This window comes from Marmota monax, unplaced genomic scaffold (assembly GCF_021218885.2).
Source record: "Marmota monax isolate L192 unplaced genomic scaffold, Marmota_monax_Labrador192_F-V1.1 WCK01_AAM20220418_F8-fsc00061, whole genome shotgun sequence".
NCBI classification, from domain to species: domain Eukaryota; kingdom Metazoa; phylum Chordata; class Mammalia; order Rodentia; family Sciuridae; genus Marmota; species Marmota monax.
In genome coordinates, this window is record NW_026695230.1 from 16,128,476 (window position 1) to 16,238,652 (window position 110,177).

General features: G+C 38.2%; 2 protein-coding genes, 1 long non-coding RNA gene and 1 other non-coding gene across 12 annotated transcripts; 1 reads left to right on the top strand and 3 right to left on the bottom strand.

Annotated features, from left to right (window-relative positions):
* Positions 1–713: 713 nt before the first annotated feature.
* Positions 714–15,960, bottom strand: Wee1 (WEE1 G2 checkpoint kinase). Its single transcript, XM_046438192.2, has 11 exons — positions 15,270–15,960; positions 13,489–13,694; positions 12,773–12,833; positions 12,434–12,606; positions 11,862–11,983; positions 7,830–7,976; positions 5,652–5,747; positions 5,136–5,221; positions 4,251–4,421; positions 4,018–4,163; positions 714–2,072 (listed from the first exon to the last, which is right to left on the bottom strand). The coding sequence occupies exons 1-11, from the start codon at positions 15,843–15,845 to the stop codon at positions 1,919–1,921; spliced, it is 1,938 nt and encodes a 645-aa protein (XP_046294148.1). The 5' UTR covers positions 15,846–15,960; the 3' UTR covers positions 714–1,918.
* Positions 15,961–16,036: 76 nt separating this feature from the next.
* LOC124088501 (uncharacterized) lies at positions 16,037–60,484 on the top strand. 3 transcript variants are annotated; one of them, XR_006850369.2, is made up of 4 exons: positions 16,037–17,169; positions 33,986–34,049; positions 46,186–46,262; positions 60,379–60,484. It is a non-coding gene; the product is annotated as an uncharacterized LOC124088501 (long non-coding RNA). The 3 variants fall into 3 exon arrangements; XR_009226143.1 differs by having other exon boundaries at positions 52,486–60,433; XR_009226144.1 differs by having other exon boundaries at positions 52,603–60,433.
* Znf143 (zinc finger protein 143) lies at positions 40,913–103,220 on the bottom strand. Of its 7 annotated transcripts, none has more exons than XM_046438157.1 (16): positions 103,110–103,220; positions 91,117–91,235; positions 90,514–90,606; positions 89,586–89,669; positions 88,792–88,875; positions 87,971–88,167; positions 86,312–86,386; positions 78,149–78,268; positions 76,370–76,445; positions 75,083–75,208; positions 71,591–71,770; positions 66,628–66,855; positions 63,285–63,433; positions 60,429–60,590; positions 42,583–42,729; positions 40,913–41,686 (listed from the first exon to the last, which is right to left on the bottom strand). In XM_046438157.1, exons 2-16 carry the CDS (start codon positions 91,226–91,228, stop codon positions 41,603–41,605), a joined length of 1,917 nt encoding a protein of 638 aa, XP_046294113.1. In that variant the 5' UTR covers positions 91,229–91,235; positions 103,110–103,220; the 3' UTR covers positions 40,913–41,602. The 7 variants fall into 7 exon arrangements, with proteins under 7 accessions (XP_046294113.1, XP_046294112.1, XP_046294111.1 ...); XM_046438156.2 differs by having other exon boundaries at positions 88,792–88,872; positions 91,117–91,231; positions 103,110–103,191; XM_046438155.2 differs by having other exon boundaries at positions 91,117–91,231; positions 103,110–103,191.
* Positions 59,478–59,610, bottom strand: LOC124088666 (small nucleolar RNA SNORA2/SNORA34 family). The gene has a single exon (XR_006850425.1). It is a non-coding gene; the product is annotated as a small nucleolar RNA SNORA2/SNORA34 family (small nucleolar RNA).
* Positions 103,221–110,177: the final 6,957 nt, after the last annotated feature.

Here is a 110,177-nt window from a genome sequence, read left to right on the forward strand (position 1 = left end):
TCAAGCTTGTTAGAAATATTTATAGCGGAAATAGAGCCTAATCAAGAGCCTGATTGATAATAGACTATGATCAAAGCATAATGATCTTGCAACATCACTTTTGCTCTGTCAGAAAAAAATGTCACATTAGAACAAGCACTATCATTTCAATTTGCACTCAGTTTGGAATCTAGGGTAGCAGGGTCACAAGTTCAAGACCAATCTGGGCAATTTAGCAGACTACCTCAAAATAAAATGAGCTGGTGGTGTAGTTCAGTGGTAAGCACTTGCCTAACATGTGCGAGATCCTGGGTTCAATTTGAAGTACCACACACACACACACACAACTTTCCCACTTTAAAGCTCTCTTCTGTGACTCAGTATAAATTAGAAAAAGTCATGAATCTTATTTTATTCACTTGAATTAACCTTAGGCTATTTTAAATTACATTATACCATATTTCTAGCAAGTCAGATGCATAATATGTAATGCAATACAAAAATATTACGTGAATATTTTTAATGATTTAAAGTTGATGGGTGAACTTTCAGGGAATCACAAAATATAACTGGACTAAAGCCTATCATTAAACTGGCAGTAAGTTTTGTATTTCATCAAAAATATGCACTCTGCTATAGTACTTTATATACATTGCACTCTACATTTTATAATGTAGTGATAATGGAGATAAAATAAGAGAAAACAGGCACCACAAAGATATTGACAATTAAGGTAAGCTCAGAGTGACTTTTAATATGCCAATCAATGTTAATAAAACACAAGTCAAACAGACAAGTGCAAACATGTTTTAGAACAAAGTTAATGAGAAAACAAACGAGACAATTTTTTTTTTGTAATATCCATTAGCCAGTGTTAATAATTAAGTGGCTAATCACAGATCAAATATATTTTGTGAAAAACTTGGTATAGTCAGAAGTCATTCTGGCATTTCAAACAGCTATGTACAGTATTACCAAGATCAGTTTATATACACAAATATTGAAGAGAAACCAGGCAAAACATTTAAAAACAGACTACCCATACAATCAAGTACAAAACTTGGGAGAAGGAAAGAGACATTTTAAAAAAGTTGTCAGGGAAGGACATTATCCGAAAAAATTACAAAACCAGTAATAATTATACTACATTAATACAGCATTCCAAAGGGGGAAGAGGTGCATTTTTTTCAATGCACTAGCTTCAAAGTTCAAAGAGAAAAAAAGGCAAATAGCTGCTTTTCATCAAGAGCAGCTATATATTTCACATAATTGTTTCAAAAGAAAGCCTATTAACAATGATGATTGTTTAATGCTACAATTTTACAGCAAAGACAAAACTAAAATAGCAGCAAATTCACAAGGCAATACTTCCACAGAATTATCATTCCATGGTTCATGCAATGCCTACAAAGTGCTCCCAGTTGGATATAGAAGTATAATTCACAATTAAAAAAAAAAAAAAAAGAAAAGAAAAGAAAAAAAGAAATGTAAGATTGACACACAGGTACATGGGAGAGGCTGAGTAGTACTGAGTATCTTAATATTTCCCTTTTCAAAGGGAAGTATGTTTGCAATAAAGCCCTTGAGTCCTTTCTACAGGTCACTACAGGGAAAGATACCTTTTATTACAATGCAACAGAAAACTGTAAGCAGCACACCACCACAGTGGTTAACCCTGCAAAGGATGGTGTAACATCCAACAGTGACTGACTGACATCCTACAAAAGACAAACTGATAAGACTATACACAAAAGCCTGATATGGCAAAGGTCAAAATACAGCTTTCAACTGTAATTCACAAATAAAAGTCCTAAAAAGTATTTCAGTAAAACTACTGACACCAATAGAGAAAGTAATTGCAAAGTGGATTCTAGCAGTGATTTCAACCTAGCTTCCTCTTGTCACAGTTTTTTTTGCGGGGAGGTGGGAAATGAGCAGTTCAGTATATAGTAAGGCTGACAGAGCGGTTCATTTTCTTTCCAATAAGTCGAGAGGTTCTATTACTCTGGGTGGTGGACCTAGTGGCCATCCGGTCAGTGAAGAGTGCTCTTTCCTCAGCTGCAGCTTTTGCCAGCTGGGCTTTCTTGAGTTCTCTAAGAACATAAAAATAGAAAACAGAACTTTTTATCTATTAATCCTAGGAAGAGATTCTAAGAGGCCAAACACAAACTGTACTATCAACTGGGAGCTATTCATACACCATTATTCCAAGATGTACTCTTTTTTTTAAACTTTTGTTTTTTTCACCCTAAGATCTACTTTTAAAGAAAGAAAAAAATACAACATGAAACTTTAGCTTCTATTCAACTTAAATGTACAAAATTATTTTTATTTTGTGCTTTTGGCATCAAAATACCATATATACTTTAATATAAAGACATGAGTAGTAATAAATAGTAGTAACTTTAGGTCTTAAAAAATAATTTCAGGGGCTGGGATGTGGCTCAAGCGGTAGCGCGCTCGCCTGGCATGCGTGCGGCCCGGGTTCGATCCTCAGCACCACATACAAACAAAGATGTTGTGTCCGCCAAATACTAAAAAATAAATATTTAAAAAAAAAAAAAATTCTCTCTCTCTCTCTACCTCTATCTCTCTCACTCTCTCTTTAAAAAAAAAAAAAAAAAAAAAAAATAATTTCAGCCAGACATGGTGGCACCCACCTGTAATTTCAATGACTTGGGAGGCTGAGGCAGGAAGATCCCAAGTTCAAGGTCAGCCTCAGCAACTTAGCAAGACTCTGTCTCAAAAAATAAAAGGGCTGAGGACTAACTCAGTGGTAAAATGTCCCTGTGTTTAATTCCCAGCACTAAAAAAATTCAAATAAAACTCTAACTTAAATTATGAATCTATTTTGCATAACAGATGAAAGGAGAACCTTATCTGTAAAAACTGATGGTTATCAAACTAATGATATATAAACATTTTAATATAAAATTTTAGAATTTAAAAATTTTAAGATTTAATACAAAACTTTAAAAAAGTCACTTTTCTTATGTTAGACTCAAAATGGGAGTAATAAATCAAAAGAACTAGAAATGTGTCATGTGGTTACTAATACTTTCCAATATTTCCCTCTTTTATATATATATATATGTGGTTTTTTTTTTAGTTGTAAATGGACACATACCTTTATTTTTGTTTATTTTTATGTGGTGCTGAGGATCGAGCCCAGTGCCTCACACTTGTGAGGCAAGCACTCTACTGCTGAGCTATAACCCCAGGCCCTATTTCTCTCTTTTGATGATTTTTAAAAAATATTTATTTCTTAGTTGTAGTTAGATACAATATGTTTATTTTATCCGTATATGGTGCTGAGGACCAAACCTCACATGTGCTAAGCGAGCGCTCTACCACTAAGCTACAACCCCAGCCCCTGATGATCTTAATATTTACAACTATCTTTCTAAAACTGTTAAGCCATTTAGGCCAAATATATATAATCATCTCTGCAAACTTAATCAATATTAATTTCATCCTTTTGTAAAATAAGCACAACAGAATGTTTTCAGGAAGATAATTTTTGATGAGTCTGGGCAAAAAACTGGTAAGGGCTCACTTAGCTTTTACTATTATTTAGAGCTTAACAACTATTGCCACTTGCAAAAATTCTAGGCTTAACATTTTTAAATTTCATAAATTTCAAAGTTTATTAAGAACATAATATATCAAATACTCATTTAAGGCAGAAGTCTCCAAACTTTCATTTGCAACAACATATCAAACTAATATTATATCTTTTGTTGAGCCTAAGTGATCTTTCATTAAAAATTTCTTTTTTTTTGTTCCAGGGACTGAACTCAGGAGCACTCAACCACTAAACCACATCCCCAGCCCTATTTTTGTATTTTATTTAGAGACATGGTCTTACTGAGTTGCTTAGTGCCTTGTTTTTGCTGAGGCTGGCTTTGAACTCGTGATCCTTCTTCCTCAGTCTCTCAAGCCACTGGGATTACAGGCATACACCACTGTGCTTGGCTCTCATTAAAACTCTTGAGAATTAATGAGAATGAAAAAGTAAAAACAAAACTTCTCACTTACTTCTGCAAAAGTGAATTTTTGAACTTTTCAGCATTCAATTCTATTCGTAATTGTTCGGCACTCTTTCTAGATGCAGACAATAATACTGAATGCTTTACCAGTGCCATTGCTGAAGGTCTTCTCTCTGGATCTGGATGAATCATAACCTTAGAAAGAAAAGTAAAATTAAAGACATTCAACTTAACAAAGTATTGAACAGTGTTGATAAAATGGTTCATATATAAAATGCTTACTTTTAACAACTCTGTAAATTCCTGGGAAAGCACTTGGGGAATTCGAGGTAATCTACCCTGTCTGATTTCATGCCATTGGTCTCCATTTCTGGGAAGAGGTTCAGCTCCAGCAGCACACACCACTGTGAGGGCAAGGGCAAAAATATCCGCTTTTGGTAGATGGGTATAGTTCTGTAAAAGTTATGTAAAAATGGTCAAAAGAGTACACTTCAATGATGATTTAAGTGAAAAATCAGACTAAATTAAAATGTTAATGCCACGTTTAAATTACAAAGTAACATGCACTTTCCAGAAGGGAAAATTTAAATATATATCTAAAACCAAATGCATTTTTAACTTTATAACAAGCTCCTTAAATTCTCAGAAAAAACTCACTCTCTAGGGATTCCTATGCAAACACAACACGTGTACATGAACATACCAACAAGTCATAAATACATACATGAGCAATAAAGCAAATACATATATAAAAGATTAATAAGATCATAATTATACTTTCTGTTGTTATTCTATTTTAAATATTTGTCAGACTTCTTCTGAAATTATGTGGCAAACCGATTTTGAAACCACAGATTTTTAAATACTGACAGATCTTAACATTTTGATCTCCAAAAAGGCTTTACCATTTTAAAGTTCACCAGCAGCATATGAGAACATCTCTTTAACTTCGATGTCACAATAAATCTTTGCCTTCAATGACTTTTACTAGATTAAATATTCCCACCTAATGGTTTAGACTTTCTGTTCCACTAGTTATAAAAATTCTAATATATTTGTATTCATATTTTTCCAATAACCGATAGGTATTACAAAGCAACAATATTAATAAAGTACAAACAACAGTATTAATAAAGTATTAATAAATTATCAAAAGACAAAAATTACCTCCTGTAAAACTTCATTTGCAAGAAAACGACTATCACCTTCTTCAACTTGTGGACTAGAGATTCTTGTTACATGCCCAAGATCACCTAGAAGTATTGAAAAATCACAGTAGGGGGCTGGGGATGTGGCTCAAGCGGTAGCAAGCTCGCCTGGCATGCATGCGGCCCGGGGTTCAATTCTCAGCACCACATACAAACAAAGATGTTGTGTCCGTCAAATACTAAAAAATAAATATTAAAATTCTCTCTCTCCCTCTCTCTTTTAAAAAAAAAAAAAAAAAAGAAAAATCACAGTAGGAATTAAAACCAAGGGCTGGGGATATATATATAGCCCAGTGGTAGATCACTTGCTTAACATGTGCAAGGCCCCCTGGGTTCAATTTCTGGCATGCATACATACACATACACATACACACATACACACACACACACTCAGAATTAAAAACCAATACTCAGAATTAAAAAACAAATAGCATTTGTCTTAATTTTAACATAACAATCTAGTTATCTTTCTTACCTATTTTAAACATAACTTTGTTGGATATCCAGTCATCTTCATCTCCATCTTCAGAGGCAGCATTTGGGATTGCAGTTCGAGATATGAAAATATTACCTGTTAAATAGTTAATTATTTAAGCCTCACTAACAAAAGTATAACTATAGTTTATAAACAAAGTCAAATATCAAAATCATCCAAAAGGCTTTTAAAAATCCAGCTCTCATGTTCTACCCCAAAACCAATGAGAACAAAAACTTCAAGGGAGGATGACAAAGCTATATTTTCTGGGAAAATACTTCCTAGCTCGACAACGATCCCTGAACACTTGGAAAACCCTGCATTAGAATCTCATCAAATACATATTAATCTCTAGCAGTTTATTAACTTAAAAACAATACAAAACATAGTAATTTGTGATGCTGCCAAAGCACAAATTTTAATCTAGTGCTTACAAGGCTGGTATGAATAAGACATTTAGCCAGCAAGTTTGGCTGACCATACAGAATCTACTGACCAATATTGCTTTGTGGTTCACTATTTGCTACTGTACAGACATTAGCTTTTCCTTCAAATTCAAGTAAACTCATGATTAACTTAAGTTTTAGTGGCAGATTTCATTTTATTATTACTGATAAAATTCTGAATTTATAAATGTTATACTCACTGGACTCCTCTGTCCAATTTCTATTTATTTTTAGACAACTTATGGTAGGATTTGTAAATTTGCTGATTTTAAAACTTCATATCTCTTAATAATTTCACACTTTGTACCTTGCAACACAAGGGTCTATGGTATTTATCTTACAGTTCATACAAGCTATAAGGGAGTATAGCTAATGGACCTTACTAATTCAGATTCACAACCACTACCAATGTATTTTTCCTTTTGAAAATAAAAATTTTATTTAGAGAGAAGTTCAATTTCAAATAAAAAATTACATCAGAAATAAGATGTATAGAGACTAAGGATATAGCTCAGTTGGTTGAGTGCTTGCCTCGCATGCTCAAGGCCCTAGGTTCAATCCCCAGCACCACAAAAAAAAAAAAAAAAAGATGTATAAAGTGACTTAAATTCTCATGAATTGACATACATTCCCATAGATAAAAAGAAGGAAAAAGGGCTGGGGAAATAGCTCAGTTGGTAGAGTGCCTGCCTTGTATGCATAAAGCCCTGCGTTCAATCCCCAGTACTGTCAAAAACAACAACAAAAAACCTATAAAATTCAACTTAAAAACACTTGGACTAAAATGTTCAGTTTGACTCCCATCAACCTTTAGCTACAAATTAATTTACAGGAAATATAGGGGAGAAAGGAACAAGTTAAATGATACAAGGAAGCAACTAGTCAAATTCAGAAGAAAAGGAATCTTGCAAGACAATCCTGTATCATTTTTAAAAAGTGTGGTGGCACATGCCTGTAACCTCAGAGACTCTGGAGACCAAGGTAGGAGGATCACAAGTTGGAAGTCAGCCTCATTAACTTGTGAGGCTCTGTCTCAAAATAAAAAATAATTGGAGGAAAAACAAAAAGGAGGGGATGATTTGGTGGTAAAGCACCCCTGGGTTCAATCCCCAGTACCAAATACATAAGTAAGTAAATAAGAGAATAGCAGCAGAATGAAATGCTAAAGAGAAAAATGGATATAACCAGATGTAATGCATGGTGCTGAGATATACTACTTTAAACAAATCAACTGCTAAGACTTGGATAAATAAAGGGGCTGGGATTGTGGCTCAGTGAGCACATGTGAGGCACTGGGTTTGATCCTCAGCACCACATAAAAAAATAAAGGTATTGTGTCCATTACAACTAAAAAGAATTAAAAAAAAAAAAAAAAGAAAGAAAGAAAGAAAAAAGACATGGGTCAATTAGAGAAAATTTAAATATGGCCTGGCCTAGCAGAGGAGTAGGGTGTTAAGTCTTTTGCTTTTGTTTTTGCAGTACTGAGGCTGAACCCAGGGACGTACTTAAGGCTAGTAAGTGCTCTATCACTGATCCTATAAAAGACAGCAGAAAGGTTTCTTTTAATGAGTAGTATGTAAATTTGTAGGGTAACAAGGAAAGAGATGAATAAGAATCATAAAACAGTACTTTGTACTTAATGAAAAACCATGTGGTTTCATATTACAATGAAACGATTGATTTATTCTCTATATCCCCAAAGAATGCAAGTCAGAGGATTTATAATACTTACTAGGTTTTATATCCATGTGAACCAAAGACATTGAATGAATATATTTCAAGCCCCGGCCAACTTGCAAAAGGAGATCCTTCAACTCTACTTCTGTAAAGTAACTCATGATTCTGTAGTTTTCACTTATAGCATCAGCTAAACTTCCACCTAACGAAAACAGCAAAATTAATATTTTCTTCTTTCATAGTCTTCTTTCATTCTCTTTACTCTTAACAAAGAATGATATTTTCTAGGACCTCGCCCTTCAACCTGCTTACAAAATAAAATTTTTATTTTTTCTTTTAATAGGTAAATAGACTCATATGGATAGAAAATACAATTTAAACCTTCTTTCCAGCAACCTGAATGGTTCACTTTCCCAGAGTAAACCAATGTTGTCAGTTTCTTAGGTATTCAACAAATTAACAAATGATATTATATGTTTATTATCTTGAAGAAAATTCTGTCAATACCCTTTTCTTTCTTGTGTCCCCACAGAATTCCATTGAATGGTAATGCACTAACCAATCCCCTAATTGATGGACATTTAAAAATCATGTATATACTGTGACCTACCTAATGAATATCTTTATTCATAGGTCACTTCACACATATGTAGTATGTCCTGGCACCAAAACTGCTGGATCAAGATTGTAAGTATTTGTAATATACGCAAAACACAGACGAATTCATTCTCTCTCCACAGAAGACCATACCAAATTTATATGCCCATTATCAATGTATGAGTAACTCTTGCCCTAACCCTAACAAGTCCATAAATTTTAGAGGTAAATACCAGTATCTGAGTATGGTTTAAATTTATACCTCTTTTATGAATGAGAATATAAACCTGCTTTTATAGAACAGGTTAAACCAATCAATTAATTTGTTTACACTTTTAAAAACTTTTTATGTTTATACTTTGTCTCAAAATCAATGAGGAACTGTTAAAACAAACCTGGGCTGGGCTACAGCTCAGTGTTAGAGCACTTGCCTAGCATGCTTGCAAAAGGAGATCCTTCAACTCTACTTCTGTAAAGTAACTCATGATTCTGTAGTTTTCACTTATAGCATCAGCTAAACTTCCACCTAACAAAAACAGCAAAATTAATATTTTCTTCTTTCATAGTCTTCTTTCATTCCTTTTCACTCTCAACAAAGAATGATATTTTCTAGGACCTTGTCCTTCAACCTGCTTACAAAATCAAAATTTTTATTTTTTGCGTTTGATCCTCAGCACCACAAAACAACAAATATATTTAAAACTTAAAATCACTCAGGGTAATAAAATCAGAAAGGTCAATAGTGCATTAGTCAGGAAGGGAGGTTCTACAATTTAAGACTAAATACCAGGGCTGGGGATGTGGCTCAAGTGGTAGCACGCTCGCCTGGCATGCGTGCGGCCCGGGTTCGATCCTCAGCACCACATACAAACAAAGATGTTGTGTCCGCTGGAAACTAACTAAATAAATAAATATATAAAAAAAAAAAAAGACTAAATACCAAAATGTCAAATATATTTTATATTTTGGGGGGGAGGGGAGTAACCAGGATTTGGAACCAGGCGCACTTAAGCACTGAGCCATATCTCCAGCCCTTCTTATGTTTTATTTGATAGGGTCTAACTAAGTTGTTGAGGACCTTGTTAATTGCTGGGGCTGGCTTTAAATTTGTGATTATTTGGCCTCAGCCTCCCTAGCTGCTGGGATTACAGGTGTGTACTATAGTGTCTTCCAGGTGTCAAATGTATTTTTAAATAAAAAATTGGGGTTGGGGGGTATATCACATCAACGTGAAAAAATAAATTAAAAGGAGATGGCATCAAGCAAATATGTTACAGAAAAGACAATATGGTTAAGTTGTTATAAATTAAACTCAGCAACTGAAAAATTAGGGTTAAGAAAAAATATAGTCCATAAGATCATAAGAAACAGCTACATAAATTTTGATGTTATGAATAGAAACATTTCTAGAGCTGTGTGAAACAAATTAGCAGCAATGCTATATAATGAACAAAGTTCTTTCAAGGGCAGAGAACTAAACGAGTAAAGACTGGAAAATGAACTTGCTTTGTTCATTATTTTTACATATGGAGAACCTAAATCTGTACCACTTAATTATTAACAAGCTATGAGATTGCTGATATTGCTTATTTAAAGAAAAAATGAAAATGAACAAAAATAAATCTTTGCTTTCTCAAGGGTTAGCTAAACCCCAAATTCTCTAATAGTCACAGAAGATGTACAGAAATAGATATAATACATTATATATAAAAATGTGGGTGTATAGGGGCTGGGGTTGTGGCTCAGTGGTAAAGCACTTGCCTGGCACGTGTAAGGCACTGGGTTCAATCCTCATCACCACATAAATACATAAAATAAAGGTATCTACAACTAAAAATATATATAAAGAAATATGAGTGTATAATAGAATCCTATATATCAGCATTCAAATCAGGATTTTGGTACAGATTTAATAAAAAATAAAAGAAGGAAACCAGCTGGTCCTTAAAGAACTTCATGAAGGTAAAAACAATTCAAGGAGGTCCAAAGTTTATCCTATACATGTCTGCTTTGTTTCAATTTGCAAGAGGGAGAGAGACCAGCTAAAGAATTAAAACAGCAGGGATGGGTTTGTAGCTCAGTGGTACAGTGCTTGCCAAGCAGGCATGAGGCACTGGGTTTGATCCTCTGCACCACATAAAAATAAATAAATAAACAAATAAAATAAAGGTATTGTGTCCATCAATAAAAAATTTAAAAAGCAAAAAATAGCAGATGGTGGGAGTAAAGCAGAATTTCAGAACACCTTGAAGAAATGAAAAACATTAATGGAGAGTCATTGTCCTTTCATGACCAACAACAGTACTAGAAACAGAAAATAAAATGGAAAAGCAAGGATGGATGCAGTGAGATCCCACAGGAAAAAAATATCTCTTTGCTATGATTTGAATGTATCCCCCAAAGTTCATGTGTTGGACATTTAATCCCCAATGCAAAAAGGAATGGGAGCGGGGATGGGGGGGTGTCTGATAAGAAGTGACTACATCACAGGGACTCTGTCCTCAAAAATAGATTGTTATTATCAATAGATTAAAAAAAAAAAAAAAAAAGGGGGGAGGGGGTTCAGCCCTTAAAAAATGCTGTTGACAAGCTCTTAGATTTCCCAGCCTTCAGAACCATGAACCAGATAAATTTCTGTTTATTATAAAATTATCCAAGGCTGGGGACATAGCCCAGTTGGTAGAGTGCTTGCCTCACAATGTATAAGGCCCTAGGTTCAATCCTCAGCACCACAAAAATATAAAGCAGAAGGATCACAAGTTTAAGGCCAGCCTGTTTCCAAATAAAATAAAAGGGCTGGGGATTAGCTCAGCAGTAGTGCTTAGCATATGTTAGGCCCTAGGTTCAATGTCCAGTACTGCAAAATACATAAATAATAAATAACCCAACACAAATATTCTTTTGTAGCAGCAAAAAATAGACTTAAGACAATCTTTATATATATATATATATGTATTTTTTTAGTTGTAGGTGGACACAAACACCTTTTATTTTTATGTGGTTCTGAGGATGGAACCCAGTGCCTCATGTGTGTAAAGTGAGCACTCTACCACTAAGTCCCAGCCCCAGCCCCGAATAAGACAGTCTTAACAACTATGTGCCCTATGCACTATGCTAGGTTCTAGGATACCAGAATATACATGGGAAGATCGCTATTTTCTCAAATGGATTGGTGTAATTTTAATAACAAGGATATGCATAGTATACAAAGTTCTACTGAGGTCTCTACAAGGTGCTTTAGAAGGGAGGTTTTCAATCTACTTGCACTTAAAATACACAGAAGGCCTCTAATCTTTTCAGTTTATAAGACAGGCTGGGGAGTGCTTGCCTTGTACATGTGAGGCCTTGGTTTAATACTCACTACACCAAAAAGAAACAGAGACAAGAGTCAGAGAGAAAGAAGGAGAAAAACTTGAGATAATAATATTCCCTCCTTGGTGCTCATTTTCTCAAGTATATAAGTGTATGAGAAAACCATTACATTACTCACCATTACAATATTCATTTTGAATAAGCATATGATCATCTTCTGCCCAGGCAGAGAAATATCGAACCACATGAGGATGCTGTCCAAGCACTGCATGAGCATACACCTCTCTCAAAGCATTCTGCCTAGGAGAAATTTGAGATCAATAGAATGGTAAATGATTTTTTACTCAAGATTAACCTGAGTTAATTTCTCTGAAACTTTACTTTTCAAACTTTATGCTGAAATGAAATATGCTGGGGGTGGGGGCAGGGTTAAGACTCATGAGATTTCCCAAAGGCTTCCTTCCATTAAAGACTTTCAGAAAGATGAAAGTTTGCTGGCCTTAGGACTCAGGAAAGATTACATGCTATTCTACTGTAAATTCATGGATGTTGACTAGAAATAATAAATTTAAGTTAGACTCTAAAATAAAAAACAATGGCACAAAATTAAAAGGGCCTGATTAATCATTATGATTTCTCAAAAATTAAACAAGTTAAATTCAACGTTTGATCATCTAAAACCTTAATGTTTGTAATGCCATAGAAAATGAAAAAAAAAAAAAAAAAAAGATAGGAATGTGTAATACATACTCATCAACAGAGCCGGCCAATGGTTTTTTTGATCGCTTAATGGCATAAACGCATCCATCTAGCCTCTTCACACACTTAAACACAGAACCAAACTCTCCAGAGCCAATTTTTTCCAGCTCATGAAACTCTGTCGTATACCGTGACTTCATATTGCTTTCAGTAATGGTAATTCTCTGGAATAAAAAGGTTATCCATGTACATAATACAAAGAAATGAAAATGAGTTTTTGCTGTGATGACAGGACTATGTGTGAACTTTTAAAAAATTATTCTAGGTTATGTTTTCATGCTTACTTAACATGTATATATCTTAAACAAAATTTCAGAAATAAATATTTACTTTAGCGGGTCTTGTTTCATCTTCAAGCTCATAATCACTGCCTTCTATATCTTCACAGGAACTGAAAAAATAGCATATATTTTTTCATCAACACATCTAATAGATACATCAACTTGAGATCTAAAATTGACTATGGTACACATACAGGAATAGAGAACCACCACGGAATTTCACAGAGCTGGAATCAATTCCTCTAATTTTGTAATCACAAGATTCAGTTCAGATAATGAAAAAGTCCCCGCTGAGATACACTCACTAACTAGATGTCAACATTACCACACATATCAAAATTAAAGTCTTTTTAAAGCTGGGAATGTTGGTTCACACCAGTATTTCTAGCAACTATGGAGACTAAGACGGAAGGATAGCAATTTGAGGCCAGCCTGGGAAACTTAGTGAGACCTTGTTTCAAAATAAAAAAGGACTGGGGATGTAGCCCAGTGGTTAAGTGTTTAATCCCTGATACCAAGAAAAAAAAAGAAAATAAAGCCTTTTTAATAAGGCTTTACTGCCTGCCTCATTTGACACCAGCTTTCCTACAATTTATATTTTTTTATTCCTTCCTTTTTCACACCACTCCTTTCCTAAGTGTTAATAAGAAAACATTTCAGAGCACAATTAACCATCTATGCCATTCAGTAGAAGCTGAACTTTGTTAAGTACACCAAACCAATTCTGGGTATATGGGAAAGCCAAACTATTGATAAATGACTCACTCATTCCAATACGCTCTCTTTCTTCTACGACACTGTCCTGAGGAATGAAGCAAAACTGAATCCGGAGTAAAAGGATTAATATTCACTTGAGGAGTCTGTCGTGTGTCAAATTCTCTCTTTCCTGATTTTTGTGTGTCCATGAATAGAGAACCACCGCGGAGTTTCACAGAGCTGGAATCAATTCCTCTAGCTTTGGAAAGCAAACTCTAGAGAAGGAAAAATAAAAATTCTTAGGACCCAACCCCTCCAGACAGCCTTCGCAATCTAACCTTCAACAGACCTTTTAAGTGGCTGAAGGTAGAGATCAAAGTACCCCACCAGAACTGGGGATGTATCTTAGTAGTTAAGTGCTTGAGTAACATGCTGGAAGCCCTGGTTTCATCCCTAGCACCGCAGAGAAAAAAAATGAAGCAACATACAAGCTTTTAATACCAGCGGTTCGGCAGGCTGAGGCTTTGAAAATTCCAAGTTCAAAGCCAACCTCAGAAATTTAGCGAGGCCCTGAACAATTTAGCGAGAACCTGTCTCAAACGGGCTGGGGATGTAACTCGTGAAAAACAAAACAAAACAAACGAACAACAACAACAACAAAACAGTGGCTAATTTAAGAGTCTGAGATTAGATATTATCTATCTTTCCGAAAAAGGGAGGAAAGTAAAATCGGTCTCAAATCCTAAAAGGAATATTTATGCTAACTAAAACTAAATTAATTTCAGTGTCTTAAAAGTTAACAAACCCCAGTCATCTGAAAATAGAAAGCAGTCAGTCTCATAAAAGCTCCCCTCCCCCATCTAAATAGTGCTTTGAAAGACACTCCCGCGGGACTCCTCCCCTCACTTGCGGGAGGATCTTGCCGTAGGCAAATCCGCTAATAAAACTAATTCTCAAAAGTACATATATTTCTGGTGTTTATGATGAACGGACAACGAAGTGAACCCGGACTCACTTGAAATAACGTTTCGCACACAAATGTGCAGCTTGTCTTAATTTCGGTGTCTGTCCTTAAATCTGGGTGACTTTGGAGTATAAGAAGTGGTAATCGGCATACTGAATGACCATTCCACCAACAGGTGCAGAGACCCTCCTTAAGATATCAACAGCAGAGTCCCTAATCATCACCCAAAGGCAACCAAACTCCGGCACCGCTATCCCACGGACAAAAACAAACGCTTACCCGATACTACGTCCTGAACGAAGCTTAAAAGCTACCAGGCATTATTCTGAGTCTAGGACTGTAAATGCGGGGAAGGCCGGGCTTTACTCGCCAGTGGAAGTCCTCACTTTTTCCCCATAACGCCACTACACACGAAAAGGATAAGAGCGGGGAGTTTTTTTTTTTTTTAACCAAACACCTTCTGCCCGAGGGGCCCAAATTACAGGCCTCGTCGCCGCGTTTAAAAGGCACCATATGGCTCGGGAGTGTCAGGGGGCCGGTCCTGCACCCCTCGATATCGGTGCCACACTCGGGGCTGAGGTGCTCGGGGCGGCCCCGACTCCGGGGGCGTCAAATCGTGGGCCACCTGCACGGCGCCGAGCAGCCCCTTTGTAAAATGAAGAAGTGCAGACGAGGCCCATTGTTCAGTTACATAATCTTAACGGACAACTCCTGGGCAGGGCCAAAGAGAGGGGCTGCCAACTCTGGGTGGCGGCGCCGGGCAGCGAGCGGGGCGCGGCCGGGCGGTTATGTAACCGAACCCCGACAGCGGCGCGCTCGGCTGGGCGCCGCGGCCTGTTTAAAGGCCCGGCCGCCCGGCGCCCGGCAGTCCCGCCCGCCCGCTCACCTTGGGCGTGTGCGGCGTGTCGAAGAGCCGCAGCTTGCGGAAGGTCTTGTGCGGCGGGGTGCCCGGGTGGTCGGGCAGCGGCGAGCAGGGGCCCTCGCTGGACTGGCGCGCCCCACAATCCAGAGGAGACGCATCCCCCGGGCCGCCGCAGCGCACAGGCGAGAAAGAGCTGCCTAAGAAGTAGGCGGCCGCTGGCGACTTGACCGGCGACGAGGAGCCGAAGCCCTCCTCCTCCCACGAGTCGCCCTCCGCCCCGCCGCCCGCCGCGTCCGCGCTCGGGCTGGCGTCCTGCAGCAGCATGTCCTCCTCCAGTTCCCCGGGGCTGCCGGGGACCGGGCCGGGCGAGCGGCGGCGCTCTGGCCCGGGCTCCGTGGGGCTCCGCGCGGGCGGCAGCGGCGAGTCGGGCTCCTGAAAGGCCGAGTCCTCTCCAGTGCTGTGGCCGCTGCCCTCCTCCTCCTCCTCTTCCTCCTCCTCCTCACAGTCGCTGCAGGGCGAGAAGATCAGCTTCTGCCGCAAAGTGCAGGCGGCCCCGGCACGGCGGGGCGGCGGCGGCTGCTGCCGGCTAAGGAAGCTCATTGCGGGCCTGGGGCCGGGGCGGAGGACTGGAGAGCCGCTGACCGGGGAGTCCAGGACTCGGCCGGCCCAGGGGGCGGGTCCGCCACGTGAGACTGGGCGCGCCTAGCTGCGGCGGCGGCGAGCCTGCGCAGCGGCGACGGCGACTCCGAGGCGCTCTGGGCTGCGGGCGGCGGCTGCAGTGGCGGCGCGGACTGTCCAGCGGAAGCTGGGCGGCCCGGGCACCGAGACTGGGATCTCCGCAGGTCCAGCTACAAGTTCGGGCTCCGCGGCTTCCCGCGACCGTTAACCACGTGAGAGCCCAGCCCACCAATCCCCGCCCCGCTCTGGGTTTGAAAAAAAAAGGAGGGCGCGACGTAGCCCGCGGGGGAGGAACCAGCTACGCGATTTTGGCGCGAAACTGCTGGCTCCGCCTCCCTGTCGGCGCGCTGCCAGGCCACCGGCCTATGAGCGAGCCCGAGGCCGCCTTCAGGGAGGGGCGAAGGGAGCGAGGTACGCCCTGCGGGGCGGCCCCGAGGGCCGCCCCGAGGGCCGCCCCGGGGTCTGAATCTCTGTGGGCGGCGTGGGGGCCTCCTGGTTCCCTGCGGGCCGGCAGCAGCCGGAGCCGCCTGCAGCCAGGCGTCCCTTTGGCGCTAGCCACTGGGGCGCTGTGGGCGTGGCGGTGTGCAGTCACGTTTCGGACTCGAGGTCGGGCCTCCGGACCTTCCTGAATTCTGTGAACCTGGTGTGCCTAGGAGGGACACCGAGGTCAACCAGAGGACCCACACGCGAGTTCTCGACGCGAAGACACTGGCTGGGGGGCGCGTCCTCTGAGCCTCAGTTTGCTCAGGTGGTGGCTATTGGGGGCGGGTGCGACCTCCTGAGGTGAGCTCTCCAGGCCTGTGGTCCCCTATGCAGCCGAGCCAAGGCTTGTCCCGGTAAACAGAAGCAGCACCCCCGCGGCGCTACCCCAAACTGGTGCCCACCAAGCGACCACGGTGTTTGTCAGCCTGCACGTGGGCCTGTGTTGGCAAAACGGGTTGGCCAGGCAGCTAAGGTCTAACTAGAGAAAACAATTCCCCTCCTACCATGTCGAACCGTCCCTTATTGCACACACAAGATTTCTTTCCCAGTTTTTCTGTTGTAAATAACCCCGCGACTAATATCCATCTTTCTCCGTGGTATTATTATTATTTAGGATACATTGCTGGAGTGGGAATTACTGGGTCAAAGGATTTAAGCTGCCAAATTTGCCCTCCAGGAAAACAATTTGTATTCTCACTACCAGTAGATTACAGCACGCTTTTTGTGAATTTTGGATGTCAGCGGATATTTAATGTTTGTTCAGGTGGGTTTGGTTTCGGTTGTGTGGGTTTTTCTCTTTGTTTTAGTTTTGGTTTAGTACTGGGAATTGAACCTGGAAGCACTTTACCATTGAGCTACAATTAAATTGCTGAGACTGCTTTGGAACTCGGTGATCCTCCTTCCTCAGCCTCCCTAGTCGCTGAGATTATGGGCGTGCACCACTACCAGTGATGAATTTGTTTTTGATTCACAATATTGGACAGTAATCTTGGGTTAATGGCCACTTATATTTATTTATTTATTTTATCATAGCATTTTATGGGAGTTAATACTTTGTGATTAAAATTGTTCTAACACTTCAAAAGCTAACATCAAGCTGGATTTTTAAAACTGGTCTTAGTACTTAGCACATCGCTTTTTGAATTGTCTTGAGATCACAACTGATGACAATAAAGGGTCTACAGCTGTTTCCACAAACATTTGCTAGCTAATGTAAGTATGACTTTTTGTATGGTAACCCAAACTTAATTTTAAACTTATAGACGATCAGAACTCTGTACACTTCAAGGAGAGGCATTCTCTGATCCAGAGTGGTCAAAGCCAAGGATTGTTTTCTAGCACCCTCTAATACCTCCCCCTCTGTCCCTTCTGATAACAGAATTATTTGGTGTAGATAGTGACATTTTCTATGAAATGTAAATAAAAATAACCTTAGAAAACTGCTTCTTTTATGGATCTAAAGCATGAATTTGTATAAAAATGTGCTTTGTAGGTAAATGGGAACTTTAAAGCCCCTTAGGCCTCTTCTCATTAGACTGTTACTCCTGAACCCCTCCTCTATAAGAATTCTATATCCCTTGTTACTAACTTCTCATATCCCCTTCTTTGCCTCACTTTGTCTTTCACAATTCCCTGTTTTATTTCCTTAACAGGTTTATGTCTACCTCCAAGTAGGTTGTTTGTCACTATGCTGGAAAAATAAGGTCCCTGAGGGCAAGGACCTTCCCTAACTTGTTTATTGTAGTGTTCTGATATGGGTTAGGTGCTATTTTATCACTGATAAAAGAGCCCTTAGTTAAAATGTTAATTGGTTTGCTTCCTAAATTGGCAAGTTTGCATTTAAATTTGCCTATTCTAAGAGTTTTCTAAAAAAATTTTTTTAGTTGTTTTTGGACCTTTATTTATTTATATGTGGTGCCAGAATCCAACCCAGTGCCTTTCCTTACACATGCTAGGCAAGAGCTCAACCAGTGGGTCACAATCCCAGTTCCTATTTTAAGATTGAATAGAGGATTACTACTTCATTCAATGAAAGTGTGTAAAGGTTAGCAGACATCACACTATATCATTTTTTTCTATGGCCTTCCCACCCCCAAATAATAAAGATTTAAATGATACAAAACTTTCCCATCTATCCCTTCAATTTCCAGCCCAGTTCCCCTTCTTGGAGGTAAACATTCTGAACAGTGTTTGCTTTGTTTTTGTCAACTCCTACATTGCCATCTGTCTGCTTCCCTAAACTGGAAGTTCTCAAACTGGGGCAACACGGGAAGGGAAATTCTCAGTGCATAGTCCCAGAACATTGAAGGCTTGGCATCCTCACTCACAGTGGATGAGGTAAGTTCCCAGCAAATATGTAGAATGACGGGGGAAAAGCTGGTATTATTTTTTATTCATTCTTTTTAGTTATACATGACAATAGAATGCATTTTGACATATTATACATACATGGAGTATAACTTCCCATTCTTGTGGTTGTACATAATGTGAAGTTACACTGGTTGTGAATTCAAGAATGAACATAGAAAAGTTATGTCTGATTCATTCTACTGTCTTTCCTATTCCCATCCTCTCTCCCTTCATCCCCATATGTGTGTGTGTGTGTGTGTGTGTATGTTTATATTTTAGTTGTAGATGGACACAGTGTCTTTATTTTTATGTGGTGCTGAGGATCAAACCCAGGGCCTCCCACATGCAAGGCAAGTGCTCTACCACTGAGCCACAACCCCAGTCCCCTTTATTCCCTTTTGTCCAATCCAATGAACTTCTGTTCTTTCCTACTGCACTTAACATGTGTTAAAATTGGTATATCAGAGATAACATTCAGCCTTTGGGTTTTAAAAGCCAGTATTTTTTAAAAATTGAAAACAAGACTCAGTGCTAGAGGCTAAGGTGTAACTCCATGGTGAGTGCTTGCCCAGCATTCTGGAGGCACTGTGTTGATCCCTACTCTTGGGTGGGGATGGAACCAAAGGTGGCACACTCCAGTACTCAGTGATAGAGCCACTTCCTAGGGCCTTCCTGCATGATTTACTCTTGCCCACACCTGCATGGACTGTAGAACTCTCTTAACTTATCTGTCTTTCCTCACACCCAGAGCTGGAATCAAGTTTTATTTGTCTTTTGAACTCCATCCACCAACCAGGATTGTGCTTTGGACCCCAGGACAGTGCTTCATAAATGTTTCTGGAATAACTGAAAGAAGATCTAGTAATTCTTAAAAAAAAAACAGTGTCATAATGAATGAGAAATCAGGCCCTGCCTCCTCAGCTAAGCACATGGCACAGTGTTATGGTTTAATTATAGCAACGTCCTAACTGAAATTTTAAATGACTATTCTGATTTTTAAAATTTCATGCTCATTGAGTACAGCACACACTGTACCCAACAGAGGAGTTACACCCATTTGCACCAGGGCATATCTAAGTCAAATTTCTAGTTTCCTTCCCTACCCAGTGTTGTTTCCAGCTGTAATGTTGCTAGGCAATTTTTGCAAAATCCACATGCTTGTGGTAGTGTTGTAATAACTGAGTCACAATTTTGCCTCTAGCTTTGGAGAGAACAAACTTAACCTGTTTATCCTGATTAGATCCATGACTTAGCAAGTAAAAGGCTTTAATGCCACTATTGTTAGCCCACTGACTTTCCTTGGCAGAAAAATAAAGCAAAATTCTTGCCCTGAAGATTTGTAATTGAGATTTCTAAATCATCCTAAGCACTTTAAATATATATAGCACATGAATATGTTTGCTTACTAATATAAGCTTTGTTCTTTAAATGAAATCCTTCAGAACTAAGAACTAATTTTTTTTTTTTTAGTGATGTAGAGTCTCTAGGAATGTTTCATAAAATTAATGGGGGCTTTACCCAAAGCTGAGTCTTTTCTAGTTTACACTTTTGATTCTAGAGAAATAATCAGTTCATCTCAAAAGAGCCTACTTGATATAATTAAAAAGCCACATTGGTCAAAATCTCACATTTTCACTTGAAAAGCAAATAATACCAAAAAAAATGTTCAACTGTCTTTCTTCATCTTCCTTATCTTTACCTTTCCCCTTCTGCTTGTTCTTTCAACAAACCTCAGCTTTAACTGCTACCAACTGCCGGTTAACCTCAGGAATCCAGGTCACAGGCTAGAATGTGGCAACTCCTAGCACTGCTCCTGTCTGACTTCTCAGGTATAGATTAGATTTCTCTACTTTGTCACTTGCCTTAATACCCTCTGATGGATGAGGTTGTTTGCCCATTTTACTAAATGTTCATCAGCTTACACTGAAAGTACAAACTAATCAAAATCAAATTCTTCCCTAGATGTTCAATGTAAAATTAGTATTATTCCTTACAAATAGTTAAGTATATGCTAGAAATATGCTTTTAATTATAGCAGTGTTGTTTGAGAATAATTTACATTTGTAAATTATTACAATTTACATGACTTTACAGTCAGTAAATGCAACATGTCACTCCTTATATTCCCCCCAAAATTTACTTAATATGAATAGACAGTTTTGCACACCCAGCTAGGATAATCAAATCAGAACAGAAATGATACCAATGTAAAGGTGACCAATTGATAGTTTAATGAAATAAACATTTCTTGTAATGTCTGAATCTTCAGGGACTACTAATATACTATTTCCTAATATTTATATAAGGTAGATTAAGGGCAGATTTCATTATATCTGTTAGGTATGGAATATATATATATATGTGTGTGTGTGTGTGTGTGTGTATATATATATATATATATATATATATATTTTTTTTTTTTTTTTTTTTTTTTAACTAGGGTTTGAACCTAGGGGTGTGTTACCACAGAACTACCTCTCCAGTCCTTTTTATTTTTTATTTTGAGATAGGGTCTCACCAGGCTTCTGAGAACCTGATTCAATTTTTTTTTTTTTTTCCTTTGCAGAGACTGGCCTCTAACATACATCCTCCTGCCTCAGCCTCTGAAATCACTGGGATTATAGGTCTATGCCACCAAACCTGGCTCACTTATATGGTTTCTATATTAAAATTTGAGGATCTGGGGGCTCAGGTTGTAGCTCAGTAATGAGTGCTTGCCTAGTGCATGCAAGACCCTGGGTTCAATTCCCAGAACTACAAAAAAGAAAAGTTTGAAGATTCTCATTCAATTTTTGCTTGGGGGTCTTAAGCTAGGAGAGACCATGCTAGGGTATTTTAAAATTGTGTCTGTACCCGTACAAAACCTTGGCTATAAACATCCTTATTAGTGAAAGGAGCCCTCAGGCTCCTCCTGATTATTTCAGTAGCTCTCAGCCTCATGCAGGCTCCTGGTCTTGAAAGACTTGATAGTCTGCTACAGTCAGGCAATGGATGATAGTAACTGTAAGACCTTTCTCAAGAGAAAATACCACTGACCACATCATTCCTAGATAAGAGAGGAGTTTAAAACCAACATATTTTAAAACTATGCCTCTCTGAAGCAGCTATTATGCACAATATTTGCTATTTAATGACTCTTTTGGGATGGAATCAAGTATATTCAGAGAAATCCAATATTTCCCCTTTTTCCCTTTCCAGAGGCAAAGGGCTACTTTCCTCTGTACTTTAATGAGTTTAAATAACTGAAAAGATCACTTCACAGAAATGTCATAAACGGGGAATCATGAGTGTCCAACAGAATTGCAACCACTCAAAAAACATTCAGATAGTTGATTAATCTACTCTCCCCTGGATTTGTGACATACACAGGAAATGACCTAGATGGTGGCAATGTTGTGTGATTATTTAAATCAGCTTTGTTGAGATGATTCTTGCCAGTGAGTCAAGGGGCTCTTTCTCAGTAGGGGAAGGAAGGGAGAAAAGACAGACATCCCATGCTGGTCTTTTGTTAACAAGAACAAGTATGTTTGGAGTATTGCTATGTTTTGATGACTAAGTGGTGAGTCAGTCTTAAAGTTCTGTAAAAGGCTTTGTTCTGCTCAGATAGGATTGAGAGATGAGCTCATCTAGTGACTAGCTGGTTAGAGAGCATCCATTTGTGTGACATGTTCAGTCACTTGGTAGTGTAAATGTGTACACTGAAGAAAACACTGGTTCCTAAGTGCAAAAATCAACTCTACTTGACAGTTGTCTGTTGAGTGTCTGCCATGTTCAGGTACCAACCTTAGCCTATCAACTGCATATTCCCTTAATGCTGGTCAGTATATATATGTGTGTGTGTGTATGTGTGTATATATGTGTATATATATATATATATATATATATATATATATATATATATATAATGTTCTTAGTGCTATAAAGAGTGGGGATGCTTTGGAGAGGAGAACATTTTAGTGCCAACTATGTGATAAATACTGCATCAGAGGCTGTACATATTCATCCTTTTTTTGGTGGGGGAGAGGGAGGTGGATGGGGAGGCAGTGTACTGGGGAGTAAACTCAGAGGTTCTTTACCACTGAGCTACATCTCTAGCCCTATTTATTTATTTAATTTAAAGACAGAGTCTCCCTAAGTTGCTGTCAGCTTTGTTAAATTGCTGAGGCTGGTGTTGACTTGAGATCCTCCTGTTTCAGTCTCCAGGGTTGTTGGGATTACAGGCACCATGGCACCCAGTGAACTCTCTGAGAAGATTTTTTTGTTTTTTCAGGTACTGGGATTGAACCTAGGGGTGCTTTACCCCTGAACTATATTCCCCAGGCCTTTTTATTTTATTTTTTTTTTTTTGAGACAGGGTCTCCCTAGTTGCTTAGGGCCTTGATAAATTACTGAGGCTGGCTGAACTTGCGATATACAATCATAGAACTGGCATTACTGAGACTGTATTTCTAAGACTGTATTACTGTTGGTTTAGGACCTGGTTCCTCTTACCCCAGCAAAAATGGAGTAAGATGAAGGGGAAGAATTAATTAGAGACTTGATGAAAGCAGAATCACTGGACCTTGCTGGTGGACCTGACTAATTAGGCAGTGTGATGGCTAGAGTCCCTACATGAAGGCACACTCTTGATGAAGTAGATCCAGAGGGAGCCAGACTTGCATGACTTTTTTGCCCCGTCATAAAACCCAAATGTATTTTAAATTCTCAGATCAAGAAGAGAGAATGCAAAGATTGATATTATCTGGTGTTCTGCAGAGTATGCATTATTATCTACTATTGGGGTAGATATGAATGGTACCTTTTTAAAAATATTTTTTTGGTTGTAGATGTACACAATATCTGTATCTTATTTATTTATTTTTATGTAGTGCTGAGGATTGAACACCTGTGCCTCACACATGCCAGGCAAGCACTCTGCCACTGAGCTACAACTCCAGTACCCCCCTTTTTTGAACCCAGAGGTGCTTAACCACTTAGCCACATCTCTACCCATTTTTATATTTTATTTTGAGAAAGGGTCTTGCTAAGTTATTTGTGCTAAATTGCTGAAGCTGGCTTTGAACTCACAGTCCTCTTGCCTCAGCCTCCCACATCACTGGGATTACAGGCACCACTAAGCCCTGCTGAATTGGTACCATTTTTAAAAGATTGTTTTGGTGATTTCTGTCACAATTTAAATATTCACACTCTTTGGTCCAGCAACACTAATGAAATATTTGTACAGATTTACAAAAAATATGTAAAAGAATGTTTACTGTTATACGATTAGTTCACCAAGTAAATACTTAGATATCCCTTTGGACCTGGCACCTTCTGGGCACTAGGAACACAGCAGGGATGCATAGGAGTCTTTACCTTTTATTTTCCCTTTCTTTTTTTTTTTTCCTGATACTTAGCCTTTTTAAATTTTTTAAAATCTTGAGACAGCGTCTCAATAAATTGCCCAAGTTTATCTTGAATTTCTGTCTTCCTGCCTTACCCTCCTGAGTAGCTGGGATTATAGGATTAGCTATGGAAGTTCCCTAACGTGCCTGCAAGAATCTTTACTTTCTTTTTGCTTTCTTTGTTTTTCTTTTGGTACTGGGGATTAAACCCAGAGGCACTTTACTTCTCAGGTATATCCCCAGCCTTTATTATTATTTTTTATTTCTAGACAAGGTCTTGCTAAATTGCTGTGGCTGGCCTTGAACTTTCAATTTTCCTTTCTCACCATTCTGGTATCATAGGCATGTGCCACTGAGGCCAGTCAAGAATTCTAACTTTCATAACATTTTCGAGGCAACCAGTATATTACAAACAATACATAAGTAAACAAATGCACCAAAAGATCATATTATGGTAAGTGCTGTTTAAAAAAAAAAAAAGCAGAATAAGGGATTAAGAAGTGGTGAGATAGAGGAATGTTATTCTGAGGAGGTAGCACTTAAGTAGAATCTTGAATGAAGAAATCAGCCAAATGGAGATCTGTGGTTATAATACAAAATTGCAAGCCACTCAAATGTCCATGACATACTAAGTAACTACATTTTGCAAAGTAATGAATCAGAGCTACATGTACAAAATGAAAAGATGTCCATAACATAATCAGAAAAGTTGCAAAAGTATATGATGATTACATTAAAATACAAAAACAAGAAAATCAACCTGAAGCAAACATTTACCACAGAAAAATGTGAAGAAATACACAAAGTTGTCAAAAGCTCTGACTTGTAATGGATAGAATGAGACAAAAATAAGTCAAAGTGCCTGAGTGCTTATCAAAGAGAGAGCCAGGAACAAATCCTAGTTCTCTCTAAAACTGGATAAGGCAGACAAAATTATAGCAAGTTCTGAAGATTTGACATGATTGGAGTGCTCCTTTCTTTCAGCTTCCTTATGCCTGAGACCTTCCCTTTCCTCACTTCTCCACAAGTCTTCCCCCCCACCCCAGCTTTATTCTTGGGAAAGAACCCTGCACTTTTTTTCTCTTAATTTGTTTACTTTATCTGACCTGGCCTTCCAAGTCAGTCTCAGACAAGCAGCTATGTGTTCTGGCTGCTATCTGTGAAGAGCTGCTGATAAGGAAGAGCTTCCTGGCCCCTGCTGGTTCATAATAGCCTTCCTTCCAAGGAAGTGCAGCTAGAATGTTAGAATTGTGAGCAATATTCCCACTCAGTGTTAACAGGATCACCTGCCTTCCATTTAAGGAGTTTGAAGCAGCCAGGCTTTGTTTTCTGCCCATCCCTACTCTCTCTCACCTTTCACCATCCACTCTGATAACTTCCAGGGCCTTTTGCCAGTCAAATCCAAGAAACAATAGAACACAGAAAAATTGTCAGTGTAGAATAAAAACATGTAAAATACAAACAAAGGGCTAGGGATATAGCTCAGTGGTAAGATACTTGACTAGAATGCATGCTTCAGGCCCTGGGCTCAATCCCCAGAGCCACAAATAAATGAAATACTATTTCTGACAATTATTCATTTGATTATTTCTAGGTAGACAATGATATAATCAACAATAATTCTGCTTCCTAGTGTTTAGTTTTAATTGTCTAGTTGCATTAATTAGAACAACATCAAGAACAATATTAAATAATAGGGCTAAGGATATAGCTTAGTTGGTAGAGTGCTTGCCTTGCATTCACAAAGGCCCAGGTGGGTTCGATCTCCAGCACTAAAAATAAATAAATAAACAAATAAATAATAGAGATGGTGTGCATCCTTGTCTTGGTCCTGATTCTAATGGGGATATTAAGAATAATATTAGTTTTCCAGCCACATTGGCACATATCTGTAATCCCAGAGACTCTGGAGGCTGAAGCAGGAGGATAGCAAGTTTGAGTCCAGCCTCAGCAACTTTTTTTGGTTGTTATTGTTACCAAAGATTGAAGCCAGGGATGTTTAACCACTAAGCCATATCCCCAGCCTTTTGTTATATTTTATTTAGACACAGGATCTCACTAAGTTGCTTAGGGCCTTGCTAAATTGCTAAAGCTGGCTTCGTTGTTTTTTTGTTTTTTCTTTTTAGTTATACATGACAGTAGAATATATTTTGACATATATACAAGGAGTATAACTTCTCATTTTTGTGATTATACATAATGTGGAGTTACACTGGTCGTGTATTCATATATGAACATAGGAAAGTTATGTCTGATTTATTATACTATCTTCCCATTCCCATTTTCCCTACCTTCCCCCTAAACCCTCTGGCCAATCTGGTGAACCTTCACTCCCCTTCCCCAGCACTGTGAGTCAGCATCTGCATATCAGAACATTTGGCCTTTGGTTTATTTCACTTAGCATGATAGTCTCCATTCCATCCATTTACCAGCAAATGCCATAATTTCATTTTTTTTTAATATTTATTTTTTAGTTTTCGGGGGACACAACATCTTTGTTTGTATGAGGATCGAACCCGGGCTGCACGCATGCCAGGCGAGCGCGCTACCGCTTGAGCCACATCCCCAGCCCATAATTTCATTTTTTTTATAGCTGAGTAATATTTTATTGTGTATATGTATCACATTTTCTTTATCCATTCATCTGTTGAAGGGTACCTAGGCTAATTCAATAGCTTAGCTATTGTTAATTGAGCTTCTGTGAACATTGATGTGGCTGCTTCACTATAGTATGTTGATTTTTAAGTCCTTTGGGTATAAACTGAGGAGTGGGATAACTGGATTAAATGGTGGTTCCATTCCAAGTTTTCTGAGTAATCTTCATACTGCTTTCCAGAGTGGTTGCACCAATTTGCAGTCCCACCAGCAATGTATGAGTGCGCCTTTTCCCCATATCCTTGCCAACATTTATTGTTACTTGTATTCTGACTGGAGTGAGATAAAATCTCTGTAGTTTTTGGTATATGTATATATATATTTTTTCCCCCAATGGACATTTATTTTATTTATTTATATGCAGTGCTGAAAATCAAACCCAGAGCCTCACACATGCTAGGCAAGCCACAACCAAGCCACGATCCCAGCCCCTCAGTGTAGTTTTAATGAATTGCTAGTGATGGTTTGAACATTTTTTCATGTATTTGTTGATCAATAATATTTCTTCTATGAGGTATCTATTCAGTTGCTTTGCCCATTTTTAATTGGATTATTTGTATTTTTAGTGTTAAGTTTTTTGTATTCTTTATATATCCTGGAGATTTGTACTTTATCTAAGGTGCAGGTGGCAAAGATTTTCTCCAATTTGTAAGCTCTCTCTTTGTGTTCTTCATTGTTTCCTTTGCTGTGAAGAAGCTTTTTAGTTTGATGGCATCCCATTTATTGATTCTTGTGCTTTAGCAGTCTTGTTGAAGAATTCAATTCCTAAGCTGACATGAGGAGATTTGGGCCTACTTTTTCTTCTAGTAGATGTAGGGTCTCTGGTTTAATGTCTAAATCTTTGATCCACTTTGAGTTTTGTACAGGGTGAGAGATAGGGGTCTAATTTCATTTTGTTACATATGCATTTCCAGTTCTCCCAGCACCATTTGTTGAAGAGACTATCTTTTCTCCAATGTATGTTTATGGTGCCTTGTCTAGTATGAGATAACTGTATTTATGTGGGTTTTATTTATGTGTCTTCTCTTCTATACCATCGGGCTTCATGTTTGTTGGGACTAATACTATGCCATTTTTGTTCCTATAGCTCTGTAGTATAATTTAAGGTCTGGTATGGTAATGCCTCCTGCTTCACTTTTCTTACTAAGGATTGCTTTGGCTATTGTGGGCTGAGGCTGGCTTTAAATTGTGATCCTCCTGCCTCAGCCTCCCAAGCCACTGGGATTACGTGCATATGTCACCGTGCCCAGCTGGCCTCAGCAACTTATCAAGACCTTATCTCAAAATTAAAAAGAAATAAAGTGGACTGGGGATGTTGCTCAGTGGTAGGAGTGTCCCTAGATTCAATTCTTAGTCTCACACACACACACACAGTACTATTTGTTGATGATATATATATATTAGTGTGCGTGTGAACATTCACAGGATTTATATCTGTATTATGTTAAAGAAGTATTATATCTCTTTAATACATAATGTTTTTTTAAAAAAATATTTATTTTTTAGTTGTAGTTGGACACAATACCTTTATTTTGTTTACTTATTTTTATGTGGTGCTGAGAATTGAACCCAGCGCCTCGCATATGCTACACAAGTGTGCTACCACTGAGGCGCAACCCCAGCCCTAATACATAATTTTTTTTTAATATACATGTCTACAACTAAAAAATAGTTATTTATTTATTGTTATGTGGTGCTGAGGATCAAGCCCAGTGTCTCACACATGCCAGGCAAGCGCTCTACCACTGAGCCACAACCCCAGCCCCTAATACATAATGTTTTTAAGGAACATATATTAAATTATATCAAAATTTTAATATTTCTCATTATTCTATTTTTTACTCATTTTACTTATTTATGTGGTAAGTTGGATTAATGGATTTCCTTATACCTTTTTTTCCTTCCTGAAACCAACTGTACTTAGTCAAGATGCTTCAAAATATACTGAAAAATTATATTCATATATTTTTAAGGTGTTTTGCATCTACATTCATAAATGACGTCCATATTTTTATGTTGCTCAATGTAAGATTTTGGCTTAAAACACAGAGCCAGCCTGGTGGCCCTTGCCTCTTTCTTTCTCCTTTCTTTTTCCCTTCCTTCCTCCCTCTTTCTCTTTTTCTTTCTTTTTTTCTGAGACTGGGTCTCTCTTCATTGCCCACATTGGCTTGAACTCCTCTACTCAAGTGATCTTCCTGCCTTTACCTCCCTAGTAGCTATGATGACAGGTATGGTCAGCATAACCTTCTTCCTTCATTCTTTTTCTATCCTTGGAACAGCTTTAGTAGTATTAGAATGATTACTTCTCTGAAAAGTTTGAAAAATGATGCTCACCAACCTATCTAGATTTATTGGGTTTTATTGTTTGTTTTTGGTATAGCTTTTAACAGCTTTCATCCATGATGTGTGTGTGTGTGTGTGTGTGTGGTGCTGGGGATATAACCCAGCACCTTGCACATGCTGGACACACACTCTACCACTAAGCCACATCCCCCTAGACTATGTGATTATTTATCTGTTTAGATTTTCTATTCTTCTAAGTCCCTATTGGTAATTTACATTTCCTTGAGTATTATCTATTTCATTCATATTTTATATTGTATTAGCATAGAATTGAATAAAGCATTCCCTTGTAATTCTCATAATTTCCCCTGTACTGATAACTGTAGCCTTTTCTCATTCCAAATTTGTAATGCTGGGTATGGAATACAGGGTCTTAGGCATGCTAGGCAAAAGTATTTTATTCCTTTATCACTTATTATATTTATGAAACCTTCTTTTTTAAAAATTTGTTAGTAAGTGGTTTGTCAGGTCTGTTTGTTTGTTTGTTCTTTTTGGTGTTGGGGATTAAACTCAGGAGTGCTTTACCACTGAGCTACATTCCCAGCTCTTTTATTTTTTATTTTGAGAAAGCATCTGGATAAATTGCCTAGGGACTCGCTAAGTTGCTGAGGCTGGCCTTGATTTTGGGATCTTCCTGCCTCAGCCTCTCCAGTTGCTAGTGTTACAGATATGCCCCACTGTGCTGGGCAAAATTTGTTAATTTTTTTGCTTGCTTCCTCCCACTGCAAAGAACCAGATTTTAGATTTACACATCCTCAGCCCTTTTTTAAAAAATATATTTTTAGTTGTTGATGGACCTTTATTTATTTTTTATTTATATACATTGCTGAGAATAGAACCCAGTGCCTCACACATGCTAGGCAAGCGTTCTTCCACTAAGCCACAACCCCAGCCCCACTTTTTATTTTATTATTATTTTATTTTATTTTTAGAGGGATACTGGGAATTAAACTCAGGGGCACTCAGCCACAGAGCCACATCCCCAGCCATATTTTTATTAAAAAAAATATTTTTTAGTTGTTAATGGGCCTTTATTTTATTTATTTGTAGATGGTGCTGAGAATCAAACCCAGGGTCTCACACATGCTAGGCAAGCACACTACCACTGAGTCACAACCCCAGCCCCCATATTTTGTATTTTATTTAGAGACAGTGTCTCACTGAGTTGCTTAGCACCTTGCTTTTGCTGAGGCAGGCTTTGAGATTGTGATCCTTCTGCCTCAGCCTTCCGAGCTGCTGGGATTACAGGTGTGGCTACAGCGCCTGGCCCTTTTTATTTTTATTTTGAGACAGGGTTTTGCAGAGTGGCACTTGCCTATAATCCCAGCGGCTAGGGAGGCTGAGACAGGAGGATCGAAAGTTCAAAGCCAGCCTCAGCAATGATGAGGCACTAAGCAACTCAGTGAGGTCCTGTCTCTAAATAAAATACAAAATAGGGTTGGGGATGTGGCTCAGTGGTTGAGTGCCCCTGAGTTCAATCCCCAATACCAAAAAAAAAAAAAAAAGAATTACGTGGTGACTTATTTTACCCACTTCGTTTTATTTGTTTTTGTGATGCTGGGGATCCATCAACCCAGGGCTTCTTGCATGCGTTCTACCACTGGGCTCCACCTCCAGCCCTATCAGTTTATTAATATTATGCATTATAATTTTAAAACATCTTTGCCACTTTAGTAGATGTAATGAACTATGTTAGAGTTATGTTTAAACTTTCTGATTATCAAGAACAATGAGTATTTCCCCATGCAGTAGTAGAGGTACTACTTTTTATTTCTTCTTGTGAATTACCTACTTATCTTCTGTAAGGATTATTACCTAGATGGTTCCTCTATATTTAAACAAATTTTTTTATATTTGAGATGTTATCTGCTTACTCTTTGAAGACATTTTGCGTAATCTACTTTTAAAAATTCTGTCCAGGGCTAGGGATGTGGCTCAAGCGGTAGTGCGCTTGCCTGGCATGCGCGGGGCACTGGGTTCGATCCTCAGCACCACATAAAAATAAAATAAAATAAAGATGTTGTGTCCACTGAAAACTAAAAAATTAAAAAAAAATTCTGTCCAGTTTTTACATTTTTGAACGTTGATTTCCTTTGCAGTTTCTTTCATTGCTTCAAAGATTTGAGAATGCTGACATTTACCCTTAAACATAACCGTTACTATTTGGTATAGTGCGTCTATTACATGTTTACCATTTTAATCTATTTGGAGTTTATTTTGATGAGGTGGAACTTGAATTTTTTTCCTCCAAATTTTCATTCATTTACCTAAGCATTCCTGACATAGTTGATCCTTCCTTACTGCTACCACCTTGCCTGTCCTGAAGAATTGAGCATAGGAGTGTGGAATGTTGCTAAGAATAAGTGACAGGTAGGGGCCTCTGTCAGAGATTCGCCTTGGGTGGGAATGAGATTTAGTCTTCAGCAGTCTTTAGTCAAGCACTGCAATTTGCATCTCTATATGGAAACTGAAATACCCCTCAGAAGTATTTTTTTTGGCCAACACTGTTTATTAGGTATTAATAAAAGCCCAAAATGGAGCTGGGCATGATGGCACATACCTGAAATCTCAGTGATTGGGGAGACTGAGGCAGGAGGATCATGAGTTTGAGGCCAGCCTGGGTAATTTAACAAGACCCTGTTTCAATAAGGGCTGGGGTGTATAGCTCAGTGGTAAAGCATCCCTGGATTCAATCCCCTGTACCACCAAAAGATAAAGCCAAAAGTGGTTGTCTTTGTGTAAGAAGACAAAACTCGTCTCCCAAATCTGAAGTCAACACTTTCCATAGTAACATCCAAGTGACCTGAGGAGGCAATCAGGGTTCTTCTCTATTACTCTCCCCATTTTCTTTCATGAAATGACTTTCTTCAAGGAGTTGGGCCTCAAAAAAGATACTCCTGGGTTGGGTTTGTAGCTCAGTGGTAGAGTGCTTGCTTAGAATGTGTGAGGCACTGGGTTCAATCCTCAGTGCCACATATAAATAAATAAAGTTATTGTGTCCATCTACAACTAAAAATATTAAAAAATACTACAGAGTCTGGCACATTGATAAAAAGAAAAGCAGTATCAGAACAAAGCTTCTTTTGACCTTCTGTCATTCCACCCACTCAAAGCACAAAGAGGGGTCCCTCTGAAGTTCAATTATCTAAGACAGGTTTCTCCATCAGATATACATTTATCTTGAGTACCATCCCTATAGTCTTATCAAACAGGGAAAATAGCCTGCCGTGGTGGTACATGCCTGTAGTTCCAGCAACTTAGGAGGCTGAGGCAGGAGGATTGCAAGTTTGAGGCCAGCTTGGACAAGCTGGTGAGACTCTGTCTCAAAATTAAAAAAATAAAAAGGTCTGGGGATATAATTCAGTGGTAGAGGACACCTATGTTCAATTCCCCAAAAAAACAAGAAGATTAACTCCTAGGAAAGGAACACTAGAACACCACAACAATAACCCAAACAGACTTTCTTTCAGGCTATTGTTTGTTTTTCAAGTTCATTCATCTCCCTCAAAATCACTTACTCCATGTCTCCTGTCCTCATTCACGAAACCTCACCCCCTATGTCATTCTATAGTTTAAACTGCTATTTAAGTTTCAACAATTGGGGCTTTTGAGTCTCATGTTTTTTTGTGGTTGTCATGTGCATATGTGCATAATAAATGTGTATACCTTTTTCTCCTATCAATCTGTCTACTATCAGTTTCTTTGTATAGACTCACAGGGCAGGGGGATCTTCCTTTTGTGCCTACAAAGACCATCCCATGGGGCACAAGTATGTAATCCCAGTGACTTGGGAAGCTGAGACAGGAGGATCATAAGATGAAGGCCAGACTCAGGAATTACTGAGCCCCTGGCTGGGGGTATAGCTCAGTGGTAGCATGCCTCTAGGTTCAGTCACCAGTAACACACACACGATTCTCCTGTGGCTGGTATAGCTAAGTGGTAGAGCACTTGCTTAGTATGCATATGGCTCTGGGTCCCATCACTAGCATTGTAGACAACAAAAAACAAAACAAAGCAAAACCAAACTGTCCCAGTCAGGACACAACTGATCCATTTGTCCCAGAATGAGGTGAACCACAGATGATAAGGCTTGTGGATTGCTCCCCAAACCATCAGAACACCTCCTTGGGCTGACCCCCAAGGTGCATCGTCATGCCTTTCATGAACCAGTTCTTTTCTTTTCAGTTTTGAGAATCTTGATTGCCCCTTCATAATAGTGAAGCCTATGTTTGCAGAAAATTATGGAGGTTTTTTTTTTTTTTTTTTTTTTTTTGTCATTGCTGCTTGATTGGTTAAAAGAATATGAAGCAATTTCAGGATACTAGAAAATGCTAAAGCAATGGGAAGCCTGTCTGACCAGTTTTATCTGGGTAAAACCTCCTATGAGTGTTGGACCTGCTCCCAAGTGGGACCTAGTGTCCTCTCAGGGCCAAGATAGCTCAAAAGCCCTGCCACTGCTCTGGAGCAAAGGTTTCCTGTTTTAAAAGATAAGGTAATCCCCCTGGGGCACAGAGCTTTTAACTCTTTGCTTTTCCCATAGAAATTGCATAATTCGTGTGGTGGGCCCTGGGATTGAGCCTATAGCTCAGATTCTAGCTGTTTCTCATGTCTCTTTGTGAGGTTGGGGGCTTTGGGGCAAATTAGTGAAAGTGCTCAGGCTTGGGGAGAGCTTTCATATGCTCAAGAATCCTGGGCATCCCAGGGAAGGCCTCAGAGGTGAGATCAGTTAGGCAGAAAAGTAAACAAAATTGCTTTTGCCAGAGAATTTTCATTGTAACACTCATGCAGTTTATCCTGAATTTTGAGCATTCTTCACTCTCACATCACTTTCTGTCCCTTCAATTTCAGCCATGCCCTGGAAGCAAAATGAATCTCCTGGAGAATTGAGGAGTCCCTGTATCTCTCAAGCCAGGTGAGTTTAGAATAAGAGGAAGCAGTTAGCTGTGATGCTGCTGCTATGCAAAGCCTCCAGGAGTTACTTGGAAGTTTAAATTTCCAGTTATCATAAAGGACCCCATATTCTAAAGGGAGAAACAGATAATATAAATTCACAAAATACAAGTCGCATATCTACAGCAGAAAGGGAAAGGCTAACACAAACATATTTCTCAGAAGGACAGGTTACATAATCTGTGGGGGCTTAGCGTGAAATGAAAATGTGAGGCCTCTAAGTAAAAAAGTAAGAAAAAATTGCTTTGAAAGGAACAGCAAGCCAGACACAAAAAGACAAATACTCGCTGGGCTCGGTGGCACACACCCATAATCCCAGTGGCTTGGGAGGCTGAGGCAGGAGGATAGCGAGTTCAAATCCAGCCTCCATAATTTATCAAGCCCCTAAGCAATTCAGAGAGACTCTGTCTCTAATAAAATACAAAAAGGGCTGGGGATGTGGCTCAGTGGTTAAGTGCCCCTGAGTTCTATCCTTGGTACCAAAAAATAAATAAATAAAGGACAAATACTCACTGGACATGTGGCACATACCTAGAATCCCACCAACTTTGGAGGTTAAAGCAGGAGGATCAAAAGTTTGATTCCCATCTCAGCAACTTAGTGAAGCCCTAAGCAACTTAGAGATTGTGTTTCAAAATAAATAATAATAAAGGCAGGGATGTATGTAGCTCAGTGGTTAAGCACCCAGTACCAAAAAAAAAAAATATTGTATGATATGAATTGCCTAAAGTAGTCAACTTCATAGAGATAGATTGGTGATTGTCGGGGGTGGGAGGAGGAGGAGGAATGGGGAGTTAGTGTTTAATGAGTACAGAGCTTCACTTTAGGTGATGAAAAGTTCAGGAACTGAATGTGGTAATGGTTGCATGAGAATGTGAATTTACTTAATGACACAGAATTGCACACTCTAACATAGGCTTGCCTAGCATGCACAAAGCCCTGGGTTCAATCCTCAGCACTGAAAAAAAAAAGTTAAAATGGTAAATTTTATTATATGTATGTTTACGTATTTTATTAATTATTAGTAGTAGTACTAGAGATTAAATTCAGGGGTACTTTTCCGCTGAGCTATATCTCCAGTCCTTTTTATTTTTTACTTTGAGGGTCTTGCTAAGTTGCTGAGACAGGCCTTGAATTTGAGATCCTCCTGCCTCAGCCTCAAGAGTTGCTGGGATTATAGGTATGCATCACCACACGCAGCTTATTGTATGTATATTTAACAGCATGTGAGCACACACACACACACACACAGATACAAAAAAGGTAGACACACATAGCTTGTCCCTTGTAGTCTCTATCTTGATTTGTCATTGACTTTATTTGCTATTTAATATTCTAAAAAAAAACTAAACATTGAAAGTTTTAGCATAGATTTTACGCCTCATCTTTGTGTGTGTGTGTGTGGGGGGGGTGTACTGGGGACTGAACTCAGGGGCACTCGACCACTGAGCCGCATCTCCAGCCCTATTTTGTGTTTAGAGACGGGGTCTCACTGAGTTGCTTAGCACCTTGCACTTGTCTCAGCCTCCTGAACTGCTGGGATTATAGGCATGTTCCACTGCCTTCATCTTTATATTCTTGTGTTAATCAGCTTTCTCTCATTGGAATAATTCAACTTAAAAAGAGAAAAGGTTTATTCTGGCTTACAGTTATGGAGTTTCTAGTCCACAGTTGGTTTGATTTGGGGACCTGTGGTGAGACTGTACATCACAGCAGAAGTGCATTGCACAGAAAATTGTTTACCATGGCAGCCAAGAAGCAGAAAGAGGCTGGGGTCCCAATATCCCCTTCAAGGGCATGCCCCCAATGAACTAAGTTCCTTCCATTAGTCTCTCCCTCCTAAAGGTTCCACCATTTCATAATAGCACCACAGGCTGGGAATGAAGCCTTCAACACATGGACATTTGGGAGACATTCAAGATCCAAACTATAACAATGCTTCAGTGCCAAATTTATTTATTTATTTTTGAGAGAGAGAGAGAGAGAGAACTTTTAATATTTTATTTTTTAGTTTTCGGCGGACACAACATCTTTGTTTGTATGTGGTGCTGAGGATCGAACCCGGGCCGCACGCAAGCCAGGAGAGCTCGCTACCGCTTGAGCCACATCCCCAGCCCTTTCAGTGCCAAATTTAAAAGCAAATATCAAGAGTATTTAATTCAGCCAGGCATGGTGGCATACATCTGAAATACCAGCAACTTGGGAGGCTGAGGCAGGAGGATTCCAAGTTCAAAGCCAGCCTCAACAACTTAGCAAGGCCCTAAGCAACTTCGCGAGATCCTTTCTCAAAATAAAAAAGACTAGGATGTAGCTCAGTGGTTAAGCACTCCTAGGGCAATCCCTGATTTAAAAAAAAAAAAAAGTATTTAACTCATATTTGGAATCACTGAAATAACACAAAATTAGAATTGAGTAGAAGAGACATACACAAGTCTGGCTTAGGAGAGCTGGAAGGAGAAGATGATCCCAGCAGAGCCTGCTGAGAACCATCCTGGACATGGGACCTCATAGGTGACTGTGGTATTCACAGGTGCTTGTGAGCCTGACATCTGCCAGATTCTCCTTCCTGCCAGGTATCTCTCCTTCCCACAGCACTGCCAAGCCAGTCCATAGTAAACAGGTTTATCCAAGTATCTTTAAAGCTCAGAGCTGGAATGCTCTTGGAGAAGAGGTATGCCTGAGGCTCAGGGTGGGAATGGCCACCACCACACCCCACTCCACAGGGTTTATGCAGAGTGTGGCAGCAATTGTGGGTGAGGGCAAGAAGTAGGAGGCCAACAGTGGGGAGGTTGTGATGGTGAGAAACCTTCCAGGGAGGCAGCAGGAGTAGGACTCTGTGTGAGCCCAGGCTCCAAGTCTTCAGGACATGCTCCACTATTGCATAGGACTCCACAAAACAGATTCAAAGATAAAACTATTAAGAATTTCAAGATGGCAAGTTGGATTTGTAGCTCAGTAGTTGAGTGCTTGCCTAGCATATGTGGGCACTGAATTTGATCCCCAATACCACATAAAAATAAATAAATAATATAAAGGTATTTTTTTCATCCACAACTAAAAAATATTAAAAAAAAAAAGAATTTCAAGATGGCAGGCACAGTGTATTAAACCTTAAGTTCAGGGCCCCTCTAAGTACAGGTTCTTATTCAAACTGTACTGATAACACACTCGGGATGCCAAAGGTTGGGCGCGGTGGCACTTGGCTACAGTATTTGACAGATCCTTTTATCCCCAAAGGATACCTAAATACAGAAAGTGCTCCAGTGGAGGGGGTGGAAGAAGCTCACGTGTTCCCTTTTACTCCTTGGCAACAAGCCTTCAGCTGTGCCCCTTTTCACCTTTTGCTCACTGTTGAGTGATCTGCTCATAGTTGACTGGCCTATGATCTTTTCTGAGAACATACTGGAATGTAAGTTCATAAATACAGTCAATTTCAACACTGAAATTCAGTCAATTTCAACAGTTTCCCAAGTTGCTTACCTAGCCTAGGGCTGCCATACAGGGAGGCCGGCTATGATACTGGACAAGCTTAGTTTGTCCCTGAAAGACTGGGAGGTGGGCATGGGGGAAGAAGAGATCTGACTCTCTGTGTAGCTGCTACCTGTAAAGCAATATGGAGGCCATCATTCTCGATATATTTACTAAGTTGGAGGAATGCAGACTGTTGACAATGAGCTTTTTCTTTGTAATAGCCCTAAGTTGTGCCTGGGGTAGGGTAGGGTGTTTTACTTGGACTGAAGGGTTTGCCTTGAGCATTATCTGGATTGTATTACAGAGGGTTATGTTCCCTGGTTCCATTGTTCAAGTGTAGTCATGTTTCATCGAGTGCCTTTCTGAGATTTTTCAACTTTGGACTTCTTTCCACATCTTGCACTTGAACAGACCTCAGAGCAGCCTCATTGGTAACTGTCAACACAGCAGCTGGAGTCTGGAGGAAATATACCATCTCACTAATAAGTTGCGGACACCCAGCAGCACATGGTGCCCTTCTCTCTGGATGCAGCGGGATATAATCATGTTCATTAAAACTGTTCAACTCAGCCCTCCCCAGTCTAACTGGCAAAGGTGCTGAAATCTGAGAAAAGACAGATTAAGGAGCCAAAGGAGGCAGGTAGCTTGGGTTTTAGTACTAGAAAGCAAAGCACAATAGCCTACCTGGCCCAGTGGAGCAGCTCCCTGACAGTAGTCAGGGACCAACCCTGGTAGGATGGAGCCCCACCCTGTGATTCATAGGTTGTGGTCTGTCCCACTATGCTAGCACTTGTTGAGACTCAGGCCTTAAAGTAGTAGTTCTGTGTGTGCTTAAATGTCTCCATCAACAATGAAGGCTGTCATCAACTCGGCAAGACCCCGTCTCTAAATAAAATATAAAAAAAAGGCTGGGGATGTGGCTCAGTGGTTAAGTGCCCCTGAGTGGTTCAGTCCCCAGTACCAAAAAAAAAAAAAAAAAAGAATGAAGGCTGGATTTGGATTTGTAGGCAACTAGGAACTTTTCTAATGCTATACATTTAGGAAGGCTTTGAAGGGAAAGCAACCAATCCTTTCTCTGTCCAACCTTGAAGTGTTTCTCATATTAAATGCCCAAGTCATGACCCCTTTAGCAAGAGTTCAAAGGGCCCAACCAAAGATAAAATTTACATTAAATAAAACAGCACATTTCTCCCTTTGTATTGTAGAGCTTAAAATGAAAAATAACCACATTCCAATGCTCTAGCAAACAATGCTGGGCTTTAAAGGACAGTGCAGGAGTGGCTAATGTAGGACAGCCCTTTACCTTTTTTTTTTTAATATTTTAAAATTTTTTTAGTTATAGTTGGACACAATACCTTTATTTTATTTATAATTATATGATGCTGAAGATCAAACCCAGGGCCTCACACATGCTAGGCGAGTGCTCTATCGCTGAGCCACAACCCCAGCTCCATACCTTTTCTTTTTACCTTGGTGGATTGAATTTACATCATAAAATAATATCTAGTGTGTCAGGTTATTAGGAAATAAGAAATGGCCAAAATACATCTAGATAATCTCTGCTACAAATAATCATTTAAAGAGGAAGCTGTGGTGTAAAAAATTCTCTGGGTAAATTAGCTTTGTTGGTTGCTCAGTTTCCTTATGTATAAAATGGAGATAGTAAATCCCAAATACCTCACAAGAGGCTGGATGCAGTGGTATGCACCTAATCCCAGCTACTTGGAAGACTGAGGCAGGAGAATTGCGAGTTTGAGGCCAGCCTCAGCAATTTAGCAAGACCCTATCTCAAAATAAAAATCTGAAAGGTCTTAGGATGTATTTCAGTGACATAGAGCCCCTGGGCTTAATCCCCAATATCCCAAAACAAAGCACCCAAATATCTCACAAGGTTGTCATGAGTACATAAAAAATATAGAAAAGTACTTTTTTTTTTTTTTGGTACTATAGATTGAACCTAGGGGCACTTTATCATTGAGCTACATCCCTAGACATTTTAAATTAAGTTTGAGACAGGGTCTTGCTAAATTGCTGAGGCTGGCTTCAAAATTACAATCCTTAGCCTGAGGCTGTAGCTCAGTGGCAGAGCACTTGTCTTGCATGTGTGAGGCACTGGGTTTGATCCTCAACACCGCATAAAAATAAACTAACTAAATAAATAGATAAATAAATAAATAAAAGCATTCTGTCGATCTAAAACTCCAAAAAAAAAAAATTGTGGGCTGGGGTTGTAGCTCAATGGCAGAGCGCTTGCCTTGCGCATGTGAGGCACTGGGTTTGATCCTCAGCAATACATAAAACTAAATAAATAAAATAAAGACATTGTGTCCATGTATAACTAAAAAAATATTTTTTAAAAAAATTGCAATCAGGGGCTGGGGTTGTGGCTCAGTGGCAGAGTGCTTGCCTAGCATGCATAAGACACCAGGTTGGATCCTCAGCACCACATAAACGTAAGATATTGTGTCCACCTAAAACTTAAAAAAAAAATTGCAATCCTTCTGCTTCGGTCTCCCAAATTGCTAGAATTACAGTATGCAACACTGAATCCGGTTCTATTACTGGTACTTTCTGAAATACTTCCCTACGCACATTAATTTAACAAAACAAATATAAAGGTAAAATTTTAAAAATTGCTGTATTCAAAATTAATAATAAAATTAAGGGTAAACAGGCTTTAAAACAAAAGCACATAAGCAAAAATAAATAATTTACACCACCCCACTAACCTAATTTTCATAGTAAAGCCCTTTCCAATTAAAGCACTGGCCACCAGCCTCTGTCAACTTTTTTTTTTTTGGTACCAGGAAGTGAACCCAGGGGCACTTAACCACTGAGCCACATTCCCAGCCTGTCCCCCGCCTTTAAAAAAATTTTTTTTGGTAGTTATAGATTTATACCTTTTTCTTTCTTTATGTGGTGCTGAAGATCGAACCCAGGGCCTCACACATGCTAGGCAAGCGCTCTACCACTGAGCTACAACCCCAGCACCCCCAGCCCTTTTTATATTTTATTTATAGACAGGGTCTCACTAAATTGTTGAGGCTGGCTTTGAACTCTGATCCTCCTATCTCAGTGTCCTAAGCTGTTGGGATTACAGGCATGTGCCACGGCACCTGGCTTCTGGTGAAACTTTTGACAATTCATTATTTAAGAAACAAAAACAACAAAAACACTTAGTTGGTAGAGTGCTTGCCTTGCATGTACAAGGCCCGGGATTTGATTCCCAGCACCACAAAAACAAACAACCTGCCCAAAACAGTAATAAATGTGTCAAAATACATTCTACTGCCATGTATAACCCATTAGAACACATTAAAAAAAAAAAAAAGTAACAAAAGACTGAACACTTAGTAAAATCTTTAACAAAACCCAAATGCTGGATTTAATGTTTTAATTTTAAATAACCAAACTTTATAATTCTATACATAATCCAATTAATGCTAATAAAATTAGCATTTAAGCTCCAAGGGTTGGTATGTAACAGGGATAGTCTTCAAACCATGAGATACAAATAAAAATGAACAAGTATATAGTAGAACAAAAACTGCAGACACTCTACTAACTCAGGGAAATATCTGAAGGCTTTACATCCTTTATTGACCATGATGGCTTTTGGAATTATGATTGTTTGACATGTAGAACCTTGACATTTTAGATACAGGCTTTATTTTTTATTTTTTTCACAGTAAGTTAATAATCCATTATAACACTCCGAAAGACTTCACTGGTCTTGCAAGTGGATTCTAGGAGTTTGTGATCTGATAAAAGAGTAACATGAAAATTTACTGTATTGCCCTAATTTCATACTTCCTTGTACACAATGAATCACTTTGGGAATCTATTCCAAGGGTTATATACACAAAAGTGTCAAGAATAAAATGTTCTCCACTCTTGCATAAAAATGTGTACAGTGTGTCAGGAATGGAAAACTTCTGGTTTTCCAGGGCCCGGGCTTCAGGCATTTCTGCTGCCAGAAGATGGGATTTCTGCTGCCACAAGATGAAAGGCTCCTTCTGCTTTATTGCTTCATTGTTTTGAGGATTAGTCATCCAACCCTGGCGTTTCCCCTTGTTGGATCCTAGATGCTATTCTAATGGCTTCTTCCAGAGATGGCTGTTCTCCAAGCTGAAAGAGGAACATACACATCAAACACTAACAATCCAAAACCCACAGCCAAGATAATGCTGAAAGAAATGTTATATGCCAGAAGTGAAATGTCTCTCTGTAATTTTAGGGCTTGTTAAAAATATTATTCTGACCTAATCATTTAGAGTACAAAACCAAATTTCTGTGGGGGGGAATAATGCAGTTTGTTTATTTGGGATTTTGATAAATTCTTTATACATTTCAAGGGACAAAAGGTAGTCATCTTGGCCAGTCTGGAGATGAAGAACTTCTCAGACTGTTAGCTTCTCTACCCATAAATTAAAGAAAACTAACCTGGCATATTGGCTGGCATTTTCTTGAGTGTGTTCCAACCCTTTATCAAGTAAACACATGGAAGAAAATTGTCCCCAAGGAAAGGATATCTGCACCTAGCATCCAGGATTCTAGATTCTCTACTTGAATCCAGTGACTTTTCCCAGAGAGTAGCTCCTTGCAAGTCTTCTGACATTCCCCACTTTAAAAGGGGGGCAGTGCAGGGATTCTCAGAAGACTAATTTAGGATCTGTGTTTATACTAGGTTCACCTCCAAGAGTAGCTCTTAAGAACTTTACAAAATACTGCCTAGTTAGACTTTTATTTTGATAGTAAAGATGGCTGGTTGGGTACACACAGGGACACATGCCTGAGATATTTTTCTTGCTATAAATTTCTCAAGAATATGCAGAGGTAGTAAAGAACAAAATGTTAGTCTCTTTGAGATCACCTCAGATATAGAAATTTTCTTAAAGTAAGCTAGGTATCCAGATATGTCTGTGTCCTGCTTTTGTGTGGGTCACATATAAAGCCCAGTGTCCTGGGTTGAGAGCTCTGAGTATCACTGCTGTCAGCTGAAAATAGCCTGTCCTTGTACTCACCTGAACTGCAATCTGGGTGCCATTGGATGTTGCCACTAAGGTCAGAGGTCTGGTTTCTGTGGTTACTAAATGATGGCTATGCTGCTGGTGCCCTATTTCTGATGAGGCTGTATGGAATGCTGCCAGGTCTTGAGCAACAATTGCAACCTTAAGTAAAACAAAGCACACATGAAGACTTAAGTCTATGACTCAAATAGGCTGAAGTCCATTTAATGCAAGGGATTGTCTTTAAATTCAAAAGGAAATACTCCTTTCTGATCATAGAATTATGAAGCCTATCACTGGAGGAGACCTTATATATCCATTCTGGATTTTTTTTTTTTTTGGTACCGGGGATTGAACTTAGGGGTATTTAACCACTGAACAACATCCCAGCCCCATTTTGTATTTTGTTAGAGACAGGATCTCACTGAGTTGCTTAGCACCTTGCTTTTGCTGAGTCTGGCTTTGAACTCAATCCTCCCGTCTCAGCCTCCTGAGCCACTGGGATTACTGGCGTGCACTGCCAGGCCTAGCTTGGACTCCTCTCTTGTATTTGAGGAAGTTAAGGCTCAGAGAGAAGGGATTTTTTTACGTTTATGAAGTGAACCATTGGCAAAATAGAGTAGAGGACACTGGAGAAGTAGATCTGCTGTACTAGGGATATGTGGTTGTACTTAGGATCTATTACCTGGAAACAGCTGCTTGGAAAATTATATTGGTAGACTACATTACAAATGTTATTTATTTCTGAGTGTGGATCAGTGATAGATAATATTAACCTGTTTCATTTAAAATTAAATTTCCATTTTTAAAAATATTTGTTTTTAGTTGTAGTTGGACACAATACCTTTATTTCACTTATTTAAATTTTTTATGTGGTGCTGAGGATCAAACCCAGGGTCTCCGCACGTGCGAGGCAAGTGCTCTACTGCTGAGCCAAACTCCAGCCCCTAAATTTCCATTTAACTAGGAAAACTGGAAGAACCAATAGTATTACTGATGAACAACATCACTTCTTATACTCATTTATTTATTTCTGTTCTGTGGATTGAACCAAGGGACACTTTGCCACTAAGCCACATCCCCTGCTCTTTTTATTTTTTAAGACAAGGTCTCTCTAAGTTGTTTAGGGCATCACAAAGTTGCTGAGGCTGGTTATGAATTGTGATCCTCCTGCCTAAACTTCCTGAGTCACTGGGATTTCGGGTGTCTGCCACTGAACCCATTTTAAATTTCCAATCTAAATTTCCCATTTTAGATTCCACAGAACCTTTTGATATTCCTCCTGAAGCCTCTGGCCAAATATGTTAACAGTGCTTGTGTAACTCTTACACCACAAATGTATTAGCTTTTCCCTTTTTATTTTGAGACAGGGTTTCTGTAAATGACTGAGGCTGACCTTGAACTTGTGATGATCCTCCTGCCTCAGCTTCCTGAATAGCTGGAATTACAGACTTGCTCACAGAACCTGGCATAAATACAACTTCTTTTTAAATTTTATTTATTTGGTGCTGGAGATTGAACCCAAGGGTGCTTTACCACTGAGCTACATCCCCAGTCCTATTTTAATTTCTGAGACAGGGTCTTGCTAAGTTGCTTAGGACCTAAGTTGCTGAGGCTAGCCTCAAACTTGAGATCCTTATGCACCACTCTGTCTTGTTAATGTAGCTTTTAAAAATGTATATGATATAGAAAATGATAAAAACTACTTTTGTTACATGATATTCTGAAGTTTCTAGGCTGGTGTGCAGCTCATATCAGTAGAACATTTGATTAGCATGTACTAGGTACTGGGTTGATCCCCAGTACTGAAAAATAAATAAATAAGATTTCTTTAGCCAAATTCAGAGAAAGAAACAGATTAAAAATTTAAATTGTTCAACCACAAGACTGGGATCCTAGTTAGAATATACTCTTATGTTTGTATAAATATGTCAAAATATACTCTACAGGCATGTATATCTAAAAAGAACAAATAAAATTTTTGAAAAGTAAAATTGCTGTTTTACTTGGCAATTAATCTATTAAAAATGGCACATTTTTAAGCAAATAGATATTTAGCTTTGATCAATTCCACTAATGTTCAAAAAATAGCAAAAAACAAAAACTGGATTTCAGTTCACCAATAGCATAGAGGCCTATACTGTTTGTTTGTTTTGTGAGGTGTACCTAGGGCCTTCTACATGTTAGGTAAGTGCTCTACCACTAAGCCAGCCCCTGGAGTAGTTTAAACTAGACTAAACCTCCTGAAGATAACAATTATAAACTCTTGACAAAAATATAAAAAAGCAAATTTGAAGACACTGAAGAACAATGAAAAACAGGAAAAATAACTAGACAGGATTCTCAAAAGAAGAGAATCACCTGGGTTACATCTATGCTTTAGATAGATTTTCCTCTGAAGATGAGAACCATCTTTTTGACATGGAGTAACTTAGGGTATAATGGAATCCAAGGCTTCCAGAATAGCTATACGTTGAGAGGGATATGTAAGAAGGAATTAACTAGAGAGAGGACCCTCAAATCTACTTTCCTCAAATCCTTAAGACCTATAAAACCACAAATATGTGCAGTTTGCAGTAAAGTCCCAATAAACAGTAGCTGATTCTAGGCCTAAGGGAAATGATTCTGAGTTTGTAAACTCAAATTGACATGAAGGAAAGCCACTGGAAATGATGAATTAGTTAATAAATACAAAGTATTATGTTCTCACCTATCTGTAACATAATTTAGAAGATTAACTGCTTAATGCCAAAATACCATATAGGGCTGGGTGTGGTGGCACACACCTATAATCCCAGCGGCTCGGGAGGCTGAGACAGGAGGATCTCGGGTTGAAAGCCAGCCTCAGCAACAGCGAGGTGCTGAGCAACTCAGACCCTGTGTCTAAATAAAATACAAAATAGGGCTGGGGATGTGGCTTAGTGGTTTTGTGCCCCTGGGTTCAATCCCCGATACCTCCGCCAAAATAAAAATAAATAAATAAAAATCTGGGGCTGTAGCTCCATGGTAGAGCACTTCCCTGTATGAGGCACTGGATTTGATTTTCAGCACTGCATATAAATAAATAAATAAATAAAATAAAGGTCCATCAACAACTAAAATAATAATAATAATAATAATAATAATAATAATAATAAAGACTAGCACTATTATCTATTTTTAAAAAACTTGAAACCATAATAAAATTCCTCCAAAAGGAAAAACTCCAGGCTCAGATGATGTCACTAATTCTATTGAACTTTTAAGGAAAAAAAATAATGCTAACCTTACACAAACAGAAAATTGTACTGAAGAAATCACTTCCCAACTTGTTTTATAAAGCTGGCACAGCTTTGATTTGGAAATAGATGAACTCACAGGGAAAAAAAAAATTATAAAGATGAACATCAACATACAAATTTTCAAAAAATTTTAACAAAATATTAGCACAGTGTTATAGACATAAGCAAATTGTTATTGTTTTCCATAGTAGCTGTGACTTTTTTTTCTATGTACTGGGAATTGTGCTTTTTGTGTATGTATGCTACTGGGAATTGGAACCCAGGGCCTAGTACATGCTAAGCAACTGCTTTACCACTATGCTACATCCTCAGCCCTTTTTATTTTATTTTGAGACAGGATCTTACTGAGTTGCTAAGGCTGGCCTCAAACTTGCAATCCTCCTGCCTCAGCCTCCTAAATCACTGAGACTACAGGTATGTGCCACCACACCACAGACCTATAAAACCACAAATATGTGCAGTTTGCAGTAAAGTCCCAATAAACAGTAGCTGACTCTAGGCCTAAGGGAGATGATTCTGAGTTTGTAAACTCAAATTGACATGAAGTCTGTGCCATTTTACATTCTTACTAGTGATACTTAAAGAGTTCCAATTTCTTTACATCTTTGCTAACATTTTTTTTTTTTTGGGGGGGGGGGTGTTGTATAATAGACATCCTAATGGGGGTGAAGTAAAAGTTCACTTTAATTTTGATTTGTAGTTCCCTAATGATTGATATTGAACATCTTTTTATGAATTTCTTGGCCTTTTTTTTTAATGTCTACTTAAGTTCTTTGCTCATTTTTAAGTTGGGGTTTTTAGTGTTGTTGTGCAAATCAGAGATGATTTGCAAATCAGAGATATGATTTCCAAGTATTTTGTAGGCTATCTTTTCACTCTCTTGGTAATAGTAATATCCTTTTTTTTTAAAAAAAATATTTTTTTAGTTGTACATGGACACAATACCTTTACTTATTTTTATCTGGTGCTTAGGATCGAACCCAGTGCCTCACACGTTCAAAGCGTATGCTCTACCACTGAGCCACAACCCCAGCCCTTGGTAATATCCTTTTGATGCACAAAAACTTTTTTCTTTCCAGTGCTAGAGATTGAGCCATGTTAGGCAAGTGCTCTACTGCTGAGCTACACTTTGATGAAACACAATTTATCTATTTTTTCCCCTTTCATTGTCTTATGCTTTTAGTGTCATATAAGAAATCACTGCCTAGTCCAAGGTCATGAAGATTTTCATCTATTTTCCTCTTAGAGTTTTACAGTTTTTGCTCTTAAATTCAGATCTTGATCCACTTTGAATTATTTTTTGTACATGGCATAAGGGCACAATTTCATTCTTTTGCATGTGGATATCCAATCTTCCCAGTACCATTTGTTGAAAAGACTATCCTTACTCCATTGAATGGTCAGTTTAAAAAATGTATATATATATTTTTTTAAACTGTGGATGGACATAATACCTTTATTTTATTTATTTTTATGTGGTGCTGAGGATCAAACCCAGAGCCTTATACTTACTAGGCAAGTGCTCTATTACTGAGCCACAACCCCAGCCCTCAATTTTTTAAAAAATATTTATTTTCTTTTTTTAGTTGTAGGTGGACACAATACCTTTATTTTATTTTTATGTGGTGCTGAGGATTGAACCCAGTGCCTCAGGTGCCAGGAGAGTGCTCTACATTTGAGCCACAACCCCAGCCCTGAATGGTCAATTTTTAAGCAGACAGGGGGTATAACTCAGTGATAGAGTGTGCTTAGCATACATAAAGAAATCGGTTTGTTCCTATGCACTAACCCCAAAAAATTAAGAATGGGAAATGCAGTAGTGGGAGGGGAAGAAGGAGAGGAAAAGGAGGGGACTGAGTCAGGAAGGACTTCCCAATGAATATACAAAAACAGCTGTAGCCAATTTAAGGATTAAAGTAATTCACAGGTTATGTCCAAACATCCCAGAAGCCAACATTTGCCCAAAGACCAACCGCTGCAGCTGCTGCAGCAGCCAAAGGAGTAGTCCTTAGGTGAAACCCCCACCCCTTGTGTTATTTTCTTTTGCTGGAAACTGCCTGGTTTCATTCCAGTTTTCAAAGTCTCATCTCCTGATTAGTTTCCATACTCACAAGTCTATAGACAATCTACATAAGAATGCTTGTCTTAGGGTCTGGACTTGTAGTTGGTACAAGGTATATTTACCCAAGCTGGGTTATAAACCCATCCTGGAATCTTTGAACCAAGGAAATGACTGCAAACTGATTATTAGGTGGGACCTCCTGTTCACAATATAGCCTGAAGGCAAGTACCTGTGCTTTGTTTTGGTCTCTATAGTAAAAAAAGGAATGAAAAAAAATGGACAGATGTTAGGTAGTCTGTTGAATTCTGACACTTAGATACATCTCTAAAACCACTACCTAAAACAAAATCTGGAGTAATCTTTTCATATTCTACTTAATCAATTTCCCTCCAAAATGGATTAATTCTGTCTGTCCATAGTTCATATAATCATACAATATGTATCCTAGTGGAATTGCTGTGTTATAGAGTAGAGATGTTTGACTTTATTGATTTTTTAGTACTAGGGATTCAACCCAGGAGAACTTACCCACTGAGTTTCATCCCCAGTCCTTTTGCTCTTTTATTTTGAGACAGGGTCTCACTAAATTGCTGAGGCTGGCCTCTAACTTGCAATTCTCCTGCCTCAGCCTCCCAAATTACACATGTGTGCAATGGCTCCTGGCAATAGAATCATACGATATGTGTTCTAATTGGAGTTTCTGAATCATAAAGTACAGAGTTCTTTGATTTTATAAGAAAACTACCAAATGACTCAGATGGATGTTTTATTTTATACTCCCACTAGCTGCTTTACATCCTTGTCAACATTTGGTTTTAGATTTTAGCCACTGTCTTGGGTCTAAGATGGTATCTCATAGTGATTTTTAATTTGCTGTTTCTTCCCTCCATCCCTTCCTTTCCTTCTGTGCTGGCGATCAAACTCAAGGTTTCTGCTAGATAAGTGCTCTATCCTTACCCCCTTATTTTGTATTTCTTTGATGAACAAAAATGTGGAGCATTTTTTTTTTTTTGCATTATAGGTCATACAGACTAAATCTTCTTTGGGGAGAAGTCTGTTCAAATAAAGAATATAAATAGAATGATCTGTACATTTAAAAATTTAGCAGGTGTGCCTGCAGGTGCCATAATGTCAGCGACTTGGGAGGCTAAGGCAGGAGGATCACAAGTTCAAAACCCAGCAAGGCCCTAAGCAACTCAGCAAGACCCTATCTCATTAAAAAATAAAAAGGGCTGGGGATGTGGCTTACCGGTTAAGAGTCCCTGGTACAAAAAAAAAAAAAAAAAAGTTTAAAAAGTTTTCATTTTTGTTCATTTTTATTGTTGATTTGTAGCTGTTATTTATTATTTATATACATATATAAATTTAAAAAAAATCTTTTCCCTGTCTGAGGGATATCTAATCCTTACCTTACATTGCCTTAGTGAGCAGAATTAACTTTAAGTCCAATGTATCCGGTTTTTTTTTTTCCCTTTTGTTAGTGCCTCTTATATTCTGTCCAAGAAATCTTTACCCCGAGGTTCAAAAATATTTGCCTCTCTTCTAGAAGTTTTATGATTCTGAGTTTTGCATTTCAAGGTATATAAGACCTCCAACTTTGTTCTATTTAGGAGGCTAAAGTGAGAGGATTTCTTGAGCCCAGGAGTTAAGAGAATTGCCTGGGCAACAGCAAGATTCTGTCTCCCTGTCTCAAAAAAAAAAAAAAAAAGAGAGAAGAAAAAAGAAAAAAAAAAGAATGTTTTGGCTTTATAGGTTCTTTTGCATTTTCATGTGAATTTTTAAAATCAGCTCAACTCATCTAAGCCAGGTGTGGTATCCCACACCTGTAATCCCAGTGACTTGGGGCTAAAGCAGGAAGATTGCAAGTTTGAGGCCAACCTGGCCAATTTAGTGAGATCCTGTCTCAAAGAAAATAAAAAGGGCTGAGGGTATAGCTCAGTGGTAGAGTGCTAATCAAGCATGCAGGAGGCCCTGGTTCAATCCCCAGACTGCAGGGGATATACTGTTCAGGCAGTTCTGGGAACCATGACCCAGATTTTGAATATGAATCTTGGAGGTCAGTAGGTCCGAGCTGACTCAGAGACATTTCTTCCACAGAGGACTAGAGTGTGGACTAGCTGGGTGTGTATGGCTTTGTCTGTGTTTCTCTTTTGGGTTTGGGCATATATCTTGTCTCACTGAATGAAAACTCTGTGGGCACAGACTGTCCTTTTTACCATTTTGCTCCTTGTATGTCGCATGCAGCTGATGCTCAATAAACACTCATTGAAAGACTATGTCCAAAGATTCTCTCTAGGCTCCCTAAAAGCTTTCTCTGGATGAGTCCACTTCAATCTTTTTTTTTTTAACCAGGGATTGAACCCAGGGGTACTTAACCACTGAGCCACATCCCCACACCTTTTTATATTTTATCCTGAGACAGGGTCTCTGTGAATTGCTTAGGGCCTTGCTAAATTGCTGAGGCTGGCTTTAACTCACAATCCTCCTGCCTTAGCCTCCCAAGTCTCTGGGATTACAGTATGTGCCACTGTGCCTGGCATTCATTTCAATCTTTTTTTAAATTTTGTTTTGGTGGTGCTAGAGATTGAACCCAGGGCCTTGTGTATGCAAGACAAGCACTCTACTAACTGAGCTACATCCCCAACCTTCCATTTCAATCTTAATAGTAAGAAATAGAGAAACAAGATGGTGGAATACAAGTACCCTCCATGTGACTCTTCGAGTGAGAGGAGTCAAGATAACAAAGGAGAAACCATATACTGAGGAAAGAAAGAAAAGAAGAACTTTGAGAACCAATACACAGTGACAAGAAACCTAAACAACAAGGTTTAGGAGAACTGGAAAGATTTCAACCCTGGTTCCCTGGCTAGGGATAGGGAGCCCAACACTGCAAACACAAGGTAAGTTACAGAATGCAAACAACCTGGATAATAACAGCAGACCAGCAGTCCTAACTGTAGGAGAGATCCATGGTTCTTACAAACTTTAAACCCATTTTGGACATTTGGTCTGAAAGTGATTCTTCCAGCACAGCAAGCTAGCTTACATTACATTATCACATCAGTCAGCAAACTCTGAGTGCTATAACCAGGAGCCATCTGGAGAAGGGTCCTGTAGGGACTAAACTGCTCTAGGGATCAGCAAACTTGGAACAATTCTGAGTTCCTTGGGATACCCTATGCTTTGACTGGGTGGGAGACAGCCATGCAAGACAGTCATGGTTTGGGAGAATGACACAAACCTGAGAGGTTTAAACAGCTGGAAACACAGCCTATGGTGGGGAAGGGAATAGAGGGCACAGCAGTTTGTAATTCTACCCTCTGTGATAAGGAGCAAGACCAGTTACATGTGGTTTCACAAGGCGGCCAGGTCCAAGAACTCAGAGACCAATGCTACAGAGAACTATAAGACGAAAGCTAGCAAATTGCTCGATTCCTGTGCCTCTTCTGAGTATAAAACTTGGGAGTCTGATTGCTCCCCCAACTCCTGGAGGCATTTCCAGGGATGTGCCATGGTTTGATTATTTGCCATCTCCCCAGATGCACAGACTAGAAACCTCTGGACTGACATGATCCACATACCACTGAATCTTAGTCAGCAAGAAGGTAACCCCAATGGTAACCATACCCATGGGTAAAACATAAAGTTTCCAGAGAGAATACAGCACTGGTGCAGTCAACATTTCCTCAACCTGCCCAGTGAGAAACTTAGGTCACAGCCTGCATACTGCCCGATCTTGTTTTGATATGAGCTGAGAGGAACACGACAGGCTTGAGCTGCGGCACCCTGGCCCTCATACCTAGCAGTCCAACATCAGAAGACCTGGAAAGAAGCATCAACAATCCAACCACCTCAGCTGGGAGGAATTTTTGACTCTTTTCCTCTGTCCCCATCTATCCTTTTATATTATTGTTTAAATTTTTCTATTTTTTCTTATTTTAATGCTTTAATTGAGTTTTTTCCTCAAAACCTTCTTCTTTCTTCTCTTCTTCTCTGTTTCCTCCTCTTTATTATTCTTTTTCTTCTTTTTTTTTTTTTTTTTGGGGGGGGGAGGGTGTAGTGGAGATCAAATCCAGGACCTCACACATGCTAGGCAAGTGCTCTACTACTGAGCTATGTCCTCAATCCTTAAGTCATTCCATTTTAATTAATTAATTAAATTATTTTTGGTACCAAGGGTTGAACCCAGGGATGCTTAACCACTAGCCACATCCCCAGTTCTTTTTATTTTATTTAGAGACAAGGTCTCACTGAGTTGCTTAGGGGCTTGCGAAGTTGCTGAGGCTAGCTTTGAACACGCAATCCTTCCTCAGCCTCCCAAGCCACTGGGATTATAGGCATGTGCCAGAGCACCCAGCTTTATTTTGTGTTGATATTGGTTTTTGGTAAGTTACTCAGGCTGGCCTCAAACTTGTGAGTCTCCTGCCTCAGCCTATTAAGTAGCTGGGAATACAGGTGTGTACCACCATGCCTGGTCCTTTTTTATTGTTATCTTGACTTGTTTTTTACTGTATTTCTATATTTAGATTATTTTTATGTTGTTGTTACTGTTTTTGTTTTCTTCTTTCTGAATAGTCCTAGGTATTGAGTCTGGAACCTTGAACACACTTGTTAGTGGGCTACATCCTAGCCCAGCTGGGAGAAATTGTACCTTATTCAAGCCATGACCATGTCCCAATCAAACCTTGGCAGATACTTCAACTTAAAGAAGACCTGGTACCAAGTAGGAATGGCTAAGAAGGTCCAGAAGCCCATTCACCTTCAGCAAAGAGAAGTAAAACAACTGTTGTGGATATCACATCCACGAGGGACCTCAACTTAGGTTGTTCCCATACCCTGTTGACAAGACTCTAAGAATAACCATGGAGGGTACACCCCATATATTCATCTTTCTACAACACACCTGCCTGAACTACTAGAAGGACCCTACTCTTGAGAGGCCTACAAAGAAAATGAATCCCTCACGCTCCAATATAGTACACACTGTGTCAAAACCAACTAATCACAGCCAAAGAAGCCATAAGGAAACTACATTATAAAGTCCATTTGCAATCAAACTCAACACTACTCAACAAACTGAAATGCCAGGACTCACTGTCAAGAGAAGGCTGCTCACTAAGAAGAGGCTCACATAAAATTAGAATAGATTTCTATCCCAACAGATGCTTAAATCTGTACACAAAAACACACAATATGAAAAAAACAGAACAACTCTAAAAATTCATTACTCTCTAATAACTGTCCGAAGGTAATGAAGGGGTGAGATGCTGGACAAAAAATTCAAAAGAATGATTTTAAAATGATTCATGAGCTGGGTGCAGTGGCACACACCTCTAATCCCAGCAGCTTGGGAGGCTGAGGCAAGAGGATCACAAGTTCAAAGCCAGCCTCAGCAACAGCGAGGTGCTAAGAAACTCAGTGAGACCCTGTCTCTAAATAAAATATAAAATAGAGTTGGGGATGTGTCTCAGTGGTTGAGTGCCCCTGAGTTCAATGTCCCGTATCCCCACCCCTCCTGCTAAAAAAAAAAAAAAAAAAAAAGATTAATGAATTGAAAGATGATACAAATAGGGGCTGGGGTTGTAGCTCAGTGGTAGAGTGCTCACCTAGCATGCATGAGGCACTGGGTTCGATCCTCAGCACCACATTAAAAAAACGTAAAATATATTGTGTCCACCTAAAATTTAAAAATATATTTTTTTAAAAAAGAAAAAAGATGATACAAATAAACAGCTGAACGAATGAATTAAGGAAAACAGTATAGGGCACAAAAGAACAATTCAATAAAGAAAAAGAATTTCTGAAAAAGAACTAAAGAGAAATCTTGGAAACAGATCTCAATAAGTCAAATAAAAAGCTTAGTTGAAAATCTCATGAATAAACTAGATCAAGTAGAAGAAAGAATATCAGAACTTAAAGAAAATAAGCATATTCAGACAGTAATGAACAAAATAAGAATGAACAGAACATGCAAGATTTATTGGACATCATTAAAAATCAAGCACAAATATAAATAGAATAAGCAAGGGAGAAGTATAGGTTAAAGGCCTCAAAAAAAATTCCTAAATCTTTTGAAAGATATAGACATGGAGGGATAGAAGGCATTTAGAACCCCAAACAGACATGACCAGAAAAGAACTGCTTTATGACATATTGTAGTTGAAGTGCCAAAAGCATAGAACAAAGAAATAATAATAAAAGCTGTGAGAGAAGCACCAAGTCATATATAAAGGCAGACTTATCAGAATAACAGCAGATTTCTCATCAGAACTGTAACAGGTAATAGGGCACAGAATCATGTATTTTAATCCCTGATAGTAAATAAATGTGAATGTAGATTACTACATCCAGCAAAGTTTCCTTCAGAATTAAAGAAGAAATAAAGACTTTCCAAGGTAAGTATACACTACAGGAATTCATGACTACTAAACCAGCATTACAAAAGACACTTAAAGAGGAAGAAAGATAAACAATCACAAACTAATGGGATGGGGTTAGGGATGTGGCTCAAGCAGTAGCGCGCTCCCCTGGCATGGGTGCGGCCCAGGTTCGATCCTCAGCACCACATACAAACAAAGATGTTGTGTCTGCCGAAAACTAAAATGTAAATAAAATATAAAAAAGAAAAAACAAACTAATGGGAAAGGATAAATGTCATTAGAAGAGTAGAGCAGTAAATGAGAATTAGCAAAGAATCAAAACATTAGAATAACAACAGGAATTATACACTCTTCAATAATAACCCTTAATATAAATGGTCTTATTTCTCCAATTAAAAGATGCAGACTAGCTGATCAAATTATTAAAAAAAAATAAAAATAAAAAGGCCCACTGTATGCTGTAATGCCTCTCTGTAATCCCAGCTACTTGGGAAGTTAAGGCAGAGTGATCACTAGATCTCAATTCCAACCCAGGAATCTTACAGAGGCTCTCTCAAAATAAAACATAAAAAGGGCAGGTGATATAGCTCAGTGGTAGACCTCTGTATTTAGTCCCTAGTACTGACAACAAAACAAAATACATGAGCATCTTAACAGATGCAGAAAAAATCTTTGATGAAATCCAACATCCCTTCATGTTAGCCCTGAGTAAATCAAATAAAGGATCATACTTCAACATAATAAAGGCTGTGTGTGACAATCCCCCAGCCAACACCATACTTGAATGGGGAAAAACTGAAGCATTTCCTTTATAATAAAAAATAGCACAAGGGCACATGCTTGTAATTTCAGCAACCCAGGAAGCTAAGGCAGGAGAATTCCAAGTTCCAGGCCAGTCTCAGCAATTTAGGTCCTAAGCAACTTTGCGAGACCCTGTCTCAAAATGAATAATATAAATAAAAAAGGGATGGGGATGTAGCTCAGTGGTAAAGAACCCTGGGCTCAACTCTTAGTACCAAAAAAAAAAAAAAAAAAAGAGTAAGTGTGTCCACTTTCACCACTCTTATTCAATATATATAGTATTTGATATTTCAGCCAAAGCAATCAGACGAGAAAGGAAGAAAGAAAAAAAGCGGATACAAACAGAAAAGGAGGAAGTCAAATCATCCCTGTTTTCAGATGATTGGATTCTATACTTAGAAAATCCTAAGGACTCCACCAATGACTCTTAGAACTGATACAAAAATTCAGCAAAGAATCAGTATACAAAACCAATGTACAAAACTCAGGCCAGATACAGTGGCACATCCCTGTTATCTCAGCAACCCAGGAGATCAAGACAGGAGGATCACAAGTTTGAGGCTGGCCTCAATAACTTAATGAGGCTCTTGGCAATTTAGTGAGACCCTGTCTCAAATAAAATTAAAAAGGGCTGGGGACATGGCTTAGTGATAAAGTTTCCCTGAGTTAAATCCCAGTACCAAAAACAAAAAGCAAAAATTAGTAATTTTTCTATACACCAATAACGAATTACCAGAGGGGAGAAAAATCAGGTAAACAATCCCATTCACAATATCACCTCCACACCAAAATATAAAAATACCTAGGAATAAGCCTAACCAAAGAAGTGAAAAACTTCTACAATGGAAGTTATAAAATGAAAAAGAAGTTGAAGAAAGACACCACAAGATGGAAAGACTTCCCATGATCACAGATTGGGAGAATTAATATTGTTAAAATGGCCATACTGGGCTGGGGTTGTGGCTTAGCAATAGAGCACCCGCCTACCATGTGTGAGGCCCTGGATTCAATCCTCAGCACCACATAAAAATAAATAAATAAAATAAAGGTATTGGGTCCAACTACAACTAAAAAATATTAAAAAAAAAAAAAAAAAAAGGCCAACTGTAGAGTTGGTAAGTATGCCCAGGCCAAACAATGAGGTTGAATACATGGGTAGTCGCTCCAAAAGAGTGCTGAGTTTCTACTGCACATGCTTAAAATATCTTAAGGGTCTAGATGTACATTCTCTACTCATTGAACTTATCCAGGTGAATGAAGCAACAAGATGGGCTGCTACACTTACAAAGTGCATGGTCAGATTAACTCATACACGAGCTCCCCTGCCACATCAAGATGATCTTTACTGAAAAGGAATAAATTGTTCCTAAGCCAGAAAAGGCTGCACAAAAGAAAAAGATCCCAGAAGAAACAAAAACTCATGGCACTGGAATAAATTCAGCATAAAACAAATGCAAATAAAACTTAAAAAAAAAAAAGTCACACTATTGAAAAGTAACTACAGATTCAGTCAATCCCCATCAAAACATCAATGACAGGGCTGGAGTTATGGCTCAGTGGGAGAGTGCTTGATACATGAGGGACTAGAGTTCAATCCCCAGTACCACATTAAAAAAAACAAAATGTTAAACAAAATAAAAGGTATATCCATCTACAACTAAAAATATTTTTTTTAAATTACATTCTTCATAGGAAAATTAAAAAAAAAAAATCCATCCTAAAATTATAAGGAAGGACAAACCCTGAAGAGCCAAAGAAATCCTGAGCACAAAACAAGATAATGCTGGAGGTATCATAATATCTTATTTCAAAATATACTTCAGAGTCACAATAACCAAAACAGCATGGTCTTGGCATAAAAACAGATATGTACCACCAGGTGCAGTGACACACACCTATAATACCAGTGACTCTGGAGGCTGAGGCCCTAAGCAAGTTAGTAAGATCCTGTTTCAAAATAAAAACTAAAAAATGTCAGGGATGTGGTTTTGTGGTAAAGCACCCCTGGGTTCAAGCTCTACTATAAAACAAAACAAACAGAAAACAGACATGTAAACCAAAATACAAAAAAGGAGCCAGAAATAAACCCACACATCCACAACCATCTGCTTCTCAAAAAAATTACCAAAAGCATGTTAGAAAAAAGATAGCCTCTTCAACAAATGGTGCTGGGAAAACTCTGGAAACCCACATGTAGAAGACTGAAACTAGATCTCTATCTCTCACCCTAAAATGAACTTAAGGCTGGGCACAGTGGCACACAATCTGTAATCCCAGCAGCTCCGGAGGCTGAGGCAGGAGAATGGAGAGTTCAAAGCAGACCTCAGCAACTTAGTGAGACCCAAAGCAACTCAGCTACTCAGCAAGACTCTGTCTCTAAAATTAAAAAAAAAAAAAAAAGGAAAGAAAAAGAAAAGGGATCAAAGGCCTTAATGTAACATCTGAATCTGATATTGGAAAAAAACATATGGGAAACATTTCAAGATACTGGCATAGGAAGTACTGAATAAGACTCTAACAGGCCAGGAAATAAAAGCAATAATTGACAAACCAAATTACATTGAGTTAAAAAGCTTCAGCAAACGAGAGGAAACAGTCAATAGAGTAAAGAGACAACCTACAGAATAGGAGAACATCTTTGCTAGTATTCATGTAATTGAGGATTAATATCCAGAATATATTAAAAAAACCTCAAAAATTTAATAATGAAAGAATAATCCAATCAATAAATGGACAAATGACCCGAATAGACAGTTCTCAAAAGAAGATACACAAATGGCTAATAAATGTGAAAAAATGCTCAATATCTTTAGCCATCAGAGAAATGTAAATGGAAGTATGCCGAAGCCAGCATAATGATGCATGCCTGTAATCACAGCAACTCAGGAGGCTGAGGCAGGAGGATCCTGAATTTGAAGCTAGCATGGGAAACTGAGCAAGACCCTATCTGAAAATAAAAAATAAAAAGGGCTGAGGATATGACTCAATGGTAGAGCTCCCTGGGTTCAATCCCCAGTACCCACAAACAAAACAAAACAAACTAATGCTGGTGAGGATGTGAAGAAAAGGAACCTTTATACATTTCTGTTGGTGGGAATGTAAATTAGTACAGCCACTATTGAAAACACTATGGAAGTTCCTCAGAAAACTATTCAGCTATACCACTCTTGGGGATATACCCGAAGGAAATGAAGTCAGCATACAAAAGAGATCCCCCTGCAGGACTGGGGTTGTGGCTCAGTGGTAGAGCACTTGCCTAGCATGTGTGAGGCACTGGGTTCGAGTCTCAGAACCACATATAAATAAATGAATATTTATTGGGGCTGGGGATGTGGCTCAAGTGCTAGTGCGCTTGCCTGGCATGTGCGGGGCGCTGGGTTCGATCCTCAGCACCACATTAAAAAAAATAAATAAATAAAGATGTTGTGTCCACCGAAAACTAAAAAATAAATATTAAAAAATTCTCTCTCTTGGGCTGGGGATGTGGCTCAAGTGGTAACGTGCTCACCTGGCATGCGCGGGGCACTGGGTTTGATCCTCAGCACCACATAAGATAAAAAATAAAGATGTTGTGTCCACCAAAAACTGAAAAATAAATATTAAAAAAATTCTCTCTTAAAAAAAATTTTTTTCTCTCTAAAAACATAAATAAACAAAAAAATAAAAAAATAAAGGCCCATCAACATCTTTAAAAATTCTGAAAAAAAAAAGAGAGATCCCTGCATATCCATTTATTATAGCCAAGACATGGAATCAACCTATGTGCCAATCAATAGATGAATGGATAAAATAATATGTATATATACACAATGGAGTATTTAAAATAAAGTCTCATAGAAAAGAATTAAATCCTGTCATTTGTAGCAAAATGGATAGAAATGGAGACCATCATGTTAAGTGAAATAAGCAAGACAGAAAAGGACAAGTATTATTACATGTCTTCTCTCATATATGAAGACTAAAAAGAAAAAATAAATAATCTGTAAATAGAAGAGGGATTATTAAGGAAGAGAAGGGGGAAGAGGGAGAGAGAAGATGAGAATAGTAGGGAAGGTAGATACAATAAAAGCATGATATATGCATGTATGGAAATGACACACTGAAACTCATTGATTTGTAGAATTAAAATGTGTTAATAGTTATAATAAAAACAGGAAAAAATATGAGTTTATTTTTTTGTGGAACTAGGGATTACACTCTACCACTAAGCTACAGCCCCAATCCTTTTTATTTGCATTTACTTATTTATTTTAATAGATTTAAGAGCATTATATTTCTAATGAACAATTAAATCAGGAAAATAGAGATAAATATTGTATTGATATTTTGGAATCCCAGTATTAAGACCACAAATAAGTCTTAGCCCACATCTACTTCCAATGACTCAGATGTTTCTTTCTAATGAATTGATCATTACATTTCCAAATTTCTGAAATGGCCAACAGACAACAGAAAGACATTTATTTAGGCTCTTGCTTGGAACAGTTTCAACAAACTGCTAGCCTTGATTTAGAGACAAATTATTTTTAATTTTGAGACAGGGTCTCACTGAATTTCCCAAGCTGGCCGTGAACTTGCAATCCTCCTGCCTTAGTGTCAAGTTTAAAAAACAAGATGCAGAAAAGTATCATTTACTGCCATTAAAAAAAGAAAGAAGGGAAGACAACTATTTATTTGTATATGCTTAAAGAATTACTGGAAGAACACATCAAAGGTTAATAAAAGTGAATTATCTGTAGGGGCAAAAACTGAGTAGATAAGAGGCAGGGATGGGAGGACACTTTCCACTGTACACCTATATATATATTTTTGTCCTTTTTTTTTTTTTTTTGTGTGTGTGTGTGTAGTGCTGGAGGTGGAACCCAGGGCCTCATTCATACTAGGCAAGGGCTCTACTACTGGCTCTACCATGTCCCTATTTTTTTTTTTTAATTATGTGAGTATATTAATACCTAGAAAATTTAATAAAGTAAAAATAAGTAAATTTTGCAAATAAATTAATTTCTTTAGTATATGATGATGATGATGGTGATAAGAGCTACCAGTAAGGAATACTTAATATACAGCTGGGCTGAGTACTTTACATGCATTATCTCATTTAATCCTTATATTGATCTTATGGAGCAGATAGAACTATCACTCTTAATTAAAGATGAACAAAAAAACAGACTCTGAGGGTTAATTAGCTAAGAAATTCCAAAACTGGATTCAATTTGAAGTTTTTGTGCCTAACCACTGTCATATATATAAAGTTGTATAACAGATTTTTTTTTCATATGTGCAACAGTTTTGAAATGGATATATGTATTGACTGATATAACAGACAAAGGTAATTACCTGCTGCCCTTCTGTACCCTCGGCGGTGACCATAGCAACAGAGTGTGTTCCTGCTGAAGAGATGACTGCGTCATGAGCAGGGACTGTGATGGGTGTGCCATCCTGCGTTACCATTGTGATGGTGTTGCCAATGGCCTGCATGTCAGCTTGAGATATGTTGACCTGTAATACAGTGCCTTTTACAAATCAATGCTTCATGTTATATTTGGCAATCTTGGTTATAGGGCCTGACCCTTATATAGGTTTACTCTGTGGGAGCAAATAAACCTTTCACAATTGAATAAATTATTCTAGTCATCAGACAAATCAGTCTTCTTCTCTTTTCTTCCTTTTTTTTTTTTTTTTTTGGCACTAGAGGCACAGAGGCACTTTACCACCGAGTTACATCCCCAGCCCATTTTATTTTTTATTTTGGGACAGGGTCTCGCTAAGTTGCTAGGACCTCACTAAGTTATTGGGGCTGGTCTCAAACTTGCAATCCTCCTGTTTTAGCTTCCTGAGTCACTGGGATTACAGGCATGCACTACTGTGCCCGGCAGTCTGTCTTTTTTTTTTTTTTTTTTTTTTTTTTTTGTGGTACTGGGGATTGAACCTAGGGCCTTGTACATGCAAGACAAGCACTCTACCAACTGAGCTATATCCCCACCTCCAGCAATATTTCTTAAATGATCTCTTCCTCTTCTCTCCATCCCTGTTGCTAGCCGAGACCCTTATTTTTCTCTCATCTGAATTTCTGTAGTAATCCAATTCCTTTCCAAGTGTCCAGCATAACTGTTCCCTAACCATCCTCCACCTTAACACCTTTCTAAAACAAAGCAAATCAAGTCTTATTATTCTACTTGCTAAAATTCCCAGTTACTTCCTATCCTTCAATGTTCAGACTTCCTCTGTGGCATCCTTAACCTTTCATGATCTAGCCTTTACCAACTACTACTTCCTAATTTGCATCTGACTCTCTAGCCACAACTGATTCCCAGTCCTAGACAAAGTCACATTCATGGCTTTTCCCTTCCCTTCATTCTTAGCATGGCAAGCTCATGAAAATTCTTCAGGAACCAACTGAATGACCAAATCCATAAGAATCTCCAAGATTCATTCCTTTCTACTTCAGGCTTCCACACCACTTTATATGCCCATCAATTATATATCCCTCATTATGAGAAACTGTTCATTTTAGAAATGGCTTTCTCCTAGACTGTGATATTCCCTTTCCTGTACACCCAGTATTGACTACCAAAATGTCTGGCATGGGATAGATCGTCAATAAATATCTGTTGAAGGAATGGAATGGAAATCTAATTACTGAAGGAAATGGGAAGGTTGAATCTAGAAGAAATACAACACTCATTAGGATGGGGAAGACAGTTGTTTTGGAGTATAAGAAGAGGCATTAGGGCTGGGGATGTGGCTCAAGTGGTAGCGCGCTAGCCTGGCATGCGTGTGGCCCGGGTTTGATCCTCAGCACCACATACAAACAAAGATGTTGTGTCCGCTGAAAACTAAAATATTAAAATTCTCTCTCTCTCTCGCTCTCTCTCTCTCTCTCTCTCTCTTTAAAAAAAAGAAGAAGAAGAAGAAGAAGAAGAAGAAGAGGGATTAGATTTATTCCGTATGGTTAAAAAAGAACCATGAATTAACAATACAGAGGTGGGTTCCCAATAAATAGTAGAGTTCTCCTGGCTGCCTCTTAACAGAGAAGTTAATCAATCACTATGTATTAGCTCAGTAAAGGATATTTCAAAGTTGCTATAGAAGGGATTTCTCCTACATAGGAAGGAAGGGTAGATTAAATGACTTCCAGAGGTCCTCTGTTTGTGATGATCTGATTCAAGACAAAGTTTTAGAGCTAATGAATTAAAATTAGGTTAAGTAAATATGTTTAATCTTTCTTGCATGCCAGTCAGTGGGCAGAGTACTGTGCAGAATTCACAATGTCAAAGTGGGGGCTGGGGGTGCAAGCATGTGATGGTATGAATGCTTTGTATTATTTGATCCTGAATGGGTTCTGCCACCTAACTAATATAGGCATGTTAATAGTTATCAATTTGTTAAAAAGGCAGATTAATTATGGAAGGTAAAAGTCCAAGAGAGATGAGTAAGGAGAGATTCATCCTTGGAAGAGACAGATAAAAAAGCACATTATACCCCAACATTCCTAATTTTAAAGGTACTAAGAAAACCTTAGATAGAACTCAAAAATAAAATCAAAGTTAAGTTATTTTAAGCTAGCAGAATCTAGAAAACAACAAGTTTAGCTTTTAGAGAACATCCATTAAACTGTGCATTTTCTGGAGGAAATCAAGATATTTGCTTTATTAACTCTGTAGAGTTAGTTGAGTAAACTTCCATGATTCCTGGAAAGGAAGAGTGCCACAGTTTGGAAACTTCATAGGTTTGCCTGTCACTTATTTCCCAGGATCTTTTATTGAGTCCATCATATCCTGATCACCTCAGCCAAAGCTCTGCTGTTTTCTCAAACCTCATTTCTTGGACCTAATTAGCCACCAAATCCATCCCTTCTCAGATCTACGTTTCACATGGATACTTTTGAAGCCCTCAGTTTCCCTGTGGTTCTGACCTTCATTACCCCTCACCTTTGAGTGATACCAGTAACACTCTATATGAATTTTACAGAGACGTAAACATTCTCTCCCTACTAAACTCACTTCAAGTAATCTCTTTTAGTAGCCTATGGAGAACTTTTAGGAGATATGTTACTGCCTGCCTACAGGCTGAAATCCAACCTTTATTCCTTGATATTCCAAGGAAATTCTTCAATGAGGACCTGGACTGTGTTTTCAAAAACGGTTGAAGAGAAATATGATTTAACTTGACTAGCTTTTGGTAGACACTTACATGCTGGGTCCCATCCTGGGATATGAGTGTAACTTGTTGACTCAACCCAGACTGGGTTACTGTGGCTACTTGTGTGGATACAACATCATCTCCTTCTACACCTGTAACATATGTGATCTGGGACCCCTTAAGAACATCTTCGCCTTGACCTGTTTTAAAAAAAAAAAAAAGAACAACCTCTATGACCAATTAATCAATCTGTTTAGAAAACTGAGAATATTTTACTATTAAAGAGAATATTATATAAAATTTATATATAGTATATTCTAAATCATGAAAAAAGCTTCTAGTACCTCCTTCTACTTCCTTCACTTCTACGTTTTGAAAGCTAAACCAAATCATATCAGACCACATCAAACCTTTCCCATCAAATTTAAGTGTTTTAATTTTGGGGGACCACTTTTTAAATCTTTTTTTTAAAATATTTATTTTATAGTTGGACACAATACCTTTATTTCACTCATTTATTTTTTTATGTGGTGCTGAGGATCAAACCCAGGGTCCCTCGCGTGTGAGACGAGCGCTCTACTGCTGAGCCACAACCCCAGCCCCACACTTTTTAAATCTTAGCTGGAATAATTATGTGATATTGTGCATATGTGTTGGGAAAGGGAAGGGAGAAACTCTATAGAAAGACTAGAAAAAAATCCTTCAATACAACAAGGATGCACTAAGTTCTTGGAGTCACTTAAGAAGCCATATAAGTTGGGGGTGGGGGCAGGGTGAGAATAAGAAAGACAGTAGAATGAATTGGATATAACTATGTTCATACATGAATACATGACCAGGGGCTGGGGCTGTAACTCAGTGGTAGAGCACTTGCCTAGCACATGTGAGGCACTGGTTCAATCCTCAGTACCACATAAAAATAAATCAATAAAATAAGGCATTGTGTCCATCTACAATAAAATATATACATATGTATGTGTGTGTGTGTGTGTGTGTATATATATACATGACCAGTGTAACTCCGCATCAGGTACAACCACAAGAATGGGAAGTTATATTCCATGTCTGTATGTCAAAATACATTCTACTGTCATGTATAACTAAAAAGCACAAAACAAAATAAACCATAAAAGTAATAAAAGAATCTTCATAAACATAAACCACAAAACTACTAAACTTTGCAAACTCTGTCTACTAATTTAGCCTTTAACACAAGTGACTGATTACAGGTTATCAATAAACAATGACATCATTGTGTAAAGACAATGTAATGGCACATTATCTGGGGTGAAGTTAATCATTTAAGAAGTTAAACAAAAGCAACCTCCTTACTTCTTTATTTTGCAAACCACTAGCAAGTAAACAGCAATTTTAAGTCATTACTGCTATACTTGTCAACTAGGGAGATTACTGATCTCTATTCTTCCAACATTTTCCACTTCACATGAAGTAAGAGAAAGAGAGCAAAAAATTTTCCCCTACAAAGAAGTAATCTATAAGTCTTCTGAAAGTCAGTAGTTGATGCATGCACATGACTACAGTCATCAAGGTGCCATTTCCATGACAGTAATGACTTCACTCTTTTTTCTTCTGTTCCACAGATACTTATATATACTATTATTCCAACTGGTTACAAAACCCAGGGAACCATGTGAAAGGAAAACAAATCTATACCTATTCTTAGAAAAGCATTCTCCCCTTCCTTGTGTCGTTCTCCTCTCCTTTCTTTTCCTTTCTCCTTTCTCCTTCCTCCTTCTCCCTTTCCTTCCCTTCTTTCTTTTTGTACTGAAGATTGAGCCCAGGGGTGCTTTACCACTGAGCAACATCCCCACCCTTTTTATTTTTTTATTTTTAAGACAGGGTCTCCTAAATTGCTTAGGGCCTCACTTAGTTGCTGAGGCTAGCCTTAAACTTGCAGTCCTTCTGCCTCAGCCTCCAGAGCTACTGAGATTAGCCATTGTGCCCCACCAGATTTTAGGGTTTGTTTTTTTTTTGTTTTTGTTTTTTTAACCTAAGTTATCACAAGTTCAAGGCCAGCCTCTGCAATTTAGGGAGGTCCTGTCTCAAAATTTTAAAAAGGGCAGGAGATGTAGCTCAGTGATAGTGTGTACCTCCTAGATTTAATTCTCAGTACTGGGGGAAAAAAAAAACAGAAATTTTTAATAATATGAAATATCAACATATAAGAAAGGATCAAGGTGGCTGGGGTGTGGCTCAGTGGTAAAGCACTTGCCTCCCTCGTGTGAGGCACTGGTTTCAATCCTCAGCACCACATAAAAGTCAATAAACAAAGACACTGTGTCCATGTACAACTAAAAAATATTTTAAAAAAAGAAAGAAAAAAAGATAATCAAAAGACAGAGCATGGTGATACATGCATATAAGCCCAGGGATTCAGGAATCTGAGACAGAATTTCAAGTTTGGGGACAGATTTGGCAATTTGTCTTGACCCTATCTCAAAAAAAGAAAAAGGAATGGGGTATAGTCAGTGGAAGACCACCCCTAGGTTTAATCCCAAAAAAAAAGAGAGAAAAGAAAAGAAAAAGATAAAGGGCTTAAAAAGTGTAAGAGTCTTATAACTACATTTTTTTTGTGTGTGTACTGGGGATTGAACTCAAGGGCACTTAACTACTGGGCAACATCCCCTGCCCTTTTTTGTATTTTACTTAGAAACAGGGTCTCCCTGAGTTGCTAAGTACCTTTCTAAGTACCTTGCTAAGCAGGCTTTGAACTTGCAATCTTCCTGCCTCTACCTCCCGAGCCACTGGGATTACAGGCGAGTGCCACCGTGCATATAATTCTATAAAATATTTTTTCAAAGGTTTTTCCTCATTGAAATGAGTTGTTTTGTTTCTTACTATATACCTAACAGCACCTGAATCAATGAAGTATTATTTGGAGTACTTCTCTAATCTTATGACTAGGCTGCCCCTACCTCATTCTCTACCCTCACTTCACACCACCTTCCCAGGCAGAACCACCATCCTGATCAGGCTTCTTTCAGTATCTCTAATTTACTTTGCTCTCTCTAACCTCCTGCTTTTTGTAGTATCATACCTTCTACTTGAAAGTTCTCATCTTTGCTGTTTCCCTTCCCCCAACCTGTTTCTTCACCTAGTTAGCCTACTTGAAGATTCACCCTCTAGATTTTCTCCAAACACCATTTCCTCAGAGAAACCTACACCTTCCTAGATAAGAGACCAAGTTCCTCTCTTAACACAACCCAGAGCTCTAGTACCTTTCTTCAATAGTACTTTTCACAGTTATAAATTGTAAATTTGTGTGATTACAGAAAAGAAACTTTCTAATTTGAGAAAATGTTATGAATCATAAATTATTCATAGTTGTTTGATTCTCAAACTCAGAAACAGCTATAATGGATAAAAACCTTACCTGGGGGAGGCTCAAAGAAGGCTTCTTGCTCCTCCTCAATGGGCTCAGTGTCATTGTGGGCTGTCCGTTTGTGCATAGCCAGCGTGGAGATCTGCTTGTATGTCTTACCACAGTGATTACAGTTGTATGGTTTGGAGTGAGTGTGAACGACGTGGTGTTTGTACAAACTAGAATATTCTGTAAACCTTTTGTCACACCCAGGAACTGTACAAACATATGGCTTTTCCCCTAAGAAAAACCAGCACACAAAATGTCAGCTTTAAAAAAAAAAAAAAAGGTCAGCTTTTATATAGGTAGACATAATTATTCCATTATGGGGTAGAGGACCTCTAAAATTAAACAGTTGCCAAATCTGGGCTGTGGACATAGATCAGTAATGAAGCGCTTACCCAACACAGCAACATATACACATAAAGCTTGTCAAATCTCTTCATATCCTACCATGAGGGAAAAACCGTAACTATAATTTTAACTTGGCTCAAAAGGTAGTCTACATTCTGAATATTGTCCTTAAGCATCAATCCCAATGTTCCCTTAATTTCAAGAGATGAGAGAATTAAGGATGATGTTATTACCCAGTTTAACTTTGATGAAACTATAATTTATTGTTTCCTGTAACTGGATAGATATACTAATAATAAGAATAACAAATGCAAGTATTACTATAACTAATGCAGCTTACCCAAAAAGTTTTATAAAGATAATGAAAAAGGATTTTTTAAAAAAGTCTACGGACAAGTTAGACATGTCAATATTCAACTATATATCTAAATATATCTAAAAGAACATTTACAATTTAACTTCACTTGACCTCTTATATCCAATCAAAAGCTATTCTTTCCTCACCAATAGCAAGTAGGCAAGACAAATGGAAGAAAAAACTATTAATTCCTGTTCTATGAAATAATCTGAGAATACTATAGGTAGTATATAATATTTTTTGAACTTTTTATTATGGAAAATTTAAAACTTACACAAAAATATAGAGAAACAGTATAACAAAACTCCATGTACCAATCACTCAGCTTCAACTATTAATTCATAACCAATATTGTTTCATTTATTTATTACATATTTATCCCTTCTTCCTACCGAGGATTATTCTAAAACAGTTCCAGAAAACATTCTATATTATCCGAAATGTATGAGATTATGTATATGAAAGATGGATCCTGTTATTTTTAAACAACATAAACAAAATTAACAATAATTACTTAATATCACAGAATATCTAGGCAATGCTATTTTGTGGTGGTATGGGGACCTAAAACTGAAAGCAAATGGAACAAGTTATCCTAATTATAGTTTAAGTGAATACTTTTATCCACACTGGGACATGAGGAAAATAAATTATTTCAAGTAATTTTTTTTTGTAGTTGTAGATGAACAGAATGCCTTTATTTGTTATGTGGTGCCTCACACATGCTAGGCAAGCATTCTGCCACTGAGCCACACTCTCACCCCTCATGTAACTTTTTTTTTTTTTTTAGTATTTTTAGCTGTAGATGGACACAATATCTTTATTTTACTTATTTATTTTTATGTGGTGCTGAGGATTGAACCCAGTGCCTCACACATGTGAGGCAAGCACTCTACAACTGAGCCACAACCCCAGCCCCCCCGTCAAGAAACTTTTATATAGAGTATTTAACTAATATTTTATATATGACATTTTAACTAATGTCCTCAGTCTTGAGCTAGGGATGAGGCAGCAGTTGCAAACAAACCTTGAACTCTTCAATAGGCTTATGCATTGTGGTGGCATGACTGAAGTGATACTAAAATTATTTTAGAGGTAACTAAAGACTCAGCAAATGAATAAATATTCAGTGCTGTAGAAGCCAGGGTTCTCAGTGTGGAAGAGACGTACAAATATGGAATTGGGAGGAAGAGCCTTGTGGGATGAACTAGAATTGGAAGTATTAGTGTGAACTCTTCATTTCTGATATGGAATGTGTAAGTGTAGAGATGCATGTTCCAGCTAATTCTTATTTTATATCTTCCTTGGTGCATTTCTTCTCATGGCTCTAACCACAGTAAAACTACCCATAAAGAAATCCCTCACTAATATAATTTAAGTTTTAGACATAAAAGTAATTGGAGATGGCTTCCTGTCCTCTTCCTCCCAATATCCATTCTCAAAGCAGGCAGGATTAAGTTCTTATCTTGGTGGATGGTTGTAAGGAAAATGTAGTGAGGGAAAGGGAAGTGGGAGTAGATTTCCTAAGCAGGAAAGTGGCAGCAAATTTCAACTTGGAAAATCAGCCAATTTTCAACTGAGAACAGAAATCCCCACTAGGTGGCACCAAACCACAGCCAAAAACTGAATGGAGCAGAATACAATGGCACATGCTTTCAATCCCAGCAACTCCAGAAGCTGATGTTGGAGGATGGAAAATTCAAGGTCAACCTCAACAATTTAGTGAGATGCTATTCAAAATAAATAAATAAATAAATAAAAAGAACGAGGGACTGGGGATGTAGCTCAGTGGTAAAGCACCTCTGGGGTCAATTCCTAGTACACCCCCATCAAAAAAATTTTTTTTTTTTTTTTTTTTTTTTTTTTTGCTTGAGCTTTAGAGTTCCTTTTGGCTGGCTACATGGCTTCACATGGGTCATCTGATAATCAAACTTCATGATAGACTGCATTTTATGAAAAAATTGAAAAGACAACCCATAGAGGGGAAAATACTGCAAATCTGTCTGACAAAGGACTTGTATCCAGAATAATAAATAATTCTTACAACCCAATAGTGAAAAAACAACCCAGTTAAAAAAGGGCAAAGGATTTGAAAAGATATTTCTCCAAAGAAGATATATGAAAGGCCAATAAGCACATAAAAAGATACTTAACATCATTAGCCATCAGGAAAATGCAAATCAAAAGATATCACACTCACTAGGAAAGTTATAATAAAAAAAAATAACAATTATCTGCCTATGGTGTGGATCAAATGGAAGCATCATACATTGCAGGTGAGATTGTAAAATGGCACAGCTACTTCAGAAAACAGTTTGGCAGTTCCTCAAAAGTTAAAAAACAGGGCTGGGGTTGTAGCTCAGTGGTAAAGTGCTGCCTCTCCCATGTGAGGCCCTGGGTTTGATCCTCAGCACCACATAAAAATAAATAAATAAATAAAATGAAATAAAGATATTGTGTCCATCTACAACTAGAAAAAAATTTTTTTTAAAAAGTTAAAAGATGGGGCTGGGGATGTGGCTCAAGCGGTAGCGCGCTCGCCTGGCATGCGTGTGGCTCAGGTTCGATCCTCAGCACCACATACAAACAAAGATGCTATGCCTGCTGAAAACTAAAAAAAAAAAAAGAAGGGAAAAACTCATTGATGAGAAAAAAAAAAAGTTAAAAGACTTTTGAAAAGTGACCCAATAATTCCACTCCCCTTTTTTTTTTTTTTTGTATTGGGGATTAAATCCAAGGGGTGCTTTATCACCAAGCTACATTCCCAGTCCTTTTTTTTCGGGTACCAGGGATTGAACTCAGGGGCACTCAACCACTGAGCCACATCCCCAGCCCTATTTTGTATTTTATTTCGAGGCAGAGTCTCACTGAATTGCTTAGCACCTCGATGTTGCTGAGGCTGGCTTGGAACCCACCATCCTCCTGCCTCAGCTTCCCAAGCGCTGGGATTACAGGTGTGCGCTACTGCACCTGGCCCCAGCCTTTTTTAATGTTTTATTTTGAGACAGGACCTTGCTAAGTTGCTTAGGACTTTGTTAAATTCCTGAGGCTGGCCTTGAATTTGCAATCCTCCTGCTTCAGCCTCCTGAGTGGCTGGGGTTACAAGCATGCACTACCACGTCTGGAGAATCATTATGCTTTAAATGGATAAATGGGGCTGGGGATGTGGCTCAAGAGGTAACGCACTCACCTGCCATGCGCGGGGCGCTGGGTTCGATCCTCAGCATCACATACAAATAAAATAAAGATATTGTGTCCACCGAAAACTAAAAAATAAATATTAAAAAAAATTCTCTCTCTATCCCTCTCTCTCTTTAAAAATAAAAATAAATGGATAAATGTCTAGTATGTGAATTTTATCTTAATATAGCTGTTTATTAAAAAATGAGAAGCCAAGCATAGTGGTATACACCTATAATCCCAGTGACCTGAGAGGCTGAGGCAGTAGAATCACAAATTCAAGGACAGCCTGGGCAACCTGGTAAGACCCTTGTCTTATTAAAAAAAAAAAAAAGGGGGGAGGGGGGGCACAGCTGGGGATGTAGAGCACCAACCCTGGTTTCAATCCCCAGTATTGCCAAAAAAGCGGAAAATGTATCCATAGATCATTCCTCCTTTTCTACCCCACAAGCTCCACAAAGTTTAATTTAAGAAACACCTTACCATGACAGCATAATACAAAAGTCCCCTGATTACTCCTCCGACTTCACTGCGTACAAATCTTCTACATGTAATCTATGCTCTAATTATATGGAACCACCCAATATTATGTTTTTTTCATACCTTTGTGCCTATCTTCATTACACTTCCCCTGCAAAGAATAATCTTCTGTTTACCTTTTACATCAGGATTCAGTCTAAAAGTCAAATTCCCCAGTAAAGTCTTTCTGAAACATTTCTTCCGTTCCTGCAAGAAATGACTGTTCCTGCCTCTGCTCCCAAGCATCTTGTTCATATTACAGACATTCTTCAGCAAGTTTGTGACCACTAATCTCTCCCCAACTAGACTGTATTTGATAATGTCTTATCTGTCTCTAAATCTATGGTGTCTGGTAGAAAAACTCATGATAGATGTCAATAATTGTTGAAGAAACGAACATACAAAAGAATGATTAAGTTGAAAAATTTTAAAGGTGTTTAACTTCTTTCCTCCATGCCAACTGGTAGGAAGAAAAGAAGAGATTAGCAAGGTATTGTTTCTGGAAGGGGGAAGAATTAAACTAAGCCTTCAAAGATAAAGGACCAAGAGATCAGAGATCATTACCTGTGTGTATCCTCACATGATTTTTATAATTGGTTGCGCTGGCAAATGCCCTCCCACATCCTGGTTCTGTGCAATAATAAGGTCTTTCTCCTGTATGTGTCCTAATATGCACTTTTCTGATATTTGATGTTGTAAAGGACCGACCGCAGCCTTCGAAGGGACACTTAAAGGGCCTTTCTCCTGAAAATACAAAGGGGAATAAATTAAATGGTGCAAAAATATATAGAAAATTGAAATGTCTTATCTTCAATTTTGCCTAGGAGCAGGCTCAAGACTTGAGTCTTCTATTAAGTTTCCCTTTTAGGCTTTTTCTTTTCCCCCTGGAAAAAGTATTTTCCACTCCTAACAAATTTGCCTTAGAAAAACTGAATGGTATTCAAAACTCATCAGTGATTACATGTCTCCCCAAGATGGAATCATTCAGGTGTGCATATTAAAAATTGAGCTGAGAAAAGCACGGAAAGAAATGGCAGAAAAAAATATATAAGAAAAAAATAGGGTCAAGAATAAGGATTAAGTTAGAACAACCCCAGAATCACTTAAAAGTTTGTTTCCTGCTTTATTTATGCTACGATATCTGGCAGAAAAAATAATTTTAATCTTTTAAAATCTAGTGCTTAGCATGTTTGTCAAAATACTTGCTAAATACATTACTATTCTCATAGTCCAAACTTATGACTGAAAACTCTGCCAATTATATTCCTTCTTTCCTATTTGCTTTATACAACCTTGAAACTCAAAAGTCCTTTGAACAGTCAAGCAGGAGATAGCTTTTGCTTTCAATTTTTATGTGCCCTTTTCTATAATGAACTCAAGCAAACAACTTCTGGAGCAGGAAAAAAAAAGTATCTTTATAGACAGACACAAGTATTTCATATATATAAGAGAGAGAGAGAGAGAGAAAGAAAGTCTGTTATTTTTCTTTGGGTCAAATAAAATTATGGTTTCCCTGTTGGTACAGACCATTCCAAAAGATTTCTGCCCTCAAGTTTGAAATCATTAAAAAAGGAACAGAATCTTTCTCTTTTCTTCAAGTGAATTTTTCACCATATGTTCACCAAAAGGGAACAGAATTCATATTGGGCAAGTCCTATCTCCTCCAAGTCTAGAAGACCTCTAAAGTCTTCCCACCTGTGACATGCTATGAAAAGCATCAACTGTTCTAGGACAATTTTCGTTGTACTATATGTATTACTATTCTGTAGCACCTAATTTGTTTTTGACTGAAATCACCTAAGTTCCTAAGCCCCTTATTCAACCCAACATTGTACCATGTTAAAATGTTATGCCATTATAACATTTTAAATCATGAAAATGTCATGATAAAAGTGGTGTATGGGGGCTGGTAGTATTGCTCAATGGTAGAGCTTGTCTAGCATGCAAAAGGCCTTGGGTTTAACTTTTGGCACCACCAAAAATAAAGAAATAACAAAACATAAAGACCAGTGTAAGGGGCTGGGGATGTGGCTCAAGAGGTAGCACGCTCGCCTGGCATGCACGGGGCGCTGGGTTCGATCCTCAGCACCATATAAAAATAAAATAAAGATGTTGTGTCCACCGAAAATTGAAAAATAAATAAATATTTAAAAATTCTCTCTCTCTCTCTCTTAAAAAAAAAAAAAAAAGACCAAAACTGTATGTTTTGATGGATGAATTAAAGAATCACAATTCTGACAGGCACAGTGATGCTCGCCTATAATCTCATAATCTTGGGAGGCTGACACAGAAGGATCCCAAGTTCAAAGTCAGCCTCAGCAACTAAGTGAGGCCCTATCTCAAAAGTTAAAAAAAAAAAAAAAGGCCTAGGAATGTGGCTAAATGGTTAAATGTCCCTTGGTTCAATCCCTGGTACCAAAAAAAAAAAAAACAAAAATCAAATCATAATCCTGACGTTTTTGCTCAATGTCAATGGTTGTATATAGCTTTTATACAACAAATTGGCTTTATATTGCAAATCCAAACAAAATTTATAGCATCTTGGAAACACTTGCCTTTGATACAATGAATAAAAATAAGTGCAGGAATGAAAAGGAAGCAGATACTTACAACCATTCCTAAGCATTACAAAGTAAAGCAAATTTAGGATCATGTTTGTACTAAAGATTAACCTTAGTTGCTAGAAGAATCCTCCCTGGAAATTTGTTAAACTATATCAGAGTATTTGGAAGTACAAAAATTGCAACATTTGGGGACAAAGTTATGACACCATGTTTAAAACACCTATATTAAAAATCTCTAAATTATTTTATGCTTTATTACTTAGTCAATAGCTTAAAATAGCATCTTTTATCAACAGTTTCTGAATTTTGTTCAGCTCTGATCCAAAACAAATACTTAAGCCAGGCACACACCTAGAATCCCAGCTCCAGTGGCTAGGGATGCAGAGACAAGAGAAGCTTAAGTTCAAAGTCAGCCTCAGCAACTTAGTGAGGCCCTAAGCAACTTAGTGAGAGCTAAGGGGTGGGGATGTGATTGGTGGTTAAGAGCCCCTGGGTTCAATCCCGGATACCAAAACAAAAAAACTAAAAACAAATAATCACCCTTATAGTATCAATTCCACAAGCAGTCAAGCATAGGGTAGAGAGGGGAGTGAGGGGAGATAAGAATAAAGTACCACTTAGAAAAAGAAGGTAAGAGGGCTGAGGATGTGGCTCAAGCGGTAACACGCTCGCCTGGCATGCACGGGGTGCTGGGTTCGATCCTTAGCACCACATAAAAATAAAATAAAGATGTTGTGTCTACCGAAAACTAAAAAAAATAAATATTAAAAAATTCTCTCTCTCTTAAAAAAAAAAAAAGGAAACAAGCAGTTTAAAAAAGAAAAAGAAGATAAAGACATTTAAAGAAGAGATGATCACAAGTAACAAGTCTTTTTTTGGGGAGGGGGTGGGGAGAGGGGTATTAGGGATTGAACCCAGGAGCACCCTATCTCTGAGATATATCCCCAGCCCTTTTTATTTTTTATTTTGAAGACAGCCTCCCTGAGTTGAACTTGTGATCCTCTTGCTTCAGTCTCCAAGTCCTTGGGATTACAGGCATACACTGCTGCAAGTGGCTACATGTTTTTCTTTCTGTGGGGCTATTAGGGGTTCAGATATTTTCTTTAGCAGCAGCTTACTGAGGAGAAGCGATACTACACTCAGGCAGAATCAGGTGCCTTAGGTTTTGTTCTCAGGCTACTAACTAGACATGCAATCCTAGGAAAATGAGCTTGTTGCTCAGATAATTTCTGCAAGCTGCAAGGGATGGTACTCTAGAGCCATTGTTCATCTCTTTTGGAACACAGACCCTTTTAAGAATCTAAGAGAGTCTTGAGCCCTTATCCTGGTAAGAAACATATAAACACAAACAGCAAATTCCATGGAATTTCAGGAATTTAAAAGAAGCCCCTGATACTGATTCCCTGAAAATTTTCCAGATACTCCTTCCCCAAATCCCCTCCCTGAAGATCAAGAATTCTTGTCCTAGATATGACACTATTTACAATGGTACCTGTATGAGTTCTAATATGTTTCTGTAGATCTCCTGATGTTTTGAAAGATTTGGTACAATTATCTTCTGAACACCGATATGGCTTTTCTCCTGTATGAGTTCTGACATGACTTTTTAATCCATAACCTTCAAGGAAAATTTAAAAGAAATTTAATAACACAATACTCCTCTAAACATTCACATTGAAATTGAAGTACTGAAAAATATAGTAAATTCCAAGAATAAAACACGTTATTAAAAACGTCCTTAGATGGCTCAGGACTATCACACTGAAAATTTTTAGTAGTTTATCTTTGTTTAGAAGTGTGTGTTTAATTTTTTAAAAGTGTCCCAATTGGGCTGGTGTTGTGGCTCAGTGGTACAGCGCTTGCCTAGCACATGTGAGGCCCTGAGTTTGAATACTCAGCACCACATAAAAATAAATAAATAAAATAAAGGTATTGTGTCCATCTACAACTAAAAATATATTTTTAAAAAAGTGTCCCAATTATATTAGATGATGTTCACAACTCATATCCAAAAAGTTTAAACTGGATTCAAGACAAGGAACAAAGAATGAATGTCAGGAGGAATGGTACATGTTGGCCCTGCCACATATATCCCTGGGTAGACTCCATCCCACTGTTAAGTTCCAGTTCTCAGTGGTTCCCTAAGGTCTGTATTAATGTTAAATTTTTGGTCAGCTTTTAAAATCTGGCTTTTATTTTTCTTGCTAAAAGAAAGCAGAACATGTAGTAAAAAGCACCAAAGTAGGCAAAGACAGGTCTGTGAAGGAAAAAAAGAACACAGAGAGGGGTAGAGCAATGGGGCTAAGGAGGCAGTTAAGAGTTAAGAAAACCCAATAAGGGCTGGGGGATGTGGCTCAAGCGGTAGCGTGCCTGGCATGCGTACGGCCCGGGTTCAATCCTCAGCACCACATACAAACAAAGATATTGTGTCCGCCGAAAACTAAAAAATAAATATTTAAAAAATCCCCCCCCTCTCTCTCTCTCAAAAAAACAAAACAAAACAAAAACAAAAAAAACAACCCAATAAGAGATGGGGTTGTGACTCAGCGGTAGAGCGCTTGCCTAGCATGTGTGAGGCCCTGGGTTCGATCCTCATAAAAATAAATAAATAAAGGTATTGTGTCCGACTACAGTTAAAAAATAAATATTTAAAAAAGAAAAGAAAACCCAATCATGTGTTCTCTGGACTCAAGACAAGGATGAAGGGTCAAGTTTTTGCCCACTTATCTCTGCTTGACCTCCATCAGAACCTAGAAACAAAGAAAATTTATGTTCTTACCTGTTGCAAAAGCTTTCCCACAGCCTTGATGTTCACACTGATAAGGCCTGTCTCCTGTGTGTGACCGTTCATGGACCTATTATTAAAACACAGGCATGATTCCATTTCTTCCGCACACTCCTCAAGTAAGATGATTTTAACATAGACCTATTTTCCCCTCTTACTGCTGAGTGATTTTGTTGTATGCTTTTGAAAGAAATAAAACACCTTTTCCACAAAAACCATAGCCCAGGGATAGGGATATAGGTCAGTGGTACAGTACTTGCTTAGCATGGTGAGATCCTGGGCTGGATCCCCAGCACTGTAAAAAAGAAGATAAAGACAAGCAAACAAGCCAGGCGCAGTGGCACACACGTCAGAGAGACCTTTTTTGTATTTTATTTAGAGACAGGGTCACACTGAGTTGCTCAGCAACTGGCTTCTGCTGAAGCTGGCTTTGAACTCACAATCCTCCTGCCTCAGCCTCCCAAGCTGCTGGGATTACAGGCATGAGCCATGAGGTTTTGCCAGTTGCCCATGCTGACCTCAAACCTGCAATCTTCCTACTTCAGCATTCCAAGTAGCTCGGATTATAGGTGTGCACCATTATGCCCAGCTTACATTTAAGCATTTAAGTTTTTTTTTTTTTTGGTTGTAGATGGACACTATGTCTGTATTTTATTTATTTTTTTTAGGTGGTGCTGAAGATTGACTCCAGTGCCTCATGTATGCAAGACAAGCACTCTACCACTGAGCTATAGCCCCAGCCCATACTTAAGTTTTTATTTGTATTCCACATCTAGGATGAGGGGATAAAATGGGCTTAAAATATTCATTTTAATAAGGAATAACAATATTATAATATAACAGGAACATCTGAGGTCTGAGTTTTTCCAGAGTGATTAAAGGTACCTGCATGAAACATGCATGAAGAGAATTAGGACAGGGTGCAAGGAAACATTACCCAATGTAAAAAGTGTGGAGGCTGCTATTAGAGGGGTCTAAGTTTGAAGTAAGGTTCCACCACTTCCTTCTCTAAACCTTGAAGTCCTCTTTGTAAGGTGGGGACATAATAGTATCTATTGCTGTGACAAATGTGTAATCATGACAATGGCCATTCAATTAACATTTCTCACATATCAGGCCATTTTTCTTAGTACTTTACAGAAACAGCAGAACTTACTTAATTCTTATAACCACTCTGTGAGAGAGGTACTCTTATGATCCAATTATAGTTGGGGGTAATGAAGTACCAAGAAGTCAATTATAGGCCAAAGTTATACACTAACAAGTAATGAAGATGGACTCTTGGGTCACTACTCCAAATATGCTAAGTGCACACTTTCTGACATAGTTATTTAATATGTCTTAGATATTGTTATAATGAGTCACAGTACTTCTATTGTGTTCATCTACAATTAAAATAAAATACTTCGTCCAAAAATTTAATACAGGACAAATTAACATCAACTTTGCTGGATTCTGGTGAATCACTGTTAGCAGAGTGAACATACACATCTCTCATATAATTACATAAATTTCATATTTGACCAAATGCTTTGAAATATACAGAGTGTCTCACATGTGCCAGGTAATATGCAGGACATCAGGGATACACAGGTGAAAAAACACAGTCCAGGCCCTTAAAGAACTGACAGTTTCTACAGTCTATACAGACTTTTGTGTGTCTGAGTGTGAGCATGTGTCAGTATTTTGATAAGCATTTGAATGCTATATGCATATCACATTAGTTTTTAATGTCCTAGGTATACTATAACTAAATAAAACACATATATACACCTTGAGATGATGAGCTGTTGTATATAATTTTCCACATCCATCATATTTACATTGAAATGCTTTTTCTCCACTCTGTTGAGATTTAGCAGTTACTCTTGTTGCATGTCCTTGTAAGACAATCTAGATAAAACAAAAATTATGATTTAAATTACTCATATGGAAATAAAAAAGCTGAAATTTTCACAATAAAAGATAAAGCTATAATGTGGGTTCCAGATTCAGATAATCACTTTATCAAGAGTCTATCAATCTAAATCAGTCACATTCTTCCTGTTCCATTGCTGAAGTCAGCAGCTCTGAAATAGTCAAAAGGAGAGCTACAGTTGAAGGCACTGCTAGTTCAAAGATCTATTTCTCTCCTAGAAAATCAACCCAAGTACCATCCCCATTGTATGCACATATTTCCTGACATACTATTATTTAACTATGCTTTTTTTTAAGGACATATGCCCTAAAATGTCAAATACATTTTCAATTTCAGAAGCATTTCAAAAGCAATGAGAAAAGCTGGGCCTAGTGGCATACATGTGTAATCTCAGCTACTTGGGAGGCTGAAGCAGAAGGATCCTAAGTTCAAAGCCAGTTTAGGCAATCCTGTCTTAAGTCAAAAAATAAAAAGGGCTAAGGCTGGAATTGTGACTCAGTGGTAGAGTGCTCCCCTAGCATGCATGAGGCACTGGGTTTGATCCTCAGCACCACATAAATATAAAATAAAGATATTGTGTCCACCTAAAACCTAAAAAATAAATATTAAAAAAAAAAGCGATGTGGTATAGCTCATTGGTGGAACACTTCTGGGTTCAATAGTAAGAAAGAGAAGGCAGAAGAGAAAGAAGGAAAGAAGGGAGGGAGGGAGGAAAGAAGAAAGGAAGAAAGAGAAAGATGGAAGAGGTATGTGCAGGCATTAGGTCATTTAAGTCACCTATAGGAGATAATACAATCAATATCACATCTGTACTTATATTCAGCACCAGATCTTTTCTTTTGGCTATAATACCATAAGAATTCAAATAACACTCCTATGCTAGTAAAGGCTTTTAAAGATTGCTGCCTATTTTAGAAATTATGATACCACAAATGTTGAAGAATGACTGTCTACTATGTGGGTCATATAGTGATATGTTGCAATATTCTTTTCTGTGCTGGCTGTCACTCAAGGTTCAAAAATGACTCTTTCAGAGTTTTGTTGGTTTTTTTGTTTGTTTGTTTGTTTGTTTGTTTTTAGTTGTAGTTGGACACAATACCTTTATTTTATTTATTTATTTTTTTATGTGATGCTGAGGATTGAACCCAGGGCCTCGGATATGCCAGGTGAGTGCTCTATCACTGAGCCACAACCCCAGCCCCAGAGGTTTTTTTAATGTTGTAAAAATTCAAAATAATGAAGCAAAAATCATCACTGGGTGATACTACAGATGTTGTAGGCTTAAAAAGAAATCTGAAAATGAAAGGCAAAACAAGCATGTGATCCTGATGATTTTTCCTCAAAGATCTGTTAGATTCTCTTTGTTTTTGTTTAAAAAAATATCTGATTTATATAAGAGATTCTGCCATACCTCACCACTTTCAGATAAATATGAAGATTTTGGTAAGTAAATTTTCATAAATGTATTTTTAATTGCTTGCTGCTTTTTATCCTCATTCTTAAGGAAATTAATGTTTCATGTAATCTGATTTATGGGGTGAGAACTGATCAATAAAAATTATTTTAGGGTTGGGAAGGTAGCTCAGTAGAATACTTGCCTAGAATGGATGAGACCCTAGATTTGATACCCAGTATCACAAAAATTTTAAAAATCTACATTACCAGATATTTAGACTCTAAAGTAATGTGTTCTCCCATCTCAGGTAACCTCAGATTTCTTTTTTTCTTTAGTACTGGAAATTGAACCCAAGGCCTCATGCATGGAAAATAAGTACTGTACCGCTGAGTTACATCCCAGACCCTTTTTTTTTTTTTTTTTTTTTTTTTGCTGTACTAGGAATTGAATCTAGGGGTGCTCTACCACTGAGCTACATCTTTAGCCCCTTTGGGTTTGATCCCCAGTTTGGGGGGGGAAAACCAAGTATCTAACAAATTTTTCCTAATTTATACCATTTCATTTTCTAAAAAGCTTTATTTTTTTAAGTATATACAACAGCTATACGTATGGTAATATTATGGGTCATTTTGGGTTTTCTTTTTGGAAAATCTCCAAATTAAAAAAAAAAACACTAAAAATAGTAATATTGGCACTACGGATTGGACCTAGAACTTCATGCATATTAAGCACACACTCTATCATTGAGATACACCTCTAGCACGTTTTTAAAAAAATCCTAGATAAATATTTGAGGTGATGGATACGTTAATTATCCTGACCTGATCACTACATGTTGTCTATCTGTATGGAAATATCCCACTATACCCTCCAAAGAGGTATGACAATTTTTGGGTGGGAGGGCGGGGTTAATGGAGATTGAACCTATGAGGAACCTAGCACTGAGCTACATCCCCAGGTCTCTTTATTTTTTGAGACAGGATTTCCCTAAGTTGTTGAGGCTGGCCTTGAACTTGTGATCCTTCTCTCTCAGCCTCCAAAGTTGCTGTGTATATCACTGTGCCTGGCCCCAAAATATGTACAACTATTGTGTCAACTTAAAAAATCCTTTGCCCCTGACTAATAATCACTGATATAATTATTACCTTTAAGAGATGGAAAAAAGTGGGCTTAAAATATTTAAGAAAAGCAAGGTTTGGACTGGGGATGTGGTTCAGTGCAAGAACATGTGCCTAGCAGGCATGAGGCCCTGGTTCAACCCTCAGCACTGCAAATATATATATAGCAAGTTTCACTTGGTCAAGGTCATGTAGCTAGATTAAAAAAATACAGAAAACAAAACAAAAAAAAAAAAGATAAAATATGAACCACACCTAAATTGCCTATACTAAACAGGTTTGGTTCAATGCAAGAACACGTGCCTAGCAGGCATGAGGCCCTGGGTTCAATCCCATGATTTAGGAAAAACAACATCTACGGACTCTGCTAACCAGAGAAGACTGTACATCTATAGGCCGGCCAGTGATATAACAATGCCTATGTGGTCTGGCTTAAAAATTCAGGCTGAGCCCCATGCTACATGCCTTTATAGTCTCAGCACTCTGGAAACTGAAGTAAGAGGATCACTTGAGCCCAGATGTTTGAGGCCAGCCTAGGGAAAAAAAAAAAAGTCTCGCCAAGTGTACAGATTCTCTCTGCAGGAATTTGACCTAAGAAATAAATGAAGGAAGGAAGGAAGGGAGGGAGGGAGGGAGGGAGAAATGGAAATCCTGAGTTGGTCATGAGTGGTAAACCTGAGAAAGCATGGCTATGATGAGTCATGTGCAAACTCAATAAGAAGACAGAGAAAGCCTATCTCCAGAGAAAAGAGAGCAGAGATGCCATGGAAGAAACCAGCCCTTTGTGGGAAGTGGGAGAGAGAAGAAAAACAAGTGAGATCAGCCTCCATTCCTGATTCCTTTGTAATTCTAGTTCCTGTGCGGACTAAATGTTCAGCAGTTCCCATTCTGATCTTCTTATTTGCTCTGATATATCCTTACAACATATCTCTTTTTTCCTTGAGCTAGCTTGACTGGTTCTTGTGGGTCTTCCAACTATTACAGCTCTGATTAAAATACTGTCAAACCAAAGTACTTTGATCTCCAATTAAAGAAAAGTTAGTTTTGAATGATGAAAGGGCCTGGCATTCTAACATAACACGTAGAGTATCAACAATTATATGCATCTACAAATAGTATTTTCATGTGTTACTTAAAATATTAACCAAATGAAAATCTCACTTGGTTATCATAAACTCATGAGATGGGTAAAGCAAAGATGATCATCATTCTCATTTAACAGATAAAAAATTCAGATCCAGAGAAGTAACTTGCTCCAAGTCCCACTGCTACTATATAGCAGAATAGAAACTCAATCTGGATCTTTTGATTATAAATTGTATACTACTTCAATACTGTTTTCTACTTAATAAGGGTGTTGTAACATGAGGGCAATGACTATAGCTATAGTCTGCCACAAACACATCAGCCTCCCCCAGTGTTTTTACAGTTCTTACAAGTGAACACACAGGTATTCTTAGAGACTATTTTATATTGAGGTTTTAAATTCAGTGCTACTGGGGCTGGGGATGTGGCTCAAGCGGTAGCACGCTTGCCTGGCATGCATGCGGCCCGGGTTCGATCCTCAGCACCACATACAAATAAAGATGTTGTGTCCGCCGGAAAAAAAAAAAAAAAAACCTAAAAAATAAATAAATAAATAAAAATTCTCTCTCTCTCTCTCAAAAAAAAATTTTTTTTTCTTGAAAATAAATTCAGTGCTACTGACATTTTCAGAGGGTAACTCCTTGTTGGTGGAGCTATCCTTTGGGGGAAATCTCTACCCACCAAGTTTCAAGTAGTTTTACCTAAATTGTTGACAACCAAAAAAACTGTCTCTAGACATTGCCACATGTCCTGGGGCAAAACTGCCTCCACCTGAGAACTGCTTTAAGTACTCTAAGCCTTTCCTTGTCCGGTGAATTTTTTTGTTGTTGTTCATATCAGAGATGAGTTCAGTGGCACAACTAACATCTTCATGTTACAGCTGAAATAAAAATTCTAAACTATAAACATCACAATTTTTTTTTAAAATCTAGAGCTTAGAAACAAGACTATTTACAGGAAAATCTGTTGCTTTAGCTATCAATTTCTTTAAAGTTCAGGCAGACACAGAGCTACAACTTCATAAGCAAAAATGTAGAAGGAGCACAAAGAGATGAGACCAGAAGTTACACGTTCTGCTTATTTGCTACGATTCCTTGAGGCAGCCTGGCTTTTTAATACCATACATTGGGCCCTCAATCTCAAATGTGATACTCAATTGTTTTAGAGAAACAGGAAGTTTTGGTCAAGTACTAAAGAGAAAAAGAGTAAGTCACAAATACAAGCCATATATATAATTAAAATGTTCTACTGCCACATTGAAATGGGAAAAAGAAACAGGTAAAGTTAATTTTATCTAACCCAATATAATAGGCCGGATATGTGTTATTTCAACATGTATATGAAAAATTATTGATGAGATATTTTACATTTTTTTTCATAATAAGTCTTAAAAATCCACACCTTAATTCAAACTAACCACCAAGTGCTCAATAGCCACGTGTGGTTAGTAGCTACCATACTGGACAGCACAGATCTAGTCTGCAAGGAAAAAGACAGAAGGCTGTAGTCAAAAAAAATTCTATTGAACCGTCTTCTATAATTTTGTCTATTGGTACCAATAACAATGGTTTTATTTCTTCAGATAAAAAGTAATGAAGTTGTGGGGTATGGTGGCACATGGCAGCTTGGGAGGCTGAGGCAGGAGGATCATGAGTTCAAAACCAGCCTGGGCAATTTAGTGAAGCCCTAAGCAACTCAGCGAGGCCTTGTTTCTAAATAAAATATAAAAAAAGTGCTGGGGAGGTGGCTTAGTAGTTAATTAAGCACCCCTGGGTTCAATCCCTGATACTCCCTCAAAAAAAAGGTAATGAAGTTTTTAATGACATTTTTGCCTTAGCAATTCTCAATCCCTCTGTTTCTGGATTCAGAAATTAACAACTGATGTTAATAGTCTTTTATAATAATATATGTTAATAGGTTAAGAAGCCTGATGGTAAATTCATTCATTTTTTGGTTAAGTCTCACTCTATATTAGTTAATTACAAGCACACTTATAACTTCCTTTCTTTAAAAATATTCTACAGTTGCCAGGTATGGTGACACATGCCTATAATCCCAGTGATTTCAGAGGCTAAAGCAGGAGGATTGCAAGTTCCAGGCCAGCCTCAGCAATTTAGTGATAAAAAACTAAAAAGGGTGGGGATGTAGGTAAGTGGTAGAGTGCCCCTGGTGATAAAAAAGAGAAGAAGGAAGGGAAAAGGGGAGGAAAGGAGAGCAAAGGATGAAGGCAGGGAAGGAAGAGGGAGGGAAAGAAAGCAGAAGAAAGAGAGGAAAGAGGGGGAAAAGTACAAAAAGGGAAGGAGAAAGGAAGAAAGGGCTGGGAATGTATAACCTGATACAATACTCTGGGTTAATTTCCATTACCCCCCACCCCCAATCTATGTTTGCAGCATGGTGTTGCAGGCCTGTAGTCCTGGCTATTTGGGAAGTTGAAGTAGGAGGATCACAAGTTCAAAGCCGGCATGGGCAACTCAGCAAGACCCTGTCTCAAAATAAAAAATAGAAAAGGGGATGTATATAGCTTAGTAGTAGAGCACCCCTGGGTTCAAAACATAGTACTGCAAAAGAAAAAAATTCTAAGATTCTACTGCTTAAATATCTTATCATTTGGTAGTTACTAATAAGAAAACTTAATAGGCCACTGCAAGTCACTGAGCTATCTCTTGCATACGTTTACATGTGTTTCCATTTCAGTAGAATTTAGCTGAGATGAATTTGACATAATAAAATTTAAAAATATTAAGTCTCATTCATAAAATGTGAAAGTGAATTCCAAGACTTGAAAACTTTACCAAGAATCACACAATTTCAAAGCTCATGGACTTAGTAAACAGAAAATTAAATTTATATTCTTGTTACTCTGTAGCACCATTTGAGCTGTTAAATATATAGACTGGCCATTCAATCATCAAACTTGTATCAGAGATATCAGTAATTCTTTTCTTTTATCGTTTATTAGTATTATAACTGAAAAATCTCTTGATAAGCCCTAACAATCTCACTAAATGTTATTAAGTGGTGATGTTAATGCTCAAAAACGTGTCCCTGGCTGATCACAGAGGCATATACCTGTAATCCCATCTACCTGGGAGGCTAAGGCAGGGGGATCACAAGTTCAAAACCAGCCTGTGCAATTTTAGTGAGAACCTATCTCAAAATAACATTAAAAAATAGTTGGGGGGTGCTGGGGTTGTGGCTCAGTGGTAGAGTGCTCGCCTAGTATGCATAAGGCACTGGGTTAGATCCTCAGCATCACACAAATATAAAATAAAGATATTGTGTCCACCTAAAACTAAAAAATAAATTTTTTTTAAAAATATTGATTTTTCAGTTGTAGGTGAACACAATATCTTTATTCATTTTATGTGGTGCTGAGGTTTGAACCCAGTGACTCAGGTGTGCTAGGCGAGTACTCTACTGCTGAGCCACAACCTCAGCCCAAAAAATAAATATTAAAAAAAAAAAACAGTTGGGAATATAGCTTAGTGGTAGAGTGCTTTCCAAGCATGTACAAGGCCTTGGGTCCAATTCCCAGTAAGAAGGGGGACAAAAAAGATGGTTACTTGGGTGGTTAATAGGGTGTTACCTGAGCAAGGGGTAGCCAATGACTAGACCAAGGGTGAACACTGAATCAAAGGGAAGCCACAGGCCATCTGCAGCCCAGGAAGCAGTCTGGTACAAAAAGTACAATATCAGTTTTGCTAAGTATGAATAATAATGATTAGCTTGTCTGGATCTTCCCTTCAGAATTTGAAAAGGAAAATACGGGAATAGAAGTAGAAGAAACTTTTAAAACATACAAATGGCAAAGTATACACAATGGAATATTACTCAACATTAAAAGAAAATAAAATCATGGCATTTGCAAGTAAATGGATGGAGTTGGAGAATACAATGCTAAGTGAAGTAAGCCAATCCCCCAAAACCAAATGCCGAATGTGTTCTCTGATACAAGGATGCTGATTCATAATGGGGATTGGGGGGGAGTTTGGGAGGAATGGACAAACTTTAGATAAGGCAAAGGGGAGAAAGGGGAAGAGAGGGGGTATAGAGGTAGGAAAGTCGGTGGGGAAAAAAAAAAAGGCAAAATAGCAAGGATTAGGTCATAGTAATGAGTGAGTCACAGAGAATGGATCCACAAAATTCCATGAATGGGACAGTAAGAAAACTGCCTGTTTCCAAAACTGCTTTGGATTCCAGAATACAAACTAAGCTGGATTTCTGTGATATTTCTATTTCTGTAATGTCACTCTACCACCACTAACAAATCTTAGGGCCTGAGGTAATTTGAGAAAGCTGGTCCTAATACGGATACTGTTTTTCTGAAATGGTGCAATTTTCCTGGAAAAGTAGCATGATCTCTATTGTTGCTTAGAAAACATTAAGAGATTCTTATATAACAAAGGAGATTTACATACCTGCATTTTTTTCTCTTGTTCATTTTCTCCAATTATTCCAGTACCTGTTACACTTTCACTTCCATCAATGGACACCTATAGGAATAAAATAAAGCTTAAAGATGTTTTACCTTTGCATTTTTAAAAATACCTTCATTTTATTTATTTATTTTTATGTGGTGCTGAGAATTGAACCCAAGGCTGCACACATGCAAGGCGAGCACTCTACCACTGAGCCACAACCCTAGCCCCTTATCTTTACATTTTTACAGTGGGGGGACAGATACCAGGACGACTTCATGCCTGCTGGGAAAGCCCTCTTCTACTAAACTACATCCTTACCCCATGTTTTACATTTTGGTAATGTATGGCAGGTGAGAACATGGAGGTTTTGTTGTTGTTGATGTTGTTGTTATTATTATTAATATTATGTGTGTAAACTTCCCAAATAAAAATTGAAAAAAAAAAAACTTAAATTAAATGAGAGAAATATGTTTGATGCAGGAAAAAATACCCACCACCACCCCCTTTTAGAGCTGGGGTTTTTGTATGTTACTCAGGCTAGCCTAGAACTCTGAGACTCAAACATCTTCTTAACTCAGCCTCCCAAAGAGCTGAAACTATAGCCATACAGCATTACACAATGATCAAAACTCAGGCCATCTCTTTTTTTTTTTTTTTGGTACCAGCGATTGAACTGAGGGGCACTTTAGAACTGAACCACTGTTGCAGCCCTTTTTTACATTTATATATACATATATTACTTACATTTATATATATATATATATATGTGTATATATGTGTGTGTGTGTATATATATATATATATAGAGAGAGAGAGAGAGAGTGTGTGTGTGTGTGTGTGTGTGTGTGCTTGCGTGCGTATAATGAGTGAGTCACAGAGAAAGGATCCACAAAATTCCATGAATGGGACAATAAGAAAATTGCCTGGTCTCCCAAACTGCCTTGGATTGCAGAATATAAGCTCAGCTGGATTTCTGCAATATTTCTATTTCTGTAATGTCACTCTACCACTGCTAACAGACTATATATATATATATATATATATATATATATATATATATATATATATATATACATACATACATTGCTGGTTCTGCATTGCTAGTTTCCCAATGCAAAAATATATATATATAATTGTGGATGATTATTTATTTATTTATTTATATGTGGTGCTGAGAATCAAACCCAGTGCCTCACATATGCTACAAAAGCACTCTACCACTAAGCTAAAATCCCTTTTTTATATTTTATTTAGAGACATGGTCTCGCTGTGTTGCCTAGGGCCTTGCTAAGTTGCTGAGATTGGCTTTGAACTCATGATCCTCCTGCCTCAGCCTCCTGAGCCACTGGGATTATAGGCATGCTGGGCATATCTATACTTTATTATTTCTTTTATAGCACTCATCCTTGAATATCTCTTTTTGTAAATTACCTGCTAATTCATTTATTTTCTGTAAGTTCTTACCCCATTCCCTCATTTTTTCTTCCAATATATCTTTTTACACTTCACCTTTTTAAGATAAATGCAGTTCTCTTTGAGGTTGAATGATTTTGGTTCTGCATTGCTAGTTTCCCAATAAAGTGTACTTTTTTTTTTTTTTTTTCATGAAAAATAAAGAGGCTGTACCTGGGACAGTACTGAAGTAAAATACCATACCTTTGCTGCATACTGTTCCAAAGCACTGATAGTGTCAGGGTCAATTGTGCCATCGCCAGTGTGAAGCCCTGCGACTGTCCCATCGGCCTGAATTGCCAAGATGGTGTCAGACTGCGGGACTTGCACTGCATGGTGGATATAGGCTGTGGTGCCATCTTCCAGCTGAACAGCCTGTAATGCACTCTGGTCATAACTATCTGAAGGAGTAGAAGAGAAAGGCCTTAAAGTTTGACAAACAGTTACATATTTAAAAGAAGAAGGGAATAAACTTTTACTGAGTAGTACTAGAACCACCAGATGATGTGCTTTATGTTATTTCATTTAATTCTCAAAAAACTTCTATGAAACAGGTATATTTACTACCATACAAATGGGAATCAGAATTTGAGAAAAGTCACTTTCCTTAGGAACCAGGAAATTTTTAAAAACCTAACAAGTAATAGTCAAAATCAGTTGTAAAGAAACCAGGATGTGGGTTGAGGTTGTGGCTCAGTGGTGGAGAACTTGCCTATCCTGTGTGAGACACTGGGTTCGATCCTCAGCACCACATAAAAATAAATAAAATAAAGATAGGGAAAAAAAAAAGAAACCAGGATTTGAATTGATGTAATTATGACTCTAAAGTCCATAGTGTTTACTGTTCCAAATGGTTTCTGGCAGCTCAAATTGTGAGAAAGCTTTCTCTTTTTAACTGTGTGCAAGCCAGGTGCCTTGAACTTCAAAGGATAAATACAATTTTTACACATGACGATACTTCAGCAGATATTATTTTTCCCATACTCCCACTTCTCCCTTACTTCATATTTTCAAAGTTACTGTACCTTTGGAGGTATGATGAATAAATGCTGTGGTTCCATCTTCTAACTGCACTGCTTGACCATCCTCTAGACGCAAACTGTCCCCTGCTCAAGAAACAATTGTTTACATTTAGGTCCCATGCTTTCCAACATGTTCCAATTAACTAACTTGGCAAAAAACAATCAATTAGCTATTAAATGCATGATGACAACCTATAGTTGCTTTATGAGTCAATAAAGCTGCTTTGAGAAAGCACTTAAAAGCAATATAATACTTGTTTTAGGAATACACACAAGAGGGGAAGAGAGTTGAAAGTAGGGGAAAAAAGAAGAAAAAGAGTAATGTAGGATTCATTTCAAACAATAGACACATTCACCTAGGACTGCTACCCACTAATTTCTAGAACTTCCTTTCCACTATCTTTGAGACTCAGTCTTGGTTACATTAAAACGGTCTTTAAGCCAGGTGCAGTGGTGCACACCTACAATCCTAGCTACTTGACAGGCTGAGGCAGGAAGATTGCAAGTTTGAGACCAGCCTGGGCAACTTAGCAAGACCCTGTCTCAAATTTCTTTAAAAAGGGCTGGGGTTATGGCTTCGTAGTAGAGCAGTGCTGGGTTCAATCTTCAGTATTGGAGAAAAAAACAACAACAAAAAAGGTCTTTAGATCCTACCTCTGGCACCTACTTATCTCCCTTTTCAAAAAAAGGCAGACTAGAAATCAGGACCAAATTTAGGTAATATGAGGAAGCTGGTGGCAGCAAACACCAAAATCAGAGAATCAGGAGGTTTCCTGTGTTGCATCTTAAATACTTACTACTTTTAGGTATGGGCACATGTTGAACATAGGCAGCAGAACCATCTTCCAACTGAATGACTTGGCCATCAATGAGCTTCCCATCTGGAACAAAAGATTCAAGCCAATAAATTAGCACAAACAAAAATTTTTTAACTTTATACAATTTCAAAATGATATCAACTATAAAAACATACACTACTTAAGCTCATGTTCATCTTGATTCTTCCCTCAACGTTCTGAGGCAATTCAATAACACATCCAGTGATCCTATAGAAAGCAGAAAATCCTCCCTCAGCCATCCTTCCTCCCCTCCAATTTTCAATCAAACAAGTACAAGAGGAAGAGTGGCTCATCACAGCAAGCTACATGAATTGAACCTCAACGTACCTTTCAGAACCACTCAGAATCAGTGACCCTGACTATGGGGAAGCTGAACAGTATGTCAGCGTATGTGAGGCTGGTTGTCACTGTCACTCCTGGGAGGAATGCAGACCCTGTGTATATACATTTGTGCTCAGTAGGTTCCCATAAAAACAAGGAGTTTTAGAATTGGGCTATTTCCTGGAGCAAAGTAAACAGTAACTTAGAGACAATGTTACAAAAGCAAAACCAAATGTCTACCCTTATGTTTAATAAACACATTAAATAACAACTTAAAGTTAAAAAACAAAAGAATGGTTTTGCTCAAAATAGGAAACAGGTCAGACACACTCCCTTCCCTCCTCTCTCCCACTAAATTTGATACCCTAGAGTATCTTCCTATTATCTAAAAGGGTGTCCCAAAATTATCCAGTTATCAAAATTTAAGTTAAAAATAATTTTAAATTATTATAAGCAATCTAGTGTCTTTAGGAGAGACTGGGAAGGAGGTATAGTTGCTAGGGGTTCCAATGCTAAGGTTATAAATTGCTGGTACTAACCAACTGGCCATTTAGGAGGCACATACCTTTAGAATTGTGTTGTATGTAAGCAGTAGAGCCATCTGCAAGTGTTACTGCTTGCAAGCTTACACCTTCCATATTTTCTAAATTGTCACCATCTATTATAAAACAAAATTACTTTCTTTAGATAACTATTATGTGCATGCTGATTAATTTTTTTTTAAAATGAAGATTAGCAATAGGCAGGTTGCTTTACCTAATTCTTAGAGACCAAAATGGAATCTCTTTTAGCATTTACTAAAAAATATTTCCCTGCCCTGCTATACCCAATGCCCACATCAGGGGAAAAAAAAAATGCTCATAATAGCCAGGCATGGTGGCACACTCAACAACTCAAGAGGCTGAGGCAGGAGGATCACAAGTTCAAGGTCAGCCTCAACAACTTAGTGAGACCCTGTCTCAAAATAAAAATTTAAAAAGGCTGGAGATGTGATTGACTGATTAATTATCACTGGGTTTAATCCCCAGTACCAACAAAACCTCAGAAAGGCCTAGGTTTATGTTAACTCTAATTAAGTTACAGGGAAGTAAATACAGTGTCATAAATTTCTATTTAAGATAAATAATATTACCAAACTCATGTGGTCCCTTCAAATATGACTGCTCACCTGCCACAGTTACTGCTTCTGTGAGGCACAAGGTAACATGTTGAGCCTCCATTCCTCCTCCAGGAAACTCTGTCATTCCTTGAGAATCCCGATTTATCTGGGCTAACAACATTTTCTACCTTGAAGAAAAATACAGTCCCTTGAGGATAAACAATGACACATATAAAACAAAAGACATAAATATATTACTGAACCCGCCCCAAAAATTTTGAAAGACATAAACAGTATGTGATATTTGATATAACATGCAATTTCACTTAATATGCAGGGTAAGAGTATTAAAACTACAAAAGTATGTCTTATACCTCAAGAAAGTAGCACTAATGACATGACTTAGTAAGGGCACACCTGAACAAAGCTGAATGGTAAGTATACTCTGGTTTGCTTTCCGTGAGACTAGGGAGTCTGAGGAACAGAAGTAGAGAAAAAAGATTCTGATATTCCAAACACCACTTCTGAAGTTGCTCTATTAAAAGGCATGCAGTTTGGCCAGGTGTGGTGGTGCATGCCTGTAATCCCAGAAGCTTGGGAGGCTAAGACACAAGGATCACCAGTTCAAAATCAGCCTCAGCAACTAAGTGAGACTCCATCTCTAAATAAAACATAAAAAGGGGCTGGGGATGTGGCTAAATGGTTAAGTGGCCCTGGGTTCAATTCCAGGTACCAAAAAAAAAAAAAAAGCCATTTCAAAATTCACAATAGTAGATTGTACTTTAAATCCCCCAAGATGAACACTGCATATGTTAACTGTTTTTCGAGGGGTGGTAGGGGGAGTAACAGGCACTCAACCACTGAGCCACATCCCCAGCCCTAATTTATATTTTATTTAGAGACAGGGTCTCACTGAGTTGCTTAGCACCTTGCCATTACTGAGGCTGGCTTTGAACTTGTGATCCTCCTGCCTCAGCCTCCTGAGTCAATAAGATTACAGGCATGCACCACCACACTCCAGCTCCTGTTTATTAGTTTTGAGGTACAGAGTTGCAAAAAGTGATAGTAAAAGAACAATCAGAGCATATTATAAAAGCTTTCAAGTATGTACTGGAGTAGAATCTTTTTTTCAAATAAACACACACACAATCTTGAACCCTACTAAAAAACAGCTAAAAGTGGCATTTAATTATAAATGCATTTTAAGTGTAAACTTTTGTTTTCTTCTTTTTTAAAGTATAACCTTTTAAATTTTATTCATGAGAATGATTGCTTAGATGAACTCAAAATCTTAAATCAAAATAAAAGTGATGTTAGCAGGGTTATGCATCCAATTTATCATAGAGCCAAGAGAAGAAACAGAAAGGTAAAGCTGATTTGCACAGATTAATTCAGAGATCAACTTTTTAAAAATCCCACAATATGCTTTAATCAATTAGATCTACTGGCACTAGAACAGCAGTAGATAATATGTTTGAAGTTTAATCACTAATTATTTTTAAGATATACAGAGTAAAGTACTTGCATACCAGAGGACTGAAGGAATATCTAAAAAGCACTGGGTACATCCTCTCTGTGGAAAATAACTCTATTTACATGAAACACAAAAGTAGAAAATATTTCTTCATATATTTAGATTCTTTAAAGCTTCATATTATCAATTTAAACCTGAAAGTGAAAAATTGAACACAACTTCAGCATACTAGGAGATATACCAGTTGTGGTATATCTAATATACTAAATATACTAGAAATAAATTTTAGCATTGTGGGGATGGGGTTGTGGCTCAGTGACAGAACACTTGCCTAGCATGTGTGAGGCACTGGGTTCGATTCTCAGCACCACATAAAAATAAATAAAAGTATCATGTCTGTCTACAATTAAAAATATTTAAAAAATTTTTAGCATTGTTTTATTAAATATAAGTAATAAGATGCCAAGGCAAAGAAACCAGGCATTTGTTCCCATTTGTTCCTACTTCATTTAGTCTCTTGTTTATACTAAAAATAGTAACTTACCACCACAATCTTACCTTAAAAACTATAAATCTAAGTACAATTTATATGCAAGGGTTTTCTCATAAGAGTTTCATCACAGGTGCACAATAAAAAGACTCCAGGACCTTGGTTCAATACCCAGTACTAACAAAAACAAACAAGCCAAAAATTATACAAATATATACTGTGTATATATATAATGTATATATAACTATATATATGTGTGTGTATATATACACATATACATATATATACATATATGTATATATATCCTGTTTCTTCCCAAATAAACACAACACATTCCCTACCACCATTAAGGTTTGCCAATTCATCTTTCTGCTCTAAGAGGTTTGCCATCTGGATTTGCCTATTTTCATCAAAGTGAGACACCCAGAATAAAAATTATTAGGTCACCCCTTAACTAAATTTTTCATTTAATTTTATTTTTTTATGGTACTAGAGCTAGAACTCAGGAGCACTTAACCACTGAGCTACATCTCCAGTCTTTATTTAATTGTTTTATTTTGAGAAGGGCCTTGCTTAGTTGCTAAATCTGGCTTCGAGCTTGTGGTCCTCCTGCCTGAGTGTCCTAAGTGGCAGGGATTACAGGAATGCATCACCACCCTTGGCTTAAATTCTGATTACAAGACAGCAGTTGCCAACACCATGATTTTCACTCTTCAAAACTTTTTCATCTCATATCTTTTGTGTGTACATGGTGCTAGGGATTGAACCCAGGACTTTGTGCATTCGACGCAAGCACTCTACCAACTGACTTACATACCCAGCCCTCATTTTGTATCTTAACTATTGCAATAAGCTCTTTATGTTCTCTTTGTGCCATTCTCATTCTTCAAGTCCATAACAGGGCCAGCTATCTCACTCTATTCTGTATACCACTGAAATTTTTCTTGTGTACAATATTACAAAATAAATTTTAAAATTAAGAAAAATGGAGCTGGGGATGTGGCTCAAGTGGTAGCGTGCTCGCCTGGCATGCGTGCGGCCTGGGTTCGATCCTCAGCACCACATAGAAACAAAGATGTTGTGTCCGCCAAAAACTAAAGAATAAATATTGGAATTCTCTCTCTCTCTCTCTTTAAAAAAAAAAAAATAAGAAAAATGATTCTCAATAGTTTAAAATCAAATATTTTCATTTTTCTTCTTTAGTTCTTGCTATCTATATATACATATATTTTACAGTGTTGTAATTAGAGATATTATTTTGTATTCAGTTTTTAAAATTTTAATAACTATGGAAATCGATCCCTAAAAATAGAATCTTTAGCTTTTTTCACTTCTATAAGTTCTGCCAAATTGACAACACATCTTAATAATGATCACTTTTAATTCATTTTTTTTTTGGCGGGGGGGGGGGGGGGTTACCAGGGATTGAACTCAGGGGCACTCAGCCACTGAGCCACATCCCCAGTCCTATTTTTTGTATTTTATTTACAGACTGGGGTCTCACTGAGTTGTTTAGCACCTCACTTTTTGCTGAGGCTGGTTTTGAACTTGCAATCCTCCTGTCTCAGCCTCCCAAGCCGCTGGGATTACAGGGGTGCACCACCACACCTGGTGATCACTTTTAAATTAAATTAAGGTGTCCAGGGTGTAGCTCAGTGGTGGACTGAGCACTTGGCATTCGAGGGATCTTGGATTCAATCCCCAGCACCAAATGAACACAAAAAACAAATAAAACAACATTAAATTCTCTTATAAGCCATTTAACATTTTTCTTACTAAATATAAGGCACAAATGACTTTGTCATTAAAAATAATCTTTCAGTAAATATGTTTACAAATATAGTGTCTTTGGAGAAGCAGAGTAGATTATATCCTTAACCTCTCAGAGCACATGCCTGTAAGCCCAGCTAATCAGGAGGCTAACGCAGGAGGATTACAAGTTTAAGGTAGACTCAATAACTCAGCAAGACGCTGTTTCAAAATAAAAAATATAAAAAGGGCAGGGAGCTGGGTGCAGTGGCGCAGCCTGTAATTCCAGCAGCTTGGGAAGCTGAGACAGGAGGATTGTGAGTTCAAAGCCAGCTTCAGTAATGGCGAGGTGATAAGCAACTCAGTGAGACCCTGTCTCTAAATAAAATACAAAATAGGGCTGGGGATGTGGCTCAGTGCCCAAGTGGCCCTGAGTTCAATCCCTGGCACTCCCCCACAAAATAAATAAAAAGTAAAAAGGGCTGGGGGTGTAGCTCAGTGGTAGAGCACCCCTAGGTTCAATACCCAGTACCACTCAAAAAAAAAAAAAAAAAAAAAGAAAAAGAAAAAATCCTCCCACAATTAAGTTTAGTGGATCAGAAAATATGAGCATTTTTATAACAATCAGTGATCATTACTTGCATGTCTGGGGCGGCAGGGGTGGTGGTGATGGTGTGTCTATAGAGCTGGGGATTGGACCTAGGGCCTCATGTATGCCAAGCAAGTGTTCTACCATGGCCCTCTTTATGGTTTGTTAGGGTTTTTTTGGTGCTTCACTGCTGAGTTTCATCCCCTGTCCTTTAATTATTTAAAAAAAATTTTAAGACAGGGTCTTGCTGAGGCTGGCCTCAAACTACAATCCTCCTGCCTCAGCCTCCCAAATTATTGCTGGGATTATAGGTGTGTGCCATGTCATCTTATACCCCCAAAATGCTGGGGATTGAACCCAGGATCTTATTCATGCTAGGCAAATGCTTTACCACTGAGCCACATTGCCAGCCTGCCTGTCATTATTTTTTAAAATGGTTGTATCAACCATTTTGCTACCAGCAACATAATGAATATGCTAATTTCACCACATTTTTACTGGTATTTGACGTTATGCTAGACCCTCTGTTTGATTTAAGAGAGGGATAATTAAAGATAATCAAAGAAGGGAAGCATTAAAATGATACGTACCTTGAATGTTTTTAGTTTAAACACAGAAACACATTTTTATTCGCTAAAGCTCTTAAAAAAAATCTTCTTCCTGAGAATTGGTCTATGGAATTGGTCTATTTTCAGCATTGTCTTTTTGTAAAAATCCCTAGGACGACACATTGTAGTTTGGGTTCCTTTAAAGTAGAGCAAAATCTTAAGATTCTTGCAAAGGATTCTAGGATACAATGCTTCCAGATTTGAACATTTCTTCCTTCTAATATTTTACTCATACTGCTTGTAGATCTTCTGACATTCAGGCAATACTCCAATTTGGCACCTACTTACCTTTGTAATTTCATCTTCTAACATTCACCTTCAGATCTTTACCTAAACCATGGGCAAACTATTAAAAAGACATATACACACAAACACATGTTTATATGTTTATATGTGTGTATATATATATCTATTTGTGTGTATATGCACATCTCAACATACATGTTATTGAAGACATAGAGAGGTTTTTGTTTGTTTTAAAGTCCTTCTGAGGTTTTGTTTTTTTCTTTTGTGGTGCTGGGAATTAAACCCAGGGCCTCGTGCATGCTGCTGGAGCATTTTACCTCTACGTTACATTCCTAGTCATCTTCAGTACTTTAAGAAACTAGTTCCAAACTGGGCATGGTGGTGCATGCCTGTAATCCTGGCTACTCAGGAGGCTGAGGCAGAAAAATTCTAAGTTTGAGGCCAGTGTGGGCAACTTAAAATGGGCTGGGAATGAAGATCAGCAGCCAATGAGTTCAATGCCCAGTACTACAAAAACAAAACAAAAAAGAAACTCCATGGCAGAAGAAACGTGGAAACAGGTCATTAAAGCACAAAGTGTAATCCCCACTGTACATGACACCAAACTATCAAAAATTTAATGCAATTATTCAACTAAGTGATTCTTGGAATTTTTCTAACAGTCATGAAAGTGTGCAAGGTTCACTGAGGCATTATTTTATAATAGCAAAAAATGGTCAAAAATCTAAAAGTCCTTCAAAAGGATGTTAAATATAGGATACCTATATGTGAAATATGCAGCCATTAAAAAGAATGAGAGAGGTGCTGAGGATATAGCTCCAAGGTACACTGCTTGCCTAGCATACACAAGATCCTGGGTTCAAGCCCCAACATTGTAAAACAACAACAAAAAGAATGAGATTGATCTTTATGGAACATAGAGAAGCAAATCCAAGATATATTTTAAGTTGGGGGGCAGGGGAAGCAACATGCAGAGTATACCTGGTATGATTGCATTCATGTTTTTAAAAAATGTATAAGTATTAGCACAAGCTTGTGAATACATTTAAGGGCTCAAATAGTTTGCATCCAGGAACAGGACTACGCAATGAGGGTAAATGGGGAAGAGACTTTTAATTTTTACTGTATACATCCTGTAAGTTAGAAAAAAAATCACCGTGTATTATTTTCATGGCTTATTATTTTCGTTTTAAAATAAAAGCAGTCACTTAATTTTTCTTTTTCTTTTTTTTTAACTAGACAAAAGAATTAATAAAGAAGCACTTAACTGCCTTAGGGACACACAAAAAAAGAACATGTGAATTTTTTTTTTAAATAGACGGACACTATACCTTTTTTTGTTATTTTTATGTTGTGCTGAAGATCAAGTCCAATGCCTCACATGTGCTAGGTAAGTGCTCTACTGCTGAGCTACAACTTCAGCCGGTAAATGTGAATGTAAATAAATAAGTAGGTATTCTGTAGAAGCCCAAGACAGAAAGGGTAGTACAGACACAGAGAAGAGTCTTTATTCCACACATCCTTACTAGCAATTCCAAGGTGTCCTTCCCTCACTACCCAGCTCTCAGTTATCATCAAGGGCTACAGCATTTGCAGTTATTTGGCTTATAGCCCAGATCACTTTGAATCACTGGTCATGTGTTTTTTGTCACAGCTCTTCATCTATACAAAATTATATCATTTGTTGGCCTTTATACATTCAAATTCTGTTTAGCTCCAGCTTGCTGAGCTTGTTTTCTATTTTGGAAAAAAAAAAAAAGGGAGAGAGAGAGAATACAACGCCCACCTGATACAGCTTATTATATGCTACTGTCTTTTTTTTTTTCTTGGTACTAGGGATTGAACCCAGGGGTACTTTACCACGGAACTTCATTCCCAGTCCTTTTAATTTTATATTTAGACAAGAACTCATTAAGTTGCTGAGGGTCTTGCTAAATTGCTGAGGCTGGCCTTGACCTTGGGATCTATCTGCCTCAACTTCCCATTACAGGTATGTGCCACTGTACCTGGCTGCTACTGTGTCTCATGGCCTTTGTATTTTTAAAAATTATGACTATATGTTCAATAAATATCTGAATTTATCATAATCATGTGTCAGAGGTCTCAACAACTGTCCTCCTCCATTATAAATATATACAGCCATGCTGACCCTTTTATTTCCTAGAATACACCTAACTCTTCTGATGGCTTTTGTGCTTATTGTTAGGTGTCACCTCCTGTCTCAAATATGTGACATTTTAACAACACCCCTTATTCTCTGTCATAGCACTCTCTTGATCTCCTTCTTGCCTCTTAGAGAATTTGTAATCAAACACTTCAGTTGTATGATATCAGGATTTCTTGTCTATTGGTTCATCATTGAATTCCTAGTTCTTAGGAGAATGTCTGACACATAATATATGCTTTCTAAATATGGATGAACAAAGAAATACAAGTTGTGGGGCTGGGTTGTGGCTCAGTGGTAGAGTGCTTGCCTTGCACGTGCGAGGCCCTGAGTTTGATCTTCAGCACCACATTAGAAAAATAAAGGTATTGTGTCCAACTACAACTAAAAAATATATATATTAAAAAAAAAAGAAATACAAGTTGTAAGTAGTCATAGCTTGTTATAGCCTAAGGCAAGATTAAAGATTAGATCTTTATTCCTTTTCTTTCACTGTCTCACTTTGTATGATATGCTGCTGTGTGTATGTATTGTTTATAAAGTACCATGAATTTAAATGATTCCAATTTCTTTCTTTTTTTTTTTTTTTTAAAGAGAGAGAGGGGAGAGAGAGAGAGAGAGAGAGAGAGAGAGAGAGAGAATTTTTTAATATTTATTTTTTAGTTTTCGGCGGACACAACATCTTTGTTTGTATGTGGTGCTGAGGATCGAACCCGGGCCGCATGCATGCCAGGCGAGCGCGCTACCGCTTGAGCCACATCCCCAGCCCCTTCCAATTTCTTATGATCATTATACCCATACTATATAATGAATTTCTGTATTTTCAAAACTGAGTCTATAGAGCCAAATGCATTTATTATTTTTTTTAAAAAAGAGAGAGAATTTTTAATATTTATTTTTTAGTTTTCGGTGGACATAACATCTTTATTTTATTTTTATGTGGTGCTGAGGATCGAACCCAGCACCCCGCGCATGCCAGGCGAGCGTGCTATCGCTTGAGCCACATCCCCAGCCCAAATGCATTTATTATTAAAGACGTATATGTGGCTCAGCGGTAGAGCGCTTGCCTAGTACAGGCGGGACCCGGGTTTGATCCTCAGCACCACATAAAAATAAAGGCACTATTTTGTGTCCACCTACACCTAAAAAATAAATAAATATTTTTTAAAAAGATGTATATAAATAACGCTATGTATGTTATGTCATTTTATGTACAGATTTCAAAATACTATTATCATTCTAGGGTCAACAGATATATTTTAGAAGTTAAAGAGGAGGGCATTTGGTAGCTTATTAAAGTCTTATAGGTTATTGAGAATTTCAGTTGAGAGAATGGGCTTCTGAGCCAGTCACGGGATCATGTCTCAGCTTACAGTGGACAAATAATTCTAAAGTTCAGCTGGTTCACCTGCAAAGTAGTAACTGTATCAACAGTAGTAGGTTTGTAGTGAGGATTATAAGTTTATGTACATATATAAAACACTTAATCACATAATTCAGTGCCTAGCCAGTGAAGTGGTATACATAAGTGGAAATGGAATATTAACTCCAAGAAATATAGACAGGAAAGATATATCTGTGTCTACATTTTAATGAATATATATTTCCACAGGGTAGAGTTGTCACTGCAGTTTTAAAATAAGATTAGTTTTATGAGAAAGTGTGAAGAAAGGTATTCACTGTTTTCAAAAAAATTTTTTTTCTAGTCAGGAGTGGTGGCAGTGATCCTGTAATCCCAGCAATTTGGGAGGCTGAGACAGGAGGATCACAAATTCAAGGCTAGCCTGGGCAATTAAGTAAGACTCTGTCTCAAAATAAAACAAAAAGTGCAAAATAAAATAAAAAGTGCTAGGGATGTAGCTCAGTAGTAGAGTGGGTAAATCACCAATATGGAGGTGGGGAATCATTATGTCCTGAAATAAAGCCAGGAGCAAAAAGATTCAGAACTGGTAAAACTTCAGATTTAACCACTACCCCCTACCAAAACTCTAAAACACTATATAAAACCTCAAAGCTAAGTAATGAAATCAGGACTGATACAGTTCTTCTCAAATGATCATTATATATATATATATATATGGGTGTATATATATATATATATATATATATATACACACACACACACCATTATGTATACACACACACACACATCTATCTCTATACACACACACACACACACTGTAAACAATGAATAACATCTAAAATAATAAATTACTTTTTTCCACTCCAGCCAGGTCATCTTTCTATGAAGAATACAATGAATCTTTAAGCAATATCCCAATGCTTAGCAAAAGGTTTAGGTTACTCTGTAAATCATGTATCTGATAAGGAATTTCTATTTAGAGTACACAAAGAACTTTACAACTCAATAATGAAAAGAAGCTGGGCATGGTGGTGGACACCAGTAATACCAGTCAGTGACTTAGGAGACCGAAGTAGGAGGATGGCAATTTCAAAACCAGCTTCAGCAATTTAGCAAGGCCACAAAAACTTGGTGAGACCCTCTCTGAAAATAAAAAATAAAAAGGACTGTGAATATGGCTTTGTGATTAAGTGCCTCCCAAATAAAAAATGAAAAGGATTGTGAATGTGGTACAAAAAAAAAAAATTTTTTTTTAATAAATAAAGAGACCAAAAAAAAAAAAAAAACTTTTAAATGGGGGAAAGGATCCAAGTAGATTTCTTCAAAGACATACAACTGGCCAATAAGAGACATGGAAAAAATGCTCAATATCATTAGCATTCAGAGAAATGCAAATCAAACCCACAATATGTGCCACTTCATATCTACCAGGATGGGTGTAATAACAAGTAGTGGCAAGGATGTAGAGAAGTTGGGACCCTTATACCTCGCTGGTAAAAATCTAAATGGTACAGCCACTGTGGAAAACAGTTTGACAGTTCCGTAAAAGGTTGAACATAGAGTTATCATATGAGACAACTTATAGTACATGTACCCAAGAGAAATAAACACCTATCTCCAAACGCAGTGTAGTGGTATGGTTGTAATCCCAGCTACTCAGATGGATAAGGCAGAGGGATCACAAGTTTGAGGCCAGCCTGGACAACTTAGTGAGGCCCTTCTCAAAAACTTTTTAAAAAGACTACAGATGTATTTTGGTGGTCAAGTACCTACCTGCCTAGAACACATAAGACCCTGGTTTGGATTCCCAGCACTGCAAAACAATAACACTCCTCACCTGAACCCCATGTCCACAGAAAAATCTGCACCCAAATGTTCACAGAAGCATTATCCATAATAGCCAAAAAATGGAAACAACCCAAATATCCATCAACAGATGAGTGAATAAAACTGTGTCCATTTGGCAATAAAAAAAGAAATAAAGTACTAATACACGTTATAACATTCTGGCAAATACTATGCTAAGCCAGTCACAAAAATCATCCTCTATGATTGCATTTACATGAAATGACCAGAATAGGCATAATCTGGGGTGATGAAAGGAAGTGGGGAATCACAGTTTCTTTTTAGAGTGATGAACATGTTTAAAAAGTTGTGGTGATACATAAATGGGATTGATATTTTAAATAAAAGAAATGTATAAATTGAATATAATAAAACTCAGCTAATTATACACTTTAAATTGTGGAAGGTAAGGCATGTGCATCGTATCAATAGTTTTGTTTTTTTTTTTTAATGGGGGGAGGTGTCATTTTTAGACAACCAATTTAGTATAAACAGTATAGTCAAAATATGCCAGGATAAAACTATTTATGCATCTTACTGGCATTTGGGGGTGTTTCGTCAAATTTCTTAAACAATAAACTATGTACTTAGTTTTTAAAAAAAAAAAAATAGTATTACACTGATTTCACGTCATTTTCTGGCAAAATTAAGGACAAAAACGACCACAATCTTAAAATCTACAATTTTTCATTACATCCCCACTTAACTATGCAGCTAATTTATACTCTTCCATAGCAAAGGCAGAAACTAACTTCAAATAATGTGCTGACAACGGTGCCCTTTAAAAAGCGTTATAATGTGGGGGAAATTTTTTAAAAAATCAAGAGAGGAGGGAACAAAAATGAACTCAAAACAATAAAATATTACAAGGTGTTATAATGATTTGTTCACTCTTTAGTCAAAACCGGGGAAAGAGAGAATGATAAGTTACAAATTTCTAAAACTTGGTGTTAGGATTCATAAATCCTTTTAAACAAATTAATAATAAAGCAAAAAGAAAACAAGAAATCTCTCCGCGATCCGAGTGGGAGGAAATTCTGGATGCTATCCGCAAGCAGGGTCCCGAGCGGGCCCACGGCCAGCCGGGCCGCAGGCGCCCCTGCTGGGCCCTCGAGTGAACCGTGGACCCGTAGCAGCCGGAGGAGATTCGCCCCGGCGCGCCTGGGGACTCTGCGCCGAGGTCAGGCCGAGAAACGCCGCCAGGTTCCCGAGGACTCCACCCTCTCCTCTCACTTTCCCTCCCCTCGGCGGTCCCCTGAGGGGAACAGGCGGGGCGCGGCACGCTGGGACAGGGGGGGTTGCGTTCTCAGCTAGAAAAGCTCCGCCGCCCAGAGTGGCGGCCGCGGGTTATTAATAAACTCCGCTTCTGCCCAGGCGCAGCTACCGAGGCGGCCGTAGGATCAACAAGGCCTGCGGCCGAGGTTGAGCAGTGGGAGCCGGAGCCCGGGCCCAAGCGGGCCCGCGCCGCCGCGCTGAGGGCGGCGGCCGGGCGGAGAATAATGCACACTGGGTAAAAACACATTTATATACGAACCTCCGAGAAAATTTTCCAACAATTCCTTCGTCCGACCACCATGCACCAGGACAGGAAACAGCCGCCCGGCCCCCAGGCCCCGCAACCCGCATAGCGTGTCTGAGGCCCGCCCCCAGCCTCCATTGGGCAGGCATTACGTCACTCACTGGGCATTCCCTGCTTTTAATTGGACCAAATTTAACCTACCAGAAGGGAATCGCCCCCTTAGGCACGCCCCAACTTGGGACGTCACCAAGGTTGGTCTTCCAGCCAGCGCCTGAGTGGCTCGCGCAAAGTGCGGAATCAAAGTTTCTGTGTCTTACTGGTTAGCAGAACCGCTCATCCCAGACCAACACCACTTCACTGACAAGTTAATTATGCGGATTCCGGGGCTCCAGCGGGAGACGCCATTTTGTAGCAAGGGAGGGAGGTTGGTCCTTGTGATTACCTGGGAGGGAGAAAGGGTGACGGGCGCCATTTTCCCCACAGGGGCGAAGAGGCGGATTGGGATTTCCCGGTGGGCTTGTTGGAATGAATTCTGGAGACCAGATGAGCTTTGCCTAGCCCTTGCCGAATGCTGTACCATTGGGAGGGAAGAGGAGGGGAAGCATAGGACAGGATGGGAGACCTGCCCGCTCCCCGGGGGCTCTCAATGCTGATTGAGGCCCTTGGTCTTGGGCAAAGGCCGTTTACCCGAGACCTGATGTGTGCCGGTGACTGGCTTCCAGGCCTGCCTGCGCTTCTCCAGTCGCCGGGGGCATCACCGTGCGGTGGGAGGATGAGCCTTCTGCCCCGGAAACTCCCGCGGAGTTTGGCACCAGAGTGGTGGTAGTCTAAGATTCCTCCGGGAGACTGGAAGCATTTATTCATTTTTGTACTTTTGGCTCAAAGTTTGAAGTCAACTGAATTGGTGTCGCAACGTTCTTTTGAATCTTATTTCCCTTTTGTGTGTTGATAACTGAAAAAGTCAAAGGGGTGCGGGAAAGTATTCAATCGGGTCCCCTAAACCTGTTAATGGATACAAATAAGTCGTTTCATGTGTGGTAGCTCTCATCCATTCCTTTTCTAAGTCATTGAAAATACTAGTAATTTCAGGAGGTATTGAGTAAATATTTATTTGCTTGGGAAACCATGCCGAGTAAAAATGAAATAAAGTGTGTAGACTCAATATTTGTTAAATGAGGCAAGCCAGGTGTAGAATCGATTATGAGGACGTCGGCTTGCTTGAACAGATTTGGGTACTTAAACGGAGAGAGTAGGATAATGTTTAGTTTCTTGCATTTCAGATGATTATGGAATAGACGGAGGATAAGTCAAAAATGTTAAAATATAGCCAGCCCTCAAGACAGTGCTTTGGTGCATATCTGTACTCTGGGGTTGCAGCATTCCCCTTTTCCTGCTTAGGTGTACCTTAACCAAGGCAAACATGCATAATTTGTACCCAAACGCTCTTAGAAGGAAAATAGGATTTTATTTAAGCTTTAACACATTCTTTAGTAATTTAAAATATTTCTGATTACTTTTTAGGTTCTTGTATGAAAGCCACTGGGGAGGCTGAGACAGGAGAATCGCCAATTCAAAGCCATTCTCGTCAAGAGTGAAGCAACTCAGACCCTGTCTCTAAAATAAAATACAAAATAGGGCTTGGGATGTGGCTCAGTGGTGGAGTACCCCTGAATTCAGTCCCCAGCACCAAAAAAAAAAAAGTTTTTTGATGCTAGAGGATTTTGCTCATTTACAAGTTAATGGAGCCGGTGGCTCACACCTGTAATCCTAGTGACTGGAGAGGCTGGGGCAGGATGGTTGCAAATTTGAGGCCAGCCCAAGCAACTTCATGAGGTCCTAAGCAACTTAGTGAGACCCTGTCTCAAAAATAAGGGCTGGGTTGTAGCTCAGTGGTAGAACACTTGCCCAGTGGTGAGACACTGAATTCTATCCTCAGCACCACATAAAAATAAATATTGTGTCCATGTACATCTAAAATAAAAAGAGCTGGGATATGACTCAGTGGTAAAGCACTCCTGGGTTCAGTTCCCAATACCAAAAAAATAAATGGATAGATTGATTCCCTTTTAACCAAAGCTCAGCTGAAGGATAAGAGGTTCTGGGGGTAGTGGTGCACACCTGTAATCTCAGCTATACCAGAGGCTGAAGCAGCAGGATTTCAAGACCAGATAGCAATTTTTTGAGACCCCCAGCAATTTAGGGCAACCTATCTCAAAACCAAAAGGGCTGAGAATGTAGCTCAGTGGTGAAGTTAATGGGTACAAATAAGTCGTTTCATGTGTGGTAGCTGTATTCAGTTCCCAGTACCGAAAAATAAAGCACTGGGGACATAGCTCATTATGTCCTGATAATGAGTTCTATCCCCAGAATTCATTTCAAAACAACAGTCTCAATAAATTGCTGAGGCTAGCCTCAAACTTGCAATCCTTCTTCCTAAGCCTCCCAGAACTCGGATTATAGGAGAGTACCACCTCACCCCAAACCAGTGTTTTGTCTGTCTCAATTAGGAACTGTAGCTACAGATGTGGCACTTGCCACCCATTTAACAATGTTGCTGGGAGGATTTATGGTAATGTAAATACTGTACATAGGAAGCACAGTGCCTCTCAGATGTTTTTTAGTACTCGATAAATGTCTTTTTCCACTTCATTGTTTACAGCAGTGGTTCTTTTAAAAAATATACATTTGGGTTTTTTAGTTGTAGTTGTACACAATATCTTTATTTTAATTAATTATTTCTTTAATGTGGTGCTGAGGATCAAACCTAGGGCCTTCCATGTGCTAGGCGAGCGCTGTACCACTGAGCCACAATCCCAGCTCCTGTAGCAGTGGTTCTTAAGTACTTTGACAACTCCTTTGAGATTCTTATGAAACCTCTGAAAAAAATATACCAAACAACTGTACTTTTCATAGGGCTCATGGATACAGGGTTGAGTCTTTGGTTTGTGCCATGTTTGGTGGCATACACCTGTAATCTCAGTGAACTGGGAGGGTGAGATAGAAGAATCTTTAAGTTTGACGCCAGCCTGGATAACACAGTGAGTGTGTGTCTCAAAAAAGAAGAGAAAATCCTGGGTTTGTAGACTGAGATAATTTTCTTAGCTTTCACACAGAAAGGAAAATTCGTATTTACATTCCATTTGTTAGGGTTTAATTAGAACATACTTTTAAGAAGCAGGGTCTCCCTAAGTTGCTAAAGCCAATCTCAAATTTGTGATGCTCTGCCATCTTCAGCCCTTTTTATTTTGAGACGGTCTTACTAGATTTCCAAGGCTGGACTCACACATGCAGTCTCCAACCAATATCTGGGATAACAGGCATGTACCACCATACTCTCTGGAATAATATAATTTTATAACTTCTAAAACTTCAAACCCCCTGAAGATCCCAAAGGTATGCCTCTTAACAAACTAGGACCTGATATATGCTAGGCAAGTGCTCTGCCACTGATCTATAGTCCCACCCCATTATAGTTCTTTATTTTTGTGTTGGGGATTTAACCCATGGTGCTCTACCAGTGAACGGCATCCTCAATCCTTTTGAGACAAGGTCACTAAATTGCCCAGGCTGGCCTTAAATTTGGGATCCTCCTGCTTCCCCATTCCAGATTGCTGGGATTGCATGTGATTTGCTCTTCATTCCTTTTTGCTAACTATTTGTATGAATCTAATATTTATCAACTGATGGATATTTGAATTGTTTCTACCTTTTTTGTGTGTGTGTGGTGCTGGGAATTGAACCAAGGGCCTTCTGCATGTAAGATTTTTTTTTCTACCTTTTTGGCTCTTAGGAATACTATACTTTGGATAATACTGAAGCACATCTCTGCATACACCCCCGCCCCATTCTATTTCAGAGAGACAATATCACACCCAGACTCTATGACATTTCTGTGCAAGTATTATGGATGTATTTTATTTCTCTTGGTATATTTACTTAGGAATACAATTGCAGAGTCATATGGTAAAACTGTTTACAACCTTTTGAGGAACTGCCAAACACAACAGATGAGCATTTTATATGTAAGGATTCTAATTTCTCCACATCCTTGCCAATATTTGTAATTGTCCATCTTTATCCCCACCCCACCCCACCCCCCCCCTTTTTTTTGTGCAGTGTTGGGGATTGAAATTAGGGCCCTCTGCAAAAGTTTTTACACATTGTGGCTGGGTGTGGTGGTGTATGCCTGTAACCCCAGTGGCTTGGGAGGCTAAAGCAGGAGTTCAAAGCCAGCCTCAGCAACAACAAAGCGCTAAGCAACTCAGTGAGACCCTGTCTCTAAATAAAATACAAAATACAGGCAGGGATGTTATTCAGTGGTTGAGTGCCCCAGAGTTCAATCCCTGGTACCAAAATAAATAAATAGTCTTTTGGAGTGCTGGGGTTGTGGTCAGTGGTAGAGCCCTTGCCTAGTATGTGCAAGTCCCTCAGTTCTATTTTAAGTACCATGCAAAACAACAAAAAATACAACTTGAACCACAATATTGATGAAGCCCAATTATTTTTTTCCTTAAATATGTGCTTTGGATACAAGTTTAAGAAACCACTACCTAATAAAAAATCATTAAGATTTATGTGTATGGTTTTCCCCAAGAATTTTATTATAGTTTGAAGCCTTCATTCAAATCTTTAATACATTAGCTAAGAGACCTGTTTCATGCTTTTGCATGGAGATAACGTATCTTAAAAAGATGACTATTTCCCACGTTGAACACTCTTGGCACCTTTACTGGAAATCAACTAACCATAAATGTAAGGGTTTAATTAGTGATTCAACTTTATTCTCTTGGACCATCCTTACACCAACAGAACACTATGTGATCACTAAATCTACTTTTTCCAATATTGTTTCATCTATTCTGGGTCCTTTATATTCCCATACACACATTTCAGGATAAGCTAGTAAGTTGCTGGGCAGGGGGTAAAAAGATAGCTGAAATTTCATATGGATAAAACTGTATCTGTAGATCAATTTGTGCTATGTTGCAGCGTTCATGATATCTTCCACTTATATAGTTATTTCAGTTTTACCCTGTTTTGTTGTATTTACTCGTAAGTACTTTTTCATTGCTACTGTAAGTGGAATTTTAGTTTTAGCATAGTGCTGTTTAGAAAAACAACTAATTTTTGTATATTATACAAAAAATTTTGTATATTATACAAAAAATTTTGTATATTATATAACCTTGTATCTTGCAATCTTAAAATCATTTTGTGCATGTTGTTTCTTAGAATTTTCTATCATATCATCTTGTGAATATATTTTTACTTTTTCAACCTGGATTCCCTTTACTTCCTTTTCTTGTTTAATTGCCTTGCCTAGAACTTGATTTGTAATGTTGAGTACTAGTGGTAAAAGTGAGCATCCTTGTCTTATCCCTGAACTAGGAACAATTATTACCATTAAGCATATTAACTTTTGGGTTTTTGGTAGATATCTTTATCAAGTTGAGGAAGTTTTTTATTGTTTGGCCAAGTTTTCTGTTGTTGTTGTTCTGTTTGGGGGTTCATTATATATAGTGGAGTCTCTTTTTTTAAAATATTTTTTTAGTTGCAGTTGGACATTTATTTATTTATTTTTATGTGGTGCTGAGGATTGAACTCATTGCCTTGCACATGCTAGACAAGCGCTCTGCTGCTAAGCCACAACCCCACCCCAATAGTGGAGTCTCTTTTGTTACACGTTTGTACAAAATTTGGCTAATCTGACCAGTCTTTTAAAAGAAACTTTTAAAAGGTTTTGAGTATAGCTGACAAACTTCAGTATATGCATGGAAGCAGAATCGAACTATATTAAGATGAACTAACCTGTACTTTAAAAAAACTTGGTAGGAGATGATGATAACCCTAGAAAAATATTACTCTAAGATATTAATTCCTCTCATAGTGCAAAAATGAGGGATTTCTACTGTTAATATAGGTTCAATCCCTAGTACCACACACAGAAAAAAGAACTAATGTTCTTGCAAGAAGAACCTTTTCTAGCTTCAAGATGTGACTTATTTAGATAACAATTCCTCCTTCTCTGAAAAAGATTAAGTATTCCAAGATACTTGACATGTAAGTGAACATGTAACCTTTTTTTTTTTTTAAACCATGAAGCCCAAGTATTATATGGTATTGCAAGGGTAGCCAATCTAAGGGTAGAAGCTGGAATTCAGTAGAAACACTGCTGGTAAACAACCTCAGGTTATCTTTGCCAAAAATTTAAATTATATCAGAACAGACAAATCTTATAGCGATGTAACTTAGGTGATTCATTCTGTAAGTATGGAATGTCTGTTATGCTTAAGTCATGTGTTCTTACTGAAGGCATAACTTTCATTAAATTCATGAAATACCACTCCCACTTGGTGGTACCAAGGGAGCTTTACCATGGAGCTACTACACCAGCTCTTATTTTTTTGGTACTGAGGATTGAACCCAGGGGTGCTTTTCCACTGAGCTATATCCCCAGCTCTATTTTTTGATATTTGGCCTCACTCACTAAGTTGCATAGGGCCTCACCAATTTGTTGAGACTGGCCTTGAATTTGGTATCTTTACTCCTTGACCTTGCTGGGATTATAGGGGTGTGCCACCACACCCATCACTTTATATTTTGAGATAGAATCTTACGCTAAAGTGGCTGAGGTTCCTCTCAAACTTGTGATCCTGCTGCCACAGTAGTTGGTATTACATTATGTTATGGTAATTCTTAATGCCTTTTTCTTCGTGCTTGCTTCAGGAAGAGGGTATATTTGGGCTGAATAGCGGCATATAGCTATGAGGCTCTGGTTTGGCCCCTCCTATAGTATAGTCCCTTCTAGAGCAAAATACAGCAGTCAGTATCTTAATATGTCAAAAACAAATTTATAGCTGGGCATGGTGGAGCATATTTATAATCCCAGGGAGGTAGGAGTCTAAGGAAGAAGGATTTTAAGTTTGAGGCCAGCCTCAGCAATTTAGCAAGACCTGTCTCAAAAGAGGACTGGGGACTTAGTTCCATTGCAATTGCACCTCTGGGTTCAAATGCCCAGTGCAGGGCAGGTTGGGGTGGGAGGGTGTCTTACAAGAGTTGCATTCCCATGTAGAAACTCAAACA

Coding starts and splice junctions, on each gene's coding strand:
- Wee1 (XM_046438192.2), bottom strand. CDS start 15,845: ATGAGCTTCCTTAGCCGGCAGCAGCCGCCGCCGCCCCGCCGTGCCGGG. Junction 12,834..13,488: donor AAGAGAGCGTATTGGAATGA/GTGAGTCATTTA, acceptor CTATTTTTTCAG/TTCCTGTGAAGATATAGAAG. Junction 7,977..11,861: donor TCAAAATGAATATTGTAATG/GTGAGTAATGTA, acceptor TGTTTTCGTTAG/GTGGAAGTTTAGCTGATGCT.
- Znf143 (XM_046438155.2), bottom strand. CDS start 103,151: ATGGTGGTCGGACGAAGGAATTGTTGGAAAATTTTCTCGGAG. Junction 90,607..91,116: donor AGAAGCAGTAACTGTGGCAG/GTGAGCAGTCAT, acceptor GTTTTATAATAG/ATGGTGACAATTTAGAAAAT. Junction 60,591..63,284: donor CCCAGGATGGGACCCAGCAT/GTAAGTGTCTAC, acceptor ACTGTATTACAG/GTCAACATATCTCAAGCTGA.